This window comes from Lycium barbarum, chromosome 3 (genome assembly GCF_019175385.1).
Source record: "Lycium barbarum isolate Lr01 chromosome 3, ASM1917538v2, whole genome shotgun sequence".
Taxonomy (NCBI): Eukaryota; Viridiplantae; Streptophyta; class Magnoliopsida; order Solanales; family Solanaceae; genus Lycium; species Lycium barbarum.
Genome location: NC_083339.1, coordinates 122,083,227 through 122,189,052, shown reverse-complemented (window position 1 = coordinate 122,189,052; position 105,826 = coordinate 122,083,227). Strand labels below are relative to the sequence as shown.

General features: G+C 34.0%; 3 protein-coding genes and 3 long non-coding RNA genes across 12 annotated transcripts; 2 read left to right on the top strand and 4 right to left on the bottom strand.

Annotated features, from left to right (window-relative positions):
- The first annotated feature begins 4,663 nt into the window (after positions 1-4,663).
- Positions 4,664-12,477, top strand: LOC132632146 (CDPK-related kinase 4-like). 2 transcript variants are annotated; one of them, XM_060347982.1, is made up of 11 exons: positions 4,664-5,585; positions 6,677-6,807; positions 7,301-7,342; positions 7,417-7,525; positions 7,638-7,713; positions 8,938-9,234; positions 10,803-10,912; positions 11,013-11,117; positions 11,251-11,313; positions 11,907-12,074; positions 12,152-12,477. In XM_060347982.1, exons 1-11 carry the CDS (start codon positions 5,064-5,066, stop codon positions 12,290-12,292), a joined length of 1,764 nt encoding a protein of 587 aa, XP_060203965.1. In that variant the 5' UTR covers positions 4,664-5,063; the 3' UTR covers positions 12,293-12,477. The 2 variants fall into 2 exon arrangements, with proteins under 2 accessions (XP_060203965.1, XP_060203966.1); XM_060347983.1 differs by having other exon boundaries at positions 5,333-5,592.
- Positions 12,478-21,422: 8,945 nt separating this feature from the next.
- LOC132632145 (auxin-responsive protein SAUR32-like) lies at positions 21,423-22,377 on the bottom strand. Its single transcript, XM_060347981.1, has one exon. It carries the CDS (start codon positions 22,036-22,038, stop codon positions 21,670-21,672), a length of 369 nt encoding a protein of 122 aa, XP_060203964.1. The 5' UTR covers positions 22,039-22,377; the 3' UTR covers positions 21,423-21,669.
- Positions 22,378-31,656: 9,279 nt separating this feature from the next.
- LOC132632144 (uncharacterized) lies at positions 31,657-34,069 on the bottom strand. The gene is made up of 3 exons (XR_009579263.1): positions 33,590-34,069; positions 33,124-33,169; positions 31,657-32,148 (listed from the first exon to the last, which is right to left on the bottom strand). It is a non-coding gene; the product is annotated as an uncharacterized LOC132632144 (long non-coding RNA).
- A 27,803-nt stretch (positions 34,070-61,872) lies between these two features.
- On the bottom strand, positions 61,873-62,253 carry LOC132631230 (auxin-responsive protein SAUR32-like). The gene has a single exon (XM_060346831.1). It carries the CDS (start codon positions 62,251-62,253, stop codon positions 61,873-61,875), a length of 381 nt encoding a protein of 126 aa, XP_060202814.1.
- A 10,385-nt stretch (positions 62,254-72,638) lies between these two features.
- Positions 72,639-75,372, top strand: LOC132634085 (uncharacterized). Of its 4 annotated transcripts, none has more exons than XR_009580033.1 (3): positions 72,639-74,080; positions 74,527-74,674; positions 75,112-75,372. It is a non-coding gene; the product is annotated as an uncharacterized LOC132634085 (long non-coding RNA). The 4 variants fall into 4 exon arrangements; XR_009580034.1 differs by lacking the exon at positions 75,112-75,372 and having other exon boundaries at positions 72,639-73,315; positions 73,435-74,080; positions 74,527-74,881; XR_009580036.1 differs by lacking the exon at positions 75,112-75,372 and having other exon boundaries at positions 72,639-73,578; positions 73,972-74,080; positions 74,539-74,881.
- A 22,232-nt stretch (positions 75,373-97,604) lies between these two features.
- LOC132632143 (uncharacterized) lies at positions 97,605-101,209 on the bottom strand. Of its 3 annotated transcripts, XR_009579262.1 has the most exons (6): positions 101,064-101,209; positions 100,628-100,704; positions 100,436-100,514; positions 99,592-99,727; positions 99,012-99,092; positions 97,605-97,865 (listed from the first exon to the last, which is right to left on the bottom strand). It is a non-coding gene; the product is annotated as an uncharacterized LOC132632143 (long non-coding RNA). The 3 variants fall into 3 exon arrangements; XR_009579261.1 differs by lacking the exon at positions 100,628-100,704; XR_009579260.1 differs by lacking the exons at positions 100,436-100,514; positions 100,628-100,704.
- Positions 101,210-105,826: the final 4,617 nt, after the last annotated feature.

The window sequence follows — 105,826 nt, the reverse complement described above, 5'->3', positions numbered from 1 at the left end:
GGGACTCCTATAACGCAGTAAAATAATGCGTTATAGGTGAGAGAAACTTTTGGATAGCGCATTATTTTACTGCGTTATAGCACTTAACGGCTACGGAGCCGTTAAGTGCTATAGCGCAGTAAAATACTGCGCTAAAGGTACTTTGATAACTTTTTTTTTGTTGGGGTATTTTGGTTCAAAATATTTTTTTTGAGGGTATTTTGATTCCGGACCCCCCAATAATTTCATCCGGATCAAATAATTCTCCGAATCCGACCCGGATGAAAAACTAAACAAGACCCATCAAATATTTTTACTCAATTTGAAGAAAGTGTGAATCTTTATTCACTGAACAATAAAACCATGATAATACGTTTTTCTGTCAGACCATTTCACGAAGAATTCCAATGCAAATTTGAAAAATACAGCCAAATTAAATGAGACCCATCAAGAATCATTAACCACTTTGAAGAAATTTGGAATCTTCATTACAGAGTATTATGAAAAGATGACGAGAAAACTGGTTCTTGCAACTGTAAGGAAACTGTGATTGAGTAATGGTGGGTGGGTAATCACACACACACACATAATATATATATATATATATATATATATATATATATATATATATATATATATATATATATATATATATGTTATGTGTGTGTGTGTGTAAATTAGACTCCAATTTCTTTGTAATAATATTGTTTTTTTCTTTTCTCAAAAAACAAGAATTCAATCAAATAGAAAATATAAGGAACACCGAAATTAGATACAATGCAAATATGGTAGAAAAAGCGAGCAAGTATGGAATACCCACCAAAAAACCTCCATCCATTTGTTGTGGTGTGGATGAAGAGTCAATTTTACATAACTGGAATAGGGGAAATTTATGTAGTTGGGTAAAATAATTTCATCCGGGTCGGATCCGGAGAATTATTTGATCCAGATGAAATTATTAGGGGGAAATGGATTGGGCATCTAGGAATAGCACACGTGGCAGTCCGTTTAGATTATGGGTAAATTTGAACCATGTAATAACTGTAAAGGCATAATTGGCCCGATAATATAACAAAGGGTAAGAATAAACTATTTCTCAAAGTTAAGGGTAATTTTAGCCCTTTTTCGATTTATTTATTTTAACGGTCTGAAAAAAAAAATTAAGTTCATTCCAAAGAGACTAACTTAACAAAAAGATATTATAAATAGTTAAATATCCATCGCCTTCATACAAATGATCATCATAACTCTATCACTTCTTAAGAAAATTTCTTTTTGTTTTTTATTGGAATTCAAATGTTTGCTAAGTTTGAATTCATTTGGCTTTATAAATCTATCATACAACAACAATGTAGTGGGTAACAAGATTTTCAAAATCGTATCATACTTACCACGAATCACTTTCTATTTCTAAGACACCTGTTGACTCAGTTGTTGTAGTGAACACATGTAACTCGCATTTGTAGATTATGTTTTGCAATTTGTGGTGTTCTCGCAAAAAAAAAACTCTCGATTGAATTTTTTTTTTTAGCTAAAACTGCACATTGTGGGGAATAAAATCTCATTTGTCCTTCTCTTTGTTTTACGTGGAGATCTCTTAGTCTCAAACTATGGATAGTCTTAAGTGCATGTACAATATAGGATATAGTTTCTCGTTTCAAAATGCTCACGACCTATCAATTAACAAAAACATAGTACAATTTCAATATTAATGATACTATTGTTTTTTTTTTAATTATTTTCGCAAATGGAAATTCACTTGTGTGTCTCTCGTAGTAAAACTTCATTGTCATGTGTAAAAAGCCAGTTGAAATTGTTTCATTCGTTTTATTGATGAAGAATAAAAGAAATTCAACAATAGATTTTTCCTAATATTATTGCAATATATTATTCAAAATAGAATATAATTCCCATCTACATCAGTGCCATTAGTATCAAACTCACAAATTCAAGTTAATTAATGGTTAAGTATACTTAGGTGAATACTACATGGGCTTAACCCGTAACAAACAAAATTTTCTTAGGACTAAAAATACTACTCTCCATTTCGTATTTCTTCATTATCCATAATGCTCAAACTCAAATTTGTTGCTCTCGTTTTAAATGAAAAAAATAATTTGAATTTCTATATTGTGTCATGCGCCACAAGTCCACGACATAATGGATCAAGACAATAACCTAAAAGTAGAACATTTTTTTGTGCGGAGTGCCCTTCAAATGCACTGGTCTTTAGTTTTTGCCTCTTTCGCCTAATACCATAAGGTTTGGGGTTCGAATCCCGGCTCAGTGAAAAAAAAAAGGATAATTTCGCAAGGCAGAGTTTTGTAATAAAGTTAGGGGCCAAAGTTAGGCCTTAAGGTATAAGGCAAGACTCTGCCTTAAGGTAGAGTTTTTGCATGCCTGAAGGCAAAACTCTGTCTGAGGCGACAGAGTTGCGAATCCAAACTCTACCTTGCGATTTTTTTTTTTAATTTTTGAATGAGCGAGGGTTCGAACCCGAAACCAAGGGATTCTAGCGAAGGACAAAAACTAAAGACCACCAATTTAATGGGCAAAATTTAAAGACCACCCCAAAATAAGAGCATTCCTCCGAATTGCCCAAATGCAACAACTAATTGCAGCATTAATTTACGGTATGCTGAATTAAAAAGAAAAAGAAGAGGAAATGTTATTACCAGAAAATATTTGTAAGACCATACAACAGATATAGTAAAGACTCAGAAGAAAAAACAAAGTCCCGAGCTTTCTGATTTCACAATGTGTTCTTAAAGAATTTAATTTTCTCATAATATTTGAAATTTAGGATTATTTCCTCTTAGGATAGAACAGATTCACCTTCAATGGTATAGCGGCTTCAAACACCAGTGATCAGCAAATTCAAATGACCGCAATAGATCGTAGTTAACACTTATTTTAGTTGAAAGTAATGCAAAGGATGAGAGAAATCAGAAAATTTTGTAAGGAAAATTTGAGGAAATGACCAAGTTTTTATAACTAATTGGTTGAGTCAAACGAAGAGCTCCAAGTTCCAACTCAAAAGTTGCAACCTTTATGATGATTGTATGCGAAATACGGCTCTAGTAACTATTTGCTGGTCCAAAAAATTATTCAATCAAATCATCTGACTGAACTCGAAGCCAAGTAAGTGAAGACGACGACGCGAGATCATGCAATCTTGTCAACTCTTTAAGTTTAGAATGAAAGTGCTTTTGTATTAAACCCAACAAATATTTATTCCTCTTCCAACTTAGGAAAAGTTCTTTTTAATAAGGAATCTTTTCAAATATTTCCCTCCATTTCACATTCACACCACACATACAAAAAGCCCAACAATTCATAAATCCAAAAAATATATCTTTTTCTCTAATTTATAATCATTTGATATTCAATTAAATTCATATCGAACCCGAAACCTCTAATTAAGAATAGAAAAATCTTATCAATAGCTTATATCTTTTTTTTCAAAGTTTGGCAAAAGCTCAAAGTAAATGTAAAGATAAGGAATAGCTTGGTCAGGGTCAGATCTAGTACCTTAAAACAAAAAACAAAAATAGAAGCTTTGTCGCAAAATCTTAAAACAAATGCTGTTTCCTTTATTGTCTTTTGTTAACATGGAAAATAAATGATGATTCAGAGCCCGTTTGGATTGACTTATAAGTTGCTTATAAGTTGTTTTCAGCTTTTTTGAGTGTTTAACTGGCCAGCTTAAAGTCATTTTGTGCTTAAAATAAGCTCAAAAAAATAATTGGGCCTATTTGACTTAGTTTATCTAAAGCAGCAAGCAAAAAAAAATAAAATTAGACTACCCCAACTTATTTTTTTTAGCTTATAAGCTGTTTGGCATAAGCCCATCCACACAGACTCTCAATATTTGGTAGTTGAATGTGCAACTAATCGCACAGTTACACTTACTCCCAATAATTGTAATTGCCTTATTTAGTTTGGTACCGGCAATTACTAGGAGCTTCTTAACGCTTCGAGATTGAAGAAAAAACAACACCAAATAACTCTGACTCACCTACATAATTTCTTGGTGGTTGACTAATTTATTATAGTTTGTGATTCTCAAATTTCCACCAATTTTTCTGTGCTGTCTGATTTACTTCATACACTTACCCTCCCAGCTCACTGGATACATAAGTGCAAGTTAATTTTGGGGGTTGTAAACCTGTACACATTTAAAGAATTACAATACCTATTTGGAATATTATATTAAGGCAAACCGATTTGAGTCACTTCTGCTAATTTATCACGATTTTTACTACATTCGTCTTATGATTTTAATTAGTATTTGGTTGGTGTGCCGCGAAAATTAGAAAACTATTAGTTAAGACGTAACGTTCTGAAAAGAAAATCCATTATTTCTTATTTAAATATTACACAATCACTTATCTAAATAGTAACCAACGGAAAATGCTTCAAATTTATTAACATGATCCAAGTATTTTTGGGAAAGAATGCATTGAGAAAATACAAAGTTGTATGGAACAGGTCCTATGTTTAATTTAGGTTAACGACCTAAACAAATGTGGCCAATGTGAAAGATCAAACAAAAGACCGGTCAAACAAAAGTTGGCAATATGTTTCACAGGTACTTGCAAAATACGGCGTTTGAAAGATACACACACACACACACAAGAGTGTGGAAAAAAATACAAAGAAACAAGAAAGCGTCAAAAACAGCGATTTTGTCAAAGAAAAGAAACTTCTCGGGCCGTTCAACACCTAAGCTGTGCTTTTTTGTCCTTCATTTGCAAAATTTCAATTTATTTCCTGCGTTCATATTAATCAGATTTCGTTGTTGTATTTTAACGAGTATAATTAGGAACTATAAAGGTTTTACATTTTCAGACGTGTTAACGTCATCTTTTTCTTCCAAAAAAAATGTCTTTAATGTCAATAATAACTACAGTCTTACCCTATTTTTTGCTCTGATTTATTCTCCTCCTCCTTCTTCTTCATCTTCTTCTTTTATATACATATAAATATAAATACTTTACAATTTGGTTTTAAGCTTTTTATTTTTATTTTTTGTTGACCAGTCACATGAGTAGACTTTGACTGGCCGTGATCGGAGTATTTCGATGGGACATTGCTGCAGTAAAGGTATTTCCGGCGATAATGACGTCAGCATCGTGACCGTAGCTGACGTCAACTCCGCCAACAACCGCCCTAAACCACCGCGTTCACCGTCACCTCAGGGTAACGGGACAACCAATAACAGCACGCCAGCTCAGTCATTTACGACGAGTCCATTTCAAAGCCCGTATCCAGCAGGAATAGCGCCGTCACCGTCGCCGGTAGGAACACCGAGGAGGAAATTCAAGTGGCCGTTTCCACCGCCATCACCGGCGAAACCGATATTATCGGCGATCTTAAGAAGGAATGGGACGAAGAATAAAGAAGGGCCGATACCTGAAGATGAAGGTGGTGAAAGTGAAAGACAGCTTGATAAAAGCTTTGGTTATCCTAAGAATTTGACGGCTAAGTATGAGTTGGGTAAGGAGATTGGAAGAGGGCATTTTGGTCATACTTGTTGGGCTAAAGGTAAAAAAGGTGAACTTAAAAATCAGCCTGTGGCTGTCAAGATCATTTCCAAAGCTAAGGTGTGTGGTATGTGTTTTTACATTTGCTGTTTTTATTTTTTTTATTTTTAGAAGCTATATAATTCAGATTAAATCCATAAAGATAGCTGTTTTAGATTGTAGGTGGGAGTCCCTTGTAGTTTCGGATTTTTCCCTTTTCAGGATATGGGAATTTTGTCATGTATTGTAATAGATCACACAATGTGAATCAGTGGTTTTGTCCATGGGATGATATGTCGTTTGGTACAACAACGACAATAACAGACCCAGTGAAATCCCACAAAGTGGGGTCTGGGGGAGGGTAGAGTGTGAGCAGACCTTACCCCTACCTTGGGAGGTACAAAGGTTGTTTCTGATAATATGTCGTTTGTTGTGGAAAAAAATTGGATGTCCATTATGTTGTAGGATGGAGTACATGTCAAGAGAACTCTAGAGGAATGAAAATTTTCAAGCCAGTGTGACCTATAAGACTAGCTTAGTAATGGTGTAAGGGCAATTAATGTAAACTTGGAAGCTATAGCTATTCTACAAGGTGATTGATGATGTGCTGTGTTTATGCAGACGTATCTTTGAGCTCTCTATTGGTGTTAAAACTAGTGAACCAGACTTGATGGCATGCTAAGACATAACTAATCAAGGCCTTATTTGTTTATGTCAATATTGATTCTCCATTTAGTCTGACTTACCTATGATGTTCTGTAATCAGAGACGTTATACAAAGTAGTTGCATGCTTGACAGAGACATCCATAAGCAAAACGTAAATTCCTGTGATCCTAAACACTTAGGGCTCGTTTGGTGCGAGGGATAAGGATAAATAGTTCTGGGATTATATTTGAGATGAGTTTATCCCATGTTTGTTTGGGATAAAATCGCGGTATAACTAATCTTGGGATTGTAGTGTTATTTTATCCCTGTGGGAGGGTGGAATAACTAATCCAGTTATCCCAGGATAAGTTATCCTGGGATAACTTGTTTCCAGCCAAACGACCCCTTAAAGGTTGCAATTCAAATGTTGTGTGGATATTATTTTTTCTGGCAATGACATGACCCATAGGTGTTAAGTTTGAGTTGGGAAGATTAGGCTGTTGATGGGGTGAATATTGTTTGGCAGATGACAACAGCTATATCTATTGAAGATGTTCGCAGGGAGGTGAAGATATTGAAAGCCTTATCTGGACATCAGAATCTGGTCAAGTATTATGATGCATTTGAGGATGCCAACAATGTCTACATAGTAATGGAGTACGTGTTTCCTTCTCTTCAATTTCGTCTTACTTCCCTTATTCTGGTTTCACTAGATATGCTTTCCGTAAATGTCAGTAACCATTTCTTTAAACAAATTTTATGCAATGTTAAGATAGCTCTCTATTTTGTCAAGAATTTTCTTTTCTGAACTCTATTCCCCTTTGATATGCTCCGGTTTATTGGTATGATTATTTGAAATTACTTTAAGATAATTCTATCATGTTGGCGCTTTCAAGCTTGTCAGAAGTCTTTTTAGTTTGTCAAAGATTTGTATGTCTGTGTAAGAGTAAGTTTTAGATGTAAATGATCTCTAATATTAGAAAACCTTAAATTTGTCCTAGAGAGAAATTTTCATATTAGAATGAAAGGGGACTTGATGGCACAGAGTGAATAATGAGGATTCATAGGTTTGGATGTGGTTGTTGTTGCTTTAACTTAATTCTGAAGTGAGTTGTCTACTTTTTTTGTTCCAATGCTTTGTTCATAATAGGTTATGCGAAGGCGGGGAGCTATTGGACAGGATTTTATCAAGGTAATTTTTGCTACTTTGCATGTTAATCATAATATAAAAGGTTTAGTTTAAAATGCCTTCCTCTTTTTTCCCAGAGGCGGGAGATACACAGAGGAGGATGCCAAGAGTATTGTGGTTCAAATACTAAATGTCGTCGCTTTTTGTCATCTTCAAGGTGTGGTGCACCGCGATCTGAAGCCCGAGGTACTACATAAAGCAACCTCACTAAAAACAAGCACAAATGTCAATCACATTTTTAGGAGATGTTCTCCTCTTCCACTGATCTAACTGCTTCTGTAACTTTATTTCTTTATAGAACTTTCTTTTTGCAAAGAAAGACGAGGACGCAATGAAGGTTATTGATTTTGGTCTATCAGACTTCATTAGACCAGGTAATAATTGCATTTGAATAAGACAGACCATTTAAATTTTCTTTTTTCGTTTTGGTTGATTTATCAGATGTCATTTAATGACCATAGATGCCCATGGCTTCTTGAAAATGCACTTAATTTTTATGATGCGGTGGGGCCTATCATACTTCAAAAGGTCTTTGTTAGGATGCTTCGAATCTTTGAAAATAATCTCTTTTTCATGTTGTGACAAGTTTTCAAAGGAAAACGAATTTTCGTAGTTGCAACTGGTTGTTTCTTTAAGAGATATCAAGTAAAGCAGTTTAAACTTCTTAATCTCAAGAGGAAAAAAACTCACTTTTGTATAATATTAGGTTGTAGGCTGTTTGTGGAGTTCTCGCCATTATTCCACATTTTGCATAAAGGACATAGATCTTTAATATAAGACTCGAGCTCAGATGTAACCTTTATTTACATAGTTTGCACAAGAGGTCCCTATCGAACAATATTTGGCACAAGAGGTGAGCCAAATTACATGGCATAGCTGCAAGCTTTCGGTGTAAAGGTAATAGCTTAGTGGGATGTAAGAGTTCCAGCTAAAAAATCCAGCTGCGAATTCCGTTTTCCCTGCCCAAAGATGAGTACCCAAACTATCATTTAAAACACTGGTTGTATTAAATATTGGATGTCTAGAAATCAAAAGCAGCGGAGTTGATACCTCTCTTTTCTATGCTCAGTTGCTACTTGCTATAAGTAAATTGAAATATCAGCAAGATTCTCTTTCTCTTTCTTTTATGATGTTTTTTATCATCTTGTACAACAAGTCAGCTGCTTAACTAATCGAATTTAGGCAATGTCAAGATAAGTAGATTAGGAGTGATTTGAGAAGTTCTGCTGTTTGAGGGCGTATGACTTTTCATTATTATCACATGTCACAGTCAGTCACCAATTGTTCTTTGCTAAGCCTGATCTGATACTCCATTTCAATTAAATTGCATCTCTGTGATCAGGATGTGAAATGCTTTATTCTGTTGATGCATTTTAATCGGTAGCCCTGATCCTTTCTTCAGAAACTTTCTGAATGTCGTCAGAGCTGTATTTTCTACCGTGTTTCTTGTTTATGGTAGTTTTTGCTTATGAAATTTGCTCTACAGTGCATGTTCATTTACTTTTGCTGTATCACGTATGATGAGCACCTATCCCTTATTAATTTGGTATTGAAAACTGCCTTTAAGATGTAAAACAATCAATTCTTCTACTTTGCAGATCAACGTCTTAATGATATTGTTGGCAGTGCATATTATGTTGCACCTGAAGTACTCCATAGGTCCTACAGCATTGAAGCAGATATGTGGAGTATTGGTGTGATAACGTATATCTTGTTATGTGGAAGTAGACCTTTCTGGGCACGCACGGAGTCCGGCATTTTTCGTTCTGTGTTAAGAGCTGATCCTAATTTTGAGGACTCGCCTTGGCCATCAGTGTCGGCAGAGGCCAGAGATTTTGTGAAAAGGCTTTTGAATAAAGACCATAGGAAGAGAATGACTGCTTCTCAAGCACTGGGTAAGTTGTTTTATGTTCAATTTATCAACTTTATCAAAATAAAGGAAGTTCAATTTATCAAGGCCAAATATATAGATAGCCCCGCAAACTTGACACGAAATGTCATTTAGATCCCTCATCTTCGGTCATGACCAGTCGAACACTTTTAATTGACAAAAATGTGTCTTGTAAATACAAAATGCTGATGTGGCAAACCATATATGTACACTCTGTTTTGTGTGCGTAAACGTGCCTCTTTTCTGCAAAATTTCTCATGCTGTTCTAAAAAAAGCCCCATTCATTAGAGATCACCATAGCATGATAGCAATCACCCTCTCACTCTCTTCAATTTTCTCTTCATCTTTCTCACCCTTCCTCGCAACCAGCCGCCCTGTTACCATATCTTTGTTCTTCCTCACACGAACTACGGAGCAGGGTTTCAACTTATAACAAATAATTTTGGGTCTCGTGGTAAGGATTAAAAAAAAGAGTTAACTAGAGGCTTCAAAAGGCTTAGGCATGTTAAATTATATGGCGATTCCCCCAAAGATGAAAGTGAGTCACTGCCTCTAATGACTTTACGCCCTATATTGGCCGGAGAATCTCTAGAATCTTTCTCACCCCCGATCCTCGAAGATGTCTGCAACTTCTAACACCATCATTTTCGACTGTTTTAGCCCATCAATTACAGTATCCAACTCTGAAGCTTGCCCATCGACGAGCAGTCTTCTTTTCATCAGCTCAAATATTGTTGGTTGCCGCCACACTTTCTTGAGCCTTCACCATTGTTTTATCCCCAGATATTCTTCTCTTTCTGTTTCTGATTTTAGCCGCTTCGTTCTTTCCCCTTGTTCTACTGATATCTCTCATCCCATTGAGTAATTAATAGTTGGAAAGCGCATAGAAGGTTTAAAACCAGCCACCCAAAAATTGTTGTTTCTAAATAATTGTACCATGGTGGAGAAGCAAGATGAAAAGCATCTATAGTTGTTGCCTTGAAGTTTTCTTGTTGTACCGTTGGTAATGACCCAAAACTTGTGTCCCCAAGCTTCTGCTATTTTCTGAAGGGATTAAGAAGATTACGAAGAGAAAGTTACTGTTTGCGGAAAGAACACGAATGAAGGGGGCAGTGTAAACATTTTTTTAAAAATTTTTGGGTTTTATGGGATAACACAAACAAACAAACAACAACATGCCCAGTGTAATCCCACAAGTGGAGTCTGGGTTTTATGGGATAACATGTTTTATTAAAATAATAGGGGTCTTTATTTTGTTGATCATCTGACACATCATCAGTGTCTAAAAGTCACGCGTTATGTTTTGTGTGGTTTTGTTGGCTGAAGGGTTCACAAGACGCAATTCAGTCAAATATAAGTGTTTAACTAGTCCTAGTTAGAGTTAAGGCGTCTATATGATATTCCCTGCCAACTTTGAGGGGCTATCTGTGTATTTGACCAGTTATCAATGATTTTGTGAGGCAGACACTCTGTGCTGAGCGTCTGGATTTCTCTTGGCATCTATCAATTTCCATTGATTTTACCGTACACGTTTCAACCTGTGGATCTGATGGATTCCTTTTGCATTTGCAGCTCATCCATGGTTAAGGACTGAAAATCCTTTTGTACCCTTAGACATATTGATCTTTAAACTAGTCAAGTCTTATACACGAACATCACCCTTGAAACGTGCAGCACTGAAGGTAATTTCTATATGGTGGTTGTCGAATGCTTCTTGGAGCATTCTTTTGAAGTCTGCTTTCTTAAGAGTGTAAACCATTTCAATCTATGCTGATAATGCAGGCTCTTTCAAAAGCATTGACAGAAGAAGAGTTAATATACCTCAGGGCTCAATTCAGTTTATTGGAACCGAAAGCTGGTTGTGTGTCGCTCAATAATTTTAAGATGGTTGGTGGTCTTACCGTATAATTTTTATTTCACAAAAAATTACAACTCTTTGGATATTGTGTTTGAACCACTTCCATCTATCTTCCAATTCCTAATTACGTCATCATAAATTGATTTTGCCTTGATTGTGCAGGCACTTATGAAACAAACGACTGATGCCATGAGGGAGGCCAGAGTTCCCGACATCTTAAATTTGGTGAGACACCTATGTTGTAGTATCTTATCCGCATTGTGTTTGTTTTCTCTTTGACTTCTATCATTTACGTATTACATGCATAACAATATTAACGTCCTAGATAGCTCATGCTTTTAAGTGATAATCATTGGGATCTGGGGTCAGTCGTAAGTGGCCACATGCTTATCACATTAATGCACTTGTCAATGATAATAACCTTGGAGAGGGCATAGAAGAAACCGTTGTTCGTGCAAGTATTTCAGCTTCCTGTATTCTACTAGTTAAAAGGGACTCTTCACCCAAGATGTCACTCCTCTTTGTTTCTATCGTTTTTTACTCTTGAACACAAGAAACAAGATCTTCTTCGTTTTCTGAAAGCTCCACTCTGAGTAAAGAGTGTAGTATTTAAGTAAGAAAGTGTTGTTTTCCTATGGCATGGAGGAATAGTTAGTTTTCAAATGAAAAGTTAAATCCTAACAGTTCATTTCTTCCTGAAAAGCATGTGAAATTTCTTATAGATCTGAGGTAAGAGCATCTCGTATTTTTGTGTTAGAACTTAACATCTAATCGCTTCTACACCTTTGAACTCATGTTTTTGTTTTGTTAAATTGAAGCTGGAACCATTATCTTATAAGCAAATGGACTTTGAAGAGTTCTGTGCTGCTGCAATTAGTACATATCAGCTTGAGGCTCTTGAAAACTGGGAGCAAATTGCTAGTGCCGCTTTCGATTATTTTGAGCAAGAAGGAAACCGTGTCATTTCTGTTGAGGAATTAGCACAGGTAGGCCAAGGGTGTACTGGCAGTGCCGTTGAATTGATTCATCTTTGCTATTTTTGATTTGATATCTGTGTTTGCAGGAAATGAATTTGGGTCCTGCGGCTTACGCTTTTCTCAAGGATTGCATCAGACCATCCGATAGAAAATTGAGTTTCCTTGGGTATACCAAATTTTTGCATGGTGTGACTGTTCGTAGTTCAAGCACAAGACATCATCGATAACATGGCTGTGTGGAGCACACAAGTTGCTCCAAAGAGAGAACAAGAGAGTATAATTTCTATTCTTTCCCCTTTTTTTTTCTTGTGCAGAAATAGGAAGTGTTAAACTATCTGTTATCAATGATATTTCATTTACGTTGCGAGGATACGATCTTTATTCTTTAATAACTAGTGATTTGGATTTTGGATCTCTGTAATAGATTTTTTTTTTTTTTGAGGAAGAGAACTTCAGGGAGATCAAAACAACATGCTGAATTGCTTATTGTCCTATTATTTTTGGCTGAGCACATTCTACTTGTGGCAGTCAACATCCTAGACAATGAAAGTGACTGCAAGTTTGCAACTACCGGTTGATTAAACATAAAGGCAAAAAGAAAAGATTATAGGAAGTGTAGGTGGGAAGTTGACATTATTTTTCGTGTTTTTCTTAAGTAGACCAAGCCGGTAGCTGTGAAAGCAACAAATAAAACTGGCAATTGGTCCATTAGGTTCTGGAATGCTGCTTAACAAGTCATTGACAAGATTGGGTTCTCACTAACTAATCTTCAAACATCATCATCACGTTTATTATTGAGACATTAGTCCAGTCGTGCCTCAATAATGCATTAAAAAAGAGTACCTAAAGAGATGATCGAGCGGCTATAAGGTATAGGAGTAATAACATGATATTTTTGGGTTTGAATCACAACTACAGTACAACAATAAATGGGAGTCGACCTGTTCCAGTCTTGGTAGTTAGTCATTAACTTGTGCTTATCCTTGTGGGCTGTAGCATGGTCCAGATGGAACAAATAAGAGGCTGATTTGCGCCAACATTTTTTTGCGCAGACTGACCTTCTTTTGGGGTGGTCTTTAATTTTGGTCCCTCAAATTGATGGTCTTTAATGTGTCTTTCGTTTGACACCCACAGGTCCTGGGTTCGAACCTAGGCTCAGTATAAAAAAAAAAAAAGTCTCAAGGCATAAGTTGGATTCGCAGGGCAGACTTATGTCTTAAGGCAAACTTTTACTCAAAATTAGGCCTTAAGGCAGAGTTTTGCGAACTACCAACATTTTTTTTGCCTTAAGGGTGAGTTTGAGTCATAAGTTGGGGTCCAACTCATGCCCCGTGAATCCCAAGCCTTGCGATTTTTTTTAATTTTTAATTGAGCGGGAGTTCGAACCCAGAACCAAGGGACTTTTAGCGAAGGACAAAAATTAAAGACCACTGATTTGAGAGGCAAAAATTAAAGACAACCCCCAGTGAAGGGCAATCCTGCAAATTGCCCTCGCACAAATGCACCTTTTTAGGCAAATGATTTTGTCCATACTTTTAGGGGCAAATTGCAGGATTTCCCTTCACTTGGGGTGGTCTTTAAATTTTGCCCCTCAAATCAGTGGTCTTTAATTTTCGCCCTTCGCTAAAAATTCCTTGGTTCCGGATTCGAAACCCTACTCAGTCAAAAATTTTAAAAAATTTCGCAAGGCATAAGTTGGGATTTGCAGGCATAAGTTGGACCTTAAGGCATAAGTTGGGTTTCAAGCTCTACCTTAAGGCATAAGTTGGATTTCAAACTCTATCATAAGGAAAAAAAAAATTGCTGGAATTTTGCAAACCACCATAGAGCTTCCCTGTTTCGGTAGACCCTTCTACTTTACCAATTAAGCTGGGACACCGCGTCGATTAACTTTGCGTTCCGCCATCACATATTCCACTTCCTTCGACAAGGAAGTCGTCATCCTTTCCGGTGGCCTCTTGAGAACGCCTCTTGTAGGGTCTTCCATGTCTTGATGGTATGTCTTTAGACACCCCACATGAAAGACAGGGTGGATCTTTAGCTTGGAAAGAAGCTGAAGTTTTTAGGCAACTTGTCCTAATTTTGGATAAAAGTTTGCCTTAACTTCTTAAGGAATAAGTTGGGTCCAACTTATGCATTGTGATTTTTTTTTTTGATTGAGCCTGGATTCGAACCTAGGACCTTTGGGTGTTAAGCGAAGGGCAAATATTAAAGACCACCAATTTGAGGGCCAAAAATTAAAGAACACCCCAAAAGAAGGACAATCCGCGCAAAAAAAATGTACTTTTAGAAGTTATGCAAATGTAGTTTTTGGAAAATTACTCTTTTGAACAACGTTAGACTCGGATCAGATGTTTGTTCAACCTTACAGACAAAAGATTATAGTGTCGTCTAACGTTTGCCATAACTTATAAATTTAAAATCAATTATATAGCTATTTTTCATAAAATTTTCAATTTGTTTAAAAATGATCTTTAGACTGTAGTCTAAAGGGTCCAAAATTGCAAGAGAAATAAAAGGTCATTTACTAAATAGTTGTCCCAAAAAGGGTCAACTGGAAAAAATTTCTGCAATTTAAGATGCACGTAAATTCATCCGGACTTTATAATTCAAAAGAAAAAAGAAAAACAGAGATTCTCATACCTCCAATTCCATTTTACATGAAGGTGTTGGAGTGTATGTTTAAAATATTAGTTTTTTTCTTGCTATTAATTGAAATATTAGTTTAACCTATGTACTAATGCCTGGTGGTAATGGAAGAAGATATTAAATCAACATTAACGCCAAAGTTATAAATTTGAATAGTTAAATGAGTTCAAACTTTTTTAGAGTAATAAAAGTTGTGTATGATAATTACTACCAGTAACCCAAATTAAGGAACGTCATTGGGAAAAAATGCTTGTGATATAAATTAGGTGGAAGTATTCTAACAATAACCGGTACTTATCAATGAAGTTTTACCCGTACTCATCAATGAAGTTTTACTTCCTTATTTAGATGCTTATTTTAGACTATTTTCTGAACTCAAAAGATAATAAAAGAGGGGAGTAGTGCAGTGAGAATTAATCAGAATTTTCTTTGAGTCTGCCAAACAAGTGTGCTGTGTGCACGTTTTGTTTTCGTAGGGGCAGGTGGATAGGGAAAACAATACTATTTGAATTTCTCCTCTCAACTAAAGCAACCACTACAAACTAACAATTGACATATAACGGTAGTTGATTATCATATGAACTCTCAACTATTTTTGTTACAAAAATAATGTATGGGAATCCTAGAAGGTCTTCCGATAACACTTGATGCCTCAAGTAGCATCTTAGTGAACACTGAACACTGCTGTGTTCTTATTTAAAATTAAAGACACCATCAGTCTTAAGATTGTGATATTGGGAGCTTATCTCTTCGTACAGTCATCAACATAGAATTTAGGCTGCAATAAAAGTATTGAAGCATATATTTGAGCACGTAATAATTATTTTTGTTCTTTTATTGGGTTTCACATCAACCTTTTATGAAATCTTTCCTAACGGTACAACCATCCAGGCGATGTCCTTTTTTTGTTTTCTTTTTCTTTTATCCAGCATCCGAAGTTGGATTATTTGCAACATATGGCCTCTTTTGATGCCATTCTTTAATATCTTGTCCTCCAGTGATTACTGGGTTAAATTTCACCTTTAAATATAGTAGAATTAATTGTGGAGAAATTTAGTCCACTGAGCTAATTGCAGACATAATTTAGAGTGATCTCGAAAAGTGTTATTTGAATTCAAAAACCTAAGCAAACGCAATTTCTACTTTCCTAAAGTTGTTTAATTGTTGGTGAAGTTTCCCATATTGATTTTCTGATATATTCCCTCCCTCTATTTTACTATTATGTGTTTTACTTTTCATTTTAGTTTGTTTAAAAAAATTGTCACAAACTATATTTTGTAGTGCTTCTTTAATTTCAACATCCACATGACATGTTTAGGATCATAAGATTCAAAAGACGTTTTGATAATTATGCATATTTTTAATTTAAAATCACAAGATTCAAAGAACATTTTGATATTTATACATATTTTTAATTTAAAACTTGTTAAAAAAATATATACTCCAGTATGTATAATCAAACTAAGATACATGAAATAAAACGGAGGTATTACTTTTTTGCGTTGAGCCAACCTTTGGAGAAGATAAAAAGTAACCACATATTACACATACAAGAATTGAGGAGAAGCACAAAGAAAGGTGTCCAAAGTAAGGGAACTGAATGTGATTGGATGACACTTTTCCCTTTAATAAGGGTAAACCTGTTAACCGGTAATCGGACCGGTTAAACTGGAACCGGAACGGGTAGAACCGGTTAACCATTTAAAAATTTACCGGTCCGGTTTTGATATTTTTGAAACCGGAACCGGTTAAACCGGTAAAACCGGTGAAATTAAAAAAAAAAATAGCCGTTGGGCCGCCTGTCCTTTGCGTTAATGGACCGTTGGCAACGGTCCATTTGCAAAAATGGCCGTTGCCAAACGGTCATTTTATTAATTTTTGGCCCCCAATTTTTTTTTAACACTTTAATCCATCCCCCACCCCTATATAAACCCTTCTTCATTTTCATTTTAATTCACACCAATTCACTCTTCTTCATCTTTCTCTCAAATCTCAATATCTCAATTATAGTTACTTTGCAATAATTAGCCACAAAGTCTTATTATAGTTTCAACTTTCAATTATTAATTTTGCAATTATAATATTGTTGGTGGAATTGGTGATTTGCAACAATCCGAAGTAGCTTTGGTGGATTTGCAATTCTAGCCGCCTTCACTTTGTTGGAAATTAATCCGGCAATTTGGTACCTTCGTTCCAACTCTATCTTTATTTTTCGTAATTTAATTCTAGCAATTTATTTTTCGCAATTTAATTTACGCAATTTAATTTGTTGTAATTTATTTTCTTGTGATTTATTTTCTTGTGATTTAAATTAATTCTATTTAATAATGTCAAAGAGATTAAGATGTGGTGCCGGTAGTAGTAGTCGTATTGTTAGGGGTGCGCTTAATGAGGAAACATTTGTGGAAGAAACACCTAATTTAGGTATTGATGTTGGTGGAAATAATCCACTTTTAGGTCATGAGCCAATGCAACAACATTTTACCGACACTTTTAATGAAGACTTAGATGACGATGATGAAACACAACCCCCCGAAAATCCCATAGGAGATACATGTCCTGCACAATCACATACACAAGACAAACCGCCTAGAACTCGTAAGCCAACAGCTAAAGTTTGGAAATTTATGACTAAGAATAGGGAAAACCAATCAGCTACATGTACCCTATGTGGACAAGTATTTAGTTTTAAGCAAGGAACTGGTAAGGATGGTGGAACGGGTACACTAAATGGTCATATGAGAACCAAACATATGGATGTTTGGGGCGAGCAAACAGGTTCAAATGTGGGGGGGGAGGGGGATTCAAATGACGATAGACCCACGAACCGGTAGAAATTTTAAGTATGACAAGAAAAAAGAGCGTGTAGAAATAGCTAAAATGGTAGCTTATGATTGTTTACCATTTTCCTTTCCCTCAGGTTTGGGGTTTGTTACTTACATTCAACGTTGTTATAATCCGTTATTTGAGGGTATTCCTAGAAGTACTTGTAGAGCCAATGTTATAGATTTGTTTAAAAAATATAGATTTTATTTGCGCCATGTATTTAGTTCTTTAAATTGTAATGTTTGTCTTACCGCTGATTTGGGTCTTAGTATTAACCATGTAGATTTTTTTGCTATTACATGTCATTGGGTTGATGACAACTGAGTTATGCAAAAAAGAATTATAGCTTTTTTATATGACAAAGGAAAAGGTCGTCACGATGAAATTTTTTTAGCCGATTCAATGTCTACTATTATGAGATTTTTTAACATTTATAGAAAAACACTTTGTATTGCTTTAGATAATGCTTCTAATAATACAAAGGCGATAGGTCTTATAAAAAGAGAACTAAACCCTCCGCTAAGAAATATTTTTCATGTAAGATGTGGTTGTCACATTTTAAATTTAATTGTTAAAGATGGTCTTGTGCATTTTGATGATTCTGTTCAAAAAGTTAGAGATGCTGTTGCGTTTCTTTTTTGTAATGCTAATAGGGGAAGAATTAGAGATTTTAAGAATGCTTGTGTGGAAAATAACCTTAGACCTAGGAAAATTCAAGTAGAAATTGAGACTAGGTGGAATTACACTTACATTATGCTACAACAAGCATATGAGTATAGGACTCTCATACAACAAGTTCAAACCAAATATAATATTAATAGTGAGGATTGGTTAACTTTTAGGCATTGGGAAAATGTTAAAGAATGTGTTGAACTCTTAGAATTTTTTTATAATGCAACTCTTGCTTTTTCTAGACAATTCTATCCCACGGTAATCGGATTTTTAGCCTACTTAGCGGAAATAGCTAAAGTTTTACAAGAGTATAAATATAAACCCGATTATCAAGTGGCTATTTTTAAAATGATAATCAAATTTAAGAAGTATTTTTTTCCCATCCCAACTTTATTTATATTGGGTTCCCTTTTAAATCCTTGTTTAAAAGTGTCTTATACTAAAAATTTGGTTAGTCAAATTTATACATTTTTAGAAATTGAAGAGGGAGTTCAACCATCTTTAGTTGAAGCCGAACTCGCTATTGATGATGAGTTTAGAAAAGTTTTTACTCATTATTCTAGTTTGGAAGAACGTCTACACCTGTTGCTCCATGCCCTACTACTTCTCATAGTAGCAAAAAGGGCTTGTCGGGTTTAAAAGTTTTACATTCACAGCCAACTTCTTCTTCTACTGCAAACTTTGATGAATATAACTTTTATTTGATGCAGCCAAATGTGGATATCAAGGAACTGGATGAGTTGGACGTCTTAGCATGGTGGAAGAAGTACAAGGCAAGTTATCCGGTACTTTCAAGAATGGCTCGAGATATCCTTACGGTTCAAGTATCAACCGTGGCTTCGGAGAGCGCATTTAGCCAAGGAAGACAACAAATTGAAGACCATAGGCATTCATTATCCGGCTTTAGCTTGCAAGTACTAGTGTGCATTCGCGATTGGATTAGATCGGAGCGACGCAACCAAAACTTAGAAGCGGAGGAAGGCGAAGAGGAAGAAATTGAAGATTTGATAGCTAGTGGATCGGACCAAATGGAAGACTTTGAAGATATTTCCATGACCGAATATGATGTGGGGGAAATTAACGAAATGGTTCAAAATTGGTGATTTTATTATTCTACTATTTTTGTACAACTCATGTATTATTTGCAAGTTAAAAAAAAATACAACTTGCAAATAAATGTTATCCAAGAATGAATAAAATATATGGCTCATTGAGCTTTCTTCTATTTACTTGTGTTCATATTTTTACTTTTATTAAGTTAGGAATATACCTAAAATATACTTATAAGTATATTAAGTTATATAGTATACTTAAACATATATAAGTATATATAGAAAAAATAGTATATATAGTATATAAGTATATATAGTATATATAGTATATAAGTAAGTATATAGTACATATATATAAGTATATATAGTATTTGGAAGTTGACGTTGTGCTTTAAAATCATTTCACTTGAAACAAAATAAAAGTTTTGTGAATGAGAAAAAAGAATTCACCATATAATTGGTCAAGGCCAATTCTTCAAGCGCATTCATTACCACTAGAGCTTTGCTATTGCTCCACCTAGCTCCTACGCCTTCCCCGAACCTGAATCATCACACCGCTGCTAAAGCAAGCTAACCTTCAGAAAGAAGAGGCTTGCCCATGGGCTGGGATAGTAGCTGCCTCTTTGCTCTCCTTCAGCCTATTCAGATAGCCAATCATATTTTTTGGAGCAAGTGTAATTTGAAAAACTCATCTTAAAAAGTTAATAAAAAATTATTTCAATATATAACCCAATAACGTTTTTTTTTTTCTAAAAAAAAATGATATGTCCAAACGGCCCCTAAAGTGGAGACGTTGTATTAAAGGAAGACTCGTAACATTAGAAGCCACAATATGATTAGTAGTAGTCAATTATTTTGGGAAATGCATATATAAAATTGAGAAGTCAAATGCTTTTATGACATCCAAAAATTCCCATGTGTAAGGGAGAGAATCCCACTTTCCTTTAGTCTAAGTTTAGTTACAGTTCATCTTTGCAGTTGTGACAACTTGAGAAAATCTAGCATCTTCTTTCAAGATTGTCAAACAATTGCCCCAGAGAAATTCTGCACATGGCCGGCCCCTACATGATTCTTGAGAGATCTTTGCTTTAGTCTTCACATTCACATTATGATTAATTATGAAATCCATTAAACACCACTGGGTAGTGGAGCATTTCAGAGTTAACAAACAAAGAAACAGTCATTCATTTTGATTGATACACAATTTCTCTGTGGTAACACCAAAAGGAAGTCTCTTTAAAAGAAAAGGAAGTCTCATTACTCTGCACTCTTCAAGAATACTCTTTCCAAAAGAATCAACGCAAATTCTTTAGAGGAGATATATTATTTATGTATAAATAAATTATGTTTTCATAACAAAGTTAAAATCTTCAAAAGCGATCTAGTTCAACACACACAGGTAAAATCTATCAAGGGGGCTCCTGTAATTCCAATATCTCCCTCACTCACATGGGTTAAAAAATTTCATTAAAAGTTCACATGAATTAACCTCCACAATTCTTTAGAAGTGCACATTATATTTCAAGTTCGAGGGGGATAATTAACAAATCCTGATATTTAAATACCAAATGGTTATTTCAAACCAAAAAAAAATAAAAAATCAAGGAAAACAATTGAAGTACCATTGCAACACTATCTCCCAAAAAAGGAAGCTGAGAATTTTGGATGATATAACCAAGCAAAAGCTAACAAACATATAAGGGCAAAAGAACAAGTGAACCCCAGAAACTGAGAACCAGGTGAAAACAAAGTAAGAACTAACCAAGGCCCTACTTCGAGATATTAAAGAAAGGGACAAAAGTAGATTTGCAATAAGGTGGTGTGGACGTACCTTCACCAAAAACCCCTTGGTGGAGAAGCATCTTTTATCAATAACTCAATACTCTAAACACCCAAGGGACAAGGGAATTGCAAAAAGAGAGAAAAAAAAAAAAAAAAACTTAGAAACTCATATACATGTGGTGTCACAATAGGAACAATTTTACACCAAACAAATACTGTGCACCTTGTATGCATAAATGGAAATCAAGATTTGCACTCTTCTAGATTCTTATCTATAAAAGTAAGAACCAATTCTGGGGAGCAAATTAAAATAATAACTAAAGTAGACCCATAATTTTTCTTCTAATAGTAATAAATTTAATAGAAGTTCAGAACATGAAAAATTAAAGAAAAATCGGTATTATGAATATTATTCCAACTTAAGTTGTCCATAGTCTTTCACCACACTTTTGGGTACATGAACATCTTGGAACATAGCATGTAAAAAAGAACAAGAAAAACTAGCCCAAGAAAAGACTCGACGCAAAACTAGAAATTTACATCAGTGTAGGCACTTAGAATTCCGAGTCAAAAACTACTAAGCATCAAGATATGTAACTATAGAAAAATTATAAAAATAATAATCAGGCCTTGAAGCACCAATGATGATTATGATGATGATGGTGATGATGTGGATTTTCCTTAGCAATCAAGCCTTGAACATGGCGAAACTCTTCAACATGACAAGGAATATTAATCGGTCCTTTATGATCAAATCCGTATTCTTTTTCTGCTTCTTTGAGTAGCTGCAAGAACAAGGGATGGTTGATATAATTCACAGGGATAACAAACCTCTGTTGTTCTTCTCCTTGACCTACTATAACTGCAAGACACCCTTTTGGTATATTCTTCAATTCTTTCTTCCCATTATGATGATGAAAGCTAATGTGTGGCACGTGAAAATGGAAATTCAGATGATGATGATGATGATGGTGTTTTTCTCCGGTACCCATAGCTGTACTAATCAACAACAAGTTTAAAAAACAAGAATTGCACCTCTAAAATATGTGAATTGTTGTGTTTTTTGTAGAGAAAAAGAAAAAGAAAAAGATTGTACAATTGAGAGATTTGGGGGTTAGAAGAAGGAGATTAGAGAGAAAGGCCAAGGATCAGAAGAAGAGATGGCTAATTTGAAGAGAGTAAAAGAAGAGTCTGTTAAAGATCTTGGAAAGTTGCTCATGATCTATCTATAACGCATAAATCTAATCTAACTCGGAAATATAAATTGTGATGATGAAAGAACAGAGTGTTTTAGAGGAGACAGAGAGGTTTATTTATATAGGGGTTTAGTTATTAGTAACCCTTGGTTTATTGTAATTCTACACAAAGCAGGAGAATGGAACGGTAGTATATTTTAGATCGGTAATAAAAGGCTTATCCAGGTCAGAAAATAAAAAATAAAATAGTCTTATCTAAGTGGAAAGCGTAATTATTGGGTTAATAAGACTTTTGGTACTCCAATAGTAAATTCTAGTTTTAGTTCTTGTAATGTTTAAACTTTAAACTAAGTATATTTAATTTTCAAGTAATTGAAATACACACTTTTGATTCCGTTGCTTGAAATTTACTATGATTATAATTTATAGACCACTTAATTTATCATCTATATGTTAAATTTGTATTACTATTATTTCATATTTGACGGTAATATAATTTTAAAGATAATTCAAATATAAATTTTAATTAATTAAAGATTAAATATATTAAATTATGTATTATTAGGATCAAAATTAAAATTTACCAATAATTAAATGATCAAAGGTGCTATATTTCCTTACTTATTAGTCAAAAGATTATTATAATCCTAGACAAAGAAGGAGATGAAAGAGTCATAGAGCCCGTTTGGATTGGCTTATAAGTTGCTTATAAGCTGTTTTCAACTTTTTTGAGTGTTTGGCTGGCCAGCTTAAAGTCATTTTGTGCTTAAAATAAGCTCAAAAAAATAATTGGGCTCATTTGACTTATCTTATCTAAAGCAGCTTATAAGCTGAAAACAACTTATAAGCCAAAAAAAATAAGTTAGACTACCCCAACTTATTTTTTTTAGCTTATAAGCTGCAAACAGCTTATAGGCATAAGCCCATCCAAGGCTCATATTTTGGGTGGGATGGTAAAAGAGTAATCCAAGTCAGAAAAAGAAAAAAGAAAGCCTTATTCAAGTGGAAATCGTAATTATTAGTTAAAGGCTGTAGTAGAAAAACGTTTCGGTTTTACAAAGGGATAAATACGTAAAAGGGAAGCTCCTATTTGCAGGTCAAAAATTGTTGTCACCCGTTTAAAAGAAGACTCTTTAGGTGGTTAAAGGGGCAAAAGGCTTATGTGGAAACGTAATAAATGAAAAGGGAATTTGTGCTTTTAATCTCTAAGATATTCGAATTTATATGAGCTTGAATATATTTAATTTATTTTTCAATTAATTGATATGTGCCGTTTTGGCCATTCTGCATTAACTTTTAAATCATTAATTTCCTCAAGTATTGAATTACACTTGAAGAAAATTGTTCAACGTATTTGAGGATGTTATAGTTAATAGCATTAAAAATAATGTAAATATAGTATCTTTTCTATGTAAAGGGATCAAATAAACACATCTTATTGACTCAAGATTAAACATGCTTAGTGAATCATCAGTCTATCACGAGGATCAAAATTAATTTTGAGTAATAAATATGGAAGCAAAGGAGGAGTTGTCCCTAACAAAATAACAAATGGAAAGTATAATTAAAGGTCAAATCGTGGTTGGTGGCGGGGTCAGTCTTTAACTGGGTTGGTTTGCCTAAAGATTTGATAATTACTAGTTCCAAATTTTAATTAATTTCCAAGTTAGTTGCTCATTAAAACAAAACACTGCAAAAATTGTTAGGCTTTACTCCTTACCATGAAAGGTTATATCATACGTTTTTAATGCGTTTTTTGTTTAGTTAATACCATTAGGATAAGTATAGCAATTAGAGAGAAACATCTCACTTGTCATGATACGTTTTAGTTTTTTTTTTTTAAAAAAAAAGAAATTGCAAAATAAGTAAGAGTGGATTCCTCTCTTTGCTTTTTTTTTTTCCGCCGAGATTCGTCTGATCTCATTGAATTAATATTATTATAGAAAATAAACAGTATTAGTTCCTCCTTTGTGTGGGAGTTATCTAATTTAAATATGATTATTATTAATTAATTGATGATTCATTTTGTTGTCACGATCGCAACAATAAAGTGTCCCTTTCACTTTGCATTTAGTATGCTTGTATCACACTATTGATAAATATATTTCCCATTGTCTTTCGCATCGTATATTAGAAGCTTGAAAACTGGTAATTTATACCTTATGTTAAATGAAAAATATAGTTGCCGAAAAAAATAGAAAGAAAAGAAAGACTCTAGGTGAAGACATTAGACCTGTAAAATAGGTTAAAGATGAGAAAAACTTGAACAAATTCGACTTAATTTTAGATGATATTAATTAAGTATATATTATCTCTCTCTAATTATTTACTCAATCCATGGGTTGTCCTCTAAGTTAGTTGAGTTGTTATAAAATTTGCAAAATAAATAAATAAATAAAAGTGGTTGTTCTATAAGTTAGTTGAGTCGTTAATATAATTTCTAAGACAAAAAATCAAGAAGCACGTGCGTTGAATGTGATCTTCTAAACAGAAAAATGCCGCTTTGGTGGCATGGGGATACTGTTTGAACTTTGAAGAGCAATATTAACATTTTTTGAAATATGATATATCCTTTTTAATTCGTTTCAGGGATTTGCTGGTCTAGTGGTTAAGAGCGCAATGCACAATGTTTGAGTTGGCTAGCATACGTAACAGGTTTGAAACTTACCGCAAATGAAAGTTTGCCATGTAAGTGAATGCGAATAGAGATTGAGCTCATTATTTATCGAGTTTCAAATCTTATGATAACTCTAAAAAATTTCATTATAAAGAAACCCCTTCTGATTCTAATACTCTGATTGAATAAATGAAGAAAAGAATTTCGTAGGTCATTCAATGGCCGATTATATTTGACAATTGACATACACACATATTTGGTTACCTATTAGATTGAGCCATATCCTAGGGTGGCTCGAAGATACAAGGACCGAAGAAAATGCTATATTCTTCTTCTATATGTTCTAGAAAGTAAATTGAATATATATTTCATTTATCTGGTCGTTAAGGAGTGTTGCTAAACGTCACTTTTGATTATTATATTAATATGATCAATTTACTATCGGCTTACTATTGAACCTGTAGGGTCGCACATTAACGAGTGCTTCTGATTAGAGCTGTCAATATAGGCCGAATTTGACTGGTCGGGTTGGGCCAACCCACCACAATGATGGGCCTTAAGTCCTCCCTGGGCCATGGGTCAGGCTGGGTTAGCCCACATTATCTAAAACATATTTTTCATAATATTTTGATATAATGATTAAAAATACACCCGAGTTATCATTTTTTCGTGAATTTTCTATCTGAACTATCAGCATGCGAGTTTTCTACCTAAACTATCATCCAGAATTATTTTTGTACTCTCCCGTGTGTGTTATAAATACTGAACAAATTTTACAGTTTCTTCATAGCTGATGAATCAGATGAACATATCCAACTCGGAAATTGAACTAGTGAGAAATTTTATCTTGCACCGTATAATCCAAGAAAATGGGCAATAAAATTATCAATAAACACATTCAAAACTTTGTCGGCTCTTCTTGTTCTGCCATTGGTCACAATTTCTCAGTCACATATGTATCCATATTTCGCTTTAAAAAATATTCATTCATTTCAATACGTAGGTCGTAGACAAATCAAATAAAAAAGAATTCCTTTTTCACATAAGAATCATATCACAAACTGTTAGGATGCGTAATTCGTTTTAAACATTTAAATTGTTTATAAAAGGACGGAAAGTACATCCACAAAATATGCTTCTTTTTTAAAAAGATAAAGTGATAGAATGATTTATTGATTAGATTCTAGATATTATTACTATTTAGGCTTTAACAAAAGCAAAGGGCCCAGTAGCATAATTTGAGCTTAAAAATAAAATAAAAATCGAGCTTAGCAATAGCAAAAAGCCAAAATCCTTTGGAAAACTGTTTTATGGTATGCGCCCCGGCGAGCGCCGATGAGTGGGACGCACTTCGATAGTTTGTGAAGAATAAAGTGCCAGGTCATCAATGCAGTATTGCATGGTCCATGTAGGCATCATAATATGTCACTTTTTTTTTTCCGTATCATTACTAGGGCTGTTCACGGTTTTAGTTAAAATCAAAATCAAATAAAAAAATTTAATCAAATTGAATAAAAAAAAAAGATATTTGGTTTAGTTTGGTTTTAAATTTTAAAAATCGATAATATTTGATTTGGTTATGGTTCTAGTAAAAATTAACCGAATAAATAACCGAACCAAACAGATAAATTATATACATAAATTTTATAATTATTTATATGTATAATATTAGTTTTTTATAAATAATTATAAATATTTTATACCTTTTAATCATTAATTTGATTTTTGGTCTACTTATTTCACATGATTGTTTAAGGCCCATGTTTTTAAGAATATGTCTAAGCCCATGTCTTTAAGTCTTTTAACTCTTTTAAGTGGTAAGTGTAAACCTACTAACAGAAGCTCACGTTTGAGTCTAATGTCTTTAACTTAAATTTTTAGCCTTTCTTTGTCAACCATTTGATTTTAGGTTGTTTTTTTTTTTCTTCGAATTTATACCTTTTTTCTTGTCTGAATGGGTCCTAAACTTCTAATATTTTTCATATGTAAAGGACAGAGGTTGTAGATTTGGAGGTTCCTATAGAAGATACTTCAGTAACATCAACATTTTTTGCAACTCAAGTACATGGTAATGCCCTAATACTTCTTCTGTGGGTAATCGTCCTAAAAAGCAGAAAAGAACAACTCCTTGTAGTCGAGACCCTTACCTTGGGGATAATGATAGAAAAACATCTGAAGTTTGGGATCATTACACAAAGTTTTTTTAATAAAATGGGAGAATTGAGGGCAAAATGCAAGTAAAGTTTGGAATCATTATACAAAGTTTTTTTATTTCATATATTTTCATTTTAATTTTAGGTAGTCTTTATGTTTAATTAATATGTATGTTTGTAACAACTAAAAGCTCCTATGCTCAACTTTATTTACAGGTATGTGTATTAAGATGACAAAAATGGTACAACCACTACTAAGTTAGTTTTAGCTCTATATGTAATAGTTTAGCAACTTTGGGTAACTTGAGTACTACACTATCACTAATAGTAAAAATGTTTCTATGATGTATGTTCCGCCTTAAACTATAAATAAAAGTTATCGTTTGAACAAAAAAAAAAAGACATGTCTTTTTCAACTTTTTAATGTTTTACTGATAAGTCTTATGGCTGCTAGTCATAAACCGAAAAATCAAACCAAACCGAACCAAACCGACAATAACCAAACCGATGGTTATTATTATTTGGTTTGGTTATGGTTTTATACATTTAAAAACCAACTAAATTGGTTTGGTTATGATTTTAATCAATAACCAACCCAAACCGAACCATGAACACCTCTAATCACGACGGTTGACTCTTATTTACTTTTTAAAATTCCTTACGAGCTTGTTTGGAAAGCCACCAAGGTAATTGAAATTTAGTGTAATTGAATGCAATTATATAGTTTGATCTATTCATTTCAGGTGAGAATTGAGTGTAATTACACTCTATAATTCTCAAAAGGGGGTTGAGAATTGGGTTACTTTTTCGTTTCTTTCTCTTTTTGTTTTATTTTAATTTCTTTTTTACTTTTTAATTATTTTATTTTTATAATATGTTTTTCTTTTTATATTATTTATCTATCATTTACTTTCTTCTCATTCACATCCTTTACTTCTAATGATCCACGCATATTTTTTTTATTCATTTAGCATAACTGTGTTATTATTCTAATTTTGGAAACTACAACTCTTAATATTAAAAAGAATTAGTCATTAACAAACTTGACATCTAATGGGAGATTTCATTAAAGTTGAATTTCGTTGTGAATGAGGTTATAGACTTATATTTTCCTTTCTATTGAACTATATTTACTTAAGTTACGATGGAACTTACTTCTGTAATTTTGGAATTTGACATAAGAGTATTAGGTTGAACCTTTTCTTTTTTTAATGTTGAATTTAGGTTATATTTTTTATTTTAATTCATTTGCTTTAGTACTATTGACTTGTTTTTTTACATTGAATGCTGCTTATTTTTCAACAGTATATTTTTTTTTTTGTCATTTCGAAAACAACCTCCTTATCTTCCGAGATGAGGGTAAGGTCTGCATACACTTTACCCTCCCCAGGCCCCATATTGTGGGATTTCACTGGGTATGTTGTTATATACTGTTTATTTTTCACTTGATAGATTTGTTTTGTCAAACATTTGAATAATGTTACAGCATTAGATTTATAAATTATTTTTTTCCAAACATCCAATCCATGATGTTCTCACAAAAAGGCCTACTTTTATTTTTTATTAAAATTAAAATATTATTAATTTAAAAAATATATATTACTTATTTTTTACAATATTAGTTACAAATATATGATTATTAGTTAATATATTTTCAAGAAACAATGTGTTGTTAAGTACCTAATTTTAATAATATTTATAAAGGCACATATTTTTTAACTATTAATTTTTAATTTTTGATAATTAAATTTTATTTTTAAATTAAACAAACTGTATAATTACATTTGTGCAACCAAACAGTACGCTTGTAATTATACTGTAATTACTTGATGACAAACAAACAGATCGTTGTAATTACAATCCTGTGCAATTAATAGGCTTTGTAATTACTACCCTGGTAATTACACCAGTTCCAATTACCAGGTAGCTTTCCAAACAGACCCAATGTATGATTAGTGGAAATATATTTGTCTTAAATTACCGAAACTATCCCTTCTAAAACTGACATCATTTGTCCTAATTGAAGGTGAAAATATTGTCAAAATTACGAGGAGGAGAGTGCGTGGCAGACAACCACGATTCTCATAATTATAGGTCTTGCAATAATATATGAGAATGAAAAATTTAAGAACTTTTTCATAAAATATTTTATATGATTAACTTATTTACGTAATAGGAATTCGAGAACACACGCAATTTTTTTTCACAATTTGAACCGGAAGTGTCAATAGGGACACTTTATCATGTGTTAATATGCTCAATTGGAACATGTCGTAGTTCGAATGTGTCACGACCCAACCCCGTAGGTCGTGACTGGTGCCCGAACTGGACACTCGTATACATATTCGTATAACTACATGTTCATTTCACAACAAACGCAATATGGATATTATAACGACCAAACCTTGGTCTCAGAACTGTTGCATAAATATTCGTAAAAAGGCAAGGCGACAAGGCTGCTACCACAACATGATAATATGTGCAAGCCGGCGAGGCTGCTACGACGATAGAACACACATACTGATAACGTCTGAACACGACCCACACACATGTCCACCAACCCACACACATGTCTACAGACCTCTAAGAGCTTAACAGTGAAATATGACGGGACAGGGCCCCGTCGTATCCTTAAACAACATATGCATATATTTAGATCAAAAGGGATCTATACCAAAGTCTGGGCTCCGGAACAACGAAACTCTTCAAGATAGCAGAAGGGAAGTCTTAAACTGGCGGTTCACCAAAACGCGTATCTGTACCTGCGGGCATGAAACGCATCCCCCCGAAGAAAGGGTGTCAGTACGGAATATGTACTGAGCATGTAAAACATTAAATATACAGTAACAGGATCATAACTGAAATAAGGAGTACAGGGAACGAGTACAATGTTCAGAATACCAAAACACTTTGCCTTTGAAACATAATTCCTGCATGTCAATATCATATATCATACTCAACCCGTTATGGGACGTAGTGACATAATTGGGTAATCATCCTGTACATATGTAATATATAACATGTCCCGGCCCTATAGTGAGGGACTCGGTAAATAAAATCATATTCTCATCATGCATGTATATATAACGTGTCCCGACCCTCTAGTGAGGGACTCGGTGGATAAAGTCATCATATGCCATCCTGGCCGCCATCACCGTATCATCATATCATCATGTCATCATATCATCATATACATATACATATAACGTGTCCCGGCCCTCTAGTGAGGGACTCGGTGAACAATGCAGTGAAACTGTGCACGATAACATTCCCGGCCTGGGACTCGGTGAAAGATACATTGAGGTATGCATGAGTAGAGTAGTGAGAACCATATGCAATTAAAAACGTTTTTAAGGAGTCAATAGAACAGTCAATGCGAATCATCGTTCGCAATTTCAATAATAGTCATATCATTTACCTTTCGGATGTCCCTGTGGATTATATCAAAATGGAACTTTAAAATCATGTGTACATATCAATATATATGAAGAAAAACATAAATTATGTGAATCAAGATCAATAGCCATCCTAGTGGCCCTAGGAATAGGAATTTCCTTTGGAATCGTATATATGTCGTATATTCATTTCACAACGATCATGCCAAAAAGAAAGAAGGGTTAGCTTCACATACCTTTAGCTCTTATTCGCCACACAATAAGTATACGCTGCCCAATAATACTTCAACCTATATTAAGACGCCAACAACTACGGTTAAGCTACGGGGAGATTCAAAACGTATTCTAACGTTAGTAACTCCTTTCTAGATGTTTAGGAGACGTTTTCTCTTGTATCCAAACCCACCACGTACAACCAATCCAACATCAATAATTATATGTTCAATACCAATCCGGACAGCCCACACAACATTCCAAACAGCCCACATTCATAACATGCAATAACGATTCACATACGGCTACTACATTCTCAAGTTACTTCTAATAGTTCGTAGCCTTAACGTTTGCATGTAATAACTTATAACAGCCCATCCAACATACAACACAATGCATAATCTTAATCATCATTAATCTCCCAAGCTCAATAAGAATAACAACAACGTGTCAAAACAGTCCGCACATTACAACACCCAATAATAGTCTACATGCGATTATGACACGTCCACTTTATTCTTGTTAGTCTATAGTCATAACATTTCGTCGAAACGATTATATAACATCCCCACCACTATGACAACATGATGTATATTCTTAACTATAATTAGTTTTTCCAACTTAGCCAAAACAACACGTCCAAAACAGTCCTTAACCTACAACATGTCCAAAACAGTCCCTAACCGACAACATAAAAATGTTCGGAATTTTTGCAAACGTTTACGAACATACTAAGCAAACCACATATGATTCTTACACATTATTTCATGTCTTCTTTTCATATAATTTCAGTAAGTTATGACCAGCTATCCACACGACAAGTACAACATCAATTCATACACAACTAAGCTACATCGTCATCTCTATAATCCTTACAACAACTCACAAACGACTTTGGTTTCAACTCCAACCATTAATGTCACGACCCAACCCCGAAGGCTGTGACTAGTGCCCGAGCTGGACACTCGTATGTACCTGTTAACTATAATCATCCACAACTAGCATAATACATACTTATCAATACCAAGGCAAGACGTCGTCTCAAAACTGTCGCATTATTTAGACGTATCACAACAACCTGTCTCCTGGGGAGTTACAACTTTTAACAGATATTATAGTAGATAAGCCGACAAGGCTTTCATAATATATAAGGGAACATCCCCGCCATACACGAGCCGACAAGGCTATCATAACACATTACTTCTCAAAACATATATATATATATATATATATATATATATGTCTACGCAAGCCGACAAGGCTGCCACTACGAATGGGAACGTCCCAAAACATAAGCCATATAGACACAACTGAACAACATCGATACACAACCCACACATATGTATACAGACCTCTAAGAGTAACAATAGTATCATATGACGGTACAGGGCCCCGCCGTACCCCTGGATAAAATACATATACACCACAAGAGATTCTGTACCAAATCTAGGCTCCGGAACAAGGGAGCTCTCCAAGATAGCTGAATAGGACTCCTAAGCTGGCGGGTTACCAACGTGAGCATCTGTACCTGCGGGCATGAACGCAGCCCCCCGAGGAAAGGGGATCAGTACGGAATATGTACTGAGCATATAAAGCATAAATACAATAAATAGGATCATACTGAAGTAAGGAGTACAGAAAAACCAGTACAAAAACCAGAAACCACAAGCCTTACCTTTGAATCATAAATCATGGTGTCAATATCAGAATTAACTCGTTATGAAACTTAATGTCATAATTAGATAATCATCCTGTTCATATGCATATGTATAACGTGTCCGGGCCCTCTAGTGAGGGACTCGATAAGTAAAATCATATTATCATCATGTATATATATAACGTGTCCCGGCTCTCTAGTGAGGGACTCGGTGAATAAGATCATCGTGTGCCATCCTGGCCGCCATCTCCGTATCATCATATCATCATGTCATCATGTCATCATATCATCATATACATACACATATAACATGTCCCGACCCTCTAGTGAGGGACTCGGTGAATAATGCAGTGGATCTGTGCACGAAAACATGTCCTGGCCCGGGACTCAGTGAAAGATGTAACAGTATGCACGAGCAGAGTAATAAGTAACCATATACAAATAAATCATCTTTTGAGACTCAATAGATAAGTAGCCTAATAAGCTCTTAAGTATCAGGATAATAGTCATATTAAGTCCTCTCTAAATGTCATTAGGACTACATTAAGGAAGGGCTCAGGGATCGTAGACATGTATCAAATTAATACGAGATAACTTATGGAAGTCAAGGACACCACTCGTTATGGAATTCTTTAAGAATAGGAACTTTTATACATCATATACTAGTCAATCATATAAGAGACTCGAGGGCAATAACTCAACTATCCTGAGAGTTCTAACATCAAGAAACGAATAAAAATCATAAGTCATGCTCGGAACTAGTGAGTAGAATTACCCCAAGGCTCATATCATATCTTACTTACCTCTAGGACATGCCAAAAGAAAGAAGGGATAAGCTTTACATACCTGTCGGCGATTATTCGTAACCCGTTCGTCTCGTCGCTCTTTTAGCCTATTTAATGTAAGAATAACGTTATCGTTAGTAACTATATTTCTAGTTCGCAAATCTATAGTCCATTTCTTATAGAACCTATATTTCAATTTGTGTATTCTTATTTAGGGTTTTCCATTAGTTAGGGACTTAACGAAAATCGGACAACATTTCTCCTATATATTCGCCTAACCCGAATTTCCAATTATCCTCCTGTTAACACAGAAACACCAACAATGGATATATGCATACAAAATTCTCCCAACTCAGCCCATAACAATTCCAACAACCCAACAACTTCTCTAATTTTCATTTCAGCCCACAATTTCCTATAACATAGATTTCATGCATTTTCGTAATTCCAATTTCGTCCAATCCAATTCTAATAATTCCATTACAATACTATTAACACAATTACATCGTAAAACAAGAAAATTTTACCTTAATTTACTCAGAGAAATTTCTACTCTTAATTGCTCCAATTTCGCAATTTCTTCTTCTCCAACTTAAAATCTAATGTTGCTATCACCTCCTTGCATTTGCAAATCATCTTGGAACTCAATAAACAACAAGATTAATTTCTTCCTTCAATCGAACCCCAAAGACCAAAATGTATGCTTGCTCTCTTCTCCTTCGTGAAAAGATTTGCTGTACGTTTTTCATTCTTGAAAAATAGAGGAGCTTTGTTGCTGTACGTTTTTGTTCCCCCTTTTTTTTTATTATTGACTAAACAGCAAGATGAACTAAACAAATATATATGTTGGCAACGTTATAAAACTAGTAGTATATATAGTTAACACGTATGCCTATACTATAGTCATTCACTTGTTTTAAGTCACTTGATGAGAGTTACACGTAGCTGGTCCTTTGACCATGCAATTGATTAACTTGCTGCCACTTGTCCATAAAATACATGGACCATGTCCACATATTAATTACCCCACAACCCCAATTAATTTCTTGATCTCAATTCACTTAAATATCGACCACCTTTAACATAATTCATATACTCATTATCATAATCATGTGATAGAATTCTAGTCCATAACACCTTTTCACATGCACCAAGTATTATTCCCAATCACCGTCGTCACACTTGTTAAGTCCTAAATTATTCTGGGACCTCAAACTCTTGTGCACCGAGCTCTCGATTTTTATCCTTGAATATAATCAATTTCTCCAGGCTCGGGTAAATTTGCTTATGTTGGACGATTAAATTTTCTAGTCTAAAAATACGGAATATTATAGCTTGGACCGTATTCCATTCAAATAAATTTCGAACCTCGATGGAACTTATTTTCTTCGATTGGTTTAACTTTAAATCCTTACGGTACATGTGTACCATTACTTTAACCACCTATAAGCTTGGGGAATAACCTTGTGTCTGTTACTAATATCATTTAACTCGCCCGCTTTCCGGCGTACGAAAATACGGGATGTAACAATTAAACACTTTCATTTCCATCATAAAATTCATGACAATAACAATCAAAATATAAAGTAAAATCAGTTCACTAACTTCTTACAAAAACAGTCCACAACACGGCTACACCATGCTTCAACATCACTCACATAAAATCATAGATTCAATTTATTTTCATACTAATACAACTTCACCTTTAACCTTCCAATTCTTTTCGTTCTTTTTACCATGCAATCTATGATAGTAACAACCATAATTATTAAAGAAAATCAGTCCACCATTTCCACCAAAACAGTCCCCACGGCCACAACATCATTCCAACACCAACATTCATGATTTTATGCATGTAATTCATGTTCACCAAGTTACTACCTTACTTCAACATCAACATATATAACTCCATGGTTACTATCATGTTACAACATCAACACACATCATTTCATGCATACAACTTATATTTACACATCTACATCACCCTTAATATATGAAAAGAAAGTTAGATCTTACCTTGACAACTTGACTTCTCAACTTGGCTAGAGTTTGTAAATTGAAATGAAAATGGTCCTTGTTGCTCCAATGACTATCTTCACGTTTCTAGGGACCTTTTAAAGGGTTGAAACACCTTGGAAAATAATTTTTTTGATCAACACACAAGAGCTCAAAATTCAGCCCCTTGGTCGAATGCTTTCTCTCTCCCTCTCTAGGGTTTTCTAGTTTTCTTTCTTTGTGTTGTGAAGTTGAAATGAATGTAATGGCTGATTTCTTAGTTATTATTTGGTTAACTATGATGCCTACAAGTTGGACATATGCTCCACTCATGGCATTGAGTCACTAAATCAACTTTACACTAAAATTCCATTTTTTTTCTTCACACTTTCGGCTAGTGTGTTGGCCGAACACCTCCCTTTGTTTACTTTCTTCTTTCTTTTCAATTGTTTACAAGACAATTGCATGTGTGGTGGATGATTCAAGCACTAACCTTTGTCCATTGTAATCATACAAGATGAATAGTCAATATTTAAATATACAATGATTCCTCCAACATGTTATGTCTTCATAAAATAATGCATGCCTTCAATATTCAATTGCATGCTTCAACTTTTTCTCCTCCAATTTTCAGCCATCTTGGCCGAGTATTACATGTATATTTCTTTCAATTTAATTGTCCACAATATAATGAAAGTGTAGTGGATGAATCAACATTAAATGCATATGTGTATGTCTTCCATAATAGCCTTGTTTTAGATGACTTTGAGTCATCTTTTGGACCTTGCACGTTGATGTTCCTTCTTGGTTCATTGTTGTCACAAATTTTTACTTAACACCACAATTAAGTAATTCCTAATCTACAATAACATTTTTATACTAAGTAAAATTTATAACCGATTAGTTCTAGTTTAGAAATTAGAAATCCGAGGTTTCTATCTCACGTCGATTCCTTCGCGAATAACTCGACGTATAAAATACGGGGTCTAACAGAATGTTTAAATAAAATTTGGCTGCAAATTTAACGGGTTGTCGATATATTCAATCTTCATAGTTTGATTAATGTGACATTATTGTATGTTGGATGATGCCGAATTAAGTTAATTTAATTAAAAATTACTATATATTATAAAAATTCGCTTTATACTTTACCAATTATTAAGGTAAAAGTTAAAGTTCTATAATGTCTCTGAATAGAAGCGTCTAAAGTCATATAATACATCAGTTTTTTGAATACTTTAAACCTTTTGAATAAAATATTAACAATAATAAATAAATAAATAAATAAATAAATAAGCAGAAGGTAAGTTTTTCTTTTAAGAGATTGGTTTAGAATAAGGTGAATGTAAGAATTCCTAATAATTTAAGACAAAGAGAACATATGCTTCTTTTCTTTTTTCCCCACACGAGGACATTTGTTCGTTCGATGAAATAAATACATTTATTTTTTATTTTCTTGCTCCAAAATTAATAGTACTTGTTAAGGCTAACAGCCTGACATAATTACTGTAATGGAGCCGCAAGTTACGGCATAAATGGGTCACGACCCAATCTGGTGCCAGATTTGGTTTTGGACCTTTTTGTCTCTATCATGATCCATGACTCTTTGGCTTTCTAGAGATTTAATAGCTCAGTTGATTAACTACTTGAACTCTCATCTTGTTGATGAGGGTTCGAATTCTAACGTTGTAACCCTCCTCCCCTATCCCTATGTAATAATTTTTTTTTTCAATGACTCCTCGGCTTTTAAATTTAACCTGCTTAATTAAACTAATTCACAAGGTTATGATTTTTAAAACTACGGTCTCTTCAATTGTACGCTGTTATTGAAAGGCAAAGGGAAACAAAATACGTCATGGTTACTTTTTTTGAAAAAAGAAACCTAAAAAGTAAAACAAATCATGGTAACAAAATAAAGGAAGGAAGAATCACGGCGAAAAGAATTTTAAGTTCTTTAAATAGGCGGTGTATATTTTAGCTATAGTAACTTGAAAACTAGAGTAATAATCTATTATAATCGGTTAAATTGTAGTATAAAATTTATTAATATTGTCAAGTGTATATCTTAAACATCGTGATAAATGGTGCAGTCCCTTTTGACATAACGAAACAGGTCTATCTAAACTTTTTCTTTGGTTGCTTAAATGAGAGATGATAAAAAGTATCGGCGTCGATCTATTTAGATTTTGCCGTGCTTTTGGGGTAAATTTTACTTTAATTATGGAGCAAGACTGCAAGAGATAAGTAAAATCCCCACACCTCAATTATTCCTAAGCATAAAGAAATCCGTGCATGCTTCCTATTGGATTAAATATACAGTACTCCACTTTGACTAAGGTTAACGAGCAGGATCAAAATTATAAGAATCTATCCTCACTTTTGCCGTTTTCTGGGTTACATTATTCAATATTTCAAATGTACCGACTCAACTAATCATGATTCACAACGCAGATGCTCACTAAAAAGTGAAGCGCTTCCTAATATTATTTTTATCATTCTCAAAACTCAAAACTCAAACCTGAGTGGAGGGATCCTGTCCTGTCTTATATAGCCAAGGAGGCTGAATTGCTAGACTCTTCAATAAGGACGTAGATTCACGGGAAGGAAAAAAAGTCGCAATTGCCGCATATAATATAGCTGCAATGCAATTAGCGTCATAAATTGCAAGCAATTTTGGAATTATCTAGTTACGTGCACCCAAGCTGATGCATGCACTTTTGAAGTTTACCTTGAACTAGTTTATGATACTGCCATCAGTACACTGTATGTACGTCATGTTATGACAGGGAAGCAAGTCAGCAACAAGAATAGGAAGATACCATTTCTTGATCATTTTCCTAATAGAATTGAAATTATTAGCGCACAATTTCAAATATAATAAGTCTAATCAATCAAAATAGCGAGAAAATTTGATATGCAATAGGAAAACAATCAATAAGGAAAAAAGAAAAAGGTAGAACGCACTTGGAAAAGGACAAGGAAAATGGTCCTAAAGTGGCTATATATTACATATATATTATACAGTGCATATGGGTTTAAACTATCCATCCCCATTCTAATATAATTTATTAAGCATTGATTATAATAGTCCATAATTCAAGTGCGTTCCAATAACATTTTTTCAGAAATTGGTTATAAATCCAAACATATTAATTAGTAAGCACTTTTCTTTCATCCTAAATTGAAAGATAGTTTTTCCTTTTCGTTGCTTAAGACAGTATATTTATATGTATTTTGACGTAACTGCATGTTTAAACTTAAAAAATATAGTTAGATCTTTGACTTCTTGGGCCACATACACTCACTGATGAATCACATATATACATCCACGAGCTCATGATTAAGAGATGAGCTCGGAGGGAGGACAATGTGGTACTATATGATATAAGAAATTCATAATTATTCAACTCAAGAGGTACAAGTTTGTTGGCTAAGCGATCCACCCTTCCCTAGACCACAATATATATGCTGATATGCGCGCACATTATTCTTTAAAAAATGGTCACTTTCCATCACTATGTAGTATGTACGCATGATTCTTGTCTTTATATTTCCACAAACAACAAATTGGATTCTTTGTTTACTTTGGAACCAAGAGATTTTTATCCTTTTCAAGCAAAAAAGAAAAAAAAACTTAGTAATAGCCAGTAAAATGCATGCTTATCAGGGCAAGAACCACAGATTTCCTTTGCTTGGCATGCAAGATGGATAGATGCTAATGAAAGTTTTTACTAAAAGTTCTCCCTTGAGTCTTCCTCTACGAAAGTTGATGCGAATCAATATTAGGTAAGACCTCTCTATAATTGTCATTCGTTATAACGGCATTTCACTATAACGGCATGATTTTCTCCGGAATTGATTTTTCATGTTATATTTTACTTCTCTATAACAACATTCTGCCTATAACAACAATGACATCCGTTATAGTGGTACACTCTTTGTAAAATTACCTCTCTATAACAGTCATACTCAAATAGCGTGTAATAATATTTTGTAAGAAATATATTATGTGACAACAAAAGTGTCGATGAAGAGCCTCAACCTACTGCAACTTGGAGAAAGAAGAGTCAAATGTTAAGCACTTAGACAACCTTCAAGGGAAAGCTATTGAATTTCCTTTTGCTGAAAGTTTGGATAAAAATTTTCGTCAGTTGAAATGTTATATTATCACTAAGAGATTAGAATTTACGAAACAACCTACAATTGTAGAGTTCTTACGTCAAACTTGAAATATTTAAATTCTCAATTAATTTAAAATGCATATGTTCCATATATTTTAATTCTTTATCTGTGTGGTACAACCAGTTATGGATTTAGTACTAATTTATTAGTCTTTTCAATTTTTGATTTATGAGATATGAAAATCAATTGAGATTTTAAAATTTACAAGTATATTGTTTTCGTTTATAACATAAAAAGAATAAAAAGTTAATTGTTTACGTACTTTTGTTTATAACGGCTAAATGAGATCTAAATATCGAATGTCAGTATACATGCATAACACCACCTCACTATAGCAGCCATGAAATTTCCGGACAAACGCTAACACTATTGAGAGGTTAAACAATCAACATATAAAAACGGTCAACACCAATAAAGGAAAGTTGGAGGCTTATAATGAGTTTTCCAAATAATCATAGACATAGCCAAAGAAGTTGCAACGGTATAGCATCAATAGAAATTCATAAGGAATGACACATTTATTTGAGAAAAATAATCTGAAGTTAAGAGGTGTGTTAAAAATAATACTACTACATTGAAGTTACTCCCAAATGAGCAATAAATATATCCATGGACTGATGCAAGTTTTAGAGCTAGCTACAAACTCTGAATGAGGTAATTACATGAGTTAGTTTCAAGGGAGAAATAGATATTTGACCCTTTACAAACATTTCTTAATTTTATGATCCTTTTACAAGAGATCTTCATTTTTTACACATAAGAGATCTGAAAAAGTCATTTTCTTCTATTCAAATTGTAAGAGGCCAAGAAATCTTATTTCCTCTGATTTCAATCATATAATCACTAATTGCACGGTTTGGCCTTCAAACGAACTGGTCTTTATTTTTTCCCCTTCAAATGAGCCGACCTTTAACTTTTGCCGCCCTTCAAAATCAATTTTATGCCTTGCAGGTCATAAGTTCTTTAAGGGTGTTGACATAACTTGTTGATATTATAATGCATAATTTATACCCTCTAAGTATAAGTTCGATTTTGAAGGACAAAAATTAAAGACCAGCCCATCTGAAGGGCAAAACTTAAAGACCAACACGAAATACTAAATAGGGATAAAAGTGCAAATGACCCAAAATCTTTCTGGCCTATTGGCATTTGGTGGACTACTTGGTATTGGACCAAGAGTAACATTTAGCCTTCAACTGATCAGTAATTGTACTCTCTCTACTATAATTAGTGGAAGTAGAGATGTACATGGACGGGGTTGGTTCGAATTTTTTAAATATCAAATCAAATCATCGGGTTTTTAAATTTATAAATCAAACCAAACCAACAAAAATTGGGTTTTTCAACCTCGGGTTTTCGTTTCTCTCAGATTTTTTCGGTTTTTTCCATTAAAGTCTTCATACTTTAACATATAACTTGTGCTTCAAATATTTCTTTAGTCCTAGCAAGATACAATTACTTAATTAAGGTGTTCTTAAGAAAATAACCGAAAAAAGATAACGAATCGCTAAGTCATTATGAAAATGATCATTATCTAAATGTCCTAAGACATGCTAAAATAAGTACATTCTATAAATATCAATTACATAACTAAATATTAAGGAAAACAATAAAATTACATTATGTATTTTCACTGTCTATATCAATGCAAAGTTAAGAATAGATATCCTAGACTATTATTATTATTATTATTATTATTATTATTATTATTATTATTGTTATTGTTATTATTATTTTTTTGTTATTATTATTATTATTATTATTATTATTTCTAGTGGTAGAATTGAATTTCTTTTGTAAGCATTAATGTTGATTTGATTTTGATTTGGGCATTATATGAGTTAGTAACTTCTGTGAGCTATAAAACTTATTTGATCATTCAAAATTCTAAATCCAAGCTTGAAATAATATGTCAAAAGACAACAACTGTTGAAAAATATAAGAAATATTATAAATTACATTACAAATAAATATTTTTATGTATAAAATATTTATAAAAATTGTATACATGTGATGTCGGGTTGGTTCGGTTCGGTTTGACTGTTTTAGTTAAAAGCAAAGCAAACCAAACCAATTATGGTTGGATTTTTTTCCCCCATACCAAACTAAGTCAAACCAAATCACTAGCCGAATTTTTTTTACCTCTGTTTGACTCGGATTATCCGTTTGATACGTTTGTTGGTTTTCTTTGTACACCCCTAAGTGGGAGACTGCGAAGTGCACAAATACCTGCTTTTGAGGTCATCATTTAGTTCTTTTTTGAATTAATTATTTTTTTGTAAATCTAATTGCTTCGGGCACAACTTCAGACAATCACGTCTGAGTTTGAAAACTTAGACATTCACATCTGAAATATAGCCTTGTGAAGGCAAACATCAGATGTTTCTGCCTGACGTCCGCGAGTCTTAATTTTTCATTTATGCCTGAGTGCAGGTAAGAATTAGGTAAAATTTGAGCAATGTGTGTCTGAATATATATATTTTTTTTCAAGAACAAAGAGATTTTTGATTTTCGAATTTCAACAATCAACACACGATTCGAATCCCAAATAAGCTCAAATTTGAAACATAAGTTTCATATATCATAAAGAAGAAACCCAATCATCAGTTTGTCAAAACAACAACAAATCTAACCCATTTAGTACTCTTGTTAATTTTTTTATATATGTCTGCACTTCAGTCATATTGTAGGTAAAAATGAGCTCAAATTTGAATTACATGGGTATGAATTAGTTTTGCCCAAAAAAAAAAAAAAATTGTTCTTCCAACTTCAAAAACCCAACACATGATTCAAGACCAAAATCTACTTCAAATAAGCTCGAATTTAAAACATAACTTTCATACATCGTAAAGAACAAACCCTAATAATTAATTGTAAAAAAAGAACAATAAATCCAACAAACCCATTTTACAATAATGGTGATTCGCCATTGTGCCAAGATCCGTTTGATTTAAACTCACTTTATATAATTTTTTCAAAGCATCAAATTTTAATTGCTATACATTCAAAAAATACTATTTATACAACAACTAAGAAGAAGAAGAAAAAGTAGCAACAACAGTCACTTTTATATAGAAGTACCTAATACTGGTTACAACAACAATTACAAACCCAATAAAATACCTAATACTGGATATTCGTGTAAAATAAAATATAAAACGTTACCAATTAAATGGGGCAATCAAAATAGGGTGCCCGTGAAATTTCTACCCATAAATAGCCTGTTTCAATCCCAAATTCTGATGGCTTAGCCTCTTTTTTTTATTTTTTATTTTTTATTTATTTTTTGCGCTGATTGCCCTTCATCTGGGGTGGTCTTTAATTTTTCCCCTCAAATTGGTGGTCTTTAATTTTTGCCTTTCGCCTGTTCTAGGTTCGAACCCTAGCTCAGTTAAAAAAAAAAGAGGGGGAATTTCATAAGGCAGAAGTTTGGATTCGCAAAGGCAGAATTTGCAGGTAAATTATGCCTGATGGGGTAGAGTTTGCCTGCAAACTATGCCTTAAGGTAGAGTTCTGCAGGCAAATTTTGCCTTAGAAAACTCAACCTTAAGGTAGAGATTTAATCTATTTTTTTTTTTATATTTGAAACTAGTAACGGTATGTAATCTGGATATTGTCTTGCTTTCAGCATCAATCATAATGTTCTTTTGGCTTTTCAGGCTCCACTTAGTGATCGAGAATATAAAGCCACTCTTTTTACTTAGTGATCGAGAATATAAAGCCACTCTTTTTGATATTGCTTCGATGATTGACTTGGCCTCAAACATGATAAGTGAAGGTCGTGAATCAGAGGTAATGCCAAGGGAGGCAAATCCAGATGCTCCAATCACTGCCTTTAGGTAAGGGTGATTATTAGATCTAGCTACTCATATCTAGCTGCTTCAACCTCAGCTCAATCATATTGAATTACCTTGTGACCTAGACGGTGTCGGTTGTCTTCAAGGCAGAATAAGGCAGAGTTGAAACTCTGCCCGAATCATGCAAAATTTTGCCTTGCGATTTTTTTTTTTAATTTATGACTGATCGGGGGTTTGTACCCGAAACCAGGGGGTTCGAACTCGAAATCAAGGGGTTCTAACGAAGGGAAAAAAATTAAAGACCACCAATTTAATGGGCAAAAATGAATGATGATCACCCCAAAATAAGGGCATTCCTGCAAATTGCCCTTAGCCTCCAACCCAAGAATGACCCCACCATATTCATACGGCGGACATCTCATCAATTTGAACTATTTGTCACCCTAACCAAATTAAAGATTTTTTTTCCTGTTCTGGTTAAAGTGACAAATAATACAAATTGCAAGGTAAGGTGTGATGGTGAATATAATATGATTAAGCAGAGGCGAATTCAAGATTTCAAAAGGATGAGTTATCGTTAGCTATGTGTTTTTTTTTTAATTTCTTTTGCCTTTGGTTCATTGCAGCACAACGTCTATGGTGTTTTTTCATTTCTTTTGTCATTTGGGACTTGGGTAATTAGAAATAAAGGAAAAAAAAAACTCATTGGATGTAATATAAAAAGAAATACGTTTTTTTACTTTTGAGTAATTAGAATTATAGAAGAAAAAGGATTTAAATTAATATAAAAAAGAAAAGTTAAAAGGCTACTTTAGAAAATAAAAGCATAAAAACGTGCAGGATCTTGAGTTTGATCCCGAGATCTTGAGGAAATAAACACAACCCCTAACCAATGCTCCACTTAGCCTGGTTTAACAATGTGTTCCTTTAACTAATATTAGATATATTTTCAGAATTATACACATAATATATCGAGTTTAATCGAGTGACCCAAATTTTACACATAAATTCGCCTGTGTGATTAAGGATCCAAACAGAAGCCGCACCCCTCAAATATGGGGTTCTTCCAAATCCAAATCCTTCGGTGCCGTTTGCTTTAGGACGAAGCAATAAATAAAGGGCAATTTGCACGATTGGCCTTCGTTGGGGGTGGTCTTTAATTTTTGGCCCTCAAATTGTTGGTCTTTAATTTTTATCCTTCGCTTAAAATATCCCGAGGTTCTGGGTTCGAATCCCGGCTTAGTCATAAAAATAAAAAATAAAAATCGTAAGGCAAGGCTTTGCAAAAAGTCTGTCTTATGCAGCAGGCTTTGCAAAAAGTTTGTCTTATGCAACATACTTTGCATTAAGGCATAACTAAAAGTCTGTCGGAGACGGCAAACATTGCCTTATAAGGCAAACTTTTAATCATGCCTTAAGGAAAAGTCTATCTTATGTGGCAACTTTATTATTCAGTTTATAACAAGTGTATAATCAAGGTAGAATATATTTATTGATTATACTCAAATTATCTAGTAATTACATTGACAAATATTTGTAAAAAAGGTTAAAAATTGGAGTTATTTTTTGTTGTGAATTTATTCGATTGTTGTGCATATAGTGTAATAACTCCTAACATGCAAAATCTATTTTTTTTAATTACTTACATAAACTCTATGACAAGTCAATAATATTTACTCAACAAATTTTTTCTGTCACGACCCAATTTCACAGGTCGTGCAGGCACCTACCTTTTCCACCCCAATTTCACAGGTCGTGCAGGCACCTACCTTTCCCACCTCGGTAGGCGAACCCTTAACTCAACATTCACAAGTAATAGAAAATCGTGGAAGGAGTAAAATAACATAAGTCTCATAATGTGATATAATATAAATAAGTGCGGAAGTAAAGGAAATCCACCCTAGTATCTGGTTTGTTCATACAAGAGCATCTAAATCCAACTACTAAAAGTCTGAATAATAATACATAAGTAGTCCCAAATCATGTCTCAGAATAGAAAACAATACATAAGTAATAGAAGAGTCTTTAAGGCCAGCGGACGCCATGCTTACCCTGAAAACTCGAGTGGAAGCTAAAAAGTCGATCAGCCACCAGTCAGAGAAGTAGATCCGACCTGGTACTCTGCATTCATAAAAGAATGCAGCAAGTGCAGGTTAGCACAAACAACAGTACTGGTAGGCATCATCGGCCGACTAAAAATAGTTAACACAATTCAAAAAATAAGGCAGATACGCAAATAAACCAACTAAGCATGAGACAATATAATCGTAACCGAGTATCCGTCATCACCTATGTAAGCATCTAAACCCCAATATAATAAGTCTGAGTACATCCGATTCGAACCAATCACCACGATATAATCATCATAATCTAATCATCACAACACAATTACCACAATCCAGTCATCACAACATCTCACTCAAGTCATAATGCAATGTAGTGCATAATGGTATGAATGCGACGCCATGCCATACAAATGAGGTGTACACATGTACTCCGGACGGAAATATCGACGTCTTGGTACCACAACTCAGCGTGACTTGCAAAGTCTAAGTGCCACCCGTCCCGGATCTTTGCCCAATAGACAGACGGAACCCTAGCTAATTGCTCACAGGGGGAGTCTTACCGGCACCACCCTGTGGGACCCGCAGAGTCCATGCACTAACAACGATTCTGGGATAACGTCGGAGTCGGCCATGCAACAACGATGCCCGGATATAACCATTGGACATCGGCCTCCTCACAATCACTCAAAAGAGTATGTCAAATATCAGTTTCACAAATCAACGATTCCGGAATTGAACCTCGGACATCGGCCTCCTCACAATCACTCAAGTAAAAGAGATTATAATTTATCAAATGTTATACCCTATTTTAACCTAAGTCAAAATAGTTTATAACATTCCGGTAATTCCGGTGTTATTTAAAGTTAGGGAGTCGCCACCTAATTATTTATGGTGAATTAGGACACCTAAAGTTCATTAAAGTTACTTTTTAAAGTTAACTCCGTGTAAGGTCTACGAAACTTAAGATTCTAGGTAAGGGTTCAACTAATCTAGAGGGAAGGTATTAGGCATCCTCTAAGATTCCATTAATAATGGTTAACCGACCGGACTTAAGTGAATTAATTAGGCTAAGAGTGTAGATGTAATATTTTATTTAAGAAAATATTCTTATAAGTATTACTAAGGTTTTAGAGGAAAATATAATAATGTTATTAAGAATAAGACTTGTAGAAAATATAATAGCCTTCATATAAATAATAGCTTTTAGGAAGAGATTTAGCAAATTTGAATTTTAGATAAAATTGCATTATATGAATAATGGCGATGTAGGAAAATCTAGACTTATTTTATAAATAGGATGCAAAAGGGGGTGAGACCTTAACTAATTTTGTTTAAGAGTACAGACAAGATGGAATTTTCCCTTCTTCTTTATTATGTTTGTAAACTATGCCTAGCTGAAATGTACGTGACTGATTTAAAGTTGGAGAGTTATTTATAAAATATACTTGAATTTGTATTTGTATATCAGTAATACTTTGAGATTTTCGATATAGTAGGAATGAAAATATAATTCAAAATATGTGTTCGTGGCCTTACGCCTTTGAAAATCGATTGTTTTAATATAGATAGATATTAGAGGTACTATAAATAATTTAATACGACGGAAGAAAATGAAACTATGGGATTAATTATCTGTTTTCCTTAAATTAGCTATTCATTGTCAAAACTAAACTCCACTAATTTCGCTAAGGTTCAATCTAAATTAAGAAATAAAAGTGTTAGTCATGCAATACAAATAAAAATACACAACAAAAAATGAAATAGAAGGAAAGAGGAGCAAATGGACCAGTCCATTTTTAGGACTACTGCTGCAGTCTGTTTGCTATTGGGCTTTGGCCTAGAAAGTCTTTTTATTTTATTTTTTGTTGCTGCAGGCTGTTGCTAATGGGACTGACTCGAGAAGACGATTTCGTTGGGCTTTGGCCCAACACTTTTGTGGGAGATGACGAGTCCCCTCGGACTCATATGCGATGGTCATACATAAAAACGAAAGAAAAGGATTAGCATATAACCCATAAATAAAGCTAAACAAATATAATGCAAATTCAAAACAGGCCAATAGCTTTTAACTAAAACAGGAGACTGCCCGTGATTAATATATTAATGACTTCTAAACAAGCAATAAGAAAAGAGGTTAGACAAACATAGTTGGCCCATATCAGATATTACATAATGCACATGAAGAAATATTTAGAGGACCGATATACCAAAACTATACCTGATATACCAACCTTTATATATCGGGAATATATAAGGGTTGTATACATCTGGTATACCTAGATATGCGCTCCATATATAGCAGCCGAGACATAAATCAAAGCTTAATTTTAGAAGATGCTATACTATACTCTATTTTGAACTTTAATACCCCTGTTTTCATGCCAGGACGTGCAATATACTGGGAGACCACTTTGACAAAGAAATGCATACCGGTTGAGCTAAGAAGAATGCACTATCTCACGCTATTATGCTTCTAACATGGCATGTATTGATGTTTCACATATTAGACAGTGTCATTATGGGCAGTTTTGAGCAAGAAATTTAGCACAACAAATAAATAAGCAGGTGGCATGGTTATCACTTTGAAGTGCAGGTCTTGTCCACGTTTCGGAAATTTTAGAGGATACAAGAGCAGCCATGCTTTTATAAAGGAAAGACACATCAAGACATGGTTTACTAGTTCACTATCAATGCTAGTTAGAGTTGTTTTCATGGCATATTTTGCAATAGTTAAAATTAGGCAAGTTCACATTGGTTAATAGCCAAAATTGGTCAGGGTGACTCAACAGCTATCTATGCTTCTGAATTAAGCAGATTTGTATTGGCACTGGTCCGTATAAACCGAGGCAAACATTCATGACTTAGACCTTTACTACTGACATGAGATTCTATTAACAGCTAGTCACATTTAATCTAAACAACAATAGTAGTGCAAGCTCAAAATCAGACCAGAGGTTCATATGGCATCAGTCATATCCAGACTTAAAGCAGACAACTATATCAGTGTAAGCTACTCAACATTTCACCAAGCGAGATGCGGGGAAACAACGAGATAGGGAAACACCAGGCCAATGTTAATGCAAAGCTTAACGCATAATATCATAAGGTTGTCACAAAATCAAGTTTTAAACTACTGAAACTCCACAGATTCAACCATTTATCTAGTCTTCAAACACACATATGTACTTTAGGATTTGCAAAGTACCAAAACACTTTTAGAAGCATGTTTCATAGCTGTGGAAGCCTAATATAGTACCTAACAACATGGACTTAACTCAGTCCAGGACTTTGACCTAAAATCAAAGTTAGGTGAAGGAATGTTATTAAGAAAGTTTCGAAACAGATTTGGAAAAATCATATTAGCAGCAACTATGTTATCGACCACTTAAGCTTGAGATAATCATGTTGTTAACCCTATTCTTAAAACCTTAAACAATGCACATAAGGACCTTAAGGCTGCCTACATTGCGACATTAGTAAAAAGAAGAAAACTCAGCCTTAGTCAGTCTTTAAAGGTTAGTAGACTCCAAATTCTGATATTAATAATCTGAACAGTACAATAATCCTTGAGGATCATTTTGGTGAGAGTAGGCTTAACTAGATTTCTAATATGTAATGAATATATAATTTTATCCCTATTTAGAATGGTAAAGGTTAGTATTATAGATTCGTTACAACTCCCTAAAATAGATTTCTCATCAGATGAAAGTGGAAGGGAAGACCAAACCCGTCTTAATATTTACTAGTACGACATCGACATACTTCACATTCAAATACAATATTCAGCTAAAGATTTAGTTGACAATTAAGCGGTAAAACAACTATGAACCGACTATCTTGTTTTATTCAAATTATCATCTTTCATTTCGGACAGAGTTCAAAAGACAATGCTAAACTCTAACATCCAGTTTCAGCCCAAACATTTCAAATTCGAAAAACAGAGATTAATTGCAGCAAAAGTGCATTGTACTTGACATAGGCATTCATATTCACAGAATTATGTTAAGTACAGGAAAGCAACAAAACTGCAAACAATACATTTTATACTACGCGGGAACTCGTCTTAACAGTAACGAACAAAGAAAAATAGAAACAGGGATAATGATTTTACCTGTTGTGGATGCAGTGAAGTGGGACGTCAAAGCCTTGAATCTACGTTTCGAACACGACGTACTCAAAACTCGAAAAATCTTTCGAATCGAAATCCCGATAGTACAGAATACTCTTTTAAAAGAAGTTTGGTTTTATTTTTTTTCAAATAATCTCGAAACGCAAATAATGACTAAACCCGACACCGAATGGAATTTGGGCAAACCCAAGATTAAAGTAGTAGTAGAAAATAAAAGTATTGAATGTGGTCAAAATCTCCCTCCTTTCGGCTGAACTTAGAGATGCCTTTATAGTAAAATATGACTAGGGTTTTTCTCTCGGGTACAAGAAAATTGGGCGGGACCTTTTCTGGTCTGGGTTTTCAAAACAAATCAACAATCGGTCCGTTGAAATCTGAGAAAACCACGAGATTTGATTCGATGTTACCGCAAATGGATCGATTCTTTTCTGTTTTTTTGTGAATTCGTTGTATTTTGAAGCGAGAAGGGGAAACCTCTCTTTGTCAACGACAAAAAATTTCGGGTAAAGCAACGTAATGTCGTTTTCTTGTGTGGAAATGGTGTGGACAGGTCTGTGATGTTAAAAAGGGGCTGAGGTTTGGTCGAAAATAGAAGAGGGAGGAGAGAGAGAGAGAGAGAGAGAGAGAGAGCAGGGAGACAAGAGAGAAAGGGGGAAAAGGAGGGAGGCGGCTGTGTTCGTTTAGGTTAGGTTTTAGGGATAAAATATTGGGCCGGTCGGGTCGGGTATTTCGGATGGGCTGGACTGGGTGGAACAGTGGGCTGGTCGGGGTTGTTGGACCGAAAGTTTAGGGGTAATAGGCTGGTCATTTAGTGAATTAACGGGTAGTTTTTAGGTTGGGCTGGCCGAATTGAAATGGTAGTGGGATGAAGAATATTATGTTTGTATTTTGGGCCATTAATTTGGCTGAAATTGTTGATCCTTCCTCCTTTATTTAAATTATTTTTTGGGCTTCTAATTTAATAACTAGTACAATGTATATTATGATAATTAATGATCAATATATAAAAAATAAAGGACTTGATAAAGTATAATTAATTTAACGAGTACAAAATCTGAAAATAAAATGATGACGAACCATTTTAAAATTTTGTGATAAAGTAATGCTAGTAACGTTGATAGTAAAAATTAATAATAGTGAAAATAAAGTGTTTAGCTCGTCAATAAATTTAGAAGTCCGAGGAAATAAATTGAAATAAAGGAGGGACAAAATTGGGTGTTAACATCAAATTCATATAAACAACGATTCTGGAATGGATCTTCGGACATCGGCCTTTTCACAAACACTCAAGTAAAAGAGTTTATCAAATATCAGTTTCGCTCAATCAACGATACCGGATCATCACTGGATACCGGCCATGCATGATAAATATGAGAAATGCGTGCAATGCATATGTCAATCATTAACAATCAAGCTCAAGATCAAAAGTACCTCAACGGGATACGCCAACAATGCATCACATCACAATACCAACAATAGGTATGCCAACATGTATCAAATCAAGTACCAACAGTGGGTACGCCAACAATATATCAATAATTTCAAGTACCAACAGTGGGTATGCCAACAATATATCAATAATCTCAAGTACCAACACTGGGTACGCCACCAATATATCCAAGTACAAATACCAACAATGGGTATGTCAATCTTATCCGAAACAGGACAACAAGTAGAACTCGATATCTATCAACTACACATGGCATCAAGCCAACACAATTGAACAATCAAACATATATAACGGGGTGGCTAGTCCCAACACACATCAGGGACCAACCTAAGGCAATATCCATCCCAATTTCACACCCAAAGGTTGACATGTTGTCTTCGACATTATAATCTAAATATGTGATTCGCTATACGAAGTCTCACCAAAGGTAAACCATAACCTACCTGGACTGCCAAACTGCAACACCAACAAGTTATTCTTTTGCCTTGCCCTTCCTCTGAAGCTTAGAACCAAAGTGGTCTAAGCATAATCGAATTCTATATTAGAAATCATGAAGAATGATACTAAGATTGCTATGATATCAACTAGGTCCATTTTAACCCTAGAAATTGGGGAAATGGGCCCACAAGGGCAAAACGGGAAATTCGCCGGTAAAATACCAAATTGAATCCTAGGTAATCATAACCTAACCATTAAATTTTGATTTAACTCAAGAATTGTCCCAAATCTGATTTCAAGTAAAAACCCCCAAATTGGGTATGAACTTTAATTCTCCTAATCCGAAATTCAACGTTAAAAGTGGAATATATGAGGTTAATAAGCTTATATTCATCACATTTTAACATCAACATCATCAATTTATCAATTATAATCCTAGGGAAAAATCTCTCAAAACCCTCATTCAAATTCCATTTCTAAGGGATTGGAAAGAGAAGGGGAAATTCTAAGATGATAGTGATTAAAGAGGAGTAAAGGATTAGACAAGGTTTTACCTCCAAGAACAGCATTCGCAAGCTCCAATATCGAGATATTAAATAATGAGAGTCTAAGACTCATTTAATGGATTTAACTGCTCGTACCCGCTACAGCGGTACTGTGACCACCCCAGCGGCGCCGCCCTAGCGGCAACCTAATCGTTTCAGCGGTGAAGCCAAAATGGCTAGGACCGCTTCAGTGGCAGGGCTACCGCCCCAGCGGTGCCGCTGCTGCGGGAACCAGAGCGGGCACCAGACACCAGAACTTGGCCAAGCTTTTTTGTTTCGATCCGATTTTTTGACTAACTTCCGAGGCCATCTGCTCACATACCAGATACCTAGTCCCACATAAAAACACGCTACGAACGCGCTTGTGGCCTCAGAATTTCCGACGGAGGTCTCGTTGACCGAGTCAACCATTAATCCCTTAATTCCTAATTCCCATACAATGTCCCAAAATGCATCCGAATGCATTGGGAACGGGACCAAACGTACATACAAGTTCTAAACGACTGTCCGAACCTCTCGGAATTGATGGAATTCCGAAAAAGGTTCGTTAGCCTAAAAGTCAACTTTGGATCAATCACTATCACTTTAAAGCTTATATTTTCACCAAAATTGCCCGACTCTGGACTAGATGCCTCGGGAAGCGCATCAACGGTTCCCTCAGGTCAAAAGAAAGCTAATTAGTGCTCGGGAATAGGCGAAAACGCCGAAAGGACTATAACGACCAAACGGGTCATTACATTTTCTTACACCAAAAATGTTTCTATTTTTTTCACCGTGCAAAATATTTTCTCGTTTATCCTATAGAACTTGACAATATTAACATGATAAAAGTTTTTTCACCATATAAAAGATATGGTACAATATGATATGAGCAATTCATAAAAATATTCAAATCAGGGGGTCTACAACTTAAATGACCCCAAAAGTAGGATTTTGATCCAAAATAATCAAAAAAATAAATAAAAAGTTACAAAAGTACATTTTGCGCATAAAATTAGTGTGCAATAGGTTTTAAATGTGACGGTTACAATTAAGTCCTACTACGCATTACTTTTATGCGCAAAAGGGGTTAGTTTTATTTTCCCCACACTTTGTGTAATTTGAAAGTTTTGAAATTTACGTTTGTTTTTCATACTTTGACTAAAGATTAGTCATGTTTCAAAACTCTGGAATATCAGTATTTTATATAAAACCTAATATCTTTTTCTATGAACAATAAGGTAGGCTCAATACAACAAGTATACCTAAACATTTGGTCCATCGTTTTAGGGGTTGTAAAGTCCCCCGAAGTAAGTTTTGTTTGGAAACTTGTTATCGTTAGATTTAAGCGTTTTTTTTTATAAGGTTTTGATCTAACCATTTTATTTTTAGTCAATGCATTACTCTATTTCGAATATATCAAGATTTTTTTCATAATTAATTTAGGAGGTCGCACTAGTTATTAATGTACAATAATAAAGACTAAAATAACTTATTATCATTAAGAAAATAATACCAAAAAAATATAATATTAACATAAAATTTTCAAATTATTTACATATACACAATCTCTAATGAGTCCCACATATGGGAGCCTTTAGAGTAACCTTAAGTCCCATATGTGGGAGCCTTTAGATTAACCTTAGGCCTAAGGCGATCTCCACCACCCTCACCATCATCTCCACCCCCTTCTTCCTCTTAATAATAGGATGCTTTATGTCATGATCATCCTTCCTTCCCTTTCTTGCTCCCTTGAGCATAATATGCTTCTTCTGGGGCATGAGTGCGCTATGTACAGTCGGAATCTTATCAGTATCAGGAGACGGGTCTACAGGCGCAGAAGGATGAATCTGAAATAACATATAAATAAATAGTATTAATTTTAATTTAGATTTAATTAATGCATTGTCTTTTGGTAAAAAATCAAACTTGTGTGTCGGCGGGCTCCTTAGAGGGTTCCTGAGTTGGCTCCTCAGCAGTCTCCCGAGCTGGCCCCGGAGCCGGAATTGTAGATAGTTCCAGAGATGGAGCTGGATCCTAAGAAATGAAAAATTATATATTAATCAGTATAAGTATTTTAATTTGTTAAAATAATTATTTTAAACACTTACATCTTGGCTGTGAAACATGCCGAAGTCCATGAATGTGTAGTCGTGCTCCAACTCCCTGCCACCTTGTAGATCACGAACTGGCCGCTCACCTTGTGGATGACAAACTGGTGGCTGCGCAGACATTGATACCTCCACTGATCGCCAGTCTATGTGATCTGAATATAGCTCGGCCGGTGTATATAGAGATGTTGAGGGTCGGTAAGAAGTTGACGAGAGCTCTGAAGTCGACGGATGCTGCTGGGCTGGAGCAGGAACTGTAGAATGCTCGTCAGGCTTATCTACTAGACGGAGGCCTCCACCGCCACCACCCCCTCTGGCCCCACCCCCTCTGTTACCAGCCCCTCTATCCCTACACTATCGGCCACCAGTCCCTCTGGCCCCACCCCTCTGACACCCCCTTCTGCCACCACCACCTCTATCACCACCGCCTCTACAAGCACGACCACAATCACGACCAATCGCTTCCTGATACGGGATCTCTGGAACATGCTCGTGGATATATCTGAGCTATCGTGATTGTCACATACCACTATCGGCTAGTTCAACGATCCGAGCTGCAAATCCTGTTGTCTCGGGCGAATTCATATGGTCCATACGCACCCAGCGCATCGTCTGTATAGTCAGTAGCTGCATTTTTTTTGCAAATATTAATGATTGAATAAATTGGTAACGTAAGTGCTGCATATCCTCAGCCATTTGGATGATGCCCCTGGGGTTGCCAATCAAGCTGCGTGTGATCTGCCGGTACCACTCCATGTACTCTAGGATCGGAGTCGTATGTCCGACTACCGCGAGCGTCCCCATCCTATGATCCCAAAGCTGGATCTGCTTTTGCATAAAGGCCAGGTATGCAGGAGTGACGCCGCACGCTCGTCCCGCGTATAGTGGTCGTGGTCCCAAAGAAATGACTCAGGTATATCCTTTGCATGCTCGAACTGTCGTAAGACGCGGTGGGGCGCGTGATCCTCAATGATATCCATGTGTATCAACGGACACCGCAATCTCCACATGGACTCACCAGCTCAATAAAATGCCGGCAACTAATCCAAAATCTGATCATACGACCTCCATATAAAAAACTGTAAAAAAAAATAAAATGAAATAGTAAACAATAAAGACAAAAAAAGTAAAAAAAATGAGATAATAACTTACCATGTCCGCCGTCATATGATCTAGCTGATCCCTGAACGGAAGAAGTCTGTGGTGAATATCCGTGTCTCGAATTACGCCTCCCGTCCATCTCGGCGTATAGGTCATGCCTTCAACAATGAAGGCAGGCTGAGGGTGCGCAACTACGGGCTGAAAAGGCCTCATCCTAGACCACACCGATATCTGAAAGGGTCATTAAAAAAATGTTTTATTAGTCATCGTTTCAAAAAGCTATATTTAGAATAAAATGACACACTTAAATATATTACTTGGAGGAGCGCATGAAGTCCAGAGACATCTCTCTTATGGCCCGTAGACACTCGACATAATGATCGATATAGGTAAGTTAGCCAAAACTGCAGCGGCCCAACTATAATATCCCAACTCGCCCAGATCCTCCAGAAATAGCAAATATTTTAAGCTCACAAGCGAACTCGATGTGTTCGTGAACAAGGTGCCCCCGAATATGATGAGTAAGTACAAACGGGCACGACGATCAACATCCACCTGAGGTGTGCCGTTTGTAATAGGATGCTCGATATCTAAGAGGTGCAAGTGAGTACAGAGAGCAGCCATCCACATCCGAGTCTGTCACAAGATATCACCCTCCTAAGGCACATAATTAGTGAACCTAGTCCACTCATCCCGATACAACGACGGCGGTTGAGGCTCCTCAATGTATAACAGGTGTCCATCTACTTGTAGTCCACACATGACCTCCACTTCCTGAAACATGATAGTGGTCTCACCAGTGCGGAGATGAAACGTGTGTGTCTCCAGTCGCCTTCGCTCAATCATGGCCGTCACAAGAGCCCTATCATGTTGTACCGAGCCAGTAGTGACCCAATGGTAGATTCCGCCCCGATAAAGTATATCTAAGACGCGAGGATGTGGGGGCCGAGCCCTTAAAAGATCCCACACATGTTCCACCTTACGGGGACGGAACAACGTACTGGATTCTATCACCTCATCCCATTATATAGTCAAACCTCTCTATAATGGCAGCGTTTGTTCGAAAATTTCATGGCTGCTGTAGTGAGGTGCTGTTATGTATGTATACTACATTTGATGTTTAGATCACATTTAGCTGTTATAAACAAAAATACACAAAGAATTATTTTTAGTACTTTCTATGTTATAAACGAAAACAATATATACTTGTTAATTTTAAAATCTCAATTAATTTTCATTGCTCATTAATTACATATTGAAAATACTAATAAATTACCAATAAATTCATAACTAATTGTACCATACCGATAAAATTAAAATCTAAGGAACATATGCATTTAAAATTAATTGAGAATTTAAATATTTCGAGTTTGATGTAAGAATTCTAAATTATAGTCTCTTAGTGATAATATAACGCTGGAATTGACGAAGAATTTTGTCTAAACTTTCAGCAAAAGGAAATTTAATAGCTTTCCGTTGAACACTATCTAAGCTTAACAATTGACTCTTCTACTATGTGCATGACATGAATGATGATTACCATAAATATGGTAACATTTTATTTTTATACATAATATATTTCTTACAAAATATAAGTACACAATATCTAACACAACATTTATGTATGGCTGTTATAGAGAGGTAATTTTACAAAGAGCGTACTGCTATAATAAATGCCATTGCTATTATAGGTAGAATGCTGTTATAGAGAAGTAAATATAACATGAAAAATCGATTCCGGAGAAAATCAGGCCGTTATAGTGAAATGTTGTTATATCGAATGGTAATTATAAAGAGGTTTGACTGTAGCTGGGAACTATGATTAGACTGTAGATAAAGTACTGATGGATTGAAGGGCCCCGGATAAAGGTTGGATTCCATGGAGGTGTCGTATTTGTATTAATAATTTTTAATTAATCATTAACATGTAATATTAATTATGTAATCATTTATCGAAAAATTATACTAACTAACTAATCCTTTAACGGGAAATTATATTAACTATCTAAATTTGCGAATTAATAATTGTTAATTAATTATTATACTAACTACAATTAACTAACTAATATTATATTAATGATATTTTTAATCCTAAACTAAGGATGTTCAATTTCTAATTAGCACATTAACATATAAAATTAGATAACTAATTGGCACATAAAATCAGATAACTAAGTAGCACATTAATAAATTAACATGGATTAAACAATTGTACAAATAAATAAATTTACAATTAGATAATTAACAAATAAAGATATTATTAGGAGATTAGTATATTTTCCTATAATCAAATAATTAACAAATCATTAAAAAATAATTAAAAATTTACATATCATTAACAAATAATTAACAATTAACTAATCAGATGATTAATAAATAATTAACAAATAAAAAAAATGAAAAAGGGGCTGGGGGCAGTGTGCGGACAACCCCTATTGCACACAAAAAAATTGCGTATTTTTTTCGAAATCCGCAACCACTACAAAAAAATGAGTAATTTGTGGAGGTTGAAAGTTGTAATTCGCGGAGGGTTTAGCCGTAGTTGCTAAAAGAGGCTAAAACCTCTGCGAATTACAACTTTCAACCTCCACAAATTACTTTTTTTTTTTTTGGTAGTGAACTATTAGACATTAATCACGCTTAGGATAATATAAAATACCTAGATTAAAGGTTGTTTTTGAGTTTTTGAAATCGAGTTTTATGGCGCTTTATTCTGAAATCCAAGCTTCGAAACTTGCCCTTTGACTCGAATATACCGGGAATATTGACTTTTGTGTTAAAAAATAACACGAAAATGACACTTTTGGAACGTGGGACCTCGGGTATTGGGTGTTAATGGCGGAAATAATTTTAAAAAAGGTGGAGGTACCGATGGTGGGGAAGACGGTCGGGCATTTTATTAAACCCTTATTGTGCACAAAATTAGTGCGCAATAGGACTTAACGGTGGCCGTCACAGTTAAGTCCTATTGCGCGATAATTTTGTGCGCAGAAGGTATTTTTGTAACTTTTTTTGTGTGTTATTTTTTATCAAAATCACACTTTTGGGATTATTTAAGTTGCGGACCCGTCTACAAGTTAATTGGTTAACGGACCTCCAAACCCACAATCTGCATGCACACTATTTTTTTTTTTTAAAAAAGGTCACTTTCCATCACTATATATGTATGTACGTATGATTCTTGATTTTATATTTCAACAAACCACAAGTTGAATTCTTTACTTCCTTTAGAACAAGAGGTTTTTATGGAACCAACTAATTCAGATTTAAGATAGTTAACAAGAAAAATAAATATGGGACCAACAAATTCAGGTATTGTTTAAGTACTTAGGGACAAATACAAATTGCACGGTGAGGTGTCATGGTGAATTTATATAAGGACTTTAAAACTGAAGACAAAGTGGTCGAAATCCTGGGGTTCTCTGTATCCATTGCCTTTAGGGTTAGGACAAAGCAATAACTATACGAAAGGCATTGCTTTACGAATATGACTTCTCTTTACATTCATTTTCCTCTCAAAATGGGTCCACTTGAAGCATTCCTCTATAACGACCTTTGGTTTAATTTGTTCATAACTCTCAACCCTAGAATCATCTCACCATATATTTTTTTGGTTTTATATTTTGGTACGTACACTTACGTCTTTTGAGCCAACTCTTGTTAGTCTGTAATAATATTGGATTTAAATAATAATACTTCTGAAATGCATGATGCCACGAGTGAAAATATTGTATAATTATTTGAGAAAAGACATTATTTCACTCTTAAACTCGGCCTCATAATTCACTTTAACAACTAAACTTAACTTGTAATTATATACCCTTCTTATCTAGCATGAAGTGAAATTAATACCACCTCCCATACTGACGTGGCAAAAAAAAAATAAAAAAAAAATTAGATGCGTACATTTTATAAAAAAAAGGCGGGTCCCACTCCACCCTCTTCTTCTTCAACTCACCACCACCCCTCGTCTTCTCGTCCACCTCCACACCACCCACCCCCCTCTTCTTCTCCACCTTCATGCCACCCCCACCCCTCCCCTCTCTCTTTTGCTCTCACTTCTTGCAGATAATTACATTTAATCCCTTTCTTCTTTGCCCCCACCCCTCTATTTCTTTCCCCCAATTTTCTCTGTTCATAACAATCTTTAGACTTTCATTGTTTTAGGTCAAAGAATCATTTTTTTAAAACTTGTATTTACTTGCTTGTATTGAAAATTTTCAGTCCATTCCAACTTGTTTGACACTTTCATCTATCTGGTATCAATGGGTAAATTTTAGTTCATTCTTCGTTTACAATTTCAACTGTTTGGTGAAAGCAAAAGAGAATTTTGAGATTTGTATAGCGGGTTCAATTAATTAAATTGGGACAGGAGCAAAAAATTTGAAGGTTTGGAGGGTTTAACCAGTTGGGTTTGTAGAAAGAGTTAGGAACCCGAATTGGGAGCTCCAGAATTGTTGTAACCATGATCAAAAGATTTTTCTTGTTACCATTGGTGTTTTCTCCGACGTCATTCTTATCGTACACAGAATTGGTCATTTCTGAAATTTCAGAATTTCAGTTCGTCTTCCTCGTCACAACTGCTGCTGAAAATTCACTCCAACAAACCTTTAATCTCAACCAAACAACACCAAATTTCAGATTCGAAATCCTCTCAGCGTTCCGGTTCTTTTGATATATTATCCACTCGAAATGGAGCTCGTTCGCGACAACCCAAAAATTCGATCTTGAAGCTTTGAGCTTCAACAATGGCGGACATATACGCTCTTCATCAAATTTCGATTCCCAGTGAAGGGTAGTTTCCAAATGGGTCATCATAAAGAGGATTTGTTTCCAGGAATTGAGAAAATGGAAAAATAGGGAATAAACGAAAACATTGGAAGGAGATGGTGAAGTGGAAAAATGGAGCCAAAAAGAAGAAGAAGAAGAAGTAAATTCTGAGGTGGCATATGAATTTTCAACAAGTTGAGGTGGCTCGATGTGGTGCTGATAAGGCGACTACTTGGGGTGTGTGTAATGTACCTTCACAACCCGTTGTGAGAGTGGTATTATAATCTTAGAGTGATATTAATTTCACTTTATATCAGATTAGAGGGATATATTATTATAAATTAAGTTAAGTTGGTAAAGTGAGTTATGGGGCGAAATTTAAAGGTGAAATGATGTCTTTTCTCTAATTATTTTTAAAAGGGTACCACCAATGAAAGTTCACCACTATCTTGTCTGTAACTTTCACCGGCTCAAATGATAATATGATTTCTCTTCTTACTGCTTTAAAAATTTACTATGTTTGGGATCCTTCAATGACAGTAATTTTAGAGAGAATTTGAAATTGTGAAAGCATTAAGGAAGAAAAGTGAACAGGATGAATTGATTATCGGGACATATTCTCAATACGAGCAAAAAAAGGGGCACAAATAAGTTTTTTTCTCTGCAATATTTGAAGTTTCAAATGAACTAATAAGAAATCTGCCCATGAAGAATCAAATTTATAAACAGCAAGTGTTGGTCTTTAATTAAATTACGAAACCTTGAATGAATTTTTTTGATGCACATTACAAATTGGTGCAGTTTTGTCCAGACCTTAATTCATGGAACTATTATAGAAATAAAATTTTGCATTGTCGTAAAACTATGATCTTTGAACAATTTAAAACCTAAAAATAGGCAATTACTTTTTTTGAGACAATAATAATAATATCACATGTCAAGTCTTTTTCTTCCTTCATCCTTCTTCTATTTCTTAACATTTGTTAGGATAGAATCGAATAGATTTTGGGCTGTCTATCGACTTTTGGGACCCAGAACAGAAAAATTTCTATATATGATGATCTTTCACGTTTCAAGTTAATAAGAAGAAAGATATAACTAGACAGCGGACATGAGAATATGAGATTAATGAGTTGTCCCTACAGAGCTGCCGACACTTGACTATTAGCTCACCGTCCTAAGTCATCAAACTATGAATTTAATGTATCGCAAAGAATTTTTCGGTGAAGATATTAGTTTTCACATACATTTTCCATCATAAATGAAAGCTAGTGTTTGAGCTAATATGGAAACCGATCTCGGATTTCTGTTACACTTACATACATGTTTATAATCTAAATCTTTGTAGATTTTTAGCATAGTTTAACCTAACGTAGCTAATATTTTCCCTAGATTATCAAATAATGTTTATAATAAAATTTGTATGTAATCACTTTTTAAGTGATTATTCAATTGTATATACATTTCTTAGACTCTGAGTTTATAGAAGTTAAACTCATCTTCAAGTTAGAATTTCCATTATAAGGGCTCTAAACTTTTCAATCCTCAATTTGATCGTGTAATTAGCGCTACTAGAAACAAGAGCGATATATATGTAACTACTGAAAACCAGAAGAAAAGTCATTGTAATTACTCAAACTTGTACATACTAATTCATAGATTTCAGGCAGGATTTTATGTTACCCAAAAGGTATTAAAAATAAGCGAATTATTTTGAGTTGAGATTTTGCTAATTTAGTTTTGAGTTGTCCAAATACCTCGCTAAATGAGGTAGATTAAATTTTATGTACTAATTGTATAACAACTTTTTACGCTATTAGATCACTTATTGGGACAAACTTGTACATACTAATTCATAAACTTTAAGTAGGATTTAAAAAAAAATTAAAATATTAAGATTTCGATTTTGCCCAAATTTCTTTCACGAGCACTCCTTCTCCTCGAAATAGCCACTTATGTCATGTTGTGGACTTTTGATCAATATATTCGTCCTCACATGATAATGTCACGATTCCTAACCCCTTGTTACAATACTTAAGTCTGTAATTCAGCATAGATAATAAAATCTTCAAAACTAGTATTCATAGCAGGAAGATTAACATTAAGTACAAGTGGTAGCTGTAGTATAACATACTCCTATTAACTTTAAATTTATCGTCGTCATCCATAATACTGTAGTATACATACAACAAGCACATATACAAACCAAGGGAAAAATAAAGAAAAGTCAAATTGAGAGCATAAAAATCAGGCCTTGAAGCACCACAAGTGGTGCTGGTGGTGATGGGCGGCGTTATCTTTGTCTATCATACCCTCAACGTAACGAAACTCCTCAACATGACAAGGAATATTAATGGGACCATTGTGGTGAAATCCATACACTTCCTCTGCTTCTTTTAACAATTGCGTGAACAAAGGATGATTAATGTGCATTACAGGTATCACGAATTTCTGTTGCTCCTCTCCTTTACCCACCAACACCGTAACGCACCCTCTTGGCACGTCAATTTGTTCTTTCTTCTCATCATGCCCATTATGATGATGATGATGATGAAGATGAAATGGAAAATTCACTTGAGCATGAAAATTCAAATGATGATGGTGATGGCGTTTATTTCCGCTCCTCATCGTTGTGGAAATTAAAATTAGTATCCACCCAAAGAAATCAAAAATAATTCTTCAGATAAATTGTTTTGTGTGATGAACGAAATATTAGGAGAAAATGATCAGCGAGAGAAAGGCCAAGGATCAGAAGAAAAGATAGCTAGATTGAAGAGGGTGAGGGAAGAATCTGTTAATGATTTTGGTATGTTGCTCATAATATATCTATGGGGGTATGAGAAAGATTTGACTAGTTGAATGTGATATGAGAGCGTTACTAAATGGGGGTATTTATGTAAGCAAAGGAAGAGGAATGTATCAAACGTGAACCGACGATTAATTAATTACTCCATCCGTTTCAATTTATCTGAACTCATTTGACTGGGCACGACATTTAAGAAAGAGGAAAGACTTTTAAAATTTGTGGTTCAAAATAAGCCTTGAAAATTTATGTGGCTGCAAATTATTCATAAAGTGAATTTGTTTCCAAATTAAAAAAGAGGTCATTCATTTTGGCACGGATTAAAAAAAAATAGGTTCAGACAAATTGAAACACAAAAGAAACTAGAAAGTGTGATCCAGGCGCGGAACAACGGAGGGTAAATTCCACTAATTTCCAGCGCACGCCAGCAGACAAGGATGAGGACTCGTTTCGTATATCTACATGGCACAGGGGGGTCAAATTATATTACTCAGCAAAATTAAAGGTCAAATTTGGCATATTTAAGCACATGTCACGGTGACGACTGGCCTTGAACAGGGTTAAGTAAGCAATTTAAGGGAAGTAGTTGGGTTTGAATTGAATATCTCAAATTTTTTCTCACGTGTTAAAATTAGAATCGTTACCAACTTACCATTTGCGAGTGTTATTTAAATTACATTACATGTTTGTATTTGACCTTCCGCGAGAGGATAGTAGCTTCTTTGCCTTTTCGGGCCATATCTACAGAGGTGTCCATTGAATATTAAAATAAATTATGGGAGTAAGTCACAGGGAAAGTATACATAAAAATATCGTTTAAGATTGGAAATAAAAGGAGGTGTGAACCTTTGTGTATCATTTGTCTTCATTAGGTTACAAGTTCACATACTTATGTGCTGATTTCAGACCAAAACAGATACTTTTGGAAATTGTTAAATGCCCATCACTTTCTGTTTAGCTTAGTGGTTGTTCCGACCTTATATTATATCACAATATAGTTGAAATGACCTTTGTAATCTGTTTTGTCGTACTCCTTTAATCTTATAAAAAATCTACATTGCTTTGAGCTAGGATCACTGATATTTTCTCAAAATGAAAATTACAACTCACACAGATTTTGGAAAACAATCAAGTTCAAATACAGCTATTTTTTATCGCTAATTGTTTCAATATTATAAATTTAAATACATATAATTGTGTTTCCGAAAATCCAAATCTATAACTAATCCCTCCAAAAATAAAATCTAGATGATACTGTTCAGTTGAGAAGATTTATTTTAGTTTTCAGTTCAGAATTTCATTGCAATGGAAGCTCTGATCAGGATTTGAATGTCCCACACCTCCCAAGTGAAAGTATATAAAAGTCGTATATCCTGCGACCAAAAAATAATAATCTCATATTGTAGGTATTAATTGGATACTCATGAATCGAGGCATGACACGTTTATTTCAAGAGTCGTAGCGTGGGACTTGATGTTGAAAAAAATATTAGAGATAATAACAATAAGAAAAACAAATAATAGACAAATAAAGTATAGTAATAGTAATAATGATAATATGAGTTTGAAATTGAAAATCGATTCAAGACACGCTTTGGATGGCGCTGTAACGTACTGCTACTCTCAAGATACAATGAATCACTCGAAAATCTTCTAATCTAAAATAAATTCCAACACTTGGAACGTGTCTGGGTTCTATATCGGGGGAGTAGCGGAGCCACCGACAAACTACGAATTCGACAGAATTTGTAATTTGTTCAAACTCTATATTAATATTTAAAAATTATTTAATATATATAAAATAATTAATTCAGAACCATAAACAAAATAAATTATGATCCACACACTACAACAAATGTGTGATTTAGCCACGAAATTTTTAGCTACGGTTGAAAATTCGTCACTAATTATGCACTTTCCGTGACAAAAATTACATTTCGTTGTCAAATGCACGAGTCACATACTTTTGGTGACGAATGAAAAATTTCGTAGCTAATGTTTTGTCTACGAAGCTTTCCCGCCAAAAAAATGAAATGGCGCCAATTATCGAGTAGTTTTAGCTACAAAATTGAGGACATTGGCGACGATTAGTTTTGTCGCGAAGCTTTTTGACAATTTGTGACAAATCATTATTTGTCTTTAAATTCGCTTAAGTTTGGATACGAAAAGGTTTCGTCACTAATAGTATGTAATCAAATTAGTGACATAATAATATTTGTAGTGCAATGGTGTAAACTTTGGCGCCAATTATCGGGTAGTTTTAGCTGCAAAATTGAGGACACTGGCGACGATTAGTTTTGTCGCGAATCTTGTTGACAATTTGTGACAAATCACTATTTGTCATTAAATTCGCTTAAGTTTTGATACGAAAAGGTTTCGTCACTAATAGTATGTAATCAAATTAGCGACATAATAATATTTGTAGTGAATTAGTGTAAACTTTGGCGCCAATTATCGGGTAATTTTAGCTACAAAATTGAGGACATTGGCGACAATTAGTTTTGTCGTGAATCTTGTTGACAATTTGTGACAAATCATTATTTGTCTTTAAATTCGATTAAGTTTGGATACGAAAAGGTTTCGTCACTAATTGTATGTAATCAAATTAGCGACATAATCTTCAAATTAGTGTTTGAAGATGCAGACAGCTGAAGTTGGGGTTAGCTTGGGCGGGTAAATCCCGCCAGGTGTTGCCTTAGATCAGTGAGTCAACCCCCGATGCCTTAATTCTAATTTCCAACTCAAGTCCCAAAACACATCCAAGTGCATTGGGAACCGAACCAAATACACACCCAAGTTCTAAACGACCATCCGGACCTTTCGGAATCAACGAAACTCCAAAAAAAGTTCGTTTACCCAAAAGTCAACTTTAGGTCAGCTGTTTTTCACTTTAAGCCTATATTTCGCAAAATTTGCCCGAATCCGGTCTAGACACCTCGGGAAGCGTGTCAATGGTCCTTTTTTGGGTCAAAAGTGAGCTAATCAATGCTCGGGAATAGGCGAAAATATCGAAAATACTATAACAACCAAACGGGTCATTACAGCTTCTTTAATTAATAGCAATCTATGTACAATTATATTAAAAATGTGAGTCTACAAAATAGAGAATTTTAACAATCTCCCACTTCGACCACAAATATTTTTGAAAAATTGTACATAATCGAAAACGTTTATAGTGCGCACAATTTGCTATCTCTAAGCAATCTGGTCCGATAATCATACTAATAAAGGATCAAAGCAGTTTTCGTAACATATATTCGTCACTAAACCCATCAATGGTCACAAAATCAATGACATAGATCAAGTATGGATGCATAGCATGGAAATTGCATGTAAAATTGATCTTAGACAAGCCTATTTTCAACTAGTCCTACTTTATGACTTAAATAGTCAATAAACCACTTTCCTTCACTTTATGCAAAACCACGGTAGAACGTCCATAACTTTATTTTCAGAGTTTTGAATAAACACTCGAACTCGTAAATTTCGTAAAACTCTAATCTGTACAAAAAATATATTTAATCATGTCAAAACCATACATTAAAAAAACAAACTCTCACTGAAGTGACTCATCATAGAGTCCAATGATATCCATATAAACACATAAAAGAAACTTTATGTTGCAACGTAACTTTATGTTGCAATGTTTCATGAGTGGATCCGCAATGATGGAGTTTATACTTGTATGCTTTATTGACACAAGAAAACTCTAAACTCTTCCCTTCACACAATTAGAATGTGTATATGCATTGGTTTTGACAAATCTCGGATATGCATATTCCAAACACATATATATCCTAAAAGAACTCTTCTCAAGATACCTAACACAACATTATTATTTAGTCTTTGGACATAAATAATAATTTGTAAGTGGCGCTCTTATACATAGTTCATAAATATTGACTACCAAAACGGCCTAGTAATATGTCTTTTTTTGGACTGACACATTACCATCATGATATTACTTAATGTATCACATATTCATGACTATCCATAATCTGGCCAAAATAATCTTCCTTTGGGATAATTATTTCGCATAGACAAAACATGTTTAATGTTCAAAATAAATAAATTTTATCTAATAGAGGTTACTTTGGCAACATATTAGACTAATCTATTCCATTTGAAACAAGAAGCACATACGGTATAATTTCATTCCCAGTACAAATAACTATTTGTTTTATGCGCAACGAAAAAAAAAAACAAAAAAGACGTCTCCAAAAGCAACTGGGAAAATGAAAATCGATATTCACTTTAGGCAAGACCGCTTTAGAAAATTCGAAAAACACAACAAAAATCTATATAAAGTTATGCAGAATAATGCTGCCAAATAATTCAAAATTACTTTTGTGCTAAAGACAAATAAATGTGACACTAATAAATTTCAACATCACTTTAGGGTAGAAGTTTGCGAGCCGCACAAAATTTACTAACTATAGAACTGAAATAATCTAAATACATGAACCCGTCGAACATTACCGTACCTTTAGGTGATAGAAAAGTTCGTTCTTAATATTTAAATGTTTCATTCTACCCCAATCAATTCCCTCATATTAACCGTACCTTTGGGTGACCGGCTAATTATCTAATGAATTGATTGCAATGTTAATGTCATACCTTTATAAGGTTGACACATCTTGACTATCAAATTTAAGATGCTATAGATACTCTCAAATTTATTGATGCGTAACCTTTGTTATTAATGATATTGTTTGATATCATTTCAAAATCTAATGTCTTATAATTTTAGAATAGCAATCCTAAATCTTAGATTTAAGAAAATTTCATGACATTAATCCTTTATTTAATGTCATTCCAAATGAAATTCATCACAACCTAATACCTTATGGTTTTGGAATCCGTTGGGAACTACCCTAAACCTAGATTTAAAGAAAAATTTCTTGACTTTTATATATCAAGTTTTAGTGTCGTATTCCATATTAAATCTTTCGAACTTAGTACTTTATGGTCTTAGAGTTCTTTGGCAACTCCTGAAACCTCATTACATCTCAAAAATTTTACGACACTAAATTGTCCTCCAATTTATTTTGGTTAGCCCTTTAAAATATTAATCTTAAAGGGACCATCAAATAAAGATTAATAAGTTAGACCAAAATAATATCATAAAATTGCATAACTTAAGCCAATATGCAGAACTGGAAAAATTGTGTTCAAAAAATAAAAAACCTTGATCCTTTATAAGAATCGATTGAAAGAAGACTAAATGCTTGACATCAAAGGCAAATTACTAATTCTTGATGTCAAAGCATATAATATCAAAACCCTTATCTTTAAAGGCTTCTGCCAAAAACGTACTTGTCACCATGACCAAAATTATGAAGCAATAAATAAGTGTTTACACTTGGTTATATTAATGCTCATGAGTAGAAATTTAATTGCATCATTAAAGCCAAAACAAGTTAATTACTTTCTATCTTTCATTTGGAGACAAGAACGATATGACCACAAAAATAATGATTTCTTTAGACCACTCCTTGCTTAAGGGCAACACAATTTCTTCACTTTTGTGTAGTCGATGTGGATAAATATAGTAAATGCTTAAAATATAGTATTACAAAGAGTACCGAAGGGGAGCACTGATTCAATTGACTCTCATAAGTCACGGAAATATATCTTTTGCAATATGAGCCAATCATAAAGTACCATTGTAAAAGTAATTAAAAAAAACGTATGTTTTCCCAGTTTCAAATTCTTTTGCCATTCCAGATAAGCAAACCTTTAGCGTTCCTTTTAACAAAAAAAATGTCGGGCGGAATTTGAAAGAACGCCATAAAACTGCTACCAAAATTTTGAAAAGATAGATAAACTATTTCAAAACTCTATCTATTATATATAATAGGAGAGACAAAAGCATAATAGGATGACAAGTGTCAGCATCAGAAAATTTTTATTTTAAAAATAAAATAATAAAATAAAAAAAAAAGACAAAAAAAAAAAAGAATCTTCTATCTATATAGAATAGGAGAGGCAAAGCCATGATAGAATGACAAGTGTCGTGCTCATAAAATTCCATAAATCTAAAAGAAAAATTCAAAACTAACAGTATTTGAATTTAATTTCAAAAACCTTTGAAAGTTAACTGAGTAACCAACTAAATTTAAAACACATCAGTTAACAAAAAAACCCGATCGTCACACGTTTAGGATAATCAGGAAATAATAAGTTTTTTTTTTAAAAAAAAATACATGTCAAAGAAGTACAAGAAATAACCCTGAAAGACTCAAAACGAGCGTTTTCCGATAGTGGGAACATTCCCAGACTGATTCAATAACTTATTTCTTAAACACGTTCTCCTATTATTTTACACCACTACTCAAGACTCTGCGATCAAATTCCCATTCCCAATTTTCTTTTCCACATTTTCTTTTCACAAGATACTGAGGATTATATCCGTGAATATCGAGTACTCTCTTGTGAATTCCTTCTCTACAATCTGCTCCATTTATTTCTTTCTTTACATCAAAGGAGTAGTTGTCACGGCAGAACAAGCATTCAATAGGTAAGATTTGAGATGAATGGGTAGGTTTTCTGTTTTGTTTATTCTGAAAATTCTTTTTTCAGCAAACTTTGGAGATTGCGGTTGCTAAAGTTTGCTTCTTTTTCAATAATTTTTAGCAGATTTTTGAGAATTTCTAAGAGATCAATTCTGGTTGAAGGTTTCAATTCTGCATTAGGAGTCCACCATTTTGTTCTGGCCAAAATATGTGGGGGATTGTTGTGAAAATATTGAATTAAATATCTCAAAAAGAAGTTTTTAATTCATTATTTTGTTATATATTAATGAGTCATTATTTTATCATATTAATGTGTTTTATGCAAATTGAATATGGCCATTGAATGACTACTATTGGCCGTTTCCTTCCCTTAGTTTGGCAAATGGTGATTGACCATTGTCATTAATCTTTACTCATATTTATTATTAATAATATTATATTAATATAGCCTTAATGGATAATGAATACAATTCAGCCATGAATGGTCTTTAGACCGTTGGAGTTCTTATTCTTGGTTGATTTTCATTCCCTATATAATAATTTTTTAGGATAACACTTTAGATAGATTTGGTATTGCTGGGTTTGTATAAGAGAAATATTTGTTAGATTCTGGCTCCTAGTTTTGTACTAGACGAGCTTGTTGAATCCTGGGGGATACACTCATACCGGGTGAAATATCCTTAAGGACAGTGCCATTGGCATGCCTCAAGCTACGAAGAATTCTTTACAATTGTTCGTGATCAAGTATTTTCCTCAAGCTTAGAAGAAGTTCCTACAAGTGTTCGTGTTGAAGAGAAGTCATTACAAGTGTTCGTGATGAAGAGAAGTCCCTACAACTGTTCGTGATGAAGTATTTTCCGTAAAGTTTCCAACAATCTTAAGGATACTTTCACTCTCTATTCTTACGGAAAAATTGAAAGAGTTAACTTAATACAATCTGTCTAAAATAACAGGCGTTTGCTAAAAATTTGAATGTTAAACTTACTTTATAAGAGGTAGATGAATTTGAGGCGATACATATAATCTCTGCTATTTTAGAAGTATTTTATGAATGCATATTATTTGCTAGTACAGACTTGTAGATTGTTACTGTGTATGTGCATCTAGTGTGGTGAAAGATATTGCGCTTTAACTTCTCGATTGTTGGTTTTGTGTAGTATATATATGGAAAACAAATACGTAAAGTTTTGGTTGGAACAAAGTGTTCATGAAGTTTTAAACCTTCAATTTTGAAATTTCTAAAGTGATAAACTGTATTGGAAGACCATAATACTGTATTTTTGTGAAATTACTTTAGGATCTAAGAAGATCTATGTTTATCATCTAGCTAGTTCCTCTAATTTACTGGAAGTTTATGGTGATTTTGCATAATAGAAGCCTTCTCATATATGACAGAAATCGATGGGAAAGGAAGCATATGCATACTTATTTTTATGAGTGAAAATCTTATTATTGAAGCCTTACACAATTGAGATTTTGTGGCAAAATATTTGCGTTGGAATTCATCAAAGTGTACTTTTGAGAAATTTACTTTAGGCATCGAAAGGCGTTATTTTTTTTTTAATAATTTGTTACGACTGATTTAATTATTATATAAATATGATATATTTATGTGCAAGTCAATCTTTAGCTTTGTAGCCTTTGCATTTAGAAAAAAAAAAAATACTATTTGATTATGGAAATAAAATTAACACTAACAAAATTCTTTTAGCATGAGGTGGTTCTTGACAAAGTTGATTTCATGTGTAAATTGATATGATATTGAAATTTTACAATGTAAATGTCAAGCCTTTAGTGAGATAACAATTGTTTTGTGTGTGGCAAATTAAGCCATCGTACTCCTAAAATGTTGAAGAAGATTAGGAGAATTGACAATCCCGCTAAGTGAAAATAATTTTGGCTAAGCGGATGATATAACTGTTGTGGTCATTTCTCAAGTAAATCTTGTGGCTAATGTGAGAGTTTGAGTGTTAGACTTTGGTGTTACTAAGCATATTCTACACCCAAGTTGAAGAAGAAAAATAGTTTATTTATGTTGGTGATTCTAGAACTATTCAAGTTCTTGGAATAGAAAAATTCTTCTTAAAATCTTTTTTGGAAATATTATTGGCATTAGCTGGGGTAATTGATATTTCTATTATTTGAGCCAATAATTTTATTCTTGTGGAATTACCAGAAAAACTTGAAAAGAAGATTTTATTTGAGTATGATAAGGTTGTATCAACCAAACTAATATTTTAATGGGCAATAAGTATTGTCATCATAGTTTGTTTATTTGTGTTTACTATTTTTTTTTTAAGAAAAAACTAGTATTTGTATTATCTCTTATCCAACTCTTGATAAAAATATTATTTTCTTAAAATATTTATTGATAATGGCATAGTGTGGGTAACTATACAAAATCGTTTGGGTGAAGTTATACTATTAGTTTGTTATTTATAAAATGACATCTCTTATGAGAAATTAGTAATACTTCTTATGAGTTATGAAAATATTATTCCCTTATCGTAGAATTTCCGGAAATGTGGGGGTTATGATGTCTTATGACTTATGAAAAATATTATTTTCCTGTCTTAAATTTTTTGAAAATGTGGGGGTCACGGTGTCTTACTAAAGTTATGTTTGGAGAACTAAAAATGATAACATGTGGTGGTGTTGTTGGAAATGCTTTTGAAAATATAAAGTTTGATAAAAAGCAAATGATGGTAAAGTGTTTGTTGAATTAATATTTATTGTACTAGAGGGGTACAATGATGTTAAGTGGATTTATGGTTATGTGTTCACCCTTTGTGGAGGTGTAATAGCATGAAGATCAGGCAAGTAGACCATAATGAAATATGAGTATGGTTTGGAGTTGGCTGGTATTGAGACTTCTCAGTGAGTATTAAGGTTGAGTTTAAACCAACATGTCTATATATTGCTGTTGCCAAGCAGCGTTAGCTGTAGTGAATATTCGGTGGCAATAAAACATATTCGTTTGGAACATAAAGTGACAAAACGACGTTGTTATGAGATGAAATTATTATGTGATGTCTGAGGTGAATTTGGCCGATTCACAGACTATAAGAAACATCGAGGGGAATGAGATTATTTTTGTCATTTGAGAAGATTAACAATGATGGTAACCCAACATATGTGATTGGAGATCCCATGAATTAGGTTCATATGGGTAATAACAAGTCATTAGTTGATCAAAGTGCACATTAAATTACGTCTCTTCCTATGGTGTGTGAATATAGTGCAAAAACTGCAAGGCAAAGTGAGACTGAGTTAAACTCTTAATCCATTACCATATCCTTTATAGGTGGTGTATTGCTCTGCAGAATACACTTGATGGGTGGACCTATAGGAGTGTGGAGTGGTGCCGCTCCTATGAAATTGTGACGGATTTCTAGAGCACTCATGAATACCAGGACACGCGCATGGCCTCTTAGCGCAAAACCGCGATAACGACAAAGATTGTGTGAGTATGATGTGATAGAATAAGACAATGGGTTTACAAAAGAATTTTTGGTTCATAGAAGTGTTATAATTCACCAATTGTTCTATAAGTTTAATCTTATTTTATCTAGGTCTGGTTCATAGTCTACGAGACACCAGATTCGACGCATTGTACTTATATGTGAAAACCCAGCAAAACGACTTATTTCATTCTATTCCTTTTTTATTCTTTTTGAGATAGTGGGGGATTGTTGTGAAAATATTGAATTAAATATCTCAAAAAGAAGTTTTTAATCCATTATTTTGTTATATATTAATGAGTCATTATTTTATCATATTAATGTGTTTTATGCAAATTGAATATGGCCATTGAATGACTACTATTGGCCGTTTCCTTCCCTTAGTTTGGCAAATGGTGATTGACCATTTTCATTAATCTTTACTCATATTTATTATTAATAATATTATATTAATATAGCCTTAATGGATAATGAATACAATTCAGCCATGAATGGTCTTTAGACCGTTGGAGTTCTTATTCTTGGTTGATTTTCATTCCCTATATAATAATTTTTTAGGATAACACTTTAGATAGATTTGGTATTGCTGGGTTTGTATAAGAGAAATATTTGTTAGATTCTGGCTCCTAGTTTTGTACTAGACGAGCTTGTTGAATCCTGGGGGATACACTCATACCGGGTGAAATATCCTTAAGGACAGTGTCATTGGCATGCCTCAAGCTACGAAGAATTCTTTACAATTGTTCGTGATCAAGTATTTTCCTCAAGCTTAGAAGAAGTTCCTACAAGTGTTCGTGTTGAAGAGAAGTCATTACAAGTGTTCGTGATGAAGAGAAGTCCCTACAACTGTTCGTGATGAAATATTTTCCGTAAAGTTTCCAACAGAAATATCTGTCCATGTGCTAACTGACGGTGCAATCTCTCTCTTTTGGCATTTTCTTTTGCTTCTTGCTTCTATAATAAAACTTTGAAGAGAATCTTAGTTTCTGCATAGACAAAGATTCATTTAAATATTGTTGTTATTTATGAAGATGGGTTTCAAGGAAGATATGAGAGACTTGGTCGAGTTAAAGATTTCTTTTAAACAAAGATCATCACGTTCTCAATTCCAATGACTTTCCAGGCGGTAAAGAAACAAACAGTTTAGAGGAAATCTTTATCGTGAGTCGTGACGGGTAAACTTATACTTAGTTTTAGAACCGTGTAACTTTGATATGAATATAATTATGAACGTATTAAGTTCCCTTTGCTAGGGAGTTTTGTTCTTTAATTTTATCGTTTGTGTTTTTTCCTGAGTGTATAGTCTATTATCTGTTGAAAAATTAATGTTGAGATTAAATGTTTGATTATCCAAATTTATAGTTTCCTCTTAAATGTCATAATAGAACTGCCCCCTTTCTTATTTATTAGAAGATTCGTTTGTACTCTCTTCAGTTCATATCATGATCATAGGCTGCCTAACAAATGATGTGACATTGTGATACAGTTGTTCTCTCTCATTTTTCATGCTTACAGATTTTTTTTAAACAATCATCTTATTGAGTTGTTGCCATGAAATCTGTTGACAGACAGATCCCAAACACAGTTCCACAGAGAATTAAGGAGTACTTCACTCAGATATGTGGAGGAGGCAAAGCTGCTACAGTTTTTTCTAACGGCTTGAACAGGAAATTTGGGGTAATTTACGTTGCACTATGATATTTTGTATTTTCCTATCTTTTATGAATGAAGGTTGAGTGATAAAAGATCATCTTTTGAACTGAGAAATTAACCCAATCCCTAATTGACTCTGGAAAGTAGAAGGACTGATCCTGCAAAATCTAGGAAATGAAAAAATTAAGATTTAGAGGTAGCATACCAGGTTTAGGGTGATATGTGTCAATAGTCTGATATTACAGTACTATCTGCGAGTTAATAGTTTATTTTCTGTTCCAGTTGGTTGAATCATAGTTTATATGTAGACTTCCAAGATACTGCACCTATCTAATAAAATTGTATTTACTAACACATAAATAACTTTTAGCTAAAAACGAATTTTATCTGTATTTTGTATTCAAGTGGCATTGGTATACCTAATCAATTTGGATTTAAAGGTTTAGGACATGATCCTGTTACTATGACAGGGTTGATTGCAGCTATGCAGGTTCCAAACAAATTGAATGCTCTGCCCTAGGAGATCATCACTATTTGGGAGGACATTTGCCTTTTGATAGCATCCATCATAGAAGCTGTGTTTTTATTCCTAGGCAATGGACCACATGCAGTCATCAGGTAGCTATATTTATGCTCTAAGAGATCTTATGTAAATATTATTAACTGTATGATTATGTAATGAGGCTATAACTTAGACCCTTCATAATTCTTTCTTTTTAGTTCTAATCGCATGCTAATTGTTGTAAGAGATCTCATGGGAATTCTACTTTCTTCATAGTTATATAAAATACGTACGCTATTGTGATGTATAGTGTATATGGGTATTGAACCTTCACAAAAGCTTGTCCAATTGTCCAGTTATTATAATAAGATCAATATACGCCAATTGTACATGGAAGGGCCCTACTTCGAGTTTCCAACTAGAACTCATAAGTTTTTTTATAATAAGTAATTTTTCTATGTATTAAACTACAAGCTGAAATAAGTAGTTATTCGCATACAAAAGTGTGAAAACTGTGGGGACTATAACTACGTACATTACTTATTCCCGTTAGGTATTTCTTTATGACAAGGAGAAGCTTCTTGAGAATTGTGATCGAGGGGAAACTGAGATTGCAGGGAGTGTGATCTGAAAGCCATTAATAAAATTGAGGGAAACTATTGAAGGTTGTGTGCATTTTTTCTTCCCCTTGCCGTTTCATCGTCAAGAGAGCTCTGTTTTATATACATGCAAATTAGTAAAAGTATAGAACAACATCTTATTAAATTATTAGGAGGTTGATGCTACTGTTTTTCGAATTATAGGGTGGCATTATGTAAACAAATTTCTCATTTGGTCAATTCAATAATTTAAATCCTTCAAATGACTTGCTTGAATTTTAAATTGAAGCAGGAGTTAGTAGAGAAGATAAAGGTATATACTGAAAACTTACAAGCTTGGAAAAGTAAGTGATACGGTAAAAGTAGTACATGAATATTTTCGCAACGATTTTATGCCCAAATTGCTGGTTTTTGTTCATATAGAACCTGAACAGTTCATCCTCAATACACCTTTACATGTCATGGGTGAGTTTGAGCTTTGAAGTACCACAGGAAATGCAGAGTTCCATCATTTTGCTTTCGAATGCGATAGGGTATAATCTTTATTTTTGCCTGTAGTTTTAGCACGGGTAGTTATTTTATGGCTAAAAAAAGCATTTTGTCCAGTTAGATTTTTGAACTAACCTGCACCACATTTTTGGTGGATGATATGAGAATTTTATTGCAATTTCATAGTCATTTGGATGGAATAATTAGTTTATGGGATAGTTACCTTCAAGTTCCAGTCCATCTTAGTACAGTATAAAATAGAGCTAATTATTTTCACTACTATAAATAAAGCTAATTATTTTTACTTTAGAGAAGATAACTAATTTTAAAATTCCCATAGATACACAAGGATACCGTTTAAAATATTTTCCGTTCTTTTTTATTAAGGATTTAGTACTAAAGTGAGAACAGAAATGGAAGATCTAGCTTCTTGAATATTATCCTATTCTAGAATTTTCAATCTTAGATGTTGTTTTCGTTTTCTTTTTCTAATGACTTTCTTTTCTATCACTAGAACTAGACTACACACATTATTTGCTCAGATTTACACTTAGACGTACTCCATTGAAAGATGTATTATTTCTAATGATTTCTTTTTTAATATGACCGCGCATCGCGCGGGTACGAATACTAGTTGAAGATAAATTTATTCTGGAATAATTTTATACCTTCTACCAAACATAGTACAAAATTAATCCCAAAATTAGTGTTCGGATATCCACCTTATACCGTGTACCAAATGACAAGAGAATTCCATGGCAAGTCGATATGATTTACTCGACATATATTTTCTTTCATTAATATTATTTCTATTTTTTCACCTTGCAAAATATTTTCTCATTTATCCGGTACAACTTAATAATATTTACCCTTTAAAAGTTCTTTGATTAAATAAAAGATTCGGTACAATATGATGTCAGCAATTCGTGAAAACATTCAAATCAAGAGGGCTACAACTTGCCAAAGAGACCCCCAAAGCCACAATCTGCATGCACACTATTTTTTCTAAAAATGGTCACTTTCCATCACTATGTACGTATGACTGTAAACAAGAAAAATAAATATGGGAAAACAAATTCAGGTATTGTTTAGGTACTCAGGGACAAATACAAATTGCAAGGTGAGGTGTCATAACTGAATTTATATAAGGAATTTAAAACAGAAGACTAAGTGGTCAGTGGTGTTGGTTTTTAACAAAGAAACGTAAGAAATAACAGAGAGAAAATAGTGAGAGAAATATACACTGCAATGCAATAAAAAAGAATTATTTTATTTAGCTATGTTTAGTTCTGCATTTATAGGAAAAATAAATAAAAAGATAATCATAAACTAGCCTAAAATATCTTTGCAGAGTATATCTTTAACTAACCAACTCAGCCTAGAATATCTCTGCAGAATATATTGCTAACTAACTAATTACTATAAAACAAAGTTTATTCAAAAGCAGTAAAACAAAGTTACGACAGTCCAAAAGTAAATATTCTAACACTCCTCCTTGGTTTTGGAACTACAAACTCTAGGCTTGGCTGGAATTGACTTCGTGAACAAATCTGTCAATTCATCTTAGGTATTGCACTTTTCTGGCATGTGTTCATCTTCTGTTGGATTAAATGAGAAGTTTTTACCCCTCATTTTAACTCGTAAAATCTCCTGCTTAGTGGCATCAAAGATTTGACAGTACTTGTCATAGAATAACAATTTAAATCCTTTTTCCACTAGCTGGCCAGCACTTAACAAATGTTGATCAATATCAGGCACGTAAAGAACATTTGAAATTATTTTTGTACCTGATTGTTTTCATTGCAATTGTCCCTTTTCCTTTTGCAGGAATATAGTCACCATTCCCAATTCTGACTTTCTTGTTTTCCATTGACATAAACTCTTTAAAAATATTTTTATCATATGTCATGTGGTTTGTACAACCACTGTCAATCATCCAAAAATCAGATTTCTTGGTTGAAAAAAATGTTGCCACAAACAAGTGGTCTTCTTCTTCTTCATTGGCGACTTGTGCATCTGCTTCATATTTTGGAGATTTGTTTTTGCAAATCATTACTTCATGACCAAGTTAGTTGCAGATTTTGCACTGTGCATCTGGCCTCTTCCAACATTTAAATGGAGGATGACCTTTTTTGCCACAATGTTGGTAAGGTGAGTAATTTTTCTTTGAATTATCACCCTGCTTTAAGTCTTGTGGTTGACTATCAAAGCTCCTTCAGCCATACCATCTTGCCTCATAAGCCTCCTTTGCTCTTGTGCCTGCAATGTATTTAGCAATTCTGCCAAAGTAATTTTGGACAGATCTTTTTGTGTTTTCCAAGGTAGTCATGGATACTTCGTATCTTTCAAGCACCGTAACAAGAATTTTTCAACGATTCTTGAATTTTTAAACTTATTACCAAGCAACCTTACCTTGTTAACAATGCCAAAAAGCCAGTCTGAGTACTTTTTGACGGTCTTAGATTCCTTCATCTTTTGCAATTCAAATTTCCTTGTTAATTTCAACACCTTCATGGCTCGTATTCTTTCATCTCCTGTGTATTCTTCCTTCAGATAATCCCAAATTTCTTTTGCTATTTTGAGAGCTATAGCTCTTGTGAAAATTGTTGCAGACACACCAGCAAACAAAGTTGCTTTCGCCTTTGATTTTTTAATTTTCTTTTCTTTTTGGCTTTTGATCTGGGCCAGGGTGAGATTATTTGGCGGCTGAAGAACATCATAATCCTCTTCCACGGCCTTCCAAAGATCTAAAGCCTCAAGATAGATGATAATTTTCATCATCAAAGACAGGAGGAGCAATTTTCAGAATCCAATCTCACTCACAGGTCCCTCAAGAAAATGGCTCTAAATACCAATTGTTGGTTATTAACAAAGAAACGTAGGAAATGACAGAGAAAAAATACTGAGAGAAAAATATACTGCAATGCAATCAAAAGGAGTTATTTTATTTAGCTATGTTTAGCTCTGCATTTATAGGAAAAAAATAATAAAAAAATAATCATAAACTAGCGAAAATATCTCTGCAGAGTATATCTTTAACTTACCAACCTAGCCTAGAATATCTCTGCAAAATATATTTCTAACTAACTAATTACTAACAGTAAAACAAAGCTACTGCAATCCAAAAGCAAATATTCTAATAGGTGGCTCGACCATAAGGCCAATAAAGTGATCGCTTGGGGCCCCATTTTTTCCTTAAAAATGTATTTTATATATAAACTGTTGCGTCAATGAAAGAATTTTTTCATAATTAAAATTGATAAAATCTTATGCAAGATCAACAACGTCTCAAGAGAGATTGAATGAATTAACTATATTTTCAATTGAAAAGGAATTGTTAGAACAAATCGATTATAAAACAGTAATTAGTGACTTTGCATCTCAAAAAGCTAGAAAAATAGACTTTAAATAAAAATATATATGACAATCTTTCCTTTTAAAAAAGTTAGCTAGGGCCTTTTTTTAAAATTTTTGGCTTTAGTCCCCTAATATTATTGACACGGCCCTGTCGAAATCCTGGGGTTCTTTGTATCCAGGACCCGACACTTTTGTAACCCAACAAAAAAATTTGGAACTAAACTAACCCATTAAAATAAATAAATAAAAAAAGAATCAAACTAGGCTTCACGCACAGAATCTGTGCGTGAAAGGACCAAACTGTAACTTTTTGAGTTTGGTCCTTTCACGCACAGATTCTGTGCGTGAAAGGGGATATTTTTTTTTCTTTTTTTGAAGCTATCAAAAATCACGTTTTTTTTTTTCATATTTTGAGCAAAGATTAGTCATGTTTCAAAACCTCGAAATATCAATATTTTATATAGAACTTAATATATTTTTTTGCGTACAATAATGTCGGCTCATTACATCAAGTATACATAAACATTTGGATCGTCGTTTTAGGGGTTGTAAAGTGCCTCGAAGTAAGTTTTGTTTGTTTGGAAACTTGTCATCTTTAGATCTAAGTGTCATATTTTATAGGATTTTGATTTAAGTGTTTTGAAATAAAAATATTATATTAAAAAGTAATTCATCTAATACGAGAGGTTCAACCAAGGTATAATATATCTCATTCAATGCTCCCCCCACCAAGGTTTGATCCCATATTGTTGGCATAAAAAAGAAGTGAGTAAAAAACTGAGGCTAAACCACCAAGCCAAATTGGTGAATGTTACAAAGTAGACACTTTTTATTTTTTATATTGTTCACTAATGCTATCTAACTCGTTTTCGTAAATTGAATTTCGAACCTGAAAATTGACATTTAAAACATCATTACCGCGGGATTAGCATCTCGAAATAGATTTTTTATCATTAGATTTTTACTAGAGAAGAATGAAATTTTTGCACAAATTTGAGGCAAAATTCAAATTGAATGGGATAACAGGAGTTTTTTGGAAAATCGGCTTGGCCAAACCACCTGTCCGCGTAGATCTCGAAAAAATACCCTGAATAAAAACAATCGCGTAAATCGAACATCCGAGCCCAAAATTATGACCATTTAAAGTTTCAACAATTTACAACTAGTTTTCTACCTATGCTCCGGTCCTTATTTTTTATTTACGTGAGCGAAGAGGCATATGTATACTTGATGTAATGAGCCGATATTATTATACGCTAAAACAAATATTAAGTTCTATATAAAATATTTATATTTGAACGTTTTGAAACATGACTAATCTTCGGTCAAAATATGAAAAAAAAACTTAAAGATAACAAGTTTTCAAACTTACTTCGAGACACTTTACAACCCCTAAAGCGACGATCCAAACATATATGTATACTTGATGTAATGGGGCGACATTATTTTACGCTAAAAAAAATATTAAGTTCTATATAAAATATTTATACTCCGGTATTTTGAAATGTGACTAATCTTCGGTCAAAGTACGGAAAAAAGCTTAATTTTGAGTTTGATTTCCAAAGAACAAAGATGATAAGTTTCCAAGCAAACAAAACTTACTTCGGGGCACTTTACAACCCCTAAAACGACGATCCAAACATTTAGGTATACTTGATGTAATGAGCCGACGTTATTGAACGCAAAAAAATATATTAAGTTCTATATAAAATATTGATATTTCGGGATTTTGAAACATGACTAATCTTTGCTCAAAATATGAAAAAAACGTGATTTTTGATAGCTTAAAAAAAATACCCCCTTTCACGCACAGAATCTGTGCGTGAAGCCTAGTTTTTTTTTTTTTTTTTTTTTTGTAATGGATTAATTTGGTTTCAATTTTTTTTTTTTTTGGTTATAGAAGTGTCGAGCTCCTGTATCCATTGCCTTTAGCTTTAGGACAAAGCAATACCTATACGAAAGGCATCGCTTTACGAAAATGACTTCTCTTTGCATTCATTTTCCTCTCAAAATGGGTCCCACTTGAAGCATTCCTCTATATCGTCTTCCTTTGGTTTAATTTGTTCACAACTGTCAAACCTAAGAATTATTTGGGAAAAAAAAAAACTAAGAATCATCTCACCATTTTTTTTTTGTTTTAGTTTTATATTTTGGTACGTATACTCACGTCTTTTGAGCCTGCTCTCGTTAGTCTGTAATAATATTGGATTTAAATAATAGTATTTCTGAAATACATGATACCATGAGCAAAAATAATGCATAATTATTTTTAAAGGCGCCACCAATGAAAATTCACCACTATCTTGTATGTAACTTTCACTGGCTCGAATGATAAGATGATTTCTCTTTTTACTGCTTTAAAAATTGGGAAAAGGGTAAAAAATGGCCTTTTACTTTGGAAAAAGGACTAAAATATCCGCCGAATTAATTTTGGGTCAGAAATACTCCTCCTGTCATTAAAGTTTTCAAATATATCCCTGTCTTAATGGAAATCCGCAACATAATTTCATTTCATTTTTAAACCCGCTCCATTTAAAACCGACCCAACTACATAAAAAACTCATATACGTCCAACTTGTTGTCGAGTCCTACATCTGGAGCCACTAGTCACAGGAGCGGGCAACCCATAAGTGTTCTTTATTTATTTGGGTCGGTTTTAAATGAGACGGGTTTAAAAATGAAATCGGGTTATGCTGCGGATTTCCGTTAAGACAGAGATATATTTAAAAGCTTTAATGACGGGAAGGATATTTTTTATCCAAAATTAGTTCGGAAGATATTTTTAGCTCTTATCTCAAAGTAGAGGGGTATTTTTGACCCTTTTCCCTTAAAAATTTACTATGTTTTGGATCCTTCAATGACAGTAATTTTAGAATCAATTAAGGGAGAATCTGAAATTGTGAAAACATTAAGGAAGAAAAGTGAAGAGGATGAATTGATTTATTGGGACATATTCTCAATACGACCAAACTAAAAAAGGGGCACAAATAAGTCTTTTTCTCTGCAATATTTGGAGTTTCAAATTAACTAATAAGAAATCTGCCCATAATGAATCAAATTTATAAACAACAAGTGTTGAACTTTAATTAAATTATGAAATCTTAATGTGAAATTTTTTGATGTGCATTACAAATTTGTGCAATTTTGTCTAAACTACCTTATTTCATGGAAGAATTATAGAAAGAAAATTTTGTATAGTCGTAACACTCTGATCTTTGAACAATTTAAAATGTAAACATAGGAAATTACTGTTTTTAAACAATAATAATGATGTCACATCTCAAGCCTTTTGTCTTCCTTCATCCTTCTTCTATTTCTTAACAATTGTTAGGATAAAATCGATTTGATTTTGGGCTATCAATCGACTTTTGTGACCCAAAATAGAAAATTTTGTATACATTAGAAAGGTTTAATTAAATGACCACACTTATTTGGCCCAAGTGTGGCCATGCCTATAAAAAGACTATCATAACCTTATTTGGATTTTGCAATGTTTATCCCACAATTTTCCCTTCAAAACACACTAGTAAATACAATAACTTATTCTTATTCCCAACACACATTTGAGCAGGAAAAAATGATTCATGCTTTCATATAGATGAAGATGAAACTTTTCTACGTACTTTGTGTATTTTATGTGTATAGCAAATTATACGGTTTATTTAATTAAAAAAAATTATACTCTTTACTTATTAAAAAAATATACGGTCTACTAAAAAAACTGCTTTCAACTTGTTCACTTATCTAAATTGATCATAATTAGCGATCAATGTAGATAAATACAATATATTGTTTTTTTTTTAAAATTTGATATAATCACATATTTAAATTAAATATTTATTTAAATTAGATGTGAAAGTTATAAGTAATACTTTGTTTAATATGAATTATGATATACTAGCTAGTTTTGTTATACACTTATATATCAACCATATTAAATCTTTAACATTATAAGTCTCAATAACATAAAAAAAAGTGTTATAAAATAGCAAATAATAGTCACAAGAGATACAAGACCCTTTTTGTATACAAATCATATTAATTTTCTTTGTAAATACAGTGTACAATTATTTTTATGATAGTTAATAAGTTATTAAGATAGTAAAGAACCATTAAAATGTAGGAATGGGATCTTACCGGTCAATCTTACGTTTGTCTTTTTCCCACGATACAGGTATTCCTTTGCTAATTCTTGATATAATTTCATTATTTTATTAAAATTTGAATTTACAATTAATACTTATTTAATGAGAATTATTATATAATTAGTTTTTCCTGTGGACTTGAATATCAACCATATTAAATTTTAAATTTTAGTTATAATTAATAAAATAAAATTATGTAAAACTAATATGAATAATAATGTAAGGGATAGGGATTTTGTCTTTAAATCTTTCTGCAACAAAAATTATCAACAAATTTCATGTTTTAATCACAAGTTCTTCATTATTTTAATATATATCTTTTCTATTTATTTTGTGATGTAACCATAAATCCATTCTTATTCCATTATTATGTTGCTACAAAATGTCATTGAAGTAATTATTACTAATTTATCAAAACTAAATGCACCAACACCATTGCAATGTTTATCAGTATATGAGAACTTATTTAAAATGAAAAATTCTTAGATATATGAAAGAACTTTTAATTAATTATTAGAAATAATTAAGGATCATATACATAATATCTCCACAAACTTTAAAGTCTTCAATATGAATATTTTCTTTGATAACGAGTGATTACTAGAAATTATATGAAAATAATAAAGTACCAAACATACATAAATATCTTTAAAATCACTAATAAATATTTGATTCTTCATACAAAATTATATATTACAAAGGTAACAAGATGCAATAAAATAAATATGAGCTTGATAACTTTTGAGGTTACAAGTACATAGATAAATGATATATTGTTAAAGATTACCTCTTTCATTTTATTTCTTTTATTTGAATATTAATTGATTCTTGGGAAAACGCCCAAAAATACCCCTAAACTATTCAAAATAGGTCAGATTTATCCTCCGCTACCTTTTTGGTGCAAAAATGCCCTTGATGTTACTTTTTAGCCCAAAATGCCATCCAATTATTCAAATAGCTCAAAAATACGCTTCAACTATCCAAATAGCTCAAAAATATCCTTCCTATTAACGGTTGTTCCAACACAAGAGAAAGGGAACCAATTTTCCCTTCTTCTTTTATTTTTATTTTTTATTTTTTGGAGGGAATGAGATTGTGGTTGAATGTTGAGAAATATAATAATAACATAATTAACAAATATGTAGCATAAACAATATTATTCTCAATTCACCCATGTCAACCTGTTGTGAGGCAAAAAATGTCACTATTCGTCTTAAACGTAACTAAAATTACACCTTAGAATTGATAATTGTTTTAAAAGACTTTTTTATCATAAAATATCTAATAATATTATACAAATAAAAAAAATGTCGGCATACTAATTTATTTTTCATTAGCAAGGAAATATGAGCAATTTACCGTTCTAACCTCATTTGGCCATTGTGGTCAAACTTAATGTGGTAGAAATACCTTATTGTTATTGAATAGCAGACTTGAGATTAATGAGTTGTCCCTACGGAACAGCCAACACTTGACATAGTGTACCGCCCAAAGTCGTCAAACTATGAATTTAATGCATCGCCAAGAATTTTTCGGCCAAGATATAATTTTTCAAACACATTTTCCAGTATAAATGAGAGTTAGAGTTTGAGCTAATGGGGAAACCGATCTCTAGAAGATCTAAGTTACACATATTTTTATAATAAAAAATTGTAGTAGACTTTTAGCATAGTTTAACCTAATGTAGCTTATATTTTTACTTAGATTATCAATTAATGTTTATAATAAAATTTATATGTAATTACTTTTTAATTTATTCAATTGTATAAAAAAAAATTAAACTGTGAGTGCATAGAGGTTAAACTCGTTTCCAAATTAGAATTTTCAATTATAAAAGCTCAAAAATTTTCAGCCCTCAATTTGATCGTGTAAAAAAAAAAAAGAATAATTAGAAACAAAAGACATATATATGCAACTACTGAAAACCAGAAGAAAAGTCTATGTAGTTACCCAAACTTGTACATACTAATGGATATACTTTAAGCAGGATTTTTATGTTTTAACCCAAAAAAGTAATAAAAATAAGCGAATTAATTTGACTTTGTTATAAAATAATAAAGTAAGAACAAGAATATAGTAGAGAAAGAGAAAAGAGAGGAGATATCTTTATTTTTCTTGTTAGGGATGTAAATACAATGAAGAGAACCACTTTATTTATAAGGAAAAAGTAGCTTGGTCCCAAATCCTAAATTTTCTCCTAAAGATAGACATCCACAATAATAAATAATATTTATAGCACTCCCCATTGGATGTCTATTTGATAGATAATATGCCTCATTAAAACCTTAATAGAAAAAACCCAGTGGAAAAAATTCTAGTGAAGGGGAAAGAGTACACATTTTTAATACGGAAAAGGGCCAAAATTACCTCTGAACTTTGAGAAATAGTTCATTCATACCCTTCGTTATACTTTAGGGCCAATTATACCCTTACCGTTATACTATGGGGTCAATTATACCCTTATGTCTAACAGCTGCCACGTGGCATCATCCCCGCCCTTCAAAATTATTTTCCCCTTAAATAATTTTTTACCCACTAAAATAACCCAACTCGATTTTTTTTTTCCATCCAAACTGATACGGACTCAACCCATTACCCCTTGGCTGGAAAAAAAAATCAGGTCGAGTTGGGTTATTTTAGTGGGTAAATAATTATTTGAGGGGAAAATAATTTTGAAGGGCTGGGATGATGCCACGTGACAGCTGTTAGACATAAGGGTATAATTGACCCCATAGTATAACGATAAGGGTATAATTGGCCCTAAAGTATAACGAAGGGTATGGATGAACTATTTTCCAAAGTTCAGGGGTAATTTTGGCCCTTTCGGTTTCTAATAATACGCATTTTGGCTGCCTCATTAAAAACCAGGAAATTCCAACTGAGACAAAACCTTGGCTAAGGGAAAAAGAGTACAATGCATATTAACTCCCACTTATGAGAACAACAATCCAAAACTTAAAGCTTCGCATTCCAATCTTGTGCACCCTCATCTTGAAAGTTGCAGTTGGTAAAGACTTAGTGAACAAATCAGCCATATTAGCACTTGAACCAATCTGTTGCATGTTGATATCACTATTATTTTGGAGATCTGTGTGAAGACCAACTTTGGTGAAATATGCCTTGTCCTTTTATGAATCCTCTCTTTAGTTGGCCTGTGTATGCTGCTACATCTTCAGTATTTGGATAGTGTTGCATCGTCATATAATATTGTTGAAATCACTCCAAGTGTATTCTTGACTTGCTTTATAACCATATGTTATCTTTATATGATTTAATTGTCATGTAGAACAACATCTTATGACTGTAATCCTTTAGAGTCATAACAAAATATATAAATGTATCAATTGCATAAAGATATGACACTTTAGGACCAAAGAATTCTTCAAGTTTCTCATTTCAACTTCTTTCAACAGATAATGTACTGCTTTTGAGAACTCTTCAAGAGTTTCAAAAATATTCAAGTCATCACTTGCACCAACAATATGATAGATTTGATTTCCACAAAGACGTAAGGATACATAGAGTCATTTGTGCCCTTAGTCAGTGAATATTCATCAAGGTGATAAAATCGCGTTCACCTTACTTAACTCATATAAGAATTATGAACAAGTTTCTACAACTTGTATATGCTTCAAACATTTAAAATTCTTCAAGAATTTTCATATAATTTTGTCAAGTAATTCATATAGGCTGTGACTACGTGTATTTCTATTTAAATGATGTGACATCTTCTAGTGTCTGGACAACACGTCCAATAAGCTTTACGCTTACCAAGATGCGTCATTTCACTTGATAATAATTTCTACGTTAGCATGCTTTATAGACAGAGAATTCAGATCCTCACAATCTTTTACAATATTGCGCTATATTGTACCAAAGATATCGTCGATGATATATCATTTGTATTGGTTCACAATATGACATAAATTATTGAGATCTCATCACTTTCATTATTTTAGGTACCTAACCTCTCATGAGGTTGCATGAAATGTTGTGTCGTATGCTCTTTAAGAGCACATTGCCTCCTTATTATGGCTATTTTGTTCATTTGCATCTCTCCCTTTTTCAAGGATTATCTCATTTGGAACCGATTCATCTACCATACTTCATGCATATTGTATACTTTATCCTTAAGGGACATTAATATGAATGGGATCATTTTGTTCAGTTGAAATATGAAACTAGCTTTGGGTCAGCAAATGCTTCTAGCATTTAACTTTTTGAATGAGGATCATACTAATGATAATTCACAACATATTTCCTAGCTCCTTATTATCTCCCCCTTATGTTAGAAAATCTAACATATATACCATCTTCTTTGGGAGGAATCCAACTTTGTGCATCGTGCTTGAAATATCAGGTTCCTAATCCTGAACCAATTGTGAGGGGAGAATTTATCATAATTTATTGGTCTGAAGCATACAAGTTATGTTGTCCACAATATATAATATCTCAGACCAGCACATGAAACTTTGTTCTCATAAGCAATGGTTTAGCTATTTATCGGAGGCATTTAACGCCAAACTAACTTGTATATAAACCAGCAGTAACAAGATGAATTATCTTGATTACATAATCTGAAAATTATGCTTCCAACTCAATCATTTTGAGCAAGTAACTTTGCATATGTCAAATTGCAGGTTGACAATAAACGCACATGTGACTATCTTATCGATGCATCTATTTAAGATATCACATAACAAGTGAATGGGCCCATATCCACCTTTTATATTTTTTTAGAATTTAGGGAATTCAATTCCAATATTAGCTAGTATAATCAACTTATCATGAGAACAAGTAACAAAAGTAAATTATTGAAGAATCTTCTGGTTCTTCAATATATGTCAAATACTCAATTTTCACATCATATTTGAATCGGGATGATAAAACTGCTCATGCCGACTAATAAAATTATTTATAGTAATAAACTTCAAGTTTACCATGCCATGTGCTATTTGTTTTAGTAAACTACTTCTGGTTTACTATGACATGAATTGTTTTTTGTACCAATAAACTTCTGGTTTACCAAGACATATATTTGTGTAATACAAATTGGAGAATAAAGAGGGTAACCATTCACTTACATATTTCTTACCCACTATAATTTTGAAGATATTTAATCCTCCAATCATTTATAGATTCAATATGATAGCCATCTACTTTAGTAAACTTCGAGTTTACTACAACTTGTGTTTCAATCATAACAATTGCGTATATTACAATCTGGAACGAATGACATAATAGTATATTAGCTCTTCAGGAGCCTTTTTGTTTTATTCTCCATAATCACATATTGTTTGGACACTACTAGTGTCATAATCTTCTAGATAAATAGTTACCTCTTCTAGAGTACTTAATCATTAATTTTGTACCATCAAATATTGCTTAGATATTGCCGGTATCGTAAAAGAAATTTTAGTTAAACACTGCTGGTGTAAGAGATAAACAATACTTAAATGGACATGTAAAGACAATAGTATAGTTCAAAATTTGCTACTTTGGGAACAAATTTATGAGTTTACTACTTCGGTAGCAGATGTCTGAGATTGCTACTTCGGGAGCAGATTTCTGAGTTTACTACTTCGGGAATAAATTTTAGAATATTTAGAATATTTTTTTTCTCAATTATTTCACCTCTTCTGGAGGTGAGTCGTGATAACTTCACAACTAATCGCACGTCCATATTTATAATCTTTACTAAGTGTCATCACATTTACTTTTGAAAATGAATCTGTATTTGTAACATTTGTCAAAAGTTCTCATTCTTCGAGAATGTGACATAATCATTTGAACGTGCCTTAACCATATCATATTTATGATAGCTTAAAACTTCTTTTAAGATATTGCTACTTCAAAAGAAAATCGAGGCATCAATATAATGTAGAGATATTTCTCTAATATATATTTCAATTATAATTATAACAAGCCTTAAAAATATTACCACTTCTGGTGATTATTGACATGATAACTAAAGCTTAATTTAAAATTCTGGATAATTTACGTATTACATATATGAGTCATTGCAAACTAAACTTCTGGTATGTCCAGTAATTAAATTTCCATTAAAAAGAACGGACACTATCCAAAAGGCCTTCGTTGTAATGGGAAAAAAAATTGTTGTTCTTGACATGTAGTAACATCAGCAACAATATTTACTAGGCCAATATGAGGTGATAGCAATATGGGACAGAGTAATACCTACCTTTAAGGATGAGCAGATCCTCTCAGCAAATGTTTTCAAGGATAGAAAATACGGAAAAGGGTCAAATATACCCCGGAATTGTGATAAAATGATTAAATATACCCCTCGTTATACTTTGAGTCCAAATATACCCTTACCGTTATACTTTGGGTTCAGATATACCCCTCTATTATACTTTGGGTCCAAATATATCTCTCCTCCGTTAAAATTGTCCATGACGGACATGAGATATGATGTGACACTGACAACTAGGTGAGGCGGACACCACATGGCATGCCACCTCACCACCCCAACCCATTTACCCCTCTCTTCCCCTTCTTCTTCCACCACTACCATCTCCCCCCTCCGCAACCTTTGCCACCATTAGCACCACCTTCATCTCAATAGTTAGACTTAGGTAAAAAATTACTTAAAGTACTCATCAAACTGAATACTTCCACTGATTCCAGTGAAGATCTTTCTCCTTTTTTGATTAAAAATGCAAACTGAAATACAAAGTTGGATACTCATCCCTTTATTTAATTAATAGTTAGTTTTGTTAATTAGAACTATAGAGAACCAAAAAACGCACAATTACGGTCAAGCCTTGTTTTTTTATCAAAGCAAGCATATATATTTATAGCATGTAAAAACTCAATAAAGAAAACAGAAAAGAAGAAAACAAAATAAATAAAATTTTCAAAATCATGAATTTTCTCAAAATGTTTACTTAGAATTGGCTAAGGTTGATGTCAGTGGTGACCCTCTAATATGATGAAGGTGGAGATGGTGCTACTGGTGGCAAAGGTTGTGGAGAGAAGGAGATGGTAGTGGTGAAAGAAGAAGGAAAAAGAGGGGTAATGGATTGGGGTGGTGAGGTGGCATGCCATGTAGTGTCCACCTCACCTAGTTGTTGGTGCCACATCATAGTTCATGTCCACCATGGACAATTTTAACGGAGGAGGAGTATATTTGGACCCAAAGTATAATAGAGGGGTATATTTGAACCCAAAGTATAACATGAAGGGTATATTTGGACCCAAAGTATAACGATGGATATATTTAACCCTTTTGTGATAGTTCAGGGGTATATTCGACCCTTTTCCGTAGAAAATATCAGCAACTGCATACGCCATACGAAAAATAACTCGTCATGATCAATTTTGAATTACTAAAAATTAATTTATCACATGTAGAGTCTCATACTAATAATGTGTTATAAAATAATAAAGTAAGAACAAGAATTGTAGAGAAAGAGAAAAGAGAGGAGATATCTTTATTTCTCTTGTTAGGGATGTAAATACGATGAAGAGAACCTCTCTATTATAATGGAAAAGTAGCTTGGTCCCAAAGTCACCAACCCTAAATTTTCTCCAAAAGATAGACATCAACAATAATAAATAATATTTATAACAGATTTGAGATTTTGCTAACTTAGTTTTGAGTTGTCCAAGTACCTCGTTAAATGAGGTGAATTTAAAATTTATGTACTAATTGTATAACGATTTTTTATGTTATCATGTCACTTATAAGATAATTACAGAAAGTTAAATTCAAATTACGCTTGTATATTACTTAAGCTCATTATTTAAACTTAGGGTTGAGCATAGTTTGCACAAAATTGAAATCCTAATATTTTGAATTTCAAATTTGAATTTTCAGAATACGGATTGGATTCTGGATTTTACTTTTAAAAAAATTAGATTTTGGAATGGATTTTGCATTTGGGACTTCGGATTTCCGAATACTCGAATTCTTATGCCTTATATTTTTATTTATTTTTAATTTTAGTATCTGGCATTTTATTCATCTTCTTATGAAATATATTTATTCGTCACGATTACGCATATGCACATATACCTAATAATAAGTTTAATACCCTATTAATTTTGTCAATATACCTTAATAGGCTAATGAATAGTGCAAATTGAGGTGCATCTGACCTTATTTTTTTTTTAATCATCAAAGTTCTTTAAGGGAGTAACAGGAAACTCGCAAAGTTCAAGTGTCTCTTTGAAAAAAAAAGTCTTGCTTCAAGGATAATTAAGTATTCTCTCTATTAATATATGTTTAAATCGCATAGAGTCCATAATGATTGGGTAGCTGTTGACTCGCATATGAACTATTAATAGTATGGTCTATCTAGACATGATTTTTTTTTTTTAAAGATTAAGAATATCCTTGGTAATGATTTTTTTCCTTGAATGAACATTTATTTGGATGATGGTGATGACAATGATTTTTTTTTTGGTAATCAATGGAACCATTTTATTACCAAGAGCAATGAAGCGCAGAAAAAAAAACTAATACTTGGACAGAGTCCCAAGTTATCAGTGACAGCAATAACAAACAACATTTCCTCTCTCGACACTATCTTAAGGATAGAAATTTAACTGACTAAGTCTAGCAGCTAGTTTCGGTTTCAACCATCCTCTACACATAGTCTCCTGTACTATTAATCTAATCAGCACCTCTAGTCTCCTTTGTTTCTATCGGAATACACGATGATTTCTCTCTTGATAGATGAAATATATGGTCCCAGCCAGAATAATTCTGAACATTTCATCTTTTGCGCCCTTGCCATTAGCATAGCATGTTATCCACAGCTTTTCCTCAGTCCATGGTAAGACATTCCTATGATATCCTTGCCATTCTAGTAGCTTACTCCAAGCAACTTTTGAGTACGGACATTGGAAAAATAAATGGTCCACAGTCTCATCAGCTACTTCACATAATGGGCAGGTCATATGATCAATCATCCCCCAAGTATGAAGCCTATCTCTTGTGTATAGTTTTACCTGTATTGCAATGTAAAGTATAAAGATCCATTTTGGTGCTCCGTGATTATTGCGTATGATTCTCATCCATTCCACTTTCTGCATAGTGCCTCGCAGCCTAACATAGGTTTTCCTGATTGAGAATTCCTCCATTTGAAGCAGCTGTGTATAGGCTATTCCAGTATCCTCTAATGTCTTCTTTGCCTTAATTTTTTTTTCATTAACCATGAAGCTTTTTTGGGTTGAGTGTTCCAGATATGCTGCTCCTTTATGTAATAGTTGTGAACCCACCTAACCCATAGTTTTTCCTTCTTATGACAGAGATTCCATAGTAATTTGCATATAGCTGCCTTGTTCCAGGTTTCCAATTGGATAAGGTTCAGCCCACCTGCTGCTTTTGGTAAGCGTAGGGTATCTCAGGCAACCATTGCCTTTTTTGAGCCATCCTGAGACCCAGTCCAAAGAAACCTTCTACATAAGCCTTCAATTTTCTCTTTGATCTTCTTTGGTAGAAGAAAGACTTGTGACCAATATATTTGAATAGAGTAGAGTACAACCTTAATAGTTGTAATCTTCCTTCATAAGATAAGAATTTTGTGGTCCAAGATGTAATTCTACCCGCTATTTTATCCAATAGGGGTTGACACTGTATTATAGAGATTCTTTTAGAGCTCAAGGGTACCCCTAAATATCTAAATAGGAGTGTGCCTTTATAGAAGCCTAATTTTTGTAATATACTCTGCTGGATATCATCAGGAACTCCACCAAAATAGATTGAACTCTTGCCCACATTAGCAACCAAACCTGAAGCCTTGGAGAACAGTTAAAAGCAGTCAAAGAGTTTCAGGACTGATTTGACATCACCCCTACTAAACATTAATAAGTCATCAGCAAAGCCCAATTGTATCAAGTTTAGCTTGGCACAATTCGGATGGAATTTGAATTCAGGATCTTTGCCTAGCTTCTTAAGCATCCGACTAAAATATTCCATAGCCAGAATGAAGAGATAGGGAGATAGTGGATCCCCTTGTCTCAATCATTTCTTAGCTAGGAAAGCTTTCATCAATTCACCATTTATAGCAATAGAATAGGATACAGTTGTTAAACATTCCATAATCCAAGCTATGAATATGTCAGGAAAGTTAAGAGCTTGTAGAACTAGTCTCATGAATTCCCATTCTACAGAATCGTATGCTTTCTGCATGTCCACCTTGAGCATGCATCTTGGGGACAGGTTTTTCCTTCCGTAGCCTTTGATCAACTCATGACTTAGTTTAATATTATCTTGGATTAATCTCCCTGGAACAAAAGCAGCTTGGCTGCTATCTACTAGTTGGGGCATGATAACTTGAAGTCTAGTTGTAATTATCCTGGAAATGATCTTGTAAATTACAATGCAACAGGAGATAGGTCGGAATTCTCTCACACTGGTTGGATTTTTTTACTTTGTGGATAAGTGTGACACAAGCACAGTTTACAGGACTGTACAACTTCTGAGTGATGAAAAAATCCTTTACTGCAGCAGTAATATCATTTTCGAGAATCGGCCATACCTTCTTGAAAAAAAGTGAGTTGAAACCATCATGCCTACGGGCTTTACTCTCATCTATGCCCCTGAGAGCCTGCACTACCTCTTCATCAATCACAGTTGCAATAAGTTCCAACTGCTGAGTTCTAGTCAGTAAGGATCCCTCTTCCATAATATCAGGTTGGATAGCTGGAATATTCACTGCAGCAGTGCCTAGTAGTGTCACACCCTAAAAAATTGTAGGGCATGACGGGCACCCGACTCTCATCAGAGTCGAGCGAACCCTTAGACATTCGCTCTATTAAAACCTGTCATTTCAAAAACTTTGAAGAACATAAAATTTTCCAAATAGAAATCATTATGTCTATAACGGTTATGAAAAATTTCAATCAATAAGTACTTTAGACCAATCTAAATCATCGAAAATACATACTCTTTTAAAATCCATAAATGATTCAACTGATATCACTTTGTCGACATCTCGACAAACATACCACAGGACACTAACTGCAGAAGTCTCTAAGGAGTAAACTGAACACTATGAGTCAGGACAGGGCCCTGACATACCCGTAATCATACGTATCTATACATGACTCAGCACAGCTCCAGAATGAGGTGGAACTTTCCAATCCCAGCTGACGTCCAAGCATCCTAGCTATATACTTAACCTGCCAAACAATCCGGGGCTGCGAGCATGAACGCAGCGTCCCCAGGCAAAAGGACGTCAATACGGACAATGTACTGAGTATGTAAGGTGGTAACAAATCATAATCATAATTTGATTTAGGAGAGAAGAAATCACAATCTAACTCAATACCTGCAGCCTTCGCTGGAAGAAACATAAACATATACACGAAGTCTCCAAAACAATCTTTAAGTAAATAATGCAATCTAACGCACATTCTTTAGGTAAATAATGCAATCTAACACACATGTTGCTTCCGACATATTAACAAAATGGTCCCTTCGGACAGCCGCTTCCGGCTAGTATCACAATAGTCCCTTCGGACGGCCGCTTCCGGCATAGTAATGATAGCCCCTTCGGGCAGCCGCTTCCGGCTTAATAATAGTGATGGCCCCTTCGGGCAGCCGCTTCCGGCTTAATAATAATGATGGCCCCTTCGGGCAGCCGCTTCCGGCTCAATAATAATGATGGCCCCTTCGGGCAGCCGCTTCCGGCTCAATAATAATAATGCTATGGAATGTAAACATAAGTCGTAAATGAAATGAAATAGTAAAATCTCGCACCCCCTTCGGAGTGGTTTTGAAAATCTAACTTTATGTTTCCTTTAGTATAAAACTAATTTCCTCGAAATCATTAGTAAAACCTTATACACATCTCAACTGGCACCTTATGGGTGTTCCCTTCGGAACAGAATAGGAGTACAATATCAATAAACCATCACAAGAAACATTTAGACCTTACTCGTCTAAGAATGGAATCATATGGAGTACTTATAGAATGAATAACAACAAGGATCATGCCAAAATGAAAGAAGGAATAGCCTTAACATACCTTTAGCGCTTACTCGCGAATCCTTTTCGCCTCGTCGCTCCTTTAGCCTATTTATATAAAGTAACGTTGTCGTTAGTAACTACATTTTCTGGTTCACAATTCCATAGCCCATTCCTTATAGAACTTATCCGTTAGTTCACATATTTTCGTTTTAAGGCTTTCTATTATCTAAAGACTTGACGAAAATCGGGCAGCACCTCCCCTATATATTCGCCTATCCCGAATTTCCAATTATTCTCTTGTTGACACAGAAATACCAACAACAAGAACAACAACATATCAAAACAGCATCGACTACAACATAAAAGATGCCCGAAATTCTAACGAACACCTACAATACACCAAGCAACCCACATACACTTCTCATACATTATTTCATGCAATCTTTTCAGCAAATTTCAGTGAATTACAACAGCAGTCACACGAAAATTTCATCATCTATTCATATGCAAATAAGCTACATTATTACCACAATAATCCTCACAACAACCCACAACAAATTTAACTCCAACTCTAGCCATTTATTTCCTTCATTCTCATCACATAATCCATGATTATAATAACCAAAATATTAATTCAAATCAGTCCATCAATTTCAATTAAAAACAGCCCCTACGGCATTCAACAACATTCCAACACCAACATATATAATTTCATTCATGCAAATTATGTTACCAAGTTACAACTATGCTTCAACATCAAGATACATAATTTCATGGCTTCAACCATGCTTCAACATCAACACATATAATTTCATACATACAATTTACATTTACACATTCATCACCCATCCAAATTCATCCTAAAACATATAGAAAGTGATAAACTCTTACCTTAACAAATTGGCTCCTTAATTTGCTGAATTTAATGGCTTCAATTAACAACCACCCTTGCTGCCCTCAAGGACCAATTCACGTTCCCAAAGACCTTCATTTGATTTAAAACACCATGGAAAATTAATTTGAATCAAGCTTGGTGAACTTGATTTTTTTCCACCATAGCTGTGAGCATTCCCTCTCTCTTTCTCCTCCAATTGATTGAAAATTGAACAATTTAATGGTGTAGGGTGGGGCTGGCCGTGACCAGTGGCTCCGTGAATAGTTTAACTTTTCCTACACTACATACATCTTGGATCCCGAGCATTGATATCTCCAACCTTCATTGACCATCAGTGCAAAATCTTTATGCTCGGCTAACCAATTAAAGAATTTAAATGGTCTAGCAGGTTTTGGTGGATGTCCCTGTAGTTCCAAGCATAATGGAGAGTGGTCAGAAAACAGAGGCTCTAAGGCAGTAGCATATAGGAAAGGCATATTCAACATCCACTCGACATTAACCAGCACTCTGTCAATTTTTTCTAAAGATTGTCCCATTGCTCCAAGTATAATTTCTACCACCAGTGGTCAATTCAGTGAGGTTTGTGTCTAACATAAGATTCTGAAGTCTCTCACTTCAGCATCATGTACATGGTTCCCCAATATTCTGTCAGTGACATCCACAATTGCATTGAAGTCTCCCATGACAATCCAAGGCCCTTGTATAGCATTTGAAATCCTCTTCAACTCCTTCCACACGGGTTTCCTATCGTCAATTGTGTGAAGACCATAGGTAGTTGTGAACTTGAATTCAATTTGCATATCCTTTACATATATATTTCCATGTATTAGTTGAGGATGTAATACTTCCATCCTGAAGGCAATGAAGGACGGGTCCCACATTAACCAAATCCTTCCCCTACTAGTTGCATCGTAATTTGAACACCACTCCCAACTCCTAGCTAGTGTTTTAACTATAGGTTTTGCCAGGTGTTGTTTCACCCTATGTTCTATAATAGCTATAACCACTAATTTGTTATTTCTAAGGAACTTTATCAGTTCCTTATGTTTATAGGCTTGATTCAAGCCTCTCACATTCCATGTTACTATATTCATTTGGGATGGGTAGGTATTACCAGCCCCTCTCCGCACCCCTTCTGATCCCTTTGACTATTTTCAGTATTGCCTGACACTACTACAAAGACGGCCTTTGCCGGCAATTAAAAAGGCCTTTAGCGGCAATAGTAATCGCCGCTATAACTTATACCGGCTATTAGACTTTTGCCGCTGTAAGTGACGTCGCTAAAGGTTTTAGCGGCCATTCTGACGAATGCTGGTAAAGACCGTTGTTATTGCCGCTAAAGGTCACAAGATTTTAAGGCAATTCTTTAGCGGCAATTATAATGGCTGCTACTATTCATTCCTAAAATGACCCAGTCCACCTTTTAACATCCAATTAAATTGCCGCTACAAAGGATCTTTTTAACGGCTATTATGTAGCGACAATTATAATGGCTACCAAATTCATTTTAAAATTGGGTCGGTTTATTTTTTCAACATCCATATTTATTCACAATAAATCCAATTGAAACATCAGAAAGGTGAAAAAACAACTACAAATCATATGTATTAGAGACAATTATAATGTAAAGTGCTAATTGATTTTGAATAACATAATGTATTTCATTAAATCTCAACAAACAAAAACTAATATTTCATAATACTAATGTACAACGAACTAAAAGGTAATATTACAAGTTTAAACTAAATAGCTAAAGTGGCTACTCCTATCGAATACCCACAATAATAAATTTCTAATGCATAGCCCTCACACGATTCCCGCAACTCTTCATAGTATTGAAATCTTCCACATGTTATTTGAACATCATGTTGTATGGGCCTGAAATAAAAATGAGTGAATATCAAGAGATGAAATCTATGTAACAAATAATTGTACATCCATATCTAATATTACGAAACTTGTAAGGCAGAAACTTTTTACTAAATCTTCAATTTTTTAAATTTTTTGACAAAGTCTCTCCTATAAATAGGACTATGTCAAATTCTCAACCTGTTTAAAACAACATTCCAGACAGGAAGCACATCCCAACATCATTCATCTCTAAAATAATATTAACTAAAAGCTTTAGTAACATCCATTAAATATTTCCCTTCAAAGTCACACTAAAATGGCAGACATAATAGCAAATGAAGCACAGTTTTAAGCTCAAGACATTACTAAAAATGCTAAATGTTAATTCATCAAGCAATAATGAGATTTCACTTCTCCTCTACTTTTAACTTGCTTTCTTTACAAGGGATATGATGTCCTCTCTCCTTTTCATTTAAAAAATTAATGGATCCAAAAATATAAAAATTTGAATCCACTAATTTGTGAAACTAAAATAAACCTCACACAACTTGCATACTTGGTTGTAGCAACTTGAAGCAGATAGAAGAAGCAAAAATTGGTTCTGATGTTCAGAAAGTTTTCTTACTGCTGATGTGCAATGTGGAAGTAAAACATCAAATCTTATGTGACTTTTTATTCTCTAATTTACAATTGATATTATCTCGACGGTTCTACAGTAAGGAATGAAACCCAAGAGAGGTAAACAAAGTAATGGAGATTCTTTATTCAGCAAGCAGTAAGGCTTGTTGGGGGTTCATACTCAAAACCTTTACATATATTAATTTAAGGCTTGACATAATGAGCCAAGGGAACACCTTAAACTGAATATTTATGCACAAACACCAACTCTTGTTTACATTCTTAGACCAACAAAAGTTCTCTAGCACCATCCACACCTATTTGTTATCACCATAACACGGCGACTTAGAACTGACGAATTAGCCATTTATTTTTTAAAAAATAGGAACTAAGAAATAAGAAAACATCTCATTTCTACACTGATATTGCAGTGCTATACATCACAAAACTTATCAAAATATCTCATATGCAATTGCGTTGCAAATTTGAATTAATCAGTAGAGAAGGAGAAAATATACAAACAAATAAAATGCATATACACAAAAGAAAAATTACCACTATCGCCAATCAACTGGAGCTTGATAAGGTATAGTAATAGTCTTGAGCTCTACCGGGTAGAACAACCATTAAGTATAACTGCAGTGAGACAGACATAGAACAGATTTAAAAATTAGTTAACCCATACAGTTAACCCATACAGTTGTTGTATCCCTTCACTATTGAAAGATATGTGCTCTACACAACTAAGCATTAATCAGTTAACAAGTGACTTATACAATGCATATGAGATTGAATATTAAAATAAAGATCATAGGGTCAATAAATAACTCCAACGCTACATATAAAAGGCTAGAACATTGGTTACCTTTGACTCAAAAAAAATACAAAAGACTAGAACGCTTTGTTTATTTGTACATTAAAAATCAATGCACATTTGGCAGCATAAGCAAGATAGATATTAGAAAGTTATTTAGATCTTTAACAGAATTGATTGAAATGTGACAATAGATAAGTCAAAACATAATTTTTGAAGAAGATGATAAGTCAAAACATAATGCACCCATCCAGTCCTTACACCACATGTTCCTCAATAGTTACTAATAAACTGCAACAGTAACACTAAGTCAGACAATACCATTGTAGCATGGTGTGTACTATGCTAGTATCCAATAGCAACATGCGTATCCAAGCACCTCGGGCTCATGTTCAGCAAGTACCTCATTAATGTTCCACCTAGAAGAAAGTCCAGTCACAATGACCATGACAGGCTCCTATGAATAGTAAATGAAAAAAGTATGAGTAATCGCCTGCGGATTGGCACAATATGCCTCATTGGACTTTAGGTTCAGTTCTAGTTAAATGAAACAACAAAAAATTAGTGATTTCTTTCCATTTGCTTAAGCTTGGTGGGTACAGTTACCCGAGAATAGATGTATTGTTATGTACGAGATAGATAAGAATACATGTAGTTGTAATAGAGGATTAAGCCAATTCTTTATTTTGGTAGCATAACAATTCATGTATTATTATTCATCTCATGACAATCAACGGATTACTGTATTATTTACAGTATAACAACCCATGTACTACAATTTCAACCTAAATAGTTCCTGTAGGAAATAACAGTGGGAATAGAACTAGAATCGTCTACTGTATAGGATCAGGGTAAATCCATATCTTAACACATTCCAGTTGACAAGGAATAAATCAAAATTTTATCACAAAAATGAATAAAATCCAGAAAAGCAAATCTGAATATTCTAACAATAGATTGATGCTAGAGTATGTCTAATTCTTTGCTAATATCCCTTGTCAGTTTCTCTCAGAGGAACATTTCCATGAAGAGCTTACCCCCTAGTGAATTTGAGTTATTTAAGTGAAATAAATATCAAATGAAGTAGCTAGAGCAATAAAATATACCATGAGAGCAAAAACTCTTTCCAAGAAAGACTAAACTTGATGAAGTAATTATCTAATACCTTCAAAGCGTGTAATCCCTTGCTTTGATAATCAAGAATCTATGCAAATACCGGCAATCCTGAGGTGCAACAAGAGCACCTAAATTGAAAGTATGGTGTTATTTTAATTTACCATCATTCTAGACATTGGCACACCATCGACTAACATCAAGATTATTATTTGAACTACAGAACTAAAGAGAAGAAATTGACCATTCGACTATCCTTCTAGTATTGCAGAAATTTATGAAAAGCGCAACAGTTTTCAGGCATGTCTGCTCTGTTTCCAGCTAATTAAAGACACAAAAATCAAATATGAGAACATGAACAACCATGAGATAAATATCAAGAAGAAGAAAACAGAAGACTACATAATCTCAAAATAAACCATAAAAATCCACAATATCAAAGAAAAATCTTTCTAAATTTATTTGAGAAATTTATGGTCACAATCAAATTGAGGCGACGAAGTGGGTATAGGAGGTCATCAACGTGGCTTGGAGTATCCTTTTCGGCTTTGGACCACTAAGAATTGACCTGATTTTATGATCCATTTCTCCTCAAACCCTAGATCCATCCAATGGAATTGGTTGCTCTGATGGAGCTAATTGAACCCTAGAAGATAGACAATGGAAGGAGATAAAATTACCTATGGTGGAAGATGGAAGACTCGAGAGATATATGCAATTGTTGTTGACGGCCTCTTTGGAAAATCCCAATGATATTTGTTTAGGCAAGAGAGGGTTTACAGGGAAATAAAGAAATTGGAGTGAAGAGGAAAAATAAGAATAAATTTTTTACCAGCATTTCTCTTGATTGCCACCAAAAGACACGTATTGGCGGCCAATATTCATTGGCCGCTAATATTTCACCTTCTGTGTATAATTTAGTGGCAATTAACTTAAAGCCGCTAAATAATTGCTGCCAAAGATCCTTTTTGTAGTAGTGTGAGCTTGTTCCCGGGATATCTATTATTGGAGTGAACCCGTTAGTAGTTGATATTTCAGCTGTCCGTATTGGTTGGGCACCTTTTGCCCCAGGCTTCTTCCTTGCTTCATTCCCTTTCTTAGTTTTACCTTGCTCTTTGCTTGCTACACTAAGAGGACCTTGGTTTGGAATCACATCTTGCTTCTGCCCTTGAATGTCTTGTGAATTCATAGCTGGCTGTTCATGTATCAGTACTGTCCCTTTAGAGTGATATTCTTTCTTGTATTCCATTTGCTCTTTGCTTTAGATTGATTACCAGCTTGCTTCACTTCTACTTTTTGTTCAGCGGGTTTCTGTTTAATTGGTTTCGGTATTGTTCTCTTACAATCATGTCCTAGTTGGAGACATACACTTCAATAAATGGGCTTCCAATCGTATAGAACCACTTGGTTAAACACTCGACCAGTTAAGTCAACAACCTTCATAACTTCAGGCAGTTTCCTGGTTATATCCATCTCAATAAGGATTCGTGCATAAGAGATTCTTTCCACCGATGTTGTGCATTCGTCAGCATACAATAGTATTACTGCCAATCCTACTCAAGGATTTTCCTTCCCAGCAACTCAATGGTAGGTTGGGTAGTTTTACCCAGAGTGGGATAGTTTGCAATACTTCCATAGAAAAGTCAAAAGTGGGAGTCCAAGTTTTAACAATCAGTGGTTAGTTGTTCAACATATGCGGTCCAGAGTATAGAATTTCATTACGGTCATTCATGCTATCAAATTTGACAAGGAAGTACCCATCGTTGTGATAGAAGACCTTGGGTTTTACAATAGTGGTCCACTGTCTCGCTAGAAATCCTTTAATTGTCCCAATAGAGGGGGAATCTCCCGCCACATACAAGATTAGAGAGTGTTTCCATCGTTCCCTTTCCTTTTCAATTTTGTCCTGTTGCAATTCCACGATTTTCTCCCCATTCTGAATTGTAGGTGAAATATAGTTTAGTGTCATACCTCGTGCTGCAAATCGATTATTAGAAAATAGTGAGGTCCGTGGCTTCTCCGTTGGTTGAGCACTTTCGACCTTATCAGGATTGGGGGTTCTCGCCTTTGTCGCAATCAGGCTCTGTTGAGGTCCCGCAGCTGGTGAGGGGGGTCTCGTTTGTACCGGGCATTTCCCTCACGGGCCCATTGGATTCACCATCAACACTGTCTCAGGATGAATTTCTTTCAGCTGATCCTCAAATCCCTGTTTGTGTACCCCCAATTGTGGCGGCGTCAATGGTATCACCTTGCTTCCAGGAGTTGGTCCTTGTGAAGGCGCACTCTGCTCAACTGGTAACTTGGTATTCTCCATGACAGCAGTGGTATTCAAGGGTGGAGTATGAGTTCCATTCTTCGAAGGTAGTGCCGGCCATGTCTCCTCGGAATCAGAAATACTAGAGTTTTGTGTTCCTCGTTTGCCTTTCCCTCTGCCCACAATCGTCGAGGCTATCTGTGTCATGGTTTTTGTCTTCTTTGACCTTCCCCTCGCCATTCAGCGAGTGGCATAGGATAAGAGTCACCCTAACGTGCGCTAGGCTATCGTACGCCGAGAGAGAAGAGACAAGATGCATAAATTGACAATGAAAAATTATTAAGGCAATTTTGACATGAATACTTTTTTAGAATGTTCATTTTTAAAAGAATAGGAAACTCAACCTATAGGTTTAAAACCAAGCATTCAAAATAAAATAGACTAATTTTAAACCGAACTTGAGAAAATCAATCCAATCCGAACTTATTTGATTTTAATTTAGATTTTAATTTCTTGAATCTGAAGCAAAATCTTCATTTCCAATCCGAACTATCCTATGGTCCACCCCTGCTTAAACCCTATTATCAACAACAAACACCCTATTCACATAATAGAAGAGACATTAGTTCGGTAATTACAGTCAAACCTCTCTGTAATGACAACGTTTGTCCGAAAATTTCATGGCTGCTAAAGTGAGGTGCTGCTATGTGTATATACTAGCATTTGATGTTTAGATTTCATTTAACTCTTAAGAACAAAAGTACGATTTGTTTTTTACTTTTTATGCTAGGATAAACGAAACCAAAAATACTTGTTAATTTTAAAATCCCAATTGATTTTCATAGTTCATTAATTAAATTGAAAGACTAATAAATTACTAAGAAATCCATAACTAATTATACCATACTGATAAAGAATTAAAATCTAAGGAACATATGCATTTAAAATTTCAAGTTAGATGTAAATTCTAAAATTATGGATTATTTCATAAATTCCAGTCTCTTGGTAATAATATAACGTTTGAACTGACGAATATTTTTGTTTAAACTTTCAGCAAAAAGGAATTCAATAGCTTTCCCTTGAAGGTATCTCTATGAGCTTAATAGTATAATTGAAGATTTTTAGATATTCGTACTTGAAATTTACTATGTACATGACATTAATGATGATTATCATAAGTATTTTAATATTTTATTTTATAGATAATATATTTCTTACAAAATATTATTACATAATATTTGAGAGTGACTGTTATAGAGAGGTAATTTTACAAAGAGTGTACCGCTATAATGAATGACATGGCTGTCATAGATAGAATGTTGTTATAGAGAAGCAAAATATGACATAAAAAATCGATTCCGAAGAAAATCAGGCCGTTATAGTAAAATGTTTTATAACAAATGGCAATTATAGAGAGGTTTGACTGTAATTACTTCACAAATTTTCTTCTCCCAACTTCTTTCAGGAGCACTCCTTTTCCTTGAGACAACCTCTTATCTCACGTCATGAACTTTCAATCAATAAATTCGTCCTCACATGATATAGTCACGATGTCGAACCCTTACTTGTTACTAATAAGCAAGATCTGTGTAAATATAGTAACCTTATATTATGTATCTATATTTATAAGAGATATGATATTCTAGGAGATATTATAGGGATATGCTATATTCTGAGAATATCCTTAGGAGCGATTTTAGGAGTAGCAGATTAAACTCATGTATATAAATTCTTTAGATTAAACTCATGCATATAAATTCTTTCTTTTCTGAGAATGAGAAGGCAAGGCAGATCCTTCAAACCTAATATCTGTTGTATCATGGTATCAGAGCCGGGTTCGATTTCTTTTTTTGTTTGAAAAGGCCTTCGATCCAAATCCAAAATAGCCATGGCAGGGGATGAAGGATCACTAAGGATTGAACCAACCAAAAAGAAAATCTCACCTTACGATTTGATTTCAAATGACAACCCAGGAAACTTGATCACGCAAGTACAATTGCGAGGAGAAACTTATAAAGAATAGGCTCGTGCAATACTTACGTCGTTGCCCGCTCGGAGGAAATGGGGATTTTTTGTTGGAACCATTACATAACCAGAAGAAGGATCTTCTGAGTTGGAGGACTGGTGGACAGTTCAGCCCATGCTAGTGTCATGTGTCCGAAATTCTATCAAACCAACTTTGCGTTCAACCATATCACATATGGAGACTGCAAAAGATCTGTGGACATAAATTAAAGGGTGGTTCTCTGTTGCTAATGGGCCTTGAATTCAACAGTTGAAATATGATTTGGCAGAATATAAGCAGCGGGGTATGACAATTATAGCATACTATGGAAGGATGAAGGCAATATACGACGGACTAGCAAATTACGAGCAAATTCCTATGTGTACATGTGAAGGATGCAAACGTAACATGGGATCACAGTTTGAAAAGTGAGGGAGGAAGAAAAAGTGCATCAGTTCCTTATGGGATTGGATGACACGCTCTACAGGATTGTGAGGTCCAACATGCTTGCTGCAGACCCGTTACCAACTCCAAACAGAATCTACTCTGTTTTAATCCGGCAAAAGAGGATGAATACCATCTCTCGTGCAAAGGAAGAATGAGATGAGGTCATTGGGCTTGTTGTTCAACCAAATATCAGGACAAGGGGACGTGGAGAGGTGAAGGACAAATCAATGACTTGTACCCACTGCAACCGTTCTGGACATGAGACAGATTTTTGCTTTCAGCTCATCGGCTATCCGGACTGGCAGGGTGATCGTCCTTGAGCTGAAGTATGGACTAGTGGAAAGGGTAAGGGGCTGCCACAACAGGAAGGAACTGGAACAGGCACCGGTCGAGGTCGAGGCGGAGCATTACATGCTAATGCTACTTAAACCGCTTCAGGAGGTGCTGGAGGATTAAGAATGCCTGGCATAATAACTGACATGGCTAGTACTGGCTTGAGCAATGAATAATGGTTGGCTTTACGTGATATTATGAACAACCACAAAACTAGTACGAGTGAGAGGATGACAGGTAAACATGACAAAATCTTATGGATAATTGACACAGGGACGTCAAACCATATGATCGCAAACTTGGAATGCGTGACGGACTTGCGTGAAGTGGCTGGATGTCCTGTGGGACTTCTAGATGGACAACATATAGTTTCTACAAAAGAGGGATCTGTAAAACTTAACGAG

Bases quoted from the DNA above. Each gene is read 5' to 3' on its own strand.
- LOC132632146 (XM_060347982.1), top strand. From the start codon at position 5,064: ATGGGACATTGCTGCAGTAAAGGTATTTCCGGCGATAATGACGTCAGC. The intron at 10,913-11,012 runs GTAATTTCTATA...CTGATAATGCAG, and splicing joins TGAAACGTGCAGCACTGAAG to GCTCTTTCAAAAGCATTGAC. The intron at 11,314-11,906 runs GTGAGACACCTA...GTTAAATTGAAG, and splicing joins TTCCCGACATCTTAAATTTG to CTGGAACCATTATCTTATAA.
- LOC132632145 (XM_060347981.1), bottom strand. From the start codon at position 22,038: ATGGGTACCGGAGAAAAACACCATCATCATCATCATCATCTGAATTTC.
- LOC132631230 (XM_060346831.1), bottom strand. From the start codon at position 62,253: ATGAGGAGCGGAAATAAACGCCATCACCATCATCATTTGAATTTTCAT.